At 42.2% G+C, this 106341-nt stretch overlaps 4 protein-coding genes and 1 long non-coding RNA gene across 10 annotated transcripts in view; 2 read left to right on the forward strand and 3 right to left on the reverse strand.

Annotated features, from left to right (window-relative positions):
• The first annotated feature begins 740 nt into the window (after window positions 1-740).
• Window positions 741-3057, forward strand: LOC118512649 (calcium-independent phospholipase A2-gamma-like). The gene is made up of 5 exons (XM_036057367.1): window positions 741-877; window positions 946-1025; window positions 1114-1525; window positions 1594-1814; window positions 1927-3057. The coding sequence occupies exons 1-5, from the start codon at window positions 856-858 to the stop codon at window positions 2593-2595; spliced, it is 1404 nt and encodes a 467-aa protein (XP_035913260.1). The 5' UTR covers window positions 741-855; the 3' UTR covers window positions 2596-3057.
• Window positions 3058-3353: 296 nt separating this feature from the next.
• LOC118512650 lies at window positions 3354-17679 on the forward strand. Of its 2 annotated transcripts, XR_004906326.1 has the most exons (3): window positions 3354-4681; window positions 14087-14160; window positions 15286-15845. XR_004906326.1 is itself a non-coding variant. In XM_036057369.1 (2 exons), the coding sequence occupies exon 1, from the start codon at window positions 3812-3814 to the stop codon at window positions 4661-4663; it is 852 nt and encodes a 283-aa protein (XP_035913262.1). In that variant the 5' UTR covers window positions 3354-3811; the 3' UTR covers window positions 4664-4681; window positions 15286-17679. The 2 variants fall into 2 exon arrangements, 1 of the variants encoding a protein (XP_035913262.1); XM_036057369.1 differs by lacking the exon at window positions 14087-14160 and having other exon boundaries at window positions 15286-17679.
• LOC118512647 (ankyrin repeat domain-containing protein 13C) lies at window positions 16490-23002 on the reverse strand. 4 transcript variants are annotated; one of them, XM_036057365.1, is made up of 7 exons: window positions 22950-23002; window positions 22721-22840; window positions 22191-22232; window positions 19657-19761; window positions 18766-19568; window positions 18431-18678; window positions 16490-18029 (listed from the first exon to the last, which is right to left on the reverse strand). In XM_036057365.1, exons 2-7 carry the CDS (start codon window positions 22821-22823, stop codon window positions 17972-17974), a joined length of 1359 nt encoding a protein of 452 aa, XP_035913258.1. In that variant the 5' UTR covers window positions 22824-22840; window positions 22950-23002; the 3' UTR covers window positions 16490-17971. The 4 variants fall into 4 exon arrangements, with proteins under 4 accessions (XP_035913258.1, XP_035913257.1, XP_035913256.1 ...); XM_036057364.1 differs by having other exon boundaries at window positions 16490-18009; window positions 22916-22995; XM_036057363.1 differs by having other exon boundaries at window positions 22916-22995.
• A 3210-nt stretch (window positions 23003-26212) lies between these two features.
• On the reverse strand, window positions 26213-92207 carry LOC118512654. Its single transcript, XR_004906330.1, has 4 exons — window positions 90789-92207; window positions 89957-90069; window positions 32292-32378; window positions 26213-32187 (listed from the first exon to the last, which is right to left on the reverse strand). It is a non-coding gene; the product is annotated as an uncharacterized LOC118512654 (long non-coding RNA).
• A 6738-nt stretch (window positions 92208-98945) lies between these two features.
• The window catches only part of LOC118512653 (guanine nucleotide-binding protein subunit gamma-e), a 15988-nt gene continuing 8592 nt past the window's right edge, over window positions 98946-106341 (reverse strand). The window contains exons 3-4 of one of the 2 annotated variants that reach the window (XM_036057372.1): window positions 102137-102238; window positions 98946-100182 (exon numbers count right to left, since the gene is read on the reverse strand). In XM_036057372.1, the coding sequence (XP_035913265.1) occupies window positions 100179-100182; window positions 102137-102238 (106 nt within the window). In that variant the 3' untranslated portion in view covers window positions 98946-100178. Of the gene's footprint in view, window positions 100183-100742; window positions 102239-106341 lie in introns of those variants that run through there. The other variant, XM_036057371.1, reaches the window with a different exon arrangement.

The following is a 106341-nucleotide window of genomic DNA, read 5'->3' on the forward strand; positions in this document are numbered from 1 at the left end:
CGTTGTCGTCACTTCCACCGCCCTCCTTCCTGTTTTAGTCACTCTCATACAGAACTAACATCTTGCGTCTCTTTTTATAATTATTTGTTGTATGCTAAAGCCTCGCCATTCAAACAATACGGTCAGGCCGTTCCTATCGAATGAAAAAGCCTCGCTTTGACTATTCCTTGACCTTCTTCTTCTTTAGCTTTACAACTTCGAGAGGTTACTTTGTTCTTTTGCTCGAAACTGACCAAACGAAATTAGGAGTGCCATTTGAACGATGGTATTAAATAAAATACCTTACGTACACTTTTTACCGCACGATCACTACACAAGTTCGTATTTCGATCCCCTGTTTAACAGCAAATCGCGAAAGGCTACAGAAATGTACCATGTAACGCAATGTAATGCCGTTACCAAACGTTAGCTAGCAAACTGTGGAGTGCTTCAGGCTTCATTTTTCGAGGCATAGATGTCGCTGGTGGCAACAACTCCTAAATGTAGGCAATCCGTCTGTCATACAATCATATGCTGGATATAACACAAGATAGCAGAGCACGTCCGCGTTATTATTGTACTAAAGATCTGAAACGGGGAGGAAAGTGAAAAAACCAAACTTATTTATTAATTCACAAACAACTCAAAAATGGCTCAAGTAAGATCGAATCAAATAGCAGGATTGGGCTGCAATACGCAGAATAGAAACAATAAATCAAATCCTCTTATGACGAAAGTGCCGGAAGTGTTGGAAATAATATTTGACCAACTGTATCGTCTTCGGTCCGATGTAAACAACACAGTTGACGTTTCTGTTACACAATTTGGTCGATCTCGGTTTTGTGCAGAGGTATGTTTTGATACTCGAAAAAAGTAATGTCCAGCTGGAGGACTGTTGGTAAGTGTGCAGCAAATGTGTTAACCTGCTTAATCAATTATAACCGCCCCTCGCTACACACCGTCTAGGTATCCGTTCGCCAATATTTACCAGTGGAAAGGTACTGCGAACCACACCACAACAATGGACCATCAATCGTCAGCAAAACGTAAACAAAGCTCCGCCAAGTCTCGAACCCGACTAACAACATTGTGTAGTAGCGCTAATGCAAGGGATTGTTTTTCCTTCGATTGCAGCGCCAAAATCAGTCGCAAACGCGACATGCTCTGCTGGATTTGCGGCGCAAGGCAATACCAGTTGATAGGCAGCGGCAGGTACTGTACGAGCTGGTGGAAAAGTTCGAAAAGTTCCCGCAGGAGAAAGCGTTCGCGATCGAGGAGGGTGCCATCGAGCTGCTGAAGGAACTGGAACACTCGACCGATCCCGCAATAACGCAACATGCAAAGCTCGGTCTGGCGCTGCTTGGCTACGTACCAGCGCTTCCGAGCGAAGGAATTCGCATCTTGAGCATCGATGGAGGTGGCATCCGGGGTATCATCGTTATGGAACTGCTGCGTAAACTGGAACGCCTTACGAACCGCAGGATATTCGATCTGTTCGATCTGGTGTGTGGCGTTTCGACCGGAGCCATTTTGGTGTGCGCATTGGGTAGGTGTACAATAGCTTCACGGGGGAGCCAGTCCATGCCAAAGTTACACGAAACCGTTTCCTTTTAGCCTCTGAAAAAGGGCTCACGCTAGCGGAAGGTATCCATCTGTACAAAAAGATAGCCTACAAGATCTTCCATCGTCCCTCGACGCTGGACAAGCTATCGGGCGCTTCACGCTTGTTTTCGTCGCACGCGTACTACGACATCGAGCTGTGGGAGTCACTGCTCAAGCGACATGTCGGGTACCGTCGTATCATCGACACGGTGATGCTTCCAAACGTGCCGAAGGTGGGATAAAACCATATGGGTAAAACAAACACAAAACGCTCTTACGTTTCCCCGCGCTAATGCTGTATGCTCTTTGCTTGCCTTTTTTGTTTGTTTGCTCACCCGTACGCAGTTCTGCTGTGTTTCGACTACCGTGTGCGATGAGCAGATCGATGCGCACGTATTCCGCAACTACACGATGCCCCAGAACGTACAGTCCGTGTACGCCGGCTCACACACGGCACGGCTGTGGGAAGTGGTACGAGCTTCATCGGCGGCGCCCGCCTACTTCGGAGATTTCCCACTGAACGGGCAGCTCCATCAGGATGGTGGCATCCTGTACAACAATCCCACGACCGTGGCCATCCACGAAGCCAAATGTTTGTGGCCAAACGAACGGATCCAGTGTGTGGTATCGTTCGGTACGGGGCGAACCCGGGGCAAATCGAACGATGGCCAAAAAATCATTAGCCGCAAATTACTCGACCAAGCCGCCCTGTCCAGCTCGTGGAAGACAAAGTTCTTGCGCATTCTCGATTCGGCCACGGACACCGAGGCAGCGCACACTGTGCTGAGCGACCTGTTGCCACCGGGCCACTACTTTCGCTTCAATCCGTATCTGACGGAGTTCCTGTCGATGGTGGAAGTGCGGCCGGAGAAGATCGCCCAGCTGGAGAAGGATACGGCCATGTACTATGCACGCAATGAGGACAAGTTCGAGCAGGTGGCCGATCTGCTGACACGCAAAAGATCAATCGCACGCAAAGCGTACGATGTGGCGCGACATGTTTTCTATCGTTAGGGGAAAAAAAGGCATGTCGCGCGTAAAGAGGTTTTGTTCTGCTAATTCCAAAGATTATTTAGTATTCCAAGCTAGAGGACGAAAGCTCTACGTCTCGCTATCAACACCTTACGATATTTGCTCTGTTTTGAATCTGGTTTTCATGGACCGGAAGCTGTATTAACAGTCGTGCCTCACGCGTAGGTGAACAATTCAGGTTTTATTTCGGTATTATTCACGGTTTAGTATTGCAAGCCTTAAGTTTGTGTTTTACGTGTTAAGTAGCTTCGCTACCGGTTTGTTTAACGACTTTACTATGAATTGTGTGAATGTGTACATGTTTGTGTGTATATGATTCTGTTGAAAGTCTCAAATAAAGGTTTTTGAACGCTTAGTGACCCTTGAACCGAGAAGATGATTGTAAAAGCACCAATCACCTAGGGGTTTAAGCAAGAAATATAGCTATTTCATCTATTTAACCAATATTTTGGCCAATATTTAATCACGTTATGTACCAATATGCATCAAATTATTTACCTCGATATCCTCGATTAATTGTGCAGCAAAAACTGTGCAATAAATTATGATCGTTATCGGAGGTACGCGAACGGTCCAAACGCACTGGACCAATTTTCGGACCGACCGACATTGCTCTACTGCCTCTCTAGGCTAGTGAGCCGAGAGCAGCAAATGAGAGAAAAGTGGAGTTTTCCCCCACGATCATATCGCGCTCGGCTGCTGGCGCCTGCACAGATTTGGCCGAGAAGGAGGACACGGTTTTATTTTTAAGTAAATCGCCCAGCGAAGTCATCCCGATCGGTCACGATCAAGCGTAGTCGTGTGCGGACCGCGACATAGCGCACGTTTATTCGAAAACTTGCTCGCGACGATCGTGCGTTCTTCCCCGTGAGGTCGTGTGTGTGTGTGTGTGTGTGAGTGGGGAAGAAAGTGTAACAAACGCCGCAAGGGGGAAAAACACGGATACGAAAAATTGCTCTCGCCGGAAAAGGCGTCCGTGTCCGTGCCGTTGAAGTGTGCCGCAAGACGCGTTTCGTGAAGTTAATTTTTGTTGAATTTATGATCCCCGGTGTCTCCGGAGCACGCTTTTGTTCGACTTTGTAAGGGAATGTAGGTGAAAGTGATTTCAGCCAGCGGTGAATTACTGACGATTTACGATTGCAAAGTTGCGCACAATAAAGTACCCCGGGGGGCGCTGGATAGCCAGCCGGTCGTCAGGATGAGTAACATGCAGCCGGAAGAGTACGAGAATACGGGCTGGCTGTCGTACTTTAGCAGACACAAGACAACCTACACCGCGTCCGACATTCACAAGATAAGCAACGAGCTGAACAATGTGCGCAAAAACTTAACCGCCACGCAGTACGCGTACGGTGAGCTGAGCAGTGAGCTGAAGGCGCTGAAAAGCCTCCAGGAGCAGCAGCGTTTGGTGGACGAGTACGAGCAGCGTGCGGCCAGCAGCAGCAGCAAGGGGGCAAAATCCACCGAGAAGCGGCTGAAAGAGCAGGCCGACGAAATCAAGAGTCTCAAGAGCGATCTGGCCAGCTGTCGCAATGAGCTGTCGAAGCAGATCGCTGCCGTGAAGGTGGCGGTTAGCGAGCAGAGCAAGAGGAAGGGATTTTCCGGCAGTGGTGGCAAATCTGGGGCCGGAAGTGCGGGCATGACCTTGAGTCTGGAAAGTCGCATCATCGCTGCCGAGGTACAGCTTGATCAGCTGGTGACCGGACAGACGACCGATCGGCTGGGTGCGTTGGAGCAGAAAGTAGGTCAGCTGGAACAGACGCGAGCGGTGGGTGGCGGCGGTGACTACGAGGCACGGTTGAACGCAATTGAGCGGGACTTTACCCGGAAGCTGCAGGACCTGACCGATCTTGTGGTGGAGCTACAGCGCAAGCTAGCCAAGAGCGAAGCCAAACAGGTGGAAATGGTGCAACGGTTGTCTGCCGCACAAACCTCGCTGTACGAGCAGCTGGAACATCGGTACGACGAACAGTGCGGGAAGCTGCGCGAACTCCAGGTTCGGCTGAACCATCTTGGGCAGAACGACGATATTGATTCGACGTTTGTTTGAGTGGCGAACGACCGACAAGTAAGTGATGCACGAAAACATGAGCGAATTATTATTTTTGAGCCGTTGGTGTTGATCGTGCAAACCACAGCGGTAAACAACGCTTTGAATTTCATGATCGTAATAGTTTTGGTGGGCGCTATGTGGCCTGCGTTCTGACAGGCCGACTAAATGGTAAATCAATCGAGAATGTACACAAAAACCAGTGGGAAAATTTAATGGCGAAAACGTGCGATATAAATCAAACCAAGGCAAGGAAAACTCACCGGAACATCCATCTGGCGACGGTGCAGTGTTCCCTTGCTTTCTCTCTATAACGTTGGTTCCCGCTCGCTCTCTCTCTTCAAAGATTTCTGTGTGTTTAATTTAATCGGTCATTTTTGTGGCCAATGACATCAAGCGAGTTGGGAAAGATGGGAATAATATTAGTGCAGGCCTGGTCTCGTGTGTAATCTGTTTGAATAGCTCTACTGAGAGTATATCATTAATTAAAAGAAATTTAACCGGAATAGTTCAAAAAAATATCCACAAATCTACATTACATTTCCCCAAACCAAGTTCCAAGCGTCATCATCGTCACCATTATCCCAACCCTTGCTGCTAAATGGCACAAACCAAACGGTTCGTGCAAAACTGGCGCAAATCGTTAGCTCGCGCTGATGAGTGTGCGGATCGGTTTGCCCATCACCCAGGACCGAAGCAAACACAAACAATCCCGCCAACGGTTGGAAAAACAAGCGCGACCTGTTGTTGTCAGCTTCAGTTTTGGTTGTGGATCGTTAGACAAACAAATCATCGTTCACGCTGTCGGGGCAGAATTGAGCCAGACGGTTCGCGAGTGCCGAATTTTCTTTTTAAACCCTACCAACGCCACCACAACACACATCGACACGGTGATCGATGGTGATCTACTACGCGCGGTAAATATGATCTACTGCCGTGCGAGCTGTGTCGTAAGCTAAGCTCTGTTGGTATTTATGTGGGAAGGCTTCACAGCACCGTAGTAATGGAATATAAATGATTTTTTGTTTCGCTCTCTCTTACTCTCTCTCTCTCTCTGTCTCGTCTTATCTCCCTCCTATTCTCTGCCAATTTTTGCCACTAATAATTTTGTCCCGCGACATTGTTTTCCCTCTCACGAGGATTTAGTGGAAATGTGCCTGTTTTGACGGTTGCCTGTCAAAATAGACGCGGTTCACGCACGCGGCGGTTAGTTCGGTTAAACCTTGCCGGGGATGAATGGCGGGATGGAGGCGGAATGTCGTTTGTACTGCCGGCGGCCGCTCACGGGCGCAATTGATGGATAGGAATCGAATTTCTCGATCGGTAACAGGCTTCTCTCGGACAACCAATTTTAGTTTCACACTGCATTTGCTACCGTAAACAACAGAAAAGGAGGGCAAGGGGTGGTGGAAAAACTCCCCTCCCCCCCCCACTCCCAAATACCTTACGCAGACAGCTAACAAATGGCGTCCCGAAGCGTGCGTAGCGCTTCGACGCTCGGCGGGAATTTTCGTTCGTGACAGTTGTCGCTTTGCCGGGTGATAAATCGACCTACAAGCCACCGGTTTTGTACGAAAGAGTTCTTGTTTCTCTTCTTTTGTCCTGTAACGGGGGGAAAACCTCTTCTAAACAGTGAATGCTGTTCCGCGTCGTTGTAAGTGTTAATCGCTGCCAGCTTTAGGTTCAATTTCCATTCACTTTAGCGACCAACCGACGGACAGTTTCACGTGTAGCATATTTTCATTGGGTTTCATTTGTTGTGGTTGTTTTTAAAATGTTTTGAACAGACATTAACTCGACTTGTTTTTTTTCTTTCTCGTGTGGAACGATTTTGAGAGAGCGTATGTTTTCGTTTTTAAACTACCCAAAACGTGATGGGAAATGCGACGAAAGGCGTTTTATTAATGTGAACGTTTCGTCGTACGAGTGGAAGGGAAAAAAATGCTGCACGAAAGGAAATGTTGGGGAAAATACATAGGGATGAGTCGGAAGACCATCAGAAGCAACCACTAACAGGTAGATATTTTTACGATGGTGGCCGTGGCCAGTGTTCGTTCGTTGGCCCTAATTTATGTTTCTCTCGTGCCGTTGGGAGTGGCGAGATAAATGCGCCGAGCGGCTCACCTATGTTATGTTAACAAATTGGGGTGCAAGAATCTTTTTTCATGTTGTTTTGGATTTTTTTTTTGAAATTTCGATTCTACTGTCAGAGCTTTAGTCAGCGAGTGTGATGCATGCCGGTTTGTCGGAAAGACTCGCAGAAAGTACTCAAGTACGATGTTAATGCTTGTTAAAGCTGTCCGATTTTTCGCTAGTTTAATGAATGCGATGATGAAGGAGAGACTTCAAATTTTTCAATGGTTAAGCGTCCGATAATCCTTTGAAATATTGTGTGAAAATCATGCTTTAGTCCGCTTAGATGCGGAATTATCCAGCTGCTGAGTCTGACTCGCAGCTGAGCGCAGTCTGAGGTAAGAGTCACTATTATTTCTAGCCTTTAGATACCCTCCTGCCCGGGATAAGGCAAAATGACAGGGAGGAAATGCCTTGTTAATTTTTGTGAACTCATAATCGTCATCATCGAACTCATAACACATGCGGTGTTGTCAATACGGCGTCAAGCCGTCATTCTAGAAATATCAAATAAATAAATAAACTCAGATACCCTCCGACTTCAGCCTCTTCAGTTGAGATTCGCGCTAAAAGAAACTTTTTTTAAATAAAAACCCTCCAAATTATAAACTTATAAGCGTCAATGTTCCAAATCATTGCGAACTCATAGTTGCGTTCTTCAAATCTTACCAAAGGTCGTGTCATTTATCTTAAGGCCTTAAGGTTACTTAAGAAAAAAGAAACATTAATCCGTCCAGGAAATATATATTTTTTGGCGATATTCAACCGATTTGAAATATGAATCTTAAGGTTGAAAAGTTGGACTGACCGAGATTCCGAAACCGCTCTTGTGTGTTGTGGTCAACTCTGTTCGATCTACGAATGTTGTTCCCTTGGGGTTCACTTATTTTGTTATAAATATCCTTTTATACAGCACAATAGATTAGCGTCTCCTTCCACGTATTAGAGTGTGTAATCGTAGTTATTATTATTATCATTATTATTTATTTCTCATTGTTCGCCAATGATGGTTTAACAATTCTCTTTTACACTTAAAGGAAAAGCACAGTAGGGACAGTAGCACTTAGGTGGCAAGGAAAGAGGCTTCACGAAGACGGATACGAAAACGAGACAGAAGGACATTATAGTCGAACAGGTGATAGCACTTATTGAATGCTCGGAGCAGAGAGGAGCGGAGATTGAATGCTGAAAGAGCTCGGAGCAGAGGATCGTACGAACCGTACCGGGTGTGGCGCGATGGGATATAAAGGGGAGGTCTATTGCGAAGGCGACGGGAACGAGCATAAAGAGGGATGGCAGACAGGAGGGAAGGGACATCAAGTTCATTTAACAGGAGACCTGCAATGAAGCTTGCACGGATATGGAACTGCCTATCCTTAATAGTTTCTAGCCCAAGAAGACGGCAGCGGACTGGATAGGGAGGGAAAGCAAGATGATAACCGTTGAGAAAGCGCCGAACAGCTTCACGAGTGAATTTGCGCTGAACACTCTTCAGTCAGGCCATCGCAGTGGAGCCTGGGGGAGACCAGACTACAACCGCGTATTCCAAGGAGGATCGCACCCAACAGCAGCACAGGAACTTCAAGCAGAGGGGTCGCGGATTTCGGACGATAGCCTAATTATCAGGCCCAGTAATTTATTAGCCTTGCTGAAAACATAATCAACGTGGGAACTGAAGGACAGCGTTTCGTCGAGCCACACACCTAGATCCTTTACAGAGGATACGCGACGTATAACTGTATCACAGAGGGTGTAGCTAAACGAAAAACGAGAACGAGAAAACGAGATCACACAACAATTATCGGGGGACAGGAATAGGCCATTTTTACGACACCAAACAGAGAAGGAATTTAGTACAGATTGGTAATTTAGTACAGAAGACAACAGTCAGCTGACAAGGACACAGAAAGAAAGATCTTGAAATCATCTGAGTAAAACAGAAAACCTTCGGCGGGGAGGATGGAAATACAGTCATAAACAAATAACAGTAATAAAATAGGACTAAGGACGCTACCTTGAGGAACACCCGAGGAACCTACGAAGGAGTCGGACAGACAAGACTAAACTCTAACTCTATACGATATCAATACCAGGCAAGTCTTCAGCCAGGACATTAATCGACCCCCAATACCAAGTCTTTCGAGTTTAGCAATCAGCAGATCGAGGGGAACACTGTCAAAGGCAGCACTGAAGTCGGCGTATACGACGTCAGTTTGACGATCGGATAACATGTTCGATAAAGCAGAGGATACAAGACACATAAGGTTGAAGGAAGTTGTGCGTTTGACGTTTTTCAACAACTATACGCCTTTGGCAGCCCGGTTGTAGAGACAACAACGGCGCCGGTCTTCATACGGCAGGATTGGGATTTAAATCCCGTCCGGACCGTTCCCCCGTAGTGAAGACTGACTATCCAACCGCGCGGTATGAATAAGTCTAGTAAGCCAGAAATAGCGGCCATGACCTAAGAGGTTGTTAGACCAAAAACAGAGTGAAACGTCTTTGGCATGTGATTGGAAGATATTATGACCGATTACTCTTGAAGAGATGCCTGCATAATGATAAGTTCTGACGATTACCTTTTCTGAGAACTTCAGATGCTGCTCTCGGCATATTGTTGTTAAATGGAGAAATCTGTTTGTAAAAAAAAACTGCATCCCTAATGGGAACTGATAGCAATATGTTTATTTCACAGGTTTTCTCGAGATTTTTGTTTGTAAACGATTCGCAAACTGTTAAAGTAATGAATGAAAATGGTTTAATAGTGATTGTATCAAATTTTCTGAATTGAAATGGAAGAATCGCTAAGTAGATTTTGAAATATTTCAGTTTTCTACTTGGCACTACAACCTCGAAAGGTCGAAAGGTATGAAGACCAGCGCCGCTATCGCTTCCACCCTCACACTGCCCCATAAATATTGCCAAAAAACATGGTGGTACTATTCTTATTACGCTCAGTGTATTCATGTAGCTACGTAGCACCAGTAAGTCTAATAAGCGATAGAAGGCCAGTATGATCTAGCTAGCGAGATCATTAAACCAAGAGAACAATACGACTAGAATAGGTAAATGAAATTGTAAACAGTAATTTATTGAAGAAACGTATGGAAAATTGAGGAAGAAACTGAACGACTTTACACCAAATCACCTCTGGGTCAGGGTCAGAACATTGATTTAGTGTACCACCAATACATCAAAGCGTTTTTCCCCTCTTTGTTCTTGTTACCTGTTATATGCCTTCCGCATATTTTATGGTTGCCGCCGGTGCGTTTGGAAAGGTGAGAAATCACGCGCAAAGTTCAAAGGAGTGTTCCAATTTGCCAAAATGCTTTACACCGAAAGGGAGAGGACGCTAATGAGCTTCACTCGGGTGTTATAAATGAGTGAGAGCGGTCTTCTGAGGATGAGCAACAGCCATAGATATCGCACAGGATTTCGTGTGTGTGTGTTTTTTTAAGCAGTTCGCCATCCATTAAGACAACTGATCGCAAATTTTAATGTACATTATGCATAAAATATCAATCAGAAAGACACACCTCATACACCATTCTTCGGCCCTATTTAGAACAGATTATGCTGACGCAACTGAAGGTACTTCCTTTAACAACTGAACCAATTCGTCCCGTTTTCGTTTTTTCTTCACCACAGGAAACACGTTAAGAAATGGCTGTTCTGCTCTTACGGTGAAAGATAAATAAACTGTACCAAATGGTGGAAGAATACGTACTTTATCATTTTCCAAACGGTGTTGAAATTCGAAATCCACACGCGCAGCAGCAGCATAATCATTCCGTAAACTGGTTTGGAAGGAAAAACAAATCCACCGACGGGGAAAAAAAGGGTGTAAAAGAGTGGCCTTGCACACGGCGGTGAAGCGAGTGTGTATGTGGGTTAAAGTAAAATAAACACTCACTGCCATGGCATGGATTGGAGAATCAAGAAAGGAAATACGAGCTCGATTTTACAAAGAATGCTGAAGCTTTTCTTTTGAATTTGGGATTGATTATTCATCCCGGTTGAGGAAAAAGCCCCCAACAGGTTTGTCCGGCGGTTCCGTCCGTAGGTCGACAAAAATTCATTATTCGAGGCTACGTTTCTATTAAATAGCCTATTCCCTGTTTTATGTTCCATGCCTACCACCGGCTGATGCGAAACGACCCGATCATCCCCGTCACCCGCGCCGCGATACACGCTGACCGATGCTTTATTTATAGTCCGAAGAGACGCATTTTCAATCGTTTATCCCCGCATTCGTTCAGCGTGGACGACCATCGAGACGATGTTGTTTTCCGTTTGGTAGTTTTTTTTTGTTTGTGTGTTATTATTCCCCGTCTAACGACAGTGCATTGGCCTCGGGTGAAATTGGGAACGTGTTGCGATCGATGGTTTTAGGTGTAGTTTTTGGCACATCGTTAAACGTGTTGGTTTTTGGCGCGTTGCGGTGTATTTTTTTTTTCTTCCTTATGATGAAACCAACGGAACGTGCTGTCTGCATATGGAAGAGCGTTTGAGATTTATGCGAGTTTGGGTTGGTTGGCGAAATACATGGCTGTCTGGTTAAATAAGATCATTTCAATTAAGTGACTCTACACACACAAAATGTTTTATGGTCCATACAAGATTGCGATAACTCCAACACAGACATCGAGACCGGATAAGTAGATCACGACCAGTAGGCCAAGCGGTCGCCTCAAAACCAGGAGGCGTACTCTCTCTGTACTATAATATTATTATTTTACTATTCATCGTGATCATTTTCAGCTTGCCTCGATTGTATGCGATGACATAATCGATAAATGTAATACCGATTGTAATTTGGTATGCATCAGCCACTTCCTTGATGGATTTACCGGTCGTTACAGATTGGCAGCTATGGTTTTACATGAACAAAATTAAATCGAGAGTGGAGTTGGTGCGCTATCTTCTACTGGACATATATTCCATTTCCTTCCAACCCATGCAGGCAGGTGGTAAATACGGAAAGAAGTCCAACTTTCCCCACCCGGCATCGTGTCACCACGCGAAGTGCATGAAGTGGAGTTTTAAAAATTCAGTTTATGTCGTTTTACGCTCATGCGAAGCTCGGATACGATCGTGCCGGCGGTTGCCGATGTTCGGTGGCAAGTGCATCCGTGAGTAGCATGCGCAATGGGACGAATTATGTAGCGAGCGCGCGTGTTGTGGTGCGTGGGCTAGGTACGCAAGAGGCAATAACCGAGGGAGAAAGATCGGCACACTGGTCAGCGTCTCGATAGTAATGAAACTAGTCCTCCACTTATCACAACAAGCATCACGATGATGTTTATGCTTCACGACGGTGTTGGGTATAGGTTTAAGTTTAGCAAGCACTAGTTAGCTGAGTAATACTCTGTTTGAAAAAAAAAAAAACTAATTACTATAAAACAGGGTGAAATGCTATCTATAATTACAGACCCTTTTCGTCAATTGAATGTTTGGACATCATTTATATTGTAATCCGGTAGAAAGTATGGAGTGTTTGAGACATTTCTCGTGTATCGCAGGCCAAAATTCCCTAAATTACGAAGGTTTTTGAATATGTATCCACCCAAGACATTACAGGGTTTCGAATCATATAATGGAATGTTCGAAGCACTTGGTGGAATGTTTGAACTAGACAGTGGAATATTACAATCCCGTTATGGAAAGATACATTCAGTTAGGGAAAACTTGCCACTCGGCTGTGAATTTTCACCTCGGCTGATCATTTACATTCGGACAAATTTAACACGAAAATTAGTCGGAAATGTTTTGATATCTACTCCCTTAATCCACCGCCTTTTTTCGAAGTTCCAAAGCCAAGTTGCAAATTTCTCCTAACAGAATGCAACTTTCCACGACGGGATTGTAATATCCTTCTGTCTAGTTGAAAGTGATTCAAAAGTATGCTGCCTCCACGTTGTTCAAAGAAGGACTCAGAAGGACTGTAGTCAAACCGTGCCAAACCCAGACGAATTTTACTCTTCCTTGGCCCTACAACCTCGAGAGGTCTTGGCCTGCCATTTCTGGCATTCTGTGAATTAATTTTACCCGTAGTGAGGTAGTCAGTCCTACGTACGGGCGAGGCGGTCTGCCGTGCAAAGACCGGCGCCGTTCTCGCCTCAGCCACCGGACCGCCCAGACGAATGGCTTTGCTAAAAATAAAAACTGATATTAAATAATTTCTGCAATATCGCCGGTCCAAATGTTCGGCCTTTAAACTTCCCAACCCCTAACCTCGTAGATTATTTCGTATGGGGCCCAGTTCCAAAACTAATAGATATAATTATAACAGTTTCTGATGCCCCATCCCAGGAAGAATCTGCATGTTCGTGTTTCTGTTATTGAATTCGCTAAAGCATTGTTAAAGTTGTGAATGATGCTAATGATGGGTATTTTAAGCGAATTTTGTTGATAGTGTTGTGATCTTCTTTGACTGTATTTTTTTCTAATTCATTGAATGGATTACATGGATGCAAAAAAATCTTTTCCCTCACAAAATTAATACATTTATTAGGGTTTTTGCCGCTAAATTGTTATTATGAGAAATATTTATCATTGTGTGATAAATATTTCTCATAATATCAAGATATCAAGCAAAGTATATCAAACATTATTACAGATCATTAGAACAGAATGAGTTAGTTAGTTAGTTAAATATTTAATCATAATTAATGTTGGCAAAGCCTTCACTTAAAATAATGCACTGCACTACAAGCGCGCAGCTTGAAAGCTCGACAATTTGTGGTTACTTCCGTTGCGTACCTTATCAATTGCCGGTGGAGGGAAGAAACGTGCAGAAAATGCCTTTTAAAACAACCCCCCCACCTTTGTTGTGAGTGTCCTCAAGAGAGGGTCAGTTTGATGGAGGAGGGAAAAAACAAACGGGCATGCAGTGTTTCGTAATTGATAGATGCGTATGCTTAAATTTGACTTCGTATTGCTTAAAACGCGATCGATTTGGCGTTGAGGTGATCAGTCGTGTAGTGAAATTTTGGTATACATCATCGTTCGGCAGTAGCAGACCAGTTGAGTTTAGGAAAAGAAATGTCGGTTAAAGTGAGTGGCCAGTTGCAAGTCTTAGTTAAAGAGATAATGTCATTTGCAGAAACTAAATATAATTCAAAATAAATTAAAACCTTCAGTGACCTCGAGTGAATAAAAACAAAGGAACAAGAGACCAGGCGTCTCCATTGAGAGAATTTCTGTGGTTCTACGTGTTAATAATCAGTGAAAATGTGTATCAAAAGTATTAAAAAGTGTTTTTGTTTTCTTCTACTGTCGTCATTGCAGGTCCTATTAATCGCAACCTCGTTGGCCATCTTATTGGCGCAACTGCCCCTATCGTTCGCCAGTGACTTAGAAAGGTATTAGATAAGCGCAAGTGATTCCGTTAATTTTGTTGTAAAATGCTTCAATAGTAATTGAACTGTATTCTCTTGATGAACTAGATTGATGAACCAGCAAAAAGGCATCACCTAGTTCCCAGTTCTTTATTAGAAAACCATAAAACGCACCAACCGAGCGTGGTAATTCGTGTTCACACATCATGAGCAGCATGACGCACGTTAACACCATTCCATCGATCAGACAAATGGCTGTATGTACTTACTGCTGCCATGCTGCCTTTTTTTTTCTCGGCAGCAAAGAAAAAAATCGTCGACCTTTAGCCCGGCTCGACCCGTGTTAGCCGGGAAGAAAAACACGTCGGGAATCGTGGCTGTGCGAAACGTTAACCATCTGCCAAAACAAAGCCGGAAAACGATCCCTGTGCAAGCGATACACCCTCCCCCGGTTGCTTAACACACCAGCGACCGCACAGTGAATTAAGTAAACAGGTTGCGGTGGTATGGGGCAATCGATTAGTTTGCAATTAGGCTGTAAATTGGTTCGGCGAAGAAAACCAACCAAACGGGCAGAGGAAAACACATAACATGTCGCTCGTACGAAATCTGTGCCGCTTCAAACGGTGGATGTGAGGGAGAGAGCAAGAGGGAGAGAGAGAGAGAGAGAGAGAGAGAGCGATGGAGAATAAATAGAAAAACTTCCATAAATTAACTGCCAGGAGCGCAACGCTAATGGAAACGGCCGGGATAGCTTTCCGAGCGCGAGAGAAAAATTGGCATCGTGCCCATCCGATGGCCGGCCGGGTAAGGGCTACCAATTATTGGGGATTTAATCTTGCCAGTCTTAATCTTGACTACTGAAGAGTGATTTTCTCGTTCAATTTGCCACAAACCAGAGCAAGGTGAAGGATGCTAAAAACCCAAAATGGGGATTACAGCTTCAATCCACATTTCCATTTGCTCACAGTTGAAGTGGCGTTTTGGCGTTCTGTTGTGCGCGTACGCGTACACGAATCAATGATTGACATTTGTAGAAGCGAGAACGATACTTTTCCCATTTAAAAAATGGAAAATTCCGCTTTTTTTCTTTTAACTCATATTTCTACAAATAATTTACTTCCACCTTATCGTTTTTCGTACGCCCAGCTTTGCTGCCAACGAAGCGCTTGCCCATCACCATCATGACGACCTAGTGCACCACCATTCGGATGCACTGCTGCACAGCCTTGCGAGTACCGATCATTCACTGTTGCATCATGACCTTCATCACGATCTTCACCACGATCTGCACCACGACGTGCACCACCACGATTTGCATCATGTGCATCACGATCATGTGGTGGTGACCGCTCCACCACAACCGACCGGATTCTGGAAGAAGAAGCTCGTATGGAAGCCGCGCTGGGTGAAGAGCTGGCAGGAGAAGAAGGTGTACGTGGGTGTGTGGAAGCGTGTCTGGGGACCAGTGCAGGTGACCGAATGGGTGCCAATCCCGAAACCGCCCCCAGGCTGGTCCCATCACTAGGAAACATTCGGCAGAATGTTGGGTACATGTAGAAGTTGTAGTTCAACTAGCCCGTAAGTTATTGAATCCTTGTCGTATCGTTAGACTGTACAAAAGCCGGCTCGAATATGTATTATCGACGTATGTTTTGGTACGGATATTGTGTTTTGTAAAAATAAATGAATCCTCTTTTTCTTGGTAATCATCAAAATAATCATCTGCCATCAACCTGCGCCGCAATAAGGTAGTTATCAAAAAATTTCGCCTCTCATACATTGATGTAATTCATGCAAAACACGGTGCTTTGAAAACACACCGCTCGAAGCTATAAATGCCATCATCTGTTTGTTTGCATTCCTCTGCATGCAAGGAAACATTATTTGGCATCCGTACCGATAAATTGCATCCCTGAAACGATTAAGATCCGTAATGAGATAAATTCCACAGCCACTACACACACTATACACAGAACTGATGAATGAGCTTCTCGAGGGATAATTATGGCTACGGTTTGCTGCCAACATGGGGTACGGAGTGCTAAGGCATAATAAATTTGCTGCTAACGTTGTTTACCGAATTGGTACAATATAATCAGTGTAAAGCCGTGCTGTTCATGTGAATTAGATTGTAAAACACGAAAAATAGGTTCATTTCATAGAATGCGTCATGAATGCAGCTTGAGGATTTGTTTGATAATCAAAAGCTATGGAAGGAAACTACTCATCCTGTTTTCCTTAGCTTCGATGCAATAATTCAGATATGCGAGAAGGATGAAGGGTTTTCTTCCCATTAACCTACCCATCAACGGATGGGAATTTTCTTTCCTCGATCAACATAAAACATTGCTTAAGTTAATATATCTTTGTCTTTGCTTTCTTTGTCTTCTCCACGAAATCCACCATTCCAGCTCCCTGCCCAGTTATTCTGCCTAAGAAACATCTTACAAATTTCCGCTTTTACTTCCGCACGTAAGTAGTATCCGTTTGGTTGGTAGCAAGCGTTCGTGCGCATTTGCATTCTATCGTTGTTGCCCTCGAATCCTGCCTTCCAACAGGCACGATGACCAATCGTTTCTTCTGCCTTAGTGGTTTTTGGGCGATACGTGAATGTTGTATGTTTGTCCTCGCATCTGGTCTGCTTCACGCATGCCGTATAGGCCAAACAATGGAACACAGTGCTGCAACAATCGCTGCATCAATCCGATTGCTAGTTCAGAGACCGGCACCTGGTTCGGGTTTTTTTTTTCTTTGGAGAAAAATTAAACCAATCGCTACCACCGAACCTCACAGTGCCACGGTAAAACAATACAGTAATAGACAAATGGATGGGATTTGTAGAACGATTACATACCGGCAAGGTTTGCACGATTATCAAACAACGTCCCCGTTCTCGGGCGTGTTGGTAATGGTTTAATGATGTTTGGTAAAATGTTGCTCCGCAGCATATGCTTCATCGTGTATAGGTTTCTTTAGTTAATATGTTTGTTTGCCAAATTTGCGATAAATTCGTTTTACCTCTACGTACACCAAAAATTTGTATTCCTGCCTCTTGTTGCCGCCCTGGTTTGGTATGTGTGTTTCAGGTTCGTTTCGGTTCCAAGTAGAACTATACATTGCTTTTATGTTCTTTGTTTTCCCTAGCGATTGATTTCACATGCATCTCACTTCCTCCCTATTGCAGATATTGGTCAGCTGGAAACATGTAAGATAAACATAATATTAAACAAAATTCCTGTCAAATTGCCCTGTAAGTGTGTGAGTGTTGTTTAGATGACTCTCTTCCAATACTTTCTTTACAAATAATAGGAGATCCAAACAGTGGCCTAAAAGAGGAAAAGTACGTACGGAAGAAAGAAGATACCCTTCCATTTGTTTGTTTTTTTGTTGTTGTTGTTGTGAAAATCTTTCCTTCGCTTACATATTGCCACTTCAGATAGAACATGGGTAGGATAATAAAATACTATAGCTATCAATTTTAATACCGTTCGGCCGTCTTTTTAATCGACACAATTTGCAGCCATTTCACACTAGTACAACCTCACAACAGTACAGTTGCTCTTCCGCAAATCTGCGCATTTGTTTAACCAGAAACCGGTAGCATTGAGTTTGGATGGGGGGAAGGGTAAGGCATTTTGGGGCCTACCTTCCACAACAAAAAAAAAGACGATCGTCGATCCATCCACACGAACGGTTCAATAATTGCAGAGGAGATGAACACGAGCATCCCGCATCCCGGCCACTGCAAAATGTTGACCCACGCAACGCAGTGGCGGCCGCGGTACGGTTTGTCCAGGTTGGCTGCAGGCAGCAGACAGCAGCGCGCGTGACTTTAGTCGGTCGATATCGAAAGGTCATAAATCAGGAAATCTATGAAGTAAATGAGAAACCTGATCGCATTAATTATCATTATCCCGAGGTGAGTTTACCAGCGCGATGGCACGATGGTGCTCTCGTGGGGTAGGAGTCAATCATTGAGTTGATGTTGGCATACGTTTGTTGTGCATGTGGTGAGAGCGATAGACAGGTGAGAGTGTAGTGGTGCGTTGGTTGGTGATGGGATCGGTACGATTTCGTGTTGAACCGAAGTGAATATAAAGCGTGAATAAAGTAAAAAGTGAAAGAAAGCAGGCGGAAATGGGAAAGGAGCAGGTGGTTGTGCGAAGGTAACACAAATCGAACACAAATTGGAAGAAAAAGAACAAGAGAGAGAACAAGAGAGAGAAAGAGAAAACAGAAACGAGAGCAGCACATTAGATGGAACGCGGAAAAGGGAGAGTGGCGGGTTTACCTCATCGTGTCCTCTTTGTAGTCCTCCGGAATGACGAACAGATCGGGCGAAATATCGTTCCGGAATTCGAACTTTTGAAACGTGATCTTGGCCGACACTGTCGGCAGGATGGGGATGTCGATCTTCACCGGGAAGCCGCTGGGTAGTTTCAGCGTCACGAATTCACGCAACTTGCTGAAATGCTTGAATGGTGCTATTACCTCCAGCACGTTCAACAGCATGTCTACGCTCAGCGGGAAGTCTTTGCTCTGCAAAACCGACGCAACAGCACAGAAGGGGGGAGTGTTAGTGGATAGAGCAATGAATCTTACCGCGCACAAACTAACGCTACTCACCATAGCTACGGTTGCTTTAAAATTTTTGCTTGATTCCTTATACACTAGTTCACGACCTAAGTTGGGATACTGGCCCGGCTCAGCCGAAACGTACTCCTCCCAGGTAACCTCACTGTTGGGCGGTGGCTGCAGCGACTCCCTTCGATAAATCTCCCCGTTCTGATCGATACCGCCCTGCTGACTTTGTCCGCCCTTCGTAAGCGATTCCATTAGCGCTTTGTTTTTCTGCAGATCATCCCGCGACAGATGCTCGCGCCGCTTGCGCTGCTCCAGCGTCAAGCCGTTTATCGTGTAGAGATCGCTATCGTACTGTCCGGCCACCGTTTCGCGCCGATCCTCGCGAAAGATCCAGCCCGATTGTGCTTTCGTAAAACTAATACCCTTGGTTGACATCTGTGCTGCGAGAATGTCGCTCGACATTAGGATGTCGACCTCATCCTCGATCTCCATCTCCGTCTCCTCGTGCCGGACGTGCTGGTAGCAACGGCACTCATTGTCCAGGGCCGTCAGCGAGTCCTTGGGTGGGTTGTCGCCCTTGAAAATGAACGAAATGTCACCCCGCTCCCAGCGCATGTCGGAAAAATCGACCAGCGTCGTGTCGAGCCGAATCGAGCAGCCGGATTTATGGATTTTACAAACGTCCGAGGGAAGTATGCGCGAGATTAGTGGTACCCAGGAATGAAAATCCCACTTCAGCTCCATATAGAAATCGCCCATCTGTTTCAGAGCTTTAACCAGGTTCGGGCGCCGTTGCTCCATCTGTTCGCGGGCCTGTTGCTTCAGCTTTCGCAACAGTGAACTGACTGTGAAAGAGGAACACACACATGAGTTACAGAGTGCAGAGTTCAAACCAAAGCTGGAAAAATGGATTGTAGTAAAAAAAACACATACTTATTTGTCGATCTCCGTACGAGATCGCTTCCGCTAGAGGAGACCATCCTTGTGAATTTTTTACTTTAACTGGTGCGCCGTGAGCAAGCAATAGGAAGATACATTCTGAAACAAAGTGAAGCCAATAGTACCATTCATTAGAATATTACCCAACCAAGCAGAACAGCATGGAAAATTTGACAATATATTAAAGCCGATTGAAGACAAGCCCATCGAGTTGCAAGTCAAATTTAGTCACATTAAAAGGCTCTACGCGTTCGTAACTATTTTTAGTCTTTATCCTTAATCCACCAAGGTAGAAGAAACATTTTATAAAGCTTTCTTTATATATCCATTTTTTTTGTCAGTGGCAAAAAATTCCATCGTACGGATTTTGGGTAACCTTTCCAAGAAGTCTTAAAAGGGTCGAAATTTTTCGCTGCGCGTTATTAAAAAAAGGCGTCCACTCGTCCTCTTCGGCTCATGCATGTTTTAAAAATAAATAGCTTTCGTACGGCCGATGGTATCGAACGGGAGAATGAAGGAAAAAACGTTTACAAACGCGATAAGGTTGTAAAGTCGATGCCGATGAAAGGAAAAACGGGCGCTTCTAAGCGAAAAGTTGTTTCGCATGATGCCACAAGGATACCAGCCCGGCTCCTTCGCCTCTCAAGCCAGCTAAGCCAGCCAGTTGCGTGACTATAAATAAACAAATGAAAAACAACAGCTCAGGGGGCGATTGATTCCGGTGGTTGAGTGGTACAGCGGTGATTTCGAGGCGGGAAAAGATACCATCGAGCCATCGAACTGAGCACCACCACTACCCTGGAGAGGTCAGTGAGAGCGTAATCAATAAAGAGGTGAGCAAAAAAGGAAGCATAAAACGGAGCAAAGCAAAGGAAGCACATCGCGAAAAAAGGAAACCATGATATCCGGTTGACATCCTTCCCTTACCCTTTTCCTGCTAGCCGCCCCACCGTCGTCCTCTTTTGCAACAGTTTGTTTAGCTGCAGCATAGAACTGTATCGGTATTCTAGGACAAGGTAACGGCGAAGCAAACAGAACTTCATCAAGGTTACTATCAAACGCGATGGACGCGAGTCGTTTCCTTCTCACTAATGACATTTATTGCGGTCATCCGCCATGTGCACGAGTGAGACCAATCGATAAAAATACTACAAGCGGCTGAACGGAGGTAAGCGGGACGGTCGGTCCATGGAAAGGGACACGATTTCAATCTCCATCCAGCCGACCGTGGAAGGGATGAAATATGAATTAAAAAGTGGAAATAAATTGATCAACGAGTGATTACTGCCCGAGGGCGCACGCTGGAGGCATAGACGATGGGTATTAGAGCCATCGGTCGCCTTGTGTCCATTACGCTCAACAAATGTTTCTGTTTACGATATCCAAACGGAAAAGGCTTGATTAAATGAAAAGCATTTGAAATGGGTTCCAATAAAACAGAATGATAAAAACACCGATATTAACTCTAATAATGAGTCGAAAAATTGTGAGTCAAACCACCAAATCATTCCATTTTATCGTTTTTGCCAAATCAGCCAAATAATTATTGCGCATAAAAAACGTCGAACTTGGTAAGCTTTCCGCGTAACTAATATGTGCTTTAGTGCGTGTGGGTATTGACTGACGCGGTCTCTTATCACAAGCGCTGGATGGACTGCTCTTGCCCTACTACTTGGTCACACCGTTCCATTATCTTATGATAATGCAGCCACTGAAGGTGGAGGCATCGGTCCCCATTAGAAAACGATTCAATAGACATTACCACTTAGGAAAAAAAAAAAAAACCAGGATGGAATAAAATTCTTCTCTTGCGAATTCTTCACGCAATGATACCATCATCGCCACCTGTTCAAGTGGCTGCCGGTCGACACGCAGATGATAAGAGTCGAACGAGATGATGAGGGACTGTGGTGTGGGTCGATGTTACAGGGTTTATCATTTTCCCGAGTCGATGGAACGTATGTGCCATTGTACGAAAGATAAATAACCATCAATGAGCGGTACGCCTTCATGGGTAGTGAAAACAGGCTATGGACCCATATCGTGTGTTGTGTCATGATCACCACCGGAGGTTGTTGTTGAGGCAAATTTTTCTCTTTTGTTTTGCGATTGAGTTGGGCGGACAAAACACAGATCACTGTTATCATTCATCTGCACACGGCAAACGCACCAGAGCGTCACACTGGTCGAGACATTTCTTTGCCACACACACACACGATTCGCAGCTTGCATAATATTGCTTTATGGTTGACTTTCCTCCTTTCTAATGTCGGAAAACGAATGATAATGTTTTTGTAATCCACGCAAAAACTTCCTCGCACTTTTCATTAAATATTAATTTCACGATGTTGCTGCTTTTGCTCGAATGTTGGGCGGCAAAATGGAGAGTTGGCTGGTACCGAGAGAGGAGTTCCTCCCAGCGAGGGGTGGGATTACTACGAGCCATTTTTCTCGCATTTACCGCCCTCGAGATGCTTGACGGGGTGCCTGATTTGTTTTCGACATCCTCCCCCCGCTGGTATAATTACCTTTCTTTCCTAGCATAACAGCCAAATGGAGTGGTGTGTTTCCTAAAACGAAATAATACAAAAAAAAGGTAGATAGATTATTAGAATAAACAAACTGTACTGGGACGGTAAAGCAGCATCATATTCACACCATTTATTTATAAACAAAACTATATCGCACGGTCGCTAGTTTGTTCGAAAGTGTTGAGTTTTGGGCTCATATCCATCAAAATGGGTTCTTCACAACCAACATTGAAGCATTTTATCAGTGTTTTAAAATCAGTGATACATTTGCTTCAAACGGCATTTATCTACCTATAAAACGGTCCCGGGCATATCACTGAAGAAAAAAAAACACGAACACACAGGTAATACTTCTTTGCACCATTGCGCGGTTGCGTGGATACGCACAGGCAAGAAACTTATCGATGCATGAATATGATTAGCAGCTCGTCCCGTTTGTCGTGTATCTTCCGCTACCGCTGCAACCAATGGGCAATTTCCAGCCCAGCCAACCCAGAAACGTTTGATATCCGGGCACCACTACTTACCATGCTTGTCCTTTTCGGCGATTTCGTGCGTTCGCAGCAACAGCGACAACTTTCGAGTATCACCGTTAAAGACGCACTCATGCAGCGGAAACGTTTCCGTCATTATTTCGCCGACTTCCGCTGCAATTGAGAGAAAACATTTTACTAAATCCACACGCACCACTCGCGACGCGCAGCAGTCGATTTTTTCTCTACTTCTTCCGTTGTTTCCCTTCCGAATGCAACCTACCTCCACGACCAACATTTTTCACCTTTCGCGATTGTTTTGACCAATTGTCAAACTTCGGGAAAATGAGCCGACTTCGGGCTTTTGCTCGGAGACGTCAAACAGCTGTCATGTAGCGTACCGGTGAAAAAGCTACGATAATAAAGCGGTTATTTAGTACAGAGGATATCCGAGATGCACGATATGGGCTTTTCTCACAGTTTTAATCAGTTTAAAAGCCACAACTTCGTTTTCCAAGCTTAATTTCCTGTGTGAAACGATGTATCAGAACAGTTGCACGTGATGTTACTGCGCAAGAAACGTTTGTATGGAAAATATCTAAGTTGTTTGAGCACATAGCTGAACAAGTAATGAGTATTGCATACTGTTAGGCGCTCGGACAACATCTACATTCTGCTTGTTTAGAACAAAACTGGGTAAAAGACTCGAGAAGGCCCCCCCCTGACAAAATTTGTTAGGCGCTGTAGGATTTACGCCTAAAGGTATGCAATCCGCAGTACACGTTGCGAGAGCTTCACAGTGAGCTTTCAGTGTGCTTTCAGTGTGGTCAAAATTGGTTGAAGAAAGTCGAATAAAAAATTGTTATTATTTGATTAAAATCCCCTCTCCGCTAACCCTACCATTCATTTTGGGTTACAGGGGCTTCGTACTAGTTTTCAGTCGCACTAGGGGTGAACGATCGGGCCTAAAACATGCACGGCGTTCTCGGACGGTAACGGAATAGTAATTCGATGAATACTTGTTACCTTGCATTGATATTCAGCAAAGGAGGAAACATAAGAATATCATAATCTCAAACCACTTGTTACAATGTATCAAGTCTACTCGCTGTCTACACAATGCACAATGTTTATATCAAATGGGGTTTGACCATACAGAAATCCCACTGTACAATAATAATGACAGGCCACAGTGCTGCACACAAAAGATTCTAGGGGGGGCCTTCTCGAGTCTTTTACCCAAAAATGACAGGCCACAGTGCTGCACACAAAAGGTTCTAGGGGGGGCCTTCTCGAGCCTTTTACCCCATTGTTTGAAGCGGAGGAAAGCCGTAGTCGTTTTGGTTTCTCTGATCCGTCCAGAATTATGTGTCGCGAATTTAACGAGCTGTGCAATCATCACGTTTGTGAGTAGTATTCGTTTAGAGCCATCAATTTCACCTAAAGTTTTACTTTATGTTTTCCGTTTTGATGTTTGTCTTCATTCATGTAAACCTCACTTCAAGGGAAGCTAGAAAGGTCCATTGAATTTGAATATCAAAATTTGAATTTTTGAATTTGAATATTTGAAAATCCAATACAACTTAAACATTTTAAGTTTTTCTTCCGAAGCGTGTAAGTTGTTTTCGATGTACACTTTTTAACAATAAAAAAAAATGATGTAGGTGAAAAAGAATTCGATCAGCTCAAACAATAAGCTTTATTAAAATAATTTACAAGAAAAATTTACAAATCATTCGTTGACTAATGACTCATGCGATCATGCCGGCCATATACTTTCTTACTAGAATTATTGATACCACTTAGTTGGATAGTTATTACTCACTAGAAGGGAACGGTCCGGACGACATTTGAATCACGGACCTGCCGTGTGATTACCAACGCCACTTTATATTTTAATATAACAATTAAGCCACATTATTTTTTCAAGAGACCCCTCAACAGACTTTTTCAAACCCTCTTTTCAGCATAACGTTTCTGCTTCTTTATGATGCAAAATTTAGCAACCCCTAAGCACCCCATTGGGACGGTCCGGTAGTCGAGCAGACAGCGGCGCCGGTCTTCAAACGGCAGGACCGATCTTCAAATCCGATCCAGACTGCCTCCCCGTGCACAGAGCTGAGTGCTTTGTGGTAAAATCAAGTCACTGAAAGCCTTGACTCCATGTTCGACCAGGCGTTCAGGATATCGCTAATTTGGGTACCTTCTCATTGCGGAATTCCCGGCAACTGGAAGGCAGACTCACTGGCCAAAACAGGCGTCTATCAAGGCGCATTTTACGACCGTCCAATCTCGGCCCGAGAGTTTCTTCGCCTACCACAGCAACTTTTCCTGTCTCGCTGGCAGAGCTTGTGGGAGGCGGATGATCTCGGGCGATTCCGGGCATTCATACGCATGATGTCTCGACTTATATCGAATCATTTCGCGTTGATGCTCATCTTCAGCGTATAACTCTGGCTCAGACAAAGGTGTGTGGCTGTGGTGACGGATTTCACGATGTGGATCACCTTCTGTGGTCCTGCGTGGAGTTTGAAACCGCAAGACCCTCCTTGTCGGGCGCATTCGAGAGCATCGACAGACGACCGGGTATAGAAATTAGAGAAGTGTTGGCGACTAGGGACCTCGCCTATATGAGGCTCATCTACCGATTCGCCAGAGACAACGGTCTTATCCTTTGATTATCCTTTGATCGCTATTATCCTTCTAATCCATATCCGCCATATTTTGTTATTCGTTGTGTTGTCTTTGTTGTAAGTGTTTTATGTAGTGCAACGTGTGATGCGTCGACGGAGCTATATCATTCGAGGGCGATTTCCATACTGCCGTAAAAAGGAGGCAGGCTTTTTTGTCTGTAGCAGTGCGCTGCAAGTTAGTCCAGACAATACGGCATCGGACCGTCATATTAAATAAATAAATAAAAAAAAATATATAATTTTTTTATTATTTTATTTACAATTTACTTTTGGGAAAACTTATAATTTGTAGAACGTTTTACTTCCAAAAAAATGTAACAAATAAAAAGTACTGGGCCGGTGGTGGTTGCGACAGGAGCGCCGGTCTTTGCACGGCAGGACCGGGGCTCAAGTCTCATCTGGACCGTTTCCCAATACTGAGGACTGACTATTCAACTATGAAAATGGCAGGCATGACCTAAGAGGTCGTTAGGCCAAGAAAGAAGAAGAAGAAATAAAAAGTAGTTATATTCCAAAATTTGTTCTACAATGCCCACAGTACAATGTCGGATTTAACAGCTACGGATAAAAAGTGATGGGGTTTGGGTGGGCTAAGAAAAAGGCGCGCTCACAGGGGTGGGTTAAGATATTTGGAGGCCTCGAGCGGAATGGCAGTTAAGGGCTCCTCTAATTTTGATATCACAGGGAAACAACAGGATTTCTCTCGCTAACGAAGCTTTTCGTTAAGTACATGTATAAAAAGCTAAATCAATCAATCAAGGACTTGCTTTTCATGCCGCTCCACGATACAGATGCACTTACCTCGGAGGGGTTGTTGTATCCTGTTAAGCAAGTAAATGGAAAACCTTACAAATTGACTACCAAATAATTTTATTTTTCTTCTTTTACATCTGACAATATATCTTATACAATGTAAGTAGATTTTTGTTGTTGCTGCTGCAAGTGTGTGACTGTACGGTACGTTTGTGTGGTTTAGTTTCCATCAATCTCATGTATCTTGATTTGTGCTAGAATTGTTAGGAGTGTTATCATCCCCTCGCTTTCACGATTCATTCATTCTTCCTTCCTTTTAGAAGTGAGAAGTAAGTTTAGTGGTGAAGTTGTTTCTCTTTTTTTGTTGTGTTTCCTTACCGAGCGCTACTAGCGTTAGTTAGCGGCTGAGTTTAGCTGAAGTTGATTTATGGTGGAAGAATAGACGGACGTGGGATAGTGAAAACAAATCAATGCAATGCATAGTGATTTGATTGCACCCTTTTCCCTTTCACGTGATTACGATATTCGTGTATGACTGTTATGCTTTGCCTGTCGTTTCATGTTTTATTTTACTCTTCGCTTGTCCGTTGTGTGGTGTTGCGGTAGACTTAGGTGTGTTTGTGGACGTGAAACTCATAAACTCATTTTCAAACGGTGTATTCTACGCTCCCTGCGAGCGACAAATCGGAAAAGGTAAATTCACGTCCCGACTTGACGGTGGTTGATCAGCTTGCACTGCACCTGGATCCTACAGCTAATAGTTACTTCTCACCATATTTTGTTTTCACTTTATCTTTACAATTTTGCATACTCACTAAACTCATCAAATAATGCTTACACATACAATACAATCAGTAGGTTTCGCTCTCTCTGCTCTGCCATTTTTTAATCGATAAAAAGTACAGAAATGCAATAACGCAAAGTAACGTAACGTTGTAGTATGTCACCGAATGCTTTGAACGATAAGAGGAAATGCATTAAAAACAAAAACAAACATGGATAACAAACCAAAAACATGGAAAATTAATTATACAAATATAAAACAAAACAAAGGGTAAGGAAAAAAAAAACAAAATGTAACTTAAACGGTACACTGCGCGCTGCAGGTGCAAATGTTGGTTAGTGTACTTAATTAGTAGGAACTCTTTTTACCATTTTCGTTAGGTTTTTGTATGATTTGTGTGTGTGTTGTGTAGCTGTGTTTAATGTTTTTTATAATCTTTTTTTTTTTGTTGGGTTGTTTTCAAATACGGTCGTCATACGTGGATTGTGTTGGTTATGCTTCAAAGATGGATGTGCTGTTGAGTGTATGGGCTGTCTTCAACCTAACGCACAACATGGTGATGTCGGGCAAACACTAACCTTCTCTTTTCTTAAACACACACGAAAACTCGAAACAATTCAAATTAAACATTCCGAAAGGAACTACACTTCACTTTTACTAGTTTCAGTGTCCAACGGGTTGAAATTTGAACTGTTTCTACACAGAGTTTTCCTTCACAATTCGTAGACCGTTTTTCCTCAACTAAACCTTAAAAAACGATCGCTTTCACCCGTGCAATGTCCAACAAGGATATTGAGGGGAACAGTGCGATTGGATTAAACCTGAACAAAAAAACTACGTAAAAAGAAAACACATACACACACAAACAAACAATCATCCCCCGGGTACCGATCATCATCCTCCCTTTGGCGATCGGACACCGCATAATGCAAGGGAACAGGAACTTTGTAGTAGAGGTTTTTGTTCATTTTTTCTTCGTCTTCTTCATCTTGGCCTTCGATTGGCGTGTTTTCGATTGTTTGCTTAAACCAGGAAGTAGATCACAACAAGTTGCAAAAGGGAGAAACGAAAACGGACCAACAACGTTTCACAAAATGGAAAGTACACTAAGTAACACTGGGTTTTTCGCGAACTGGGCCTGGTGTGTCGTTGTGAGTTGGAATGTTGGATTGTTGTTAGTAGTGGTAGTAGTGGTAGTAGTAGTAGTAGCTTTAGTAGTAGTAGTATTCGTAGCAATAGTTGCATTACTAGTAATAGTAGTGTGTTATGTAGGTTGACATTTGACACATGAAAGAACTTTTCTTTTTTCCTTATCCATTTTTGCTTCCTGTGTGTTTGCACCTTCTGCTTTGCTTCGTTTGCTGTTGGGGTTTTAAAAATGTTTCCTTATTTTCACTTTTTGTTAATGCGAGGGCAAATGTAATCGTTTCATGATATGTCGAGTCTTTCCGTTTTCCATGTTTTCTTCAACCCTTATGTGTGTATGTGTTTGTGTGTTTTTCTCTCTCGCTCTCTTTCGTTTTCTCTTGCTTTTGGCTTTTTGTTGGTCTTGTGTATTTAACCGGATCCGTTTGATTTTTTCGTTATCATGTTTTGATGTTTTGCATTGTGATTTTTGTTCGAATTGGAGTGTATTTTCTTCCTTACTTTGTGTGTGTGTGTTTTATGTGTCTCTCTTCTTATCTCTCTTCTTTTCTCTCCCCTCCTCGAATAGGAACCAAATACGTTTCATTAAAAGTTATTGGCGGGTTTCAGCCATACATGTTGCTTTCCCACTTCATGTTCATCATTCAAACACGCTTCCGCACGTTTCGTTTGTTTGTTTGTTTCTCTATTCAACCTAGTAAACTATTATTGTTGTTTTCGCGAGTATCAATTGCCATGCTTTACATTCAAATTTGCTTGTAGGAGGAAGGTTGTGTAGGTCGTAACTGCCAACCTCACTAAACAAATGCCCCTTCATGTGTGTTTATGTATAAGGAGCTGTGTATTCATACTTTTGTTTTTACATCAAATTAAACCACACACCAGGTGAAGTGTTTGCAGTGCAGTGTTGAAGTTCTAAACCAAATGAAAAGTCCGTTACACTGTGCAACTTCACAATGATTGATTGTTCTTTACTGTTTTTGAAAAGACAGACGCATTCTATCTTTCGTTGGCCATGGAATGTTTACGATTCAACCGTTCGCTGCAACTGTGTTCTGTTCCGCCAGGTAAGGCTCGCACACGCACGTTGGTGGTTAATTGGTGTGAAAGTTCAGTTCAATTTCTTCTTATGCTCTTTGTGTTTGTTTGGACCGTTGCGTAGAAGTTCATTAAGCCGAAGCGAACATACATCGATTAAAGATCGCTATTTTTACTAGCACTGAATGATGCTTCTCTAACGTACTAATGCGCCGCGTCATAATAAAAGTCGCAACTTAAGTCAATAAACAATAAACATTACCTTTTTTTATACATAAGTGTTAGCTTTATGATGAGTACTGGTACAATATTCTTATTCACGCAGAAGTGTAATATTTATGCAAAATGGTCGCATTCCCCCTCGTTCCCGACACGACTCGAAGAATTGTGGGAAATGCATTATAGGAACTTTTCATCAGTTAGTGCTACCGCTTAGCCACTCGCTTATTACTATTACCACCCTTCGCCTCGCCTCGCCACGTCATCTCTATAAATCTAAAAAAATATGTCATGCCAATCGATTTGGGACGATTTGTTGTGTTTCTTACTTTCTGTTCAGCTCTGCGGCAATATAGCTGTAGATGAACATGCCAACCAAACTTGAATCCATGCTTCTGTCGACTTCAGAAGATTGGTTTGAAGTTTGTAGCTTCGAAAACTGGAGAGCCTCATTTGGTTGAATTGAAACAGAACAAAGGACACGGTGCTTCCTCGCATATATTAAGCACACAGCATCCTTTGGTCGGTTTCGATTCCCTATGGAAAAGGTTGCCCCCTTGGGATTATTGCACACACACCTGTACCAATCTTACATTGCACATTTGATCATTTAGCGTAATGTTGGGCCGCGATCGAACGCACTCGATCGCTGCCCTCCACTTAACGTTTACGATTGGGAAGGATCATTTAGTTTAGGGGGTTTGATCTTTAAGGAATAGATATATTCAGTGATTATGTATGAATATGTAAGTGTGTGTGTGTGTGTGTTTTGGTTTAACTTCCATCTATTTTATGCACTCGGTAATTCTGTTTTTTTTTCATAGGTTTTTTTAAAATGTTTTTTAGTTTTTTTGGTTGCTTTTGTTGCTTTTTGTCATTTTATAAAATATTTCCATGTACATAGACAAGCCAACTACAATAATAAGTACGATCGCAATGCTTATCTCTTTCTGAACCTGTAGTAGAACTTCTGCAGTGGAACGGTTGTTCAGTGTTCTGCCACCGGTCCAAACTGTGTTGATTGCACAGAAACAGTTTTTTTAAATAAATAGGCGCAATGGTTCGAAAATCGCCCGCATCAAATGGTGTGTGTACGAGCAGCCAATACCTGACGGAACTTTCTACAATTGCATCGAACGGGTTGCTTTTCGTGAGCCCAATTAATGGAAATGAAACAGTTGCAAACAGTTATGGTACATTAATCATAATCCAGTCCTCGAGCTGACTGTTGCGAAATTTGCTTCTCCTGCATTCAGTTTGATTTGAATTTAATTACAAACACGCACACGCACACACACTGTATAGCATTTTCGTTAAGATTATTCGTCGTTTTGTGCTTTTGTTTTAATTTTCAGCACGTTTCTTACACGTCTTTCACCTTAGCCTTCAATTTATACAATTATGCAGCAGTGTTACCGCCCTATCCAAACGCACAAAAATCACGCACGTTTCCGTCGCGTAAATCACGTGGGTAGTGTTGGGTTAGTGGAGTAATCTTTTAGTTCGTTCAAACGATCATATCTCAACCTTTCCTAGGGCGTAACTTTCTTAGCGCTATATACGATACATTAGTAGAATTATAGGTCTCATCTTCGTTTTGTTTGAAGATGAGAACAAGCGAGGTGCACAAACTGCTCTGTTTGCCGTGCGCAACGGCATGTGGCCTTTGTTGCTACGGTGCGGTGTGGTTGTTTTCTTGCGCCATCCATTACTACACTGTTGTTGAAAGAAATTTGACACATTTTAAGGACCAACTGTTGCATGTCGCAGTGCTCTTAGCGTCGAACAGTCCGGTAACCAGCTAGTAGGTTCCGTTGACGAAAAACCACTCCGACAACACAGTACATCCTCGAAGTGTGCAATAGAACAGGACAGTTTTCATCTTCTTTTGTTTCGAAAAGCAGGTGACGGTTAGCAGGAAAATCTTTCCACTTTCCCCAAACATCAACCAAATACCGGTGCCACACGGCAAACGTTCAGTCTCTTGTAACTTTACATTTGTCATCACGACATGTATATTGCATGTTCATGATTTTACGCTGCTTCTTTCTCTTTTTTTCGTTTCTTGTTTTTTTCTGCTCACAAGGGTTTATGTGTGACTGTGTGTGTGTCGGTGCTGTGTATGCTTGCACATTTCGTTTTCTTAATCTCCTTTTTCTTAACTCCCCGAAAAAAAAACATCGAACAGTCCGTTTTCGGGATAAATTCATGCGCCTAAATAGTACAATTATTACACTCTCGTTTATAACGTATATTTTTATCTATGTTTCATGTTTCATTTTTTCTTTATGTTAGAGTAGGAACTTAATTGTTGCATTTCTTCTGTTTATCTGTGCTCTTTGTTTTCGCTTCCCCTTCCCTTTGCTTGTTTTGCGAGTATTATTACGCCGGTCGGGCATATAGTTTTAGTCATGGGTTTTCGATGCAATTTCTTCCTTCACTGTACTGCACACTTGTTTTGTGCTCGTACGGAGAAATGGTGTAACGCAGTGTTTTTTATTTGGGTTGTTTTGCTTACCCTTTTCCTCGCTTAGGATAAAGCGGCGTATGAGATCGTGTGACGTGTTTGATGAAATCTTGTGTGTGTTCGTTCGTTTTGGGTCTCTTCTTGCTTGTTAGTGGAGTTTTTAGTTGTTGCATAGTTGTTGTTGAAGCAATTTCTACGTTTGTTGACGTCATCAGTACGTTCGAAGCCGTAATGCGGCTTTGATAAATACATCCCGTTGAGTTGATGTTGTGTAGTGCTTTGCAGCATAATCCTCATTAGTCCTCTCACATTTCCGTCTGTTTGTGACAATAAATTTCCACCAAAGGAAATTTATGCCAGTTAGATGTTGTTACACTATCCAACATCACAAGTTCATGTAGATGTTTGTCAAAAAATAGTTCTGAAAAAATAAATGGCGACAAAATAGCTGTGAGTTGCAAGCAACTGATTTTTCTGAAAAAAAAAAAATATTTGGACTTAATAACTTCATGTGAGGAAACTTACCATCAGCGTAAATTAATACTGCCGTTGCTTGCTATGAATGCAATTGATTTTATCTTCCATTTTTCCAACACGGAATATCGTTCATTCCTGCGAAAAAAAAAATAAAATAAAAAAGGGAAGAGCCTTTAGTAAATAGTCAATGCAAGGAATAAGCCACAAGCACGAAGACGAAGCAGAGCACCAGTAATACATTATATGAATTAAAGGAAAACAAATCCGGCAAAGAACAGTGAGGAAAAGTGCCCTAAAAGAATCGTTAAGAAAATGGCGTCCATTGGTCGGGAAGCAGTCGGCTCACTTGCTTCCTAATGCCATGCACCCATCTCTGTCTCGCACTAGCCAGAGTATCATCGTCACTCTTAATTAAAGCAGCAAATTAAATGCTTGCTCTATTCGCTCGTTCCTATCCTCCATTGGATGCTGCGGAAGCGAGAAAGGGGAGCGAATGGGGACGTAACGGAATTGTAGTGGGACGCGATACTCATTCGCTTAATGGTGGTAGTGGTGCTGATGATGATGATGATGATGATAGTGGCTGAGAGGGGGAATAATGGCGGACAAAACGGTGGTACACAACACAGCCGTAATTCTGACAGAAAAACTAGCCAAGCGAGCCGAAAAGAAAGCTTCCAGCAGAAGAAAAAAAAGCAGATAGAAGAATAAATGAATCAAAGCAACAAGGGTGTGGATAGATGTTTGAGAGAATTCGAGGAGGAGAGTGAGAGAGCGAGAGAGCGAGAGAGTTACAAAGCTCTTTGCACCACCCATTTTCATTTTCCTCGCTTCGTGTGGCGGCCTACTACACTACCCAAGTGATATGGGGCGAGAGTGAAGAAATGTTTACTGTGGCGGGTGTTTGTATGGCTGTGTGTGTGTATTGGTGCAAAACAAAACTCCTTTAGAAAATAGGAAGAAAAATCGCGGGTGATTTTATGGGCGAGGTGCCGTGAAGGGACGACGGAAGCTGTAGATGGAGCGGAAAGGCACGGCTGCCTGCGAGCGAGAATGGAACGGAAAAACAGCATCTCCCCTACAAAGGATATGTTGGAGACACCGGAAAATGAGCATCCTTGGTAAGGCGACGCCAAAAAGTGGTTCGTGCAGTAGGTGTGTGTGTGTGAGTGTGTGAGTGGGTGGAAGAAAGGACCTTCGAGCCAGCAGCCATTTATTTCCATCGGCCGTCAACCCGGACGTGCGCTAATGTGTGAGGTATATAATGAGATGAATACGGCACCGGGCGGGGGGGGGGGGGGGGGAAGAGCGAACGAGAAACGCCAGCAGTGGTGGTGTTGGTAAAAAGCGGAAAGCAAACAAAAGGGAGGAAACGAACGATTATACGAATGTTTCCTCTACGATGCTACTGCCATTGGGGTTTTGCCATCGTATTAGTGAGCGAACGTTTAAATGGGGAGTTTCAGCAAGGAAACGGGTAAATGACAAACGTTTTCACACCACACACACACACACACGAACACACACGTAATAAGGAAGGATGTGTGGTTGAGAATGGGTTCTCCCTTTTGTACTAATTAGTAGTGCAGGCGGGTAGAACAGGCAAACACATTTTCCTTACTCACCAATCTGAGGATACCCTTTTTAAGGGATAGACTAATTTATGAGATGGGACCGAAAAAAGGGCGTTCACGATATTTGAACGCTCAGTGAATTAAACAGTAAAGTGGGGTAGAACTGGGCGGGAGACTGGGGGAGGCTGTGAGATAAAAACCCAGCCAGAAGAGTAATTGGCCGTTGGGTCGATTGTGCTACCCAGCATCCAAGATGTATGTAGTGAGGGCATGTAACAAGGACGTGGACGAACGGTGGGTATATAATTTGCTGAAATAAAATGGCGGACGAGTTGATGATGATGAAGCGAATGTGCCGCGGGAGAGAATTTCTTTGTTCGTGAGAAAGTATATACTGTTTTCTGATATTTAATCTATTAATTAAGACCAAGCAAACTTTAAATGTTATACAAAATCTATTAATAGACGTGAACTGCATCTGGTAGTAACTAATATTTTAATTATATTTGAAATTATTTGGATTATTAAAATTTACAATCTCCTTAACCATTTTCTTTAATATGTCTCGAAGTTTAAAACAATGTACAGTTCGAGAATTGAAAACTAAAAGGCATGTATAATAAGGAACGGCCTGATGGTAGAAGCCCGCTGTCGCGTCTACCGGTCTTCACACGTCTGAGCCGAGATTCAAATCCCATCCGAACTGTAGGTCTATAGTAAGGACTGACTATACAACTTGGTGGTATCATCAAATCCAGTAAGCCGAAAATGGCAGGCCTGACCTAAGAGGTCATTAAGTCAAGACGGTGTACATTGCTTGGATTGTGTATTTTTTTAAATTCGCTTAATGTTTTACAGATGGAGACGGCTGTTTTATCATCTACGAAACACTGTAAATAGGAGCTAGAGTTTGCTTCTCCAAAGAAAATGTGGAAAATATAACCATAAGTTAAATGATTTTATGTTTAGCAGTTGTCTCATTGTAAATAAATTTATTAAAAATAAAAACCAAGGGTACAAAAATTAATCAAATTAGGTTTCAAAATTTATTTGCATCCATAAGCTTTTATTTTCTTCACAGCCGTCGAGTCGCTTTTTTGTGTCGTTGAATTTGGCAATAAAATCAATCATAACACCATGCATCAGGCCTATACGGCACCACGATAACGACACATGATGCGACAGAGTGATTATACCTCATTGCAGACGGCATAATAAATGTGCATCTTGCGTCAGATGAACGCCGCCGTACGACCGTACTAGCGATCCGACGTCAACGATCGTTGGCCTTTTTTTCTCGCTTCTTTCGCCCTCCTCCTTAGCCTCGTTCAGCTACTAAATGTTTCACTGCAGCATCCCAAAACATCGCACAAAGGTTCGCACTTTTCGGTACCTTCAGTTTTGGTTAAAAACGAGCCGGCTGGTGTTATACTGGTCACAAAATACTGATTGTTAGATATGTCGTCGCTAGATTGCCTTCTACCGTGTTCGAACCAGCTCCCCCAGCTCGGTCTATTCCTGCATGATAAAACGCCACGAGATGAGATTACGGTGCTTTGTCCTCTGGACGTTCGGGGTTGCTTCCACCGGTGCGCGCTTCTCGATCCTATTAGTCCATTAGTCATTCAAAATTTCATAACCTCATGAATAGCGCATGGAGTTGCCTCAATCCCAGTTTTCTGGGAACCAAAAACGCAAACCCCTCCACACAGTGTACCGTAACGGTACGACACGAATGAGTATAATTGAAAATGTTGAAAGTTTTCATATTCATCAATAGATTAAATATGAATGAACGGGCGCGTCCCGTCCTCGTGGGCCATTCATCCGTCGGTGGGCTGCCGCTCGTACGTAATAGCATCCGCACGAGCTGCACCGACCGTCCCATGGAGAATCCGACAAGACCGACCGAACTAGACCCGCATTCCGAGAAGGTCCGGAAACAGTTTTCTGGGATGTTCGTGAATGGAGACGCCTGGTCGGTTGTACGCTCGAACGTTACCCAACGCTGGCTTTCGACCGCGAGGGTACACCCGATCGTATGGGTGCTAATGGCTTTTGTGAATTTTGGCTTTCGGAATAACCGTCCGATGGGTTCTTTCGATGGAAAGGAACAATAAGTGTGGCTACGATGAGCAAATGCCAGCCAGCATGTGCTTTGGCTATATCATTTAAGTTTTACGTGGTCGTACCGTGGCGATATTTGGAAGGGTGGTCAAATGTGAATGTATTTGCGTAAAAGTACATTTGCATTTACTGTCCAAGTATAGAGTTTGGCTGAAACGGCAGTGCAGTGTGACGCAAGCGTAAATGAATGTTGTTTAGTTTAAGTTTGGAGTGTGGTATTTTATCATTTACTTTTCCATCAAATAATTCTTCTCCTCTTGAACATTGCTGGATAATAAAAGGTTGTGCTTAAGCGTACGTCATCAAAAAAGGATGCTTCGCTAAATCAGCATTTCAACAATAATAACGGTACACCGGCAACAACAAGTTCCACATTGCCACATTATTGTAATTTGTAATTTATAATGCACCAGCAAGTGCTTTTTCGGTAGTGCGGAGCGTAATTTCTACCCACATACACATTTGCGTGGATGATTTAGTTTAGTTTGGGAGGCTATTGCATGCTCCTCATACCACCAACCATTTTGCCAATGCCTGGCTTTCCACAATTTCAGCATCGTCCAACCGTACACAACCGCACATCGCTTTGTGGCAATTTAATTTCAAAACGAGTGGTTTTGCATAAATTCAATTATCGGCCGATAGCCAGCAAACTAAGCTCGGTCATCACCGTCGATTTGTGGTTGACCGAGCAATGTGAATGATCGAACAGAGCCATTTGTTGGCGTAGCGGAACAAAATCGGATGCAGGGAGGAAAAAAAGGAGCATATGCTGAAGCTCTGTGCATATTTATCCCTTTTCGTGGTTAGTTAGCGAAATTAGGTAAGCGTGGAAATAGTGTGCAAGGTCCCACATGGGCAGCAGGAATAAATTTGCACCACCAACCGATACGAAATGCAGCGCTGTGCAGCGATCTGGTATTGGTTTAGGTTAATTCGCTGTGTCGTGTAATGTTTAAATTTACATTTTGTTCCATTCTCGGCCGGAAGTTATCGAACAGGATATCCGGTTGCTTTGAATGATAGTTTCGTGTTTAGTTAAGGCAAAATAGACGCGACTGAAATTACATTTACATAGATATCATAGTTAAAGCGTATGTGCATTTTAACATGTTTGTGTGAAGTCATGCAAATTAAATTGAACCCTAAAATTGCGTAGAAGATATGAGGATGCCAAAATATCTTTTGCATAATATGTACATTGTTAAGCACTAAAGCATAACATATAAAACTCTGTCAATGAAGCCCATATCTTTTTACTGTGGGCTTTGTTCAAGCTGGAGAATACACACCTGGTAAAATTAATATTCATCCATTATTAAATCAATATATAATAAATATATATTATATATTTGGGGCGGTCCGGTGACCGAGGCGATAACGGCGACCGGGGTTCAAATCCCATCCAGACCGCCTCCCCGTACGCAGGGCTGACTACTTTGCTATGGGTGAAAACCAAGTCACAGAAAGCCAGAAATGGCAGGCCGAGACCTCTCGAGGTTGTAGTGCCAAGGAAGAAGAAGAGGAAGAAAATTAATATTCTGTTTTATTAAGCATGAATTTCAAAACTGTAAGACTAAGAGTAAAACAGTAAGACTAAAAACAGTTGTAAAACAACTGTAACAACTGTAACATTCCAATGCATAATATGAAATAGGTTATGAAAACTGAGTTCTTGCTCTAAACTTGTTCTAAAAAATATAAAAAGACTTTAAATTGGTTTCAAGCACTTGACTCCCATTCCCAGTATAAGGCGTTCTGGGCGAGAAGTTGTTGCATCGTCCATTTGTAACCAGCGGCCTTAACGAGAACGAACCTTGCCAACAGAATGTAAAAAAAGAAAGCAATAGCATTAGGGGAGGTCAGTTACGAATTGACCAAAAATTGACCGTACCGACAGTGACTCACTCACAGCAACAGTAAACCGTAGGGTGAAAAAACAACAACAAACTTTACGCCAAAGTAAGACACGAAAAAAGAAGAATAAAGCAAGTTGACGACAATGACAAAATCTTACAGTACAAATGAACTCATTAAAAGTTTCGAGTGTTGCTCTCAGCGGGTGTACAACTACCACTCGCTTTGGAACTTGCTAGACCCGAAAGCGTATTTTACCGAGTAGATATAAATTTTTCGGTTGAGTGTGTGCTTTGAAGATTTTTGTTATACTCTCGCTCGCTGCAGCGACTCGCTTCCTTTATCAGAGGATTAATTCGCTTTTTCACATGGATTTTTTTTTCTGCGAGCAAATATAACGAAGTTCAATATGTCTCTCACAGTATTTTAAAGACCAGCACATGTACGATTTCTCTTTTCCTGATTAGCATAAAGTTGTTATCAGCTACTACAGTGGTACAGTTTGAAAAAAAATGATTCCCATCGGACAGTGTGAGACGTTAGACTACGCTGTCAACCTCGAAGATCATTAACGAACACGTTTCTCTCGGTCTTATATCTATTGGTTCTGCTTTTTTTAACATTGCTATCCTGAACATATCTTGCCCAATAGAAGGAGAGTTTTAAGACTTGTTTTTTTTTGCGCTCTCCCTCTCTCGACTTTTCCTTGAAGCACTTCGGTCGTCCGTTTTCTACCTATGCATTTTACAAGAAGCCCCATTGAAGTCCAATATTCAAACGTGAATTTGCGTTTGCAGCTTCTTTTTCTTTCTCCGCGCCAACCATCCCACACTTCTCACCGACGCTTTTGATTGCCCTTTGACCCTTGCTCCACCGACCACACTACCATTTTCTCTGCCCCTGTCGATAATCCCTTCGTGCGGCATCGTTATCGAAGAAAAACATACATATATGGGCACTTTCTCGCTTTCTCTTTCTCTCTTTCTCTCTGTATCTCGGCTTCCCCTTCCTACCGAACACTACCTGTCGCTCCATCTGTCCCGTTAGTTAGGAAAACCCCGTTCCGAGGCTCTGTGTTGGCAGCGTTCGTTAGCGTTGTAATGAAATTCTGCCATGCGCCGGCATTCCCCGGGAACCGTGTTTTGCCCCGTTGCCAACCAGCACAGCGCCTTCGTGCATTTCCGGTTTCCTGCCCTTCCGTCATTTCCATGCTCATCGAAGCTTTACTTTCTCCCCCTCACCGAGCAGCCTCCTTCGTTTGCCCCCCCCCCCCCCCCACCTCCCCTTCCGGTCGACGGCAAGCCAAGCAATTCGTTTCGCTTTGACGTAGTTCAATTTCTTCATTCGATTGCCGTGTCTGTGTGCCTTTGCGCGAAGCTCGTTTTACATTCCGATTCTTCCCCGCTTGCACGCTTCTGTGTCGAGATTAGGTTGCTCTCATTTTGCCGTTTGGAAATAAAACTCCGCGGATATGAGGTTTTGATACGGGGAGCTCGCACTGTTGGAAGTGGCTGGCTTCGCTTAACGCATTCCATTGCAAATGGGCACAAAGTGTAAGCCTAAAGCGATGTTGTATGTCTTATGTAGATGAGCCCAAGTCCCATCGGCTGCATACGTAATCGAATAGTCGTGAAGGGCGGAAGAAGCGTATAAAACCGAGGAGAAATATGCAAAAAATGAATAAATAAAAACCGCTCGTCGCGTACGCGAATGGGAATTATGTGTTTGCATGCAGCTTCTGTTGCTTTCTATCATTACATGTGGATATGCAAGTATGTATGATAGAAAATGATAAGGCTGGGAGAAGCGTGAAATTCCGTGATGATTTTCATTTTAATGTTTTACGCTTTAGTGGAAAATTTAAATGTCAAAACATCGTAAAACGCTTCCAGAAAGTTTTGTATTAGTGAAATAGAAAAGTCATACACACTTTTGTAGTATAGTAATTTAAATGTCGGTCAAGTGACAGTAAGAATAAAATAAATGTTGTGACATGTTTCTTCCCGCCTGATTTGTACCTTTGTCGTTAGGCGGCATTGCTTGTGGAGCAGACGTCAAAACTCATTTTCTCACATACGCGGTACCATGGTAGCGAAACAAGCGCTCGAAAAGCACGGACACATTCCTCCTTACCACATATCCACACTTACGAGCAGGAGACACGTAAATAAATAAAACTCAAATTGAAGCGAAAGTTGAATAAAAATCAATTTACTTTCCATCTTCCAGCGCGGGCCATCGAACCAAGTACGACGACCAACTCCCGGTTTCCGGGCTTCTCTAGACTTTAGGGACTCACCCGGCTGCTTACCGGCTCTAATGTAAGGTGAATACGTAAGGAGCACGAACAAGAAGAAAAAAACCTTACCATTACCGCTTACCATTTTTGCCCGTTACTTAGCAAAGGGCAGAAGCTTCGTTTTTCACAGCCTCCTGCGAAAATGGTTGGTTGAAAATGTGTGTATGTGTGTGATGATGCTTGAGGAAGGTTGAGCGGTTGGGTATAGAAATGAAAATTGGTAGAAGCGCAAAATAAAGTAAAAGCATGTCGCATACACACACACACACACACACACAAACACTCACACACATCCGCATACACACCAGCACCCCATCGTAGCAACGCCATTCAACACTGCGCGAGGGAACCGTGTGGTTGGAAAATCGGGCGGCAGTATGAGGGGAAATTTGCACACGCGAATTCAATTCGACGTCACACGAGCGATGGCGGAGAAGGTGGAATAAAAGGGTGTTCCCATCTACACACTCGCTCACACCCTTGACGGGGTTTCCCATGGTAACGCCCGCGAATGAAGAAAATCCTTCCTACAGCCATTTGTTTCTTTCTTGCTTTCCATCCTTTTTCCTGGCCAAGAATCCAGCTCGTCGAAGGAAAGGACGATCGCGCGTTCCTTGGAGCAATAAAGAGCTTTCTCGTGTCACACCACCGCCGAGTGAAGATGAAAATTGCCGACGGCTTTCCATTATTTTAATGACGTCGTGTTGAGCGGTTGAAGATGGAGGTGGGATACAAGGGGCCAACGGGGGCTGAGGGGTTGCAGATTGACGAATATATAGGGACGCGTGGATGATGACTGAAGTTGACACCAAAGATGTATGTGACACTCCTATACACTCGAACACATATTCATTCGCACATGTAGCACTGTGTGTGTGTGTGTCTATGTGTATGTGAGTTGGAAAAGAAAAGCTCCCGATTTGCTTTGGTTTGGTTTCATTTCTGTTTGGAGTTCGAGTTTTTTTTTTTTTCGTTTGCGCCAGGAAGGGAAGAGGTTTTGATTGCAAATGGTAGTTCGGCAAGCGGCCATAGCTGCTGCTCTTTCTTACCCCCGTGCGTTCTTGGAAAGTGTTGGTGCAAAATTTGCAAAATTGAAAAGCGAACCAATAAACGGATTCCGGGCCCGGGTTGGTAACGAGGCAATATCGAAAACGAGTCTCGATTGAAATACGAGTGATTCGATGCGAAATCTTATTACCGCTCGGTTGTTGGTTGTTTGGCTGGTTGAGATGGATGAACGTAGCAGCGGTGGCACCTGTATGCATAACAAGCAATACTATGTGATTGTTTTGACGTTAAGAGTGTGCCAAATATCTTGCATTAATGCCGAAACACGAAACCAAAAGACTATACACTACAGATACTAATTAAGGAATCTTGTGTCTGAAGAACTACGAAGTCTTTATGGTGGCTAGAATGCTTTAAGTTCGACAGCAACCCTATGAAATAAACTGATCCGTGCTATTAGTACGTAAATTTTAAAACTTCACGTTCGGCCTGGTAGTAGATGCAACAGTAGCGCCAGTATTAATGCAGTAGAACCGGGGATCAAATCCCATCCGGACTGTCTCCCCGTAGTGAGACCTGACCATCATGTCGTTAAGCCAAGACGAAGAAGAAGAAGATTTCAAACTAAATTAACAATGATCATCATACTTTAAAGCTCTAACTGCTGACCAGCGAAAATGGTCTGGACGCAATAAAATATTGCACAAATAAAAAGAGGACAAAATTCACTGTAGCCGTACTTTATGCTAAAAAAGTAGATTTAAAAAGTAATAATCAGGGCAAGAAAAGGGCCATATCACCGAAAACGACCGATTTCATTCAATCCTTTTATTTTGTGGCCAGCCCAAATGCCTTTAAAAAAGCTTGATCGTAAATGGGATATATTGCTCGAATCACGGTTTAAAAGACACACCCTATACGACTGCTTGCCAGACAGCTGAGCATCCAAAAAGAGACTTTAAACACTTTTCAAGCACACTTTCCGTTTGACCTTCCCTGAAATGATGCACGGCATAAAGTGATGTTTTACGACAGACAGAAACGCTCTTCCTTTCCGTGATGCTGTTTCTGGTGCAGGCCATTTTGTGTTATTTTTTTGCGTCTCTTTTCGATGGAAAATTGCTACACCGATATCGCTAGCCGAGCCCGCTTACACACAGGTGCTGACCTCAATCGAGAGAACTGTCATACGTCCAAGGACGATAGAAGCAGGACGTACTTCTGAGGTGGAGAACGTTTGATCACGGGACGTCATCTGCGGCACGATGGATTGTTCAAAGTCATGCTGTGCTCCGCAACAGAGTCCAATTCTAGGAAGGAAGAATCATCAAACGTACCCGCTTGAAGCCGGAGGCTCACGCAGTCAGCCCCAAACGCTTCCGTACTCGAAAGCCTCACAGAAGACAAGCAGCAAAAAACGAACCGTAGTATTCCACCATTCTAAAGCGGTTAACCTTTGCAACCTTTGTTGGCTGTTGGGCGATTTGCTGACACTTGTAGAGAGGCCTTCCCTGGAGTACGTAGTTTGTTCCCGCTACCGACCGAAGGGTCACCGACTCACCACGGGCCCGGCGAAAAAATCGAAGGTGAACAAAAGCAAACTGGCTTTAACTCGGCCGTCCGGGAGGCGTTGCTCGGGCAGACGAATGCAGCAAAAAGGTTTTACTGTGTGTTTGGTGTGGTGCTACTAACTGAAGGTTATAGCACCAAATGCCACCCAGACGACAACGGTGGTCAGTGTCCGAAGCTACCGAAGGTGGGTTGCTCGGGCGGTGCACGAACATATGCTTTTGCTTGACCGTGTCGTTTTTTTGTTGTTGCTTTTGCACCTTAAAGGTTCCGTCCCGGTTCGGCGAGGGATCGGAAACGGAACCGAGCATATTTTGCCCTAAAGTTAAAGATAGGATATAAAGCTTCCAGCATCTTTGGCTGACTTGTTGTCCTTCAAATACGGGGGCTAGTTTAGTTGTCGACGCTAGCAGATAAAAGTATTAGATCGATAGCATGTTAAAGAAGATGCGCCAAAGGGATTTTGCTTAAGGTGGGTACGTTAAAGTTGCCCGAGCTACGTCATTACAGGCGCTGTTTATGCAGTGTGCTTGAATTTTCTGAGGGATTCCTTAGGCGTTCATATCTGTTTGCCTAAGTACTCGATACTGACTCGATATTATCAAAACTTTTCATAGAAATAATGTTGGTAAACTAAGAAACCAGTAAAAAAATTAATTTGATAACGACGTTTTCAAAATAGTAATGTGGCTTATGGACGCTCTAGCATTATGGTTCTCCAAGGTTGTGTACGCATTGTTTGATGCTGCAACAGAATAAATCTTGCCAGTATGGATTTCTTAAATGATGACAGTTAAACAGATAAACAGATAGATCGTCTTGACAAGAGGAACATGTTCCAATCATAACTAAGTACTACATAATTATTTTTGTTGAATCATTACTTATTTCATTTAATCATTTATGCCATGTTCCTTTAGTTAAAATTTGTGAAAATATGTAAGTTTCTAAAATTATATCATCTTCACTAAACTAAACTATACAGAGTCCTTCAAAGTGCTTTTAAATGCTTATACGAGATATTCGGCTCAGGCGAACCAAAAGGAAATGAAAATCAGCATATTTATTTTTGATTTATTTATTATTAGCGACTGAACTGAGCGAATAGTTGAAAAAAATGAGTGGATATGAAAAATCAGCAAACATACGCGTACATAAATTTTGGGATACCCTGTTGTTTACGCTTCGACAATTACATGACAATTTATGTTCAATGTAAATTCTGTTATAAAAATAGAATTCGGACGAAAAAGCCTATAATATTTCAAAAAACAAAACATTGTTAAAATAAATTAGAAACTCTTAATTAAGCAATCAAGTAAAGTTTCATTCAATATTAACTAAATAACTTGACTCTTTTTGGTTGAAAAAAGGGACCGCCGCTACGAAGTCGTTTATATCTTCTGTTATCTAGGGTCATAAGACAGTAGTCACAGCATTATAGATATTGAAATATGCCCATTCTGGCTATTACCCAACGGCCATTCTAGAGCATGAGAAAACATCTCCACTCAAAATACCTGTCACGATGGTGGAAGCTGGAATCACAATGACTTTTTAATCACATACACTTTTGAAACATGGGTTTCCTATAAAACTGACGAAGCTTCCAAGCCGCGTTCAGAAGGATGGATAGGAATGTGAATGAGATACATTTCCAAGAAATGTGCTCAGAAGGATTGTTAACTTCATATGTGGAAAAGGATAACAGATGAGTTATTACAATGATCACGCTAATGTGCAGCAAATCAAACTCACAATCAAACCCGATGGGCTGGTGATGTCATGAGCATGGCACCAGGCGATCTTGCCCGAAAAATTTCTTTAGAAAGATCATGATATTGTTTTGGCCGACGACGGCACTCGACCATGAGCAGTATCGAGAACAGTAACATCAGGCGAAGACCGCGAAGTGGTTGTAGCGCTTCTGAGTTGGCTAAAATATGATCTAACTATTATTTTTGCTAAATTTCAAAAGCTTTCACACGAATAACCAATATGAAATTAAATTAAAACAATCATTTAGCTCTATCAAACAAAGTTCAGTTCATTCCATTCCGAAAGCTTTTAATTTCAAAAACGTAATGAATACATTAGCCTCTCTGTTCCATCACCGTCACCCATGTGGGCGTAGATTATTATTGTTCGCTTGGGATGATTTAATTTTACGGATTTCAGTGTCTCGGTTATCGTCCGGGACAGTTCGTTTTTTTTTTCTCTCCCCCTAAGTGCTTCATTAATCCCGAAGCATTATGTTTGAGTTGGGTAGCAAGCGCACGATGAGAATATTACGACAAAGTAATAATAAACCCAAGAAGCAATCAGTTGGAAGCCATAATGAAAGTAATTTCCCCGGTCGTCGGTTCCTGCTTTCGTTTCGTTCCCAGCGATCGGATGTGCACCGGCACAGTCATTTTCATTGGTGCTGAAAGGCATCGGGATAGGGGTCATCATGCTCCACTCCACCGCTTCCTGACCAAACCCCAGGCAGCTCAATGATAATGGCAATGGAATTTAATTGTGTCGCCATCGAGAGACTCAACGCTTTAAAAACAAAATGCCGCCATACTTTGATTTCGTGCTGTCTGCAGGGCCGTCCGTTCGTCCAGCAAAAGCCCGCTCTCCTTCAGGATGGGTGGTAGGGTTTTATTTTTTACGCGAGTCGGGTGCCACTGCCATCTTGCCTTCCGCACCGCGGTCCACCGCGGTTACCGACATGCAATATTAATTTCCGCTACTTTTCCGCAGCGATGGAAGAGCGTTGGACTCGGCATCGGAACGGTCCCGTTCCTGTGTCATTTCCTTTCCGTAGGTTTTTTTCTTGCTCTGCGCTCAGAATCGGAATATTCTTTTTGGTGCGGGATTCGCCCCGGTCGCAAATGGTAGAAATCAGGATTCGTTTTTTGCGTTTTCTTACTTTTATCGCTCGATTTTTTGTTTGTGTTTTAATTTCACTTTATAACACTTGTCCGATGACAGACCGACAAATGGATGGAATGACTGAAACGGATAGAAGCGCTTTCGGAGTAAAAAGGATGCCCGACGTTTTTTGTTTCACACCACCAGTCCAGCCCCAATTGCGTGGATCCCAGTCTCTTCGCTCACGCTTTATCTATGTGAATTTTTCTGATTCGTCGTATAATTAAATTGAATGGGGTGTTCTCGATTATGGAGTGAATCGTTTCGCTGGCCCGCTTTCTGTTCTGCGAAGCGCGCAGCATTTGGCTCGGGTTTTGCATTTTTGCACAATTTCTTCACACTTTGTTTTTTCCTCATATTTCCAACTTTTCCAACGAAGCGAGTGAAACATTAGTGTTGGCAATTCTTTTTTCTCGTTTTATTTTATTTGTGAAGGGCGAAAAAAACAGAGCGACACGGGGGAAAGTTGGGAAAATTTGCACGACATCACGGGGTGGACTTTTCTAGCGGGCAAGTTTTTTCTCCGCTTCTTTCTTTTATTCCGTTTTTCATACACTTCGTTTCTCCTAATGGAAGGATGTAATTTGAATTTTAGATGTACACACTTTTTTTTTTGTTTCGCCCCATGCTGTCCACACTCCTGTCTACCCGCTGCCTCACCATTATTGGCATTGGCGCATTGGGTAGAGCGTCCTTTCGCATAGCGCGAGTCCGTTTCTTTCTCGTTCCTTCATCATCATCACCATCGTACACTTCTGCACCCTCCCTGCATTTTCTTAATTGGATTTTTAATGAGATAGTCCCGAGTTTGCTGCCATTACCACCTCCGGTCATGTACGGTGGGGTGCGCTGTTTTATTTAAAAGAAAAAAAAGCGCGACATAAGAAAGCATGCAATACGATCCTTACCCTGTGGAACTGCACCGACAGCGTCGAGCTATTTCTTATTATTTTATTCATTCCATCCTCGGAAGTGATAGGAAAATGTCGATACTTGCTCGCTGACTCATGGATTGCCGAACGGGATGGGAGTAGTAAAGTAATGGTTTTTTTATTTATTTTATGCTTCGTTTTTTTGTTCACCGCGTCCACTCGAAAGTATCTTCATCGCACGGAAAAGTTCATTATCTTGCTCCGTTCGATGGGCTGGGCTGGGCGACGCTTGGACGTTTGGAGAAATTTAACTTTCTCTCAAGTGGTTTAATCTTTCGCCCGAATCGCTTAAGCCAGTTCAGTGGAAAGACTGGTTTCTAGCCGAACTGGAAAGTGTTTTTATGTTGTATATTGCTTGAGAAAAAGTTTAATGTGCGACACGAAGCGTATTAGTGTCACGATTTTCATCGTCCGGTCCCACACAGCAACGGCAGGGCCAAATTATTGTGATCATTTTAATTTAGTAATTTGGTACTTCAAATTATCTTTTTGCATTCAAACTGACGAAGAAATTGCACGAAATTTCAAGCTTTCGAGGCAGCAAACTCATTTCAAGAATTAGAGCGAAACCTTATTTGCATCAAAACATTTGCATCCGATTTGCATAACGAGAGGCTATTTTGTCTCAAATGTGGTTGAAATGATATTGAAACAACCTTTTCAATCGTTTGCAACGGCAAATCCAGCTCATCGTCTTTGATCCTGTTGCACACCGAAAATAGTGCTGGATGGGCGGACCGTTCCGAGAGCAACAGTAAAGAGTAACATTACCCATCACAGTGGTAACTTTTCATCGTACAGCTTTTCAGAAGCCAGAATAAAATAACAATCATATCAACGATACAACAATGTGGAATAATGTCGAATATCTTTCTCTAGTCTCGCTCGCCCCGCCAGACACAGTCAGCCAGTGCGCCGGCTAGATGTCCTCCATTTATTTGATCTCTCATGAGAACACAGTTGGTTCTGCTTTTCATACTGGGAAAAATGAACACCCACTACAATGGCTCGGTTACTACGGGCAACTGGACGTGAACCAACAAAAAACACGTTAGTAAAATGTACTGTCTGTATGTACGGTTGCTGTACGTGTAAGATATCGCACCATTTACAAAATTTCACAACACCAGTACATGCTCAAACGCATCCTCGACGGAGAAGAACCCGGCAACGCAAAACCAACCGGGTTGCCGGTGTTATCAGGAAAGCAGAAGAAAGCATTATACCGAGTACAGCACAACGAAAAAGTGATTGAAAGGAGTAAACTAAAGTACGAATGTACGGTGTAAAAAATAAAATCGACAGCGAATCAAAATAACGAGATTGTCTTTGGGCCCGTTCTCCCCGTTTCTCTGCGTCCCTATTAAAGGGCTAAGTCATGTTTCTTCACTCGAACGCCGAACACGCTCGGTTTGCCAATGTAATCTGCATATCCAAACATGGTCACAGGATACGCATGAGCTGCTCACATACAGCACCGCCACAGCCTCGCCTCACCCAGAACGACGCACTTGCAAACGGAGCTGACATTTGAAGAGTGTTCAGATACTCTTTCCCCGTACAACTGTTGAGAACCGTTTCGGTGTTTGTATTTTTGTGTCGGTTTCTTCTAACTCTAAAGGTCTTCCGATGAACCTTCTTACACGTTCTGCGACGATAAGGGTGCTCCTTTGGAAGAGATGCGTGTGTAATACGAAGTAAAATTAATTGAATTCGACCGAAATCACGAAATTCATTTCCATTGCTTCGGTTGACCGAACTCAGTATTGTAGAAAAAAGCGTTCTACGTTTTAGACAACGAATAAATCCTTCTTTGAACAATGCACAAACACACGCACATAAACACGAATGGCACAAATTCCGGATACATACGCGTGGGAGAAAATAGTGTTGGAAATTAAATTTCACGAAATGGAAAGTGGTTAAACCATGTGGGAAAGTGATCGTGGCGGAAGCGACTAGCCAGTTGGGGAATATCGTGTCCATAGTTTTACCCGTTCGTTCAAATCGGGTGGGGTTGCATAAATCTTCACCAAGCCAAGTAATACGAGGCGCGATTGAAATCGAACCCGGCAGTTCATCCTTTTTCAGTGCGGACATCCTTTCGAAAGGCAAGAGCCAAAGATGTGCTTCAGATAAAAAAAAACGATTAATCACTTCAAACGGAAGGGATGGGAAGAAGGTCGGAAAGGGGTCGGCCCTAAGCGGAACCGGAAGTGACAAACGATGGTAAGGGCAGAATGGTTTGGCCGGACCACTTTTGCCATTGCAGCATTTTACAACACTCGTGCTGGGGCGCTTCGCTTATCTTGATATCGATTTCGATTTCATCGCTACTAATCGTTCGGCTTGAGCTGGTCTTTCTAGGAGGCAGCTGTGATCCGGTTGAAATAGGTAATGTTAGCCTTTGCGTATTTTAGGGTAACCTTTTTTTTATGACGAAGAGTTCTAGTACACGTTCCTTTCGAGTGTATTTTCCTTAACCTTAAAATAATGAGATAATTGTCTTTTTATTAACTGCGAAAACACTGCAATTACTGTTACTAAAGGCTTAAATGAGTAGGAAATATCAGTTTAAAATCAAATATAATTTTTTTTTACTGATTTACCGGAAACCTTACATTATATGGACCTCGCAACCATGTAAACAATTTTAGTAAAGAAATATGATTCGGACTATATACACGTTTTCTACTGTTTGTATACATTCTCCATCTGCAACTGCTTTACCCATTTCCCATTATTATTGCGTCCGCCTGCCTTGAAACCACTCATCGAACAGTCGAACGGTACAAAATCAATTCAATAAATATAATTAGTTTTCCATTCAATCGAACATCCCGAAGACCCGGCAGACAGGTACAGTCTTCCGGAAACATTTGACTCTGGCGTCCACCGAACACCGGACTCGAGAAAACGTACGAATGGGAACAACAAAACGAATTACACGCAATGGGGCGAAATTACATTAATTGACTTTCGGGCTCTGTCATTAAAATTAAATACCAGCTTTACGTGCGGACTTTCACAATGAGTTCTAGCGAGTCCGTTGCCTGACTTCTGTTGCCTATCCTTTCGCTGTGAGTGTGTGTGTCATGCAGGGAACATTGCACGATGGTTTGGAGCCACTTGTCGTGGAGATGCGTTCGCTAGCACCGTTCTTTTGAGGTTGAAAAGTGGAACCGATGGAGTAGAAAAACAGGGACCTTACAAAGCTACAATGCGGTGCTGAAATCAGAGGTTTGGAAAAATACAATGTAGAAAATCAATATTTCTGGCGAGGAAAATATGGTAGTTTTATGTCAAAACACGCCATAGTAATTATCGATGAAAAAGTACAAGCAGGCTCGACGATGATGTCAGTAAAATATCTATTATTTATGCTATAAACCCTTTTTGAGTAACATGTCTATTTCAAAACTCTATAGCGTAGACTAATTTACAAAATGCATTTAAACATACACAAGTTTTTCTTCCAATCTCACACAATTTTCTGCATTTACACGTTTTAAAACACAGCTATATCACCCCGAATAGCCAGTTTTTGTAGAAAGTTTGTTATCTTCAACCTGCATCATTAATAACAATGATAAACGATAAAAATTGCATCCGGGCTCAAAGTTTGCACTCCACGTATTAAGTTTCAAGGTGCCCAAGGGTGGAGCTTCGTCGAAACAAAAAAAAAAGCGATGGTGTGCGGTGTGCGGAGAAAACTTTTTTCTTAACAAATGTAGCTTCGGGCGACCTCTATCTCGCTAGACTGTTAGTAACAGAAGCAATGAGAGAACGGCGAGAGTCCAGTCAGTTCCGAGCGTAGCTAGCACCGTATTCCATTGGCGCATAATTTATACATCCTCCGCATTTGCCGTTGTCGCCTTGGTAAGAAAACGTAAATGTAGAAACAATGGAAAAAAACATATAAATATTAAAAGTAAGAAGGAAAACAAACACTGAGGAACTATTTTCATGTGAAACCATGGATTGGGGTAAACCGGAGGTAATGATTGTACGAAGTGCACCACGTTACTGGATCCCTCTCCCTGGATGGGTCGTTGGTACTGGGGTGCAGTATATCACATTAGCAAAAGTTCCATTATTCACACATCCTGCAGTCAGAAAGATTCGCTCTCGTGTCTCGAGCATGGACAGCAGGGGAACATTTTTCATTCGGTAGAAACTGGTAAAAAAACTTTTCTTTTAGAAAATTACATCCCTTTGAGCATTTGTTTGCACCAATAGCTAACAGTGTCATGCATACGATCCGTTTTCAGTTGCTAGACTGGTATACTACAACACTCGAAATAGATCCAAATTCTAGAACGAATCACTGTAAAAGTTGAGTGATGCCACGCTATGAGAAACTGATAAATATAAAAATATATTTTAATCGTTTGAGGACAAACAAATAAGGAACTCCTAACACAGGAAACCATTAATAGGAGGAAGCAGGAGTCAAGTCAAGATGAGGTCATAAAAAATTGCTTCACAACGCACGTCACTACTGTAAGCAGCGAAATCCTGAGTATTTGGCGCTTTTAGAGAGCAATACTGAAATATGGACGACAGATTTTGCCATCGTTCGTGTAAGTTATGGCCATGCTGAGTGTGGCGACTGCGCCCCAACGTTAGCATTCGGCCCGATATCCATAGCTATTTCTTGTTCTCGTTCAAGGGTAACGGTAGCTATGCAGGAAAAAGGGTGAAGAAAAAAATCACGAAGACTCATTCGCTCACTCACATATAGTAGCGAATGCGCAAAATTAGTGTGACTTGGCATGACTTTCGGGTGGAAGAAAGCGGGGAAGGCATATGATGGAAGATTTTATTTCACACTGGTATGCTGTACGGTAGCAGCACCAGCAGCAGCAGCAGCTGTGACATGTGTATGAATCAAGTAAAAGAAGAAAAATTAAGGAAAGCGATAAGCCATCCCACCTACATCCATCCCTACCATCAGTGGAGTCAGTGTGTGAGTGTAGAAGGTGATGAAAAGTGGAGAAACATTTCGTCGCAAGTAAATTCTGCGTACACACAGAGATGTTAAAATTTGGCGGAAAACAGGACGTGCCGGGAAATGGGTTTCGTTTAGTGGAAGAACGTGTTTTCTTATTCGAGCTTGTATGTGTATGTGTGCCGAGAATGGGAAAGGAACGGCGGATAGGCGAGACGGGAGAGCATAAATATGAACATATTATGACGGCTTCGGTGAAAGTATCGCTGCCAGTGGCAGAGATCTGCGGATGTGTGTACGGGAAAATTCAACCATGGGTTGTTCACAAACACCATCCCAAAACCGATGTTGTTCGAATGTTGCCACCATGAACTTTTGTTGGTTTCCCATTTCCCATTCTCCTACCTTTCGTCGGGGAGCGTGGAAAGTTTTGTCATTATTCATTCGACGACACGCGTTCGCGAGAGAGAGAGAGAGAGAGAGAGAGAGAGAAAACATTAAAAAAAGGTCTCGGAACACAACATTTTCTCGCCAAGTGGGTGGTGGGTAGTATGCACGCATAATTGAAATCTCAAGAGTGAGTTTTCTCAATATGAAAATTGGTTTTCATCCCGCACACCCCCGAAGGGGACTAATGCCTCGTTTCTATGTTGCCAGCGTATGCCAGGATGAGATGGTATTGGTACTCCTCATTCGCAAGCACACATGACTATGAGCCATTTTTTCTTCACGCTCTAAAATTGCAACAGAAAAATACTCAAGTTACCTGGATATGTTCCAACAGCATAACGAAGGTACATAAAATCAACCATCGCACCCTGGTTCCATCCAGCTGGATAGTGGGTTGAAGAATGGAAAATTGTTTTTCTTACCAATTCGAACACTTTTTAGCTCGCTTAGTTTGTCAACAAGTGCATAATTTAGTATGAAAATTTTAATAGATTCAACGTTGGTCATAAATTGATGGTCCATAAGGATTGAGAGAGAGAGGCTCGATATTTAAAATGAAGAAACGACATGCTGTTTTGATGATTGGTTTCTAAAGGATGTCTATGAATACGCTGTTGACGTCATTTTCGAAAAAACTTCGACTATCCTTGTTTAACTTCAGTTCCGAAAACAACATGTATGATGAGACACTCGCAAAGGTGCTGGCTACCAATCCGGTATGTTCTATGCAAATCATCTTTCGTGGCGCAAAAAGCTGAGATAAGATGAATCATTTTGGAGTCCCAGTGTTCATATAAGGCTCTGAGAAGTGGACTCTGTCCAAATTTCTCCAATTCAACTAACAACTTTATGATAGATTTGTATCGTCTTATTGTTTATAGTAGGTTTTTTTATCGATCAGGACGCCATTTTTTATAGAATGACGATTTCTATGTGCGATGATCGATGATCTCTCCATTGTGCAACGAAGTAGTTTCACTAGGCTCCGGTAGGCTGATTATGCCATGAGAATGGCACCGTACTAACAAACCCGTTATTTTAGACCTACATATGCAGAGTGGGAATCGTAGAAATCACTACAAACCAAAATGGAATGATGACATTCAAGAGTCCGCCAGAAAGGCCAGGATATTTGATTAGCAGACGAGAACAGTCAAGCGAGAATAACATTGAGGACATATGCAACAGGCCAAGACCACGAATTGGTTGTAGTGCTTTATTAATAATAAGGTGCAGAGACAATGATGAAAATATTGACTCTTTTCTGATTTATTTCCAACTAGCTAGAACTAACTAGATCTTACGAGGTTGTAATGAAAATGATTTACTAGATGATTCACTAGATTATATCTTTCTCCAGAGAAAAAAATGTCCCTCATTAGATCTATTAGTTTAAACTTTTTTCTAGGCTTTTGTAAAAAATGATTTATTTTAACATAATTAATAAATAAATCGTCAACTACACGGATTCCATATTGATAGTGTTGTGCGAATCACAGAGATTACTTGTTTTCATTCAAATTCAAATTACAAAGATGTTGCCGTTAGTAATGATTCATCTTATTAATTTGTCTAAAACCGATTAAGAGTAAATTTCGGTTATGTTGACTCAATTATACAAATAATTCAGTTAAAGATTTGCAAGTGAGTTGGAGAATAACTTACACATTGATTTTTTTTCTCTATCTTGCTGCTACCACAGTGTACCAAATCGACATCTCATCGACCTAACTCCTGCCCAGGTGCTCAGCAAAACACATGAATAATTGATGTCCCTTTCGGTTTTGGCCTTTCGGTACGGAATGTAGGGGGAGGGTTGAATAATTATGACACACTCTTTTCCGTCGTTCATTTCCGCACCAGTTCCCTTAAACGGGGACAGCTGTTGAGGACGCTAGGGAGCTGAGACATCGCACGATTATCGCATGCAACATCGAACGACCATCGAACGTGTGCACCTACCGTGTAGTGGAGGGGCATTCTCGTCAAGAAATTGTTTGGGCATTGTTATTAGAAAACCGGTCGCTCGTCTAGAGCCGGAGCGCGTCGCTGGTAGTAAGGAAGAGCTTATGAGGTAGAATGAGCGTTGCAAAGGGTGGTGGTCCACCATGGGGTGGACTTGCAATCGTTTGTTACAATTGATGAAGGAAGCGGAATAGAGGAGTAGTCTCTTTTCCCTTCCTGAGCGGGGTTTTTTGTTCGCGTAAGGATAAGAAGGAAGCGTATCGTCGTATCATAGAGCACGCCGTACCGGGCCGCAACTTAGTTGGCTACAACGGCAGATGGTTCGGGAGAAGTGAAGAGTATACGAGCTTGTTTCCTTGCTGGACTATCGGCGAAAGGCAAAACGGGGAGTTCGGTAGCATATTGATCGATTATACATGCTGTTATTATACATCGTATTCTTGGTGTATGATTTGGGCGTTCGGGCGTGAAGAGCGGAGCAGGTGACCAGACGAAAGGTGGAGAGAAAATGGGAATGGCACAAACAAGTCGCTCGTAAACATGAAATCACGTGGTGTAAAAACTCCGTGGCGTCATAAAAAAGCCACAAGACACTTGACGGTGACAGTTGCGCGAACGAGCGCGTCTTCGCCTGCCTGCTCGGTGTTTGGCAATAGTAGGTCTTTTTGTGTTAGTAAAAGAAGTAAATAAACTGTGGTAGGAACGAAGGAAATGATATGCTTAACAAGAACATGCTCTCATGGCAAAAAACAGCGTTTGCCACTAGAGAGGGATGGGTAAATTTGTTTATTTGAGTATTTGTTCTTGGATTTATATTATTTTATGCATTATGTTTGTTAAATACGTAATTACACCATTTAAAACATTAATTATCATTGTTACTTCGAAAACTAAGAGACTTTAAGAATGAATGCTACATCGCTTTAATAAACCCAACAAACTAAAATTTATGATGAACTTTTGTCCTAAGAACTATTATTTAACAAATATTGTGGTCTTGTATAGTGCTCACAAGTATTTCTCTTTAATGCATGAAAATACTAAGTATATTCATTTTAGCTTGCCACTTAGTCAGTGCATGCAAGCTTTAAAAACGTACCAAATCTACCCAAGAAGCTGTTCTTTCTTTTACTGGACGAAATGTCACAAAAAACTAGTACGATTGTTAGTGTAGCTGGTAGAACCGTACCTTAAGAATTGCCTGATGTACGGCGATGAAATCAGCGGCAAATCGCATCATGACAGCGATTGGTTTATGAGCTTTGATTCTGTTTCTAGGTCGTCGTTTTAATTTATTTACGTAAAATGACAACGGAAGCCCCCAATGAGTATCCAAGAGTGAAAGGAAAGCAAAAGCGTTTAGTCTTGTTTTTTTTTTCATTCGGATTTGTTTCGTTTTTCTTATATCGTTGGTGCTGCCTTCAACTCCCACCGGATTGTGTGTTTTATTGTACGTTTCGGGCCCTCTCGGTAGGGCACGTGCATAAGCAATGGTGAGGAAGTTTGATTGATTTTTGTGGTTTTGTGGCATGCCAGCTACGATGCTTTCGTGCCTTCCGTGATGCTTTCGTTTGATGGAGACTTTATTATCCGGCCCGGGTTTACGTTAGGAGTCCTGAAGGGTGGCTTTTTTCTTACCACCTCTTAAGAGGCTTCATTTAGCCTTCCGATGGTAAGGTTTAGTGGTTGTTTTTATTTAGGAGATTAGACAATATAGCGATACGCGTTTTGGTGGAGAAGTCAGGTTCGTTTCGTTACTTGTCGAGAGCATATAAACTAGGTCGGTAAACCAAAATAAACTAAAATTTTTCCTTTATTATAAATTAGCGATATGCCAGCTGAGATGAACAAGGATAATACATTTTACTCACAATGAAATCTTCCACTGGGAAATGGTATCACTAGCGGTTTTATTTCATCCTTACCTGAAAAGAGAAGATAGAATAAAAATAAATAAATTAAACACAATAGAACTAATATTTTGACAACACGGCGTCTGTCCGGAATAATAAATAAATAAAATAAGAATTAACATTTTATAGCGTTGACTAATATCAAATTGAGCGCTGAAAACACACTATTCTGCAATAGATTTGTAAAGCAACTTGCTCTTAACAATTCCAAAGCTCTAGCCATGTTTTTCTGTTGCTACAGGATAGGATCAATTCAAAATCTGTGCAAAAGCGTACAGGAGGCACATTCTTGATGACTGGCTGGGCACACTACGATAGCATTCAGTAAAGAGGAATCTCGATCGAGTAACGAGAAGCAATAAAATAGAGCGGCACATATAAGTAGCTGCTCGATATTCGTGATGAGATGAAAGGATAAAAAATGTACGAGTAAAAGGCTTTCCTAGAACTTTTCTCCCAGCATACATGGGAGTGTGAAAGTAGTGAAAGGATCATTCCATTGCACCGGAATAATGATGTATGCAGATGTAACGTTCGTTCGCAGCAAGGCAAAGCTGCCGCGAAAAGGCATTCTCACATGTTCTCGGGGTTTAGAGCGCTGCTTGAGAGATCCCGTCGAAGGAGAACTTTGGAAGTCTCGGGATTGTAGAGTGGCTCGTGTATACAGCGTATTCCGATCGGATAAGACCCAAGTATATGGCGAGGGAAAATTTCATCAGTACCGAGCTTTGGACAGGTTTCCATGCTGCCTTCGGGATAACTCGAGCTGGGGACGCACACCTGCGCCGAGCAGGGGGACGTAATAATAAGTTTAAGGATTACCAACAAATTGCAATATACGAGCACACATGTATGAAAAGAAAACAATTTTTAATAAAGTCGACTAGCGGCACCAGCACCGGCTTAGTCGGTGGTTTCCGTTTTGGGCGTATTGAAAGTCCGTGCGATGCTTTTTTTTCGGTCCATCTTTGTTGCCTAGAAGTGTGGGAAGTTAATTTGGATTGAAATTTTCCAGCATTTCTTCACTGTGCCGTACGCTGCTATCTGCTTCTAAGGCGAAATTTTGCATAGAGGAAAACACGAGCAAATGTAAGTCACCGTCAGTGAAAGCTTTGAAGTTTACAGAGTGGATTTTGTGGACCAACATTTCCGGACAGAGGATTTACCAACGGGAACCAAACGAGTAAGCATGGTGGCTGGAAGTGTATAGAAACTACTCTCGGGCTAACAAGCTTTAATTTAGCAAAAAAGCAAATAAATAAGCACATGCAAAGCAGGAAGGACAATCTCTTTTCCGGGTGTACTTTGGCGCAGTTCTGAGCGAGCGATCACTCGTGACGTTGACAGCGCTGGTTGGAAAGAAATTGGTCGGACATGTGTATGACTACGAGAGGCACACGAAGTTGAGCTTTGGAGGTGCAATAAGTTATAAAGATCGACCAGAAGTAGTAGTATTCGTGGTGTTTGTGAGAACCAATAACGATTCAAAATCCTTCCAATATTGGCTTCGGATTTGTTGCTGGAAAGTGTTGCTTACATAGTTAGTCTGCTTCCCTAGACAAATTGTATGAACAGCAAAATTCATGAAAAAAATGTTTGTTATAAATAGTTAAAGGGATGTATGGAAGTGTTACAGCCAGTTCTTCTTCTCAGCTGACTAAATTTATTTTTCAAGACAAGTTTTATTCTTATGGAAACCTTATCTTCGTTCCTTGTATAAGGTAAGAGTTGTCAAATTTAATCTCTTTGGAGTCAAACAAAAGAAACGCACGTTTTAATGTGGTTCACTATGTACTATCACACTTATTAATAAACATTCTTTCCCAAGTCACGATCCTAGTGGGTCATTGAATTGCCTCCAATATCCGTGACATGCTCGTATAATGAACAATTTTCCATGCTAAACGATTGCCAGGAACATTAAACCATCCTTAAGCCACTTAAATGCCATCGTCATTATCATCATCATCATCATACTTGGTCCCCTTGCTTCGTGTGTAGCAAGTAGTTCTGGTCGGAACAGCGATCAAGGGTGCTAGTATAGGCGTAACATATGCTCACAATTCATTAACTGGCGTGATTAAGCTGCAGAAGCGAACGATTATGACGGGTCGTTGTTAGACATGATCGTACTAGTGACCGGAGGTACAGTCCTCTTCAACCCATTGGCAGCCCGTTTCGGTTCTCAAAGCCTAAGCTTTGAGCGAGCGAAGGAAAGGATTTTAACGGACTACAAATCGTCCCATTATCTCTTGACCACACGCGGCACGTACACATGGCTTAATTAAATCACTTCCGATCCGATAAATCATTTCATTAGCGTGACAACAACGGGTGCACAGCCGGAACTGTTTGCTTCCTTTTCGTTGATGCCTTTTCTGGACAGACCAACATATGCAATTCCCGTGTCGACATATGCTTGGGATTGAAAACATAAATTATATCCCACGATTCACGTTTCAGATGTAGCGATAGATAATATCAGTTTTCGCTCCTGAAGATTCCCTGCATCCTGGTCAGTGGACGGTATGTTATGTCATCGAAATTGCTCGTAAATTACCACCAACCGTACTGCTGAATCGGACAACATAAGGCTGCTAATGTAGTAATCATGTTCTCCGGCGCGAAGAGTTCAAACGGATCCTCACTATGACATAAATTAACCTCATCTCTTTTTTCTAGTTTTACTACTGCTGACGTTGGCGTCGGGCAGGGGTGTGTGGATGTGGAAGAGACTGGTAAAAGCGAGATAATTAGAAGGAAATAGAAGCCGACGGTTCAGATACTGGACACGCACCCTTACCGGTGGCAAGAAGTTTGTCGCCAGTGGTTAGTGTCCGGGTGTGTTATTTATCCACCCAACACGAAGCAGCTGCCGGAAGATGCTGTCTTCCAGATGGGCCATGATCTTATCGATGTACGCGTTTTCTGCAAAGCATGGCACAAGATGTTCTTACACCCTTCGGCATGTGGTCAACTAGTTGCCTCTCCAATGTACGGTCGTTAGTGCTACCAAAAGAGCCATGACGATGTCAATGATGATAGTGATAAGACGTTGCTCAAATTACAGGCCACACGTTGGTCGGCTGCTGGAAAGTTATCGTTTCGGTCACTTGCCCAAAGAAAACATAGAGGTGTTGAGCCAAAAATGAGCGAGCAACCGTTTCGCAAATAATCTGCCGAAGCTGCGTTCCACCAAATCTGTACATCGAGGGGAACAGAAACACGCACGTCAAAGTTACCGAGGTTAAGTCCAAACTGTTGTTGTTATTTCTATTTCTGTCTTCTGTGTTCGTGCCAGTTCAATGAGAATGTTGGCAAGGTCACACATAAAAACAATTGAGTCCCATGCCCATTCCAGATGGGTGGGTGGACGCACAAACCAGCTCTCAGATGGACTGGAACAGCTTCGAGCTTCTGTAAAGGCAATGATAATTGAAAGAGGAGAAATGTTCTGTCGTTCTGTTTTCTTTTTGGATTAGGACGTCCACTAGGTGAGGCGACGTGTATGTGCACTTCAATTAGTTGTCGGAAGTCACAACGTGAAGACACACTTCGTTACGGACGTCAATAGCATCCCTCGGCGTGTGAAAGGAATGTAAACACACACACACACATTCCACACAGAGCCAACACAAGCCGGATGTATTGGGATCTGTTTTATTAAGACGTGGTGCTGTTCGCTTCCGGAGGGTAGGTGTTGGTGCGTGTAATCGAAACATGGCGCTGGACCATACATTGATTGAGGATTGTAATGCGTTTTTGTCCACCTATCCACCACATTAATTGGATCAATTAGTTTGTTTGGTTATGTTTTGCCTTTTATAAGCTGGACATCTAAGTCAATTGCGTAGAGCAAAGTAATTGGGATTCGGTCGGTCATCCGGTCGATGGATGATTGGGTTGCGTGAGAAAAAATCAAGAATCCGTTTGAAGGGAAGTTCATGTATGTGTGAATGGCGTACATGCACCAAGGGAGGTATTTAGACAGAATTAATTGCTCGTGTGAAAACCAATCTACGCAAACTATTTGAGGTGTTTAGAAAAAGTGGTAAAATACTTGTAGTTTTTTAAACGTCAAAAATTTTAAATGATAATTTTATTGGAGCATGCCAATTTAACCACGTATGTCTGTAAGTACATTTACAACAAATTTTACGGATTGGTATAATGATACAACGATAGCAAACATTAACAGTTTTTTTTTGCTCTGACTCATTATGTTCAATTTACCCGAATAACGAGCCCATCCTATTAAGGGTGCCTGCCTGACAACCCATGCCCGCGCATATCCTAGCGTTCGGACGATAATTGATCATTACATCACTCATTTGTCCGTTATGATTTACGTTATGCAATGATAGACGTTTCTGTGGGGCACCGACGCACAATACACTCTATCATTTGTCATCAGTAAGGAACATCCAAGCTTTGTTTCCCATTGCGAACCCACTCCCGTGTGAGCTTTCCTTTTCATCGACGATCCCGGTCATTATTATCGCCCACGAGCTGGAAGACTCATTAGTATGCATTCGTTTGTTGGTTGTCTGTCCGTCCGTAACAATGTGTCGAGTGTTCATCCCCACCAGGTACGTGAGGCCATACGTCACTGATGCCGTCAGCGTTAAGCTAACTGCGGTGGGTTTCAAAAAGGGTTCGTCACTTCTGTATCCGGTTCGAACGGTACATGGTTGTCCTTTGATTTGAAATCATTTGTTCTGAAGTGGATGTGAAAGGGATCCTGGAACTGTTGTGGTAGCAAATGCTTCATTATGGATTATTTCGATTCGGAATCATTAAGCTAAAACCATTCTATTTTAATCACCTTGGCTCTATCTTGCACGTTTGACATTTTACGAGAAATGCTTAATTTGCAGTTCATTACGCAGCTGTATGGACGATTGTGGAAGACGGCGAAAGAGGGCACCGTCGGTTGGTTTCATAACTTTTCCATAATTATTCATGAACCTCCCACTCCATACATCAGCCGTGGGTTGATTGGTTCACTCAAGGCACAATCATGCAGGACACGGAGTCGACCAGCCGGAAGGTTTTGTGAAAACGATAATTTCTCTCATTTTGAGGGAAACCCGGACCAGGGACCAGCAGCACATGGAGGGTCAACGAGTGGCAAACGTGCGAAGATAATCATTATGATGAATGATGATTTGATTTATAATTTATGCGTTACGAGTGATTAGTGTGTCATGTTTCCGGGCGCTTCAAGCTGGAACAAAGAGCGACCGTTTCCAGGAAATGGAAATGTAGCACCGTGGACCAACCGGGTGGAAACCGGCGTGAAGTTGAGTGGACCATGGTGGCTATGTAACGCTAACGAGACAGCCGAGAAGCTTAATTACTGTAGCGCTAGTTCCAATCGATTTTCCCCAGTAGAGTTTCCCACTCCTGTACCAGTACGTGGCGATGTTGGACTGCGCTTGACAATGGTGGCTGGAGAACGGAGGTAAATTGATGTATTTCAACCCTCGTAAAGTCAAAAGGAAAAAAGGCAGCGGACTGTGTGAACTACATGTGTTGGCAGAGAGATACATGGTTATCATCAATCATGAATCTGCTGGAGGGATTTATTGGAACAGCTCACTAAATTCTTGTTAAGTTAGAATTTCAAACAATCAGAGTAGTATTTCGAAAAACGGTAAAACTGAGCAAAGTGTCAGCCAATTTTATTGCATAGAATCGAATCGATAAGCAGATTTGAACTTAAAGAAAATTTTGTCTAACACAATTCTATTTCGTTCAGGTCAGATTAATTTTTAAAATGACGCCATCACGCCTAAGACGTATTTCGTGTACGTGATTGCTGGTATCAGTATTCTAAAACAATTAGTATTGTACATGTTCTCCAAAAAAGGTTGACTTGCATTCTATTTTGTTAGGCATACTAGACTTAAGCTGTACATAGATGAAAATTGTAGTTTGTCGTTTGTTAGATTTCATCTGTTAGAATCTATAAGTTAGAGTATATGGAAATCTAATATGATCTTAAAATGTGTATGCTTTCTATTTCTAATTGCCTTTTGTTGTTTTCTAAATTGTTTTAATTGTTTGTCTTTCAATGTCTTACCTTGAACTCACACGCAGATGCCACCTTGTGCCATCTTGAGCAAACTGCTCTCTATCATGTTCTTCAATATTTGTCAAGTAATCTTGGTGTTTGCCGATCGTTCAATAAATCGAAAGTCTATGTCTTCCTTAAAAACTTGGTGTAACTTGGTAACCAAGCTAAGATCGGCTTGCCTGTGACCATAACTAATTGCTTCCTCTTTCTCTCTCTCTCTCTCTCTCTCTCTCTCTTCTTGGTCTTCTTGGGTCATGCCTGCCATTTGTGGCTTACTAGACCTAATGATACCACGTAGTTGGATAGTCAGCCCCAACTACGAGGGTACGATCTATATTTGAACCCCGGTCCTGCCGTTAAACGATCGCCACCGTTGTTGCCTCTACCACCGGGCCGCCCCTTTGCTACTAATTGTTACCATAGAATATGAATAAAGTAAACAGAGTTTCTTCAGGACATAAGGCAAGCGTCTTCATTTTAACAATATTGCACAGTTTAAGATAACACGAATGAGTGTTCGTCAATGGACAGTATAGCTATTAAACATATTTAGAAATTACTTTTTTCCTCTAATGACGTACCAAGCCATCATATGAACTGAGTCAGCCCAAGGAACGAACTGAATAAAGTTGAAATACTTGCAAAGATATGTAAATATCTTAAATGCCATCTGCCGTGTAGTCTAGTTGCACTTTCACTGTAAAATATTACTGTTTCATGCTGTAATATTTTTTTTGCTAAGTTATTATTAACTTGTAGAAATTTTAACAAGTTGAGCACATAGAAAAATTCCTCAAATGCCTTAAATATTCTCTAAAAAGGTCTTGCAACACACCACTTGCAACAAACCCAACGTCATGTACACTTTTCCCCTTTAAGAATAATTTTTCATAAGTATGTTAATTTTCCGGTGCGACTATTTTTTGTATAGTGGCAATATATGAAAGGACTCCCCTCAGACACTCTATTCAATAGACCAAACGACATCATCAATTCCGTAAAATATCCTTTTACCAGGATAAGCAAAGTACACACCTCCACCAACACACTTCAAAGTCTACTGTACAGCGCTTCCCTTTTCAAACAGAAGCACTTCAATCTCGAGCAACAATTAAGCCGGAAAAAAGGGGTGACTGTAAAATCTGACTCGCACCCACAACAACAACAACATGATGATGAGAAAGAAGTGGTGTTAAACAGCCGCAAATTGCTCGCTTAATTAATTGCCAGCATCAGCAGCAGCGCAACAGGTTAATTAAACTTAACCCTTTACCAACGGGTCGCTATCGCTTTTCAAGAGGGCTTGTGTTGTTTGTACTGGGGGAATTTTGTCACCTTATGTTTGGTTTATAATGGTAAAGATTGGGGTTGCAGGCGCAAAGGCAATGAAACAGTAAGCTACGTGAGAAATCGGGAAATTAAGCGTGGGAAAAAGTGTAATATTTTTATTCCAAGTCTGGTATTTGTTACATTTTTGGGATGATTTTTGTGATAATCTACTTGTAGTAAGTAAACTTTTAAAACATTTAATTTGAAATAAGATCGTTAAATAAATTTTAAATCCTCACCATAACATGATTGGTTATAATAACAATATTTCTGTACTGAATTTACGAGTTTCATTTTAACACATTTTCGTTTCTATATCGTTCCTAAATCGATGCTACCCCAGACCATAATTGCCTTCGTAATCTGCACTGATCAAGACATAATTTTTCATAAACTTCCCCCATGACAAGCTTCTAGCTACTGCCGTACCCTAGCCAAAAAAATATCTTTTTTTTTGTTTTCCTTTCATAATGAAGCAAACAAGATACAAAATAATACCCAAACGAGATCAAACCCTCCATGCACAGAACGATTTCCACACCCGCAGTTGTGATTTTTTTGTATGCATTATTATTAAATTATTAGCAGGCTTTTTCGTCGCTTTTCTTTTGCTTCAAAATTGGCCTTCGTATACCAAATGCGGTAAAGTTCTTACTCGATTGAATTTATTTTTCCGCTTTGAGTAACGAATCAAAATCTAAGCGCAAAGTGCGAGATGCGGAGAGAGGAGTGAAGCATCCGAAAACCGTCTTCATCCCAGCGGGAGTCAAAGCATTATGAAGCTGCCGTTCGGCTCGTCCTGGCAACCGCAACCATATTCTTCGCCATCGACGAACGCAAACCGTGTACTGCACTTGTACCAGCCGAGAAGGGATCTAGTATGGACCTTTTTCACCTGAGCGCCGGCAAAGAAAAGGAAGCTCCAAGCAGGTGGTCACCAGTGGCGGGTGGTATCCAACGTCTAACACCGAATGGAAGCGGACAGCTAGGCAGCACGAAGGCAAGCCAAAGAGCAAACTCGGCTCAGCCTCCAATAAACTCCACGGTCAAATTATGCACGTAAACAGAATTATGTTATTATCTCCAGTGCCTCGCACATTTCGCCAGTACGAAGAAAATTTGGTGAAGGGAATGAAAGAAAAATGCTCTTCTTTACGGTTGGGCAAAGAGTAACGCAAAATCATCGTTCAAAGATAAGTAAAAATCATCACGACCGGAGCAACGAACGGGACGGAGCAAAGCTAAAAACCAACGTCCGGCAGCACCAAACACCCGAACACCACGGGATATGGGACGGTATTATGAGGCATCGCATAATTTTCATCTTCCTCTGGCCAGCCGGCTGTGCACGTTTTCTTTCCGCTTTCCTCCAGTGGTTTTTTACTCTCGCGGGAAATCGACAGACGAAAAACCCGTCATCGATGGAAGGTGCAGGTTTGTGTGTTGGTAGTTCCAATTTTTCATCATCATATTCTACGCAAAGGCTGGTAGTCTGAGCCCTGGGCGCAAGAACTGCGTGTAATCAAGGAATTAGATGAGAGAATATAAACCGGTGCTGATAGAGCACGGAGGGTTTTTTTTTATTGGTATGCGTGAAATGTACGTTTTTTCGTCGCGATTTCCTATGCTTGCTCTCCTTAGCATTTTACCGAGTTTGACGAAAATATAATTTTTATTGATTTTACCTTTTCTTGTTTTTGCTGTAAAAAATTTAATGCCATCGTTTCTCACTGCACTATATGATTTTTATTTCGTCTTCTACATTTTAAGCTATTTTCGATCATCGCTTAATAAATCTCAACAGCATCAATCGTACTTTAATATTGTTGAAACAGTATTTGAAATGTTCTTGTACCAAAACATATGCATTTAATTGCCTAAGAAGATTACAAAAATACTTTTATGTTAATTTTTTTTGTATTTTTCCTTTTTATATTATTTCATCCTACTGTCTGGATGCCAAACAATATCCTGCAAGTGGAATAGAGCTTAGTAAACATAAAGAATTGATTTAATTGAAAAGTAAAATTAAAAAAGTGTTTTATTTTTCGTTGCTGCTCAAAGCAGAAAGAAAAATTAAGATCCGTTCCATCTCTCCCCTCACGAAATACATTTTTTTGAAACCCAGAAAACCAATAAACCCAAAAGGCTGCCGAGGGCCAGCGCGAGAAAAAGAGACAAGAAAAAACGAGATGAAAAGAAAAACTTTCTGCTAGTCTTGCCGTTGCTTATTTATAATTTATTACTTCAATCGATGCCTCTCGCCCTCGGAAAACTCATCGGCCGAAAGGAAGGCACCGAGGCTGCCGAGGATGCCTTTTTCCATCTTTCTTTCTCTCTCTCTCGTTTAGCTATCGGGGAGGACATTGATCGGCGGATGGTTCGATTCGATACCGAACCGTTCGGAAGGGTAGTTTTGATTTTCCTACCATTCAACCGTACAACCCTCCCCGGGCCCGGGTCGTATCCGTTGGGATTTCTCATCATCCTTATATTCATCCTCTTTTTGCTCCTCATCTCTTTCAACCAATGTTTCGCTTGGACGTAATTAAAAAGGGATGTCTATGATACACAAGAAAGACCATCCAAAATAAAAAAGTAATGGAAAGTAAAAAAAAAAACATCGAACAAACTAGAAAATCTTACGGGGAAAAAAACGACTTCGAACATAAAGATACTCAGTCGCAAGTGCAATGGCCCTCTATAAATGTTAGTTTAGTGTGTATGTATGTGTGTGTATTCTCCAGCCGCCCTGCGGCATGCGGATGATAATGATAATTTTTTATTCGTTCTACCATCACACCCTCCGTCCAGCATTCAGCACGTCTAATGATGGTCCTTCGATTTCTTAACGTCGGATTTCGTTCCTTCTTTCAAGCATGTGTCGAATGATTCTCTCCGCATGGGGCACGAAAGGCATGGGAAATCTCCACCGTAAGGGAAGCGTGTGGAGAAGACAAAAACCACGCTTCGTTTTTCTTTCGTTTTTCCCTTCACACATACACACACACACTCTGTCTAGGAAATATTTTTCCATTTTTTTTTCATTTCCTACTCGGGCCCGTAGCTGGCCAGCCTCCATTTTCATATGTGTGTATGTTTGCGAGGGAGTTTTTTTTGTGTCACTGTTTGCTCATATTTTTTAGTGACAAAAAAAACCATCCTTTTCCCCTACCAGTCGAAAATGATGCTGCTGGTCTCTAAGTAGTGCTGTTACTGCTTATCATACGGCGAGATGCTCAAGGATTTTTGGCTTTTTTCTGTACTCCTACGAAAGCACAAACACATTCATTTACCACCACTCGGTTCTTTCTCGGGCCACATCCATGTTGATCAGCATGCTGAACTTGGTTGGCGAGCTAGCGAGCTGTGGTGTTTCTACATATGGGACGCTTGGGAGTCTAATGTTCGCTGCTCTCGCGTTCGTCCAACAGCGCACCCCTCTTCCACTAACCATTGGTGAGGCAAGTAGAGGCGGGAAAATGAGGGAAAATTTCGAAGAAGAAAAAAGTATTTTTCATTTTTCCTATCTCCCTACCTTTTCCTCCACTCTATCCAACCATACGAGCTTAGCGTATATGGTTGAGCGTGTATATGTTTTGAGCAAAAAGGAGCAACCGACTTGGGAGAAAGCATCCACCGGAAAGGGGTAGGAAGTGGGGGTTGGCCAGCTCGGTTGGGTGAATGTTTATCCTTTCTTTCGCCTTCTTTGTTTGAAATAACACAATTAAGAAATTGTGTATACTTTGGCCACCGTTGGAGGACTCGAACGACCCGAACGACGGACAGCGCTTGATGGATGGCTTGGATCGTATTGCACCGTGGCGTTGTGTTTGTGCATGTGCCTGTATGTGACCGAATCCAAGAATCGTGTGTGTTTGTGTTTTGCGAGAGGACGTTAGAATTTTTTATGAAAAAGAAAATAACAACGTTTTTTAGTGAGCATCGGAAAGGGACGTGAAGGACTAGAGGCGAGGTGTTTGAATCAAATTTTCATACATGGTGCGCACTAATGGAAATTCTTATGTCACATTGTAGACCGTTTGCGAACATTGTAGCCAGAACGAAAGGATGCTATCCGAGAGAAGGGATGTTAATAATAAAAAATCGCCAACAGGCAAATATCCATACAGGGTATGTGTTGGATCGGTTATTCAAGATTATGATTTCATAATCATAAGTAGTAGACAAAGTACTGTCTACTAAAGTAAATCATAGAAAGTAGACAAAAAACTGTTATGAAAATTAATACCTAAAACAAAGCTGACCTCCAGCGTCAATTAAATTTAAGGCGATATGTACTCTAACCAAACAAACCAATATCAGAGCAGAAATAACGTCTGTCTGAATAATTGAACTGCATTAAACTAAAGTATCCATATTGAAAAGATTATCCAGTTCGAAATATAAAAAGATAGAAAAAGCATACATCATCCGAATTAATTTGTCGAAACTTATAATGTTTGTTTAGAAGAGCAAACTTTATAATAATTTTAAATGACAAAAGTAACTTAAAAAACCACACTGCTTTATAAATTCCATTTGTTTGTTTCTTGCTGTCGCAAAATTTTCCCAATTCGCCAGGTTTTAGGTGGGACGTGCAAGACGTAAACATGAAACGGGAGCTAATGGATATTGCACGCCCTATCCCTATGTTTCATACACGAATTGGCATTACGCCGACAGGGGAGCAACTTGTTTTGATGGTATGTGTGGTGTGTGGCGGTTTAGTCGTTTTTTTACGAACATAATAATCTTTTTTACAGGAGAATTTTTAGAAGCGGTTGACTGTCTCTTTTTGTTTACAAATAATGTCGTGTATGTGTCATTCATCAACTATGCCCGGTAAAACAAGGATTTCATATAAGGATTACGAACATCGATGAAATTATACACAACGGTTCGAACGATGTGATGATTTGAACTGGATACTATAATGACTATTTTCAAAAATGCTATTCATACGTTCAGAGGCTTTTTACAATCTTTTGACCCATCAAGAATACCCAAGGTACCATGAAGAATAGCCTTCTGAAAATATGATATGAAAATTTATATCCTTACACGTACGTACGTCCACCTACGGGAAGAAAGTATTTTTGGTAATGGTGTTTTTGTGCGCAAAACATACGCCGGTAGAACTGGCGCAGGGTAGTGGGGAAGCCCGGAACGGGATGAGATACGTTTATTAGTGGATATTGCCAAAACGAATTATGTGCTCGTGTTAAGGGGATGATAAGAAACTAATGGACAGGGCAGGCAACCTCCACCGCAACGCAGAAGGAAGATTGTGATTAGGTTGTACGCCGAAAGAGGACACATATTTTTATGCTGCGTCTCATTGCGGGCTGTTTTTTTACGGGTTTTATGTCATTGTTTTGTGTGCGCTTTATGCTGCCCTTGTGTGCGGGGCTATCGTCACACACGGCGCGCTACATAAAAGCATCTCGAGAACGAGACAAAAGAAACGGAAAAATCATTTATCCACCGTATCAAGACCGCAGGCGCTTCGACAAGGACAGTTTTGGCCCGAGTCTCGGCGACGTAGGAGCAGGAAGTTAATCTTAATTGTAATTTCATACCGCACCGTAATGGGTCGAGCTGATGTAGGAAGCGAACCGGCGAACGGCATTATAGTTTCTAAGAATCGGGTCTGGAGAGAGACGGTTTTTAATATCTTTCGGTAAGACGGATCGAGAATGGATTGTCCCGCTAGATATGGGATAGGAAGGGAATGCAATTTATTTTGGAATTAGTGCAGACTAATGGAATCCGTAAATTGTGTAACGCTCAGTGGTATTTGGACTGGGAGAGTTTGTTTCGGTGTTCATACGTTTACTTTTTATAGATTTCTTTCGTTGCCAAAATTAAAGCAACTATAAATCTGAAACGGTGGCATGTAATAATTATTTAATATTGCTCTATAAGATCATTTAAATTCATTTAATAAAATTGTGACTAGGAATAGCATAACTAAGAATAATAAACATAAGAATTAGGATAAAAAATAAAAAGATTAATGAATCAGACAACCGAACGAAAGCTGAGAATAATTTCCATACAAACATTAATCATGATTCATCGGGTGCTCTAACGTCCCGTTTTCGATCCACACAGCTACCAGAAGGGTGTGTCAGGTCGAAAGAACGCGAAATATCGCTTGAGTAGATTCTTTTCGGTTATTTTTTGTTCAAATTTTGAACTTCCGAGCCCTTCCGTCCTTGGCGGTTCTTACGATTGCTCCGAGTGAAAGAAATTTTGCAATGAGCATTGAACAAAACACGATTCAACCGGGAAAGGGAGTCGTACGACTGCGTGCACCATGTACTACGCTCCTTCTTACCGCATATGTGTGCGAGTTGAGATGATAAATATAACGTACGACTGTTGTTCCAGCTACAGTGGAAGAAGGTACACTTAGTGCCTTTTTTGTTTTGTTCTTCTACTTTCCCGCTCATCTACTAACCTATCAAGGGGCGACATTCGTGGCCCGAACAGGGAACATCGTTCGCGAGGGAACGGGCGAAAGATGCAAGTAGTACCACCGCCTGTGCCCCAAAAAGTACATATCTTCCGAAGAAGCGCTTGCTCGATATTTATTCTCTACGTATGCAAATTTATTCGCAACCTTCTTTACATTTGCGAAGGGTACAATATATTAGATTTCGCGTCACACATACGCGCTTATTTGTGTGTGCGCGATTCGTTTGCAAAATTTACTTCGGGTGAGGTGTTATTTGCCTCTTTTTTTGCAGCAGCATGTTTTCTTCCTCTTTCTTTTTGTGTATTTGCCTCTTTTCCAATCGTCACTTTCTCCGATACCTCACGTTAATCCTTGGTTGTTGCTGGTGCGTGAGATAGCCTGGCAGGCAAGAAGGGCGTCGGGTGTGACAGAGGTCATCAGACATCCTGAATGAGAGGTAAGTACTTTAAGAATTGTAAAAATAATATAGAGTGATGAAAAACTTTTGCATTTAAGAAATTATTTCACATCGTTCCTAGTAATACTAGAGCTAATTTCTAAAGCTAAATAATTTCTAGAGCTAAACATTGGAATAGTTACTCTTATATGTCCTTTAAACGTAATAAGTTAAATAACACATAGTTTAAAAAAAATTAAAAGAATCGTTACATGAAACGACAAGTACAAATCCCAACTCTTGGCACACATGAGATAAGAACGAACGTGCTCGTTTGAATGTGAATCAACACACACACACAAAAATTCTCCCATTGCAAAACGTGAGGAATTAAGAGAATACAGAACCACTAACAGCAGCAACAGTCGGGTGAATTTTTTGTCATGCCCTCCCAACGCGAAAGGGGAAAAACGTTCTAACGGTTCGTCTATGGTGAGATGCAAGGGAAAAGCAAAAAAAAACAGAAATGTCCTATCATCTCGGTTGTTTCCGATAAGAGAAAGAAAGCGCAATTTAAAACGCAAATAACTTTCCCCACGCACATACATACATAGCAAACGCTGTGCAATGAAGAGCACACACAAACACACACACACATATCTCCCGGCTGCATGGTGTGATGGTGTGCAACATTTACATATCCTCCCACACACGAACCACGCATAGATGGTCGTGTATGTGTGCACACCCTTCACCCCCGTTCTGTTGCACCATTCCCCACCGTCAGTTTGCTTCGCGAAGAGATTTGGGGTTTCGATCGGAAACGCTTCCCGAACCGGGATCGGTCTACTGATGGAAATGAAGGGACACATGAAAAAGGCAAAAAATACGCAAATGAAGAAAGAATGAAAAACCTGGTGGGACAGCAACAGACATTTGCCGGTGGTTCGGTGGCAAAAGGAAGGAGGGGAGAGAATGAAAATGAAATACCAAGGAAACTAAGCAGGTTCCGTTGGTTGGAGTTGGATGACTCCTGTGGAGTCTTTGAGATGGAAAACCCAAGATGGCATCCTTCCACATCGCTTATTCGCTCTCTGGTTTAATGGTTTCTTTTTTGTTCTCCTAGCAGCGAGCAGGAAAATTATCGTCGCAGAATAAAATTCTATGCTGCTTCATTCTCGCCGTCTTTTTTCGTTTGGATTTTCAAATCTTTTCGTTTTATACAAAATATATATTAATTTATACTATTATATTGCGACTTATACTGTTATATTCAAATTGATAAGAGATATTGGAAAAATAGCAAACTTCTCAAAGTTCTTGCAGTATAATTGTAGTTCAAAAAACAATAGAAACTCCAAATGAAAAGTACAATTTCAGATAGAAGTAACTTCAGATGGAATGAGAACCATCTCCAACTCTCCATCTGCCAGTTTTCTCCCCATCCGGCACTTTTCATCCTGCCTCACGGTGAGGAACATAAGATAAGTTCGTGCGCGTTGAACTGAAACAACGAATCGAACGTACGAGCGGATGCCGAGTGCACGTCATGTTAGCATATATTGTATTTTAATGAAAATACATAAAGATCTATCGATAATCGGGACCGAACGGAACAGCCAAGGGAGAGAAAGTCGATAGAAAGTCTCCGCTATCCTCGCGCCGAGGGCTGGCAAAGGGGATGTGATCTTGCCCCGTGAGGAGGTAATAAGGACGAGCCCTAGCTCCCTTCTCCAGCGACTACCACGCTCTTGACATTCGGTTATGTGTGTGTGTATGTCTGTTTCAGCGTCGTCTTTTTTTACATTCGATTGGAAATCGGTTTGCTTGCCCAAAGTGTCGTTACACTCTCGGTACTCAGTGTGTGTCGTCCTGTTACTCATTTTATGTGTGGTTGCGCTGTTTTTTTGTTGTAGTTGTTGGGTTTGCAGTACATTGCCGCTGCTACCGTCTCGCTTCCGGCTGGGAAGAGAAATTTGGTGCCCATCTTATTTTTTTTTTTGTTGGCTATCCCTTTTCTCTGCAATCGGCGTTCGGTTTCTCATCTCACAAATCCGTTCTACTAACGAGCTCCAGCTGCGAAAGGAAGCAACGACAACGACAGCCCCCTGAAATGTCTTTGCGTGATCGGAAGAGAAGGATGGCGGGAAAATCTACTTTGCATACGCCCACACACACATGTGTTGCTGTCGGGTCGATTAATGGGTGGGAAAATTTGAGGAACGTTTCATCGGTGAGAGAAAAAGAGGCTTTCCATTGTTTTCACGAAACCGGTTCCTTTGTATAAAGGAATATGTTTACTAGAAACATCCCAAAAAATAGTTAATATTAATAGTTAATAGTTAATACAAACCGGACGCCCTCTCATTCTATATATGTTCACAACGATTCCGAGCCAACGCTTCAAATGGATTATTGGTTCGTGCAAAGGATGGAAAACATCCGCTTATTTACTGAAGAAAATACGCGTCTCGCAGAATTTTCTTTTCATGGCTTAATCGGGAAACCTCGTAAGAGTCTGCAACTATCGCGAATTTAATCCATCGATAAGATGTCTCATTGTCTGGCGTTTGATGCTGTCGGCAGACGGTATTACTGTTCGTACCGCAAACAATGACCGATAGTAGCTGCCGTGGACTGGCATTCAAGGATCCGCAGCACAAGCCGAAATAGCTTACTGCAAGCATTACGCTGCAGATCTGACGGCATCAACAACAATTAAAACCATTCTCAGCACACAAAATCGGAGATTATTTCCCTCTCAGACAATTTTTGCTGGATGGCCTCATTATCCTTCGTTTGGGGCTTAATGATGGATGAAAAGTAAACAAATCCTTATTCTAGGTTAAGATTTCTTGTGGCAGATTGTCTATTCAATGAACGTTTATACACGGCTTTACGTACTTCTCTATCGCCTTTCAGCGAATGCTTCAGCATCTTCCTTTACCCCAGGAATCCCCCATCAACGCACTATTGTTTCTTGCTGCACGTCGGTGTCTCAACATTTGCGCGTTTGTATACGCGCCCTTCGTATTATACAAAGTCATCGATTTTATTTCAGTATTTGAAGGAAAGAAGCTCATCCTGATAGGAGGAAATGCGAGCGTCCAGACGGCTGTAGTGACTTGTGTATTTTGTGGCGAACGAAGACATAGGATCGAATTTTACGCGAACACGTACCATCGAAACCCAAAATCAGAACCCGAGTTCAGATAGCGGAAAATCGTTGCACTTCCGGTGGTAGTGGATTTGTTCGTGCTAGCACCATAATGTCCTTTGTTGAGGATGACAATTTTCACCCTCGATTGAGTCTCGTAATTGTCGTTTAATTCGAAAGCATTGCTGGCGGGCCATGAGAATCGATTCTGGCGCCGACAATATTACGTCTTGTTGAAATAACAAATCGGTTCGAAATTGGTCAAGTGTTTTCGGAGAAAGATTCAATCTTGTTTATAAGTCATATCGCGTACGAACTATTTGGAGTTGTACACGAATCGTTGGTTATTTATGATGGCATAACTTACGGTGTAATCAGCAGCACGGTGTTATTGAGGAGTATATGATGTTAAAAGTTACCTGCAATTAAAAGAGCAAACAAAAACATTTCAATTCGACTGTGCCTTCTGAAAAAAAACATTTAAGTTAGACTAAACAAGGTTCGTAAATCGTCTTTGGGACTTTGAGAGCTAAATATAAGAATGCTAAATGAATGTTTTAAAATCACAAATCGTACAAAATGAGCAATAAACTATAAATTGAAAATATTTCAGTGAAAATTTGAAGTTCGGCCGAGCTCACCTGGAATAAAGTGCCTTTTTACGGTTGGGCGAAGGAAATATCTTCAAGTCATCGTGAATTGTACTTATTTTGTAATCTAGTTTTAAGCAATATGGCCAGGCCGTCCCTAATGAATAAAACGATGTATTGAACTTCATGATATTGTTTATTCAGCAGAAACACCCAGGAATATCTTGATGAGTATTTGTTCAACAATGCAATATCCTTACGAGTATTTTTTATCAAGTAACTGTTTCCTTATACATTTAATTATTTTTTTTTATTCATGAAGAACGGCCTGACTGCATTGCCTATAATAATTTTAATATGTACCCGAACTTTCGAATGAAAGTCTAAAACAGCTTCCACTATATTTCCCAAATTCCGAAAACACAAGTCCGTATTAATATTGATTTTTATTCCTGATTTATGCTCTGAAGTTTGTCCTTGATTCCCCAATGATTTCAATGCGAATATGTCCAATGTATACATATTGTGATTGGGTAAGGAATTCATGCTGAGAAATAGATATTTAATCAGCATTTTCAACCCATTCATAAATTGAACGATAAAATAAGAACGCATTTTTTTGTAATGCTTCTTCATAATCAAGCTTCGTTCTTAAAAGACTAAGATTTCCACTCATTTTCTTAAAAAAAACGCTCACTGCACGTTCAAATCATACCCGAATGTTGGAATCAATGTCAGAGCAGCAGAGTCTTTTTTTCCCCCAACAGACCGAATGTGGTCGGTTTGCTGTTGCGCCAAGTGATGCGAGATGGCTCAGTCGTATGGCTCATAAATATATAAAGGGTAATCAAATTTGGGATGAAACTCGTTGATTAGAATGCGCCAAATTAGAGCCGAATTGTTTGGCCACAGCCGCCAACTGTAATGTGTAATCTCAGGATAATGTAATCCGTTCGGAACGAACGTACAGTGTAATGTAACCGATAACTTGACGACGGATTCTTCGCTCTTCGTATAGGAGGAAACGTTGGATCGATGACTGAGGGTAAATACAAGCATAAATAAATTTATGCTCCCTAGATTCATACATTGGTAAAAGAATATTCCAATAGAATCAATGATGAAACCATGTTCTTCGAAAAAAAAAAAGTTTTCAAAGAAACTCGTTGTGCATGTATAGCAGACGTAAATATCAATTACCTAATTGTTTGGTCCAAATTTTTTCAGAACTTTCCGCAGTAGGAAAAGATTTTTAATAACAGTATGAGCTTTTATAATACGCGTTATGTTGAGTGATGTGAGTTTACGAGTGTAACTTCTAGGGTAAAAAAATCACCAGTAAAACCCTCATTTTTGGTTAATGGCTGTTAATGGATTAGTTCTGGTACCAATTATGCATGTGTCCAACGAGCAGAATGAATCTGACATTTGAATAGCTCTCAGTGTAGCCCACCTTGGCTTGTAAATAAAAAATAAAGTATGTGCTGTACATTCAGTTCCAATTCGGAGAACACAGTTTGCCAAACTCTCATCATATTCAAAAATTTCTTCATTCAAATTCACTCAACCATACACGTTTGGCTTACCCCTGTTTTGCACATATGGATCCAATCAAACGGAGGGATGCAAACGGACGTTTTCTTTTTTCCCAGTAGTAAAAAATCATCAAAAAGGACACAACACATCACATCTTTTACGTATGTTTTATAGCATAACAGGATTTTTCATACGTGATTGTTTCGTGACTGTCGCAAAACGAGCAACGGGCACATTTCGGACTCAGCATTACAAAACAGAACCAACACGAATCGAGAAAAATATAAATCTCATTACATCTTCCCAAATGAAAATGATTCGTATGAAACTTGCTCAGCTCATTTTATCAACATGATTACGGCATTATTATAGCGATGGAGCAGCATCGAGCAATGGAAATACGATCGGAAAGTTAAAGGACGAGCAGGACGGCAATCCTATAACTATGAACAGCTAGTCTGATTCCGTGCCGTGTCGGCCTTCCTTCGTGCAGTATCGAAACCATCAATTGATAAAAGTTCGTTTCCGGGAGTGAAATCCTTGTTGAAATTTCTACCGCACATACTTCTCTGACATCATTTATGGTCCGTGGGCAGTGTGCATTATCAGCGCAAAAGATCTTAGGAACAATCCCTGCGGACAGTCCTTCCTTTGGCGGAGGCTGCAATATGCTGGCATCGACGGAAAAATTGCGCCTAATTGGAGTACGCGCGCACAATGTGCAGCATGTCTTGATTGTTTTTTATCGCTTCCGCAGAGGGCGCCATTTTGGGCGAAATTTCTCTCGTCTCATTTTCTGCTACTCTATTCTCGCAGGGCCGGGTGTACATGTTTTCGCAGCAAAGAAGTCGGAAATGGAGGAGTGCGATCGGTTTTATGACCTATTTTTATGGCAGCTCATAATCCATAAATAATTTTTAATTGGATTTACGCGACGCACCGTGCACACGTGTGTCTGTTTGGGGGTTCGGTGTACAGTTCCGTAAAGGAGCGAAGCTTTGCTTTATGTTAAAATATCTGTTTTGTTGCCATCAAGCTACAGTATAGAAGTAAAACAATAGGCAAGGTTTTATTATGGAAGGTGTAAGTGAATAAATGTTTTTATGAATTATCCAAACTTGGGTATATGACTCAACGGCGGAAATAGTGTTTTTGCCACGTGTGGAGGTAAAATAATAATTATTTTTTATTTGATGCTTCCTAGTACAAGTTCTTGAGCCTGACAGGAAACTGTATTTATATTTAACCTCAAAACTTCAGTCCGCATAATGCTTATTTAGCTGGCACCCAACATCATACCAATTAACACCTACAGTAAAGGGTTTCAAAGGCGTTCAAAACTTTGTAAGCCACCGCACACTAAAGCCCATCATTCTTAGCGAAGAAAAACACTAGCGAGACACTCAAAATACGGCTTAATGGCGTAAGCAAAAACATTGTGCAGTCCAACACACACAGTCCACACAAAAAAAACATTAAAAGAAAACACCAAGAAAATGTATGCATCCTGTACCAGTCTAAAAACTGCATCTAGCGAAACAACTTAGCGTATATTTGGCTGCACAGCGCACAGCCAGTCCTGATGCGGTGGAATAAAAATGACTGACATAAATAACGTCAATTTATGCAATGCTTCTTCGGTGCAGAAAGGTGATTTCTTCCGCTCGCTGCTAGTGCGGTGTGCCCACGAGCGCCAATATGTTTTTCGAGGCGAAGGAAGCCCAAAAATCCTGGCCAAGAAGCTACACAAAATAATAAACGAACGAATTTAGCACACATCATTGTACTGGGCCGACCATCAACCACTGCATGCTCGTTGGTGGCGCAAAAAGGGAATGCATCCAATGTATGCAGTTCATTTAGATTTCTATCAAAAAACGTATCGATTTCTATCATTTATGAATGTGGGATGCGCGTTCCGACGGGTGAGGACAGCAGACAGCAGGTCGGGGAGTTATGATGCAACAACGAAAACAAATGCACCTTACCCTGGCTTCGCTGCACAAAAGCGGTGCTGGTGTTTAGAAAGTAAATTACTCGTCATAAAGAAAAAGTGCTTGATGCATTGCTGCAACAGTGGCGGTGCATCGCTTGCAGGTGCATCGGGCCAGCAGTATCTGTCTGAAAAATGAACCTCCTCCTGTTTGCAGGGATCAATCGAGGCCATAAGTAACACAGTTCCTCGCTTCCTCCGTTGCCGACTGCCCAACGACAAAGTTCGAACGCACGCGATACGTGTAATAATAAAGGTAATAATAATCCTGCATTATTTCCTGCATAAACATTGACCTCCAGCATGGGGTCAAAGTATGGGAACGCAGCAGAGGATCGACGGCAGCGACGAGGTGCAGCAGTTGGTGTCAAGGAAAAGCTTATTATGCACTTTCACGTATGAATGCATGAGGGAGTGGATTAGATTTCCTTTCCAGACAGCCCAACCGTTGGTTGGTTTGGCATACGCTGGGGGAGGGGGGGTGGTAGTGGGAAAGGAAACTAAAAAACAAGTCCCAATTCAACGGTTTATACCGCGTAGAGGAACACAGTCCTGACAGTGGTGGCAATATGATGGAAAGCATCAAACGCGTGCCAAGACAAAGGAAACTGATGGAGTTTTGGGCAGCGATTGCAAACTGCAGTAATGAAACGATTGATATCTGTGGGGGACCGGGACTGGGAGCAAAGAGGACGGTAAAATGCAATGTGTGCAAGCCATCGTGTGTTTGGTAAGCGATGAAAAATACCGTATAGATTATTGTACCGTGAAAGAAAACAAGCGCATGAGCCAACTACGACGATGGGTTTGTAAATAGATTCCACTGTTTGCCAGAAAGCCGCGGGCATAAAGCGTACACAGTGTGAGTGTGTGAAATAAACGTTATAGTAAAATAAATAAAATGTAATAAATTATACTTTCCTGCGAGCATTCGTTTTCGTAGCACGAGGGTCGACGCAGAAGACGAAGCAACGTTATAGACAGTACATTTTGTTGAAGAATTAATAACAGCGAAATATACGATCAGTTCGTTAGGGTACAAGGTTTTTTTTTGATGAAGATGGAACCAAAAATTATTACTGGAAATTGTAACGAGGCAGTTTTTAAAAAGCAGTAAAATGAATAAGTCTCCACGTAGTTAGATTTCTATTCTATTCTATTTTGTAAAATAGAAGTATAGTTTTGTACAACAGAAAGCCATTAATGGTAGCCTGAGATATTTCAAGGTTGTAGTGGCAAAGAAGAAAAAGAAGTAGTCGAAACTCAATATGATTCCTACCATGCTCTCCACCACACTAAGCCCCTAAAAAATTGGTACTGCCAACCAACTTATTCCAGTCAAACAAAACTACGTCCATCCTTCAATGGCGGTACTCTAAAATTCCGTTTAAATCCTGCCAAATGTTTCCAGTGAAAGCTGCTAAAGCAACTATGCAGAAAGGTTGCTGGATATTGGATTTTCGAGTTGGACTTTGATGAAAGCGGTTGGTCGGTAAGAACTGATGCAAAAAATACCAACAACATGAAATCGAGCGTAAATGGCATTTCTTCTCCGTGTTCTACTAGTTTCATTGTCTCACTGGAAATAGTTGTAAGATGAATTGAACCATTGGTCTCCAAAGTTTCAAATGTTTCAGGCTAAAATGCTGACTCGACATTGGATGTGGTTTAGGTAATAGAATCTTAACATGAATAAAAAGGGGTTACTCGAGGCCTCCGCAATCTAGTGGCCCAATCATCTAATGGGCCTTTCATACGGGTTAAAAAATTAACAAATTGGCACCTATTAATAGACAACTCTTGTTTTCAAAAACGCGAAAAAAAATGGTCAAACATTCAACTCTAAAGCCCACAGTGTCCCATCAGGTCCAGAAAAAAGGACGAACGTTTAAACAGATTTACAAATCAAATAACAGATTCCGCAAATTCTCTTGTCTTGCGTTCTGTGTTTGAAACCCACGAAGTGAGGATGAAGTGTTGCAGGCCTATAATTTATTCATGGTCTTCTCATGCCATTTCGGTTTGGTTGTGCTTAATTGTCTTCACGATAGAATCACCACCCTTATTAACCTTCCAACTGGTCGTATCGCGGCTTTAGTCAATAACCCTTTTTTCTTCCAGACGCTCAGAACGAAACGGAAGTTATAATCAGCCCGCCTTACATTAACCCCGACGAAGAAGGGTCTGATGATTGTCAGAAAGAATATTAATTGGGTGTAATTTCCTTCATTCCATTCCTTCATCATAAAAAGGGTAGCGCTCGGAGTTGCAAGTGCCAACAAGTAAAAGGATCCTGATTAGTGTTTGCAAGAGCTTCGAACGAAAAAAAAAATCTCATGGCGTATAGAATCATGGAAGCAAGCAGGCAGATTGCTTCCCTCAGCCTTCCGGTCTGTACAATATCCTTTCTCAGTCACTGTGAATCGGTTGGCATGTTTGTAAGATTATTTGCCCTTTTTAGCCAGGAGCGCTGGACAAACGAGCATATTGCCCGAGGGGTTGATCAACAGCATTGGTCTACCGGCATGTCAGTGTTTAAAGGGTTGAAATATTATTTTAATTAGAATCATATTTATGCATGCGTAACGGCTTCGTTACGGTTCCGAAACGGGTGGATTTGTTTGATGAAGGGTACGAAGGCACGTGGCCTCACTGGTCAACACCATAGTCTTGAGTGGCGCATGACAATGCGAACAATGAGCCACAATTGTGTAACGTGTGTTTTGTGCAGTTGACTTTTTCTGATTTCAGCGTTCAAGTGTGAATCTCTGCTTCGAGAACCTACATGGGAAATTAATTCACCGCATGAAAAACTTGTTGACTGTGAATTTGAGAAATTTGATTTGTTGGGCATTTGAACTTATTCCACTGATTTGTTAAAATTAATTATTCACAGCAAACAATTTTTATTAAGAAACATTGAAGAAGTTTGTGTAGGCATAGAGACAAGTAAACGGTAGTTAGTAAAACTGTGTAACATTGAGTTTTCCTTCACTCACTCCATGTTTAATGTCATATCTTTCAATGCCCCGTGGCGACGAACCCAAAGTTCTACTAGAACAGGTTCTCTCGTGATGACAACAAACCCGATACACATCAACAGGCATATGCACAGCATGGCCGGACATAGGCACTTCAATTGAAGCTCACTGAAAACCACAACATTTTCTCTGTCTTTCTACGCGGCTAACAAAACATAGAGGAAAAAGTTTGGAAACAGCCCCCGAAAAAGACTTAACGACAAGTATCACGTCAGGGTCGACAGTCTCAACACACAGCTAACCAAAAAAAAACAACAACAGCATCTATTCTCATCCAACCCAAACAAAACCCTTGGCAAACCCCCGTCGAATTCGAAGCGAGTGGTCATCGGGCGACCATCATCGTCGCCAGCAGACCAAGACACACTCTCCTCCAGCCACTCCCCCAGCAATGAGACTCCCGCACACGGTTCGATGTTTATCTGTCCGGTCGTGCTTGTCACGTGGTTTTTATTTTCGGTTGTGCCTCCCGAGAAGGGACGTCAGCGTAAGGATCGACACGACCGAACCGGCAACCAAAACAACAACAACACGGAAAATCGCTTCTAGGTTCGTTCCGATTTTCCCGCCCGTTCAAGAAGTGCGGTGCGTTTCCGCACGGAAAGGAAATGAACGTTTTGTCTAACGCGCTGCGTCCAGCTGGTTGACGAGTGTGAGAATAAAAACATTCCCCCGAAATGGTCAAGCCATACTGTGTGTTAGTGGGATAGTGAACCAAAAAAAAACAACATCAGCGTTACGCGTCGAAGGAAAAGCTAAAAGAAAAACTAACGAATGCGGGCAGGTAGAAAAGGACAATAGAAGGATCAAAAAGTCCTGTTAAAATCGCTTCAAAACGGAGAAAACTGTGAAAAGCGTTGAAAAGGAGGGTGCGTGCCTGCAAGCAACAGCAAAACAAAACAGCCCAACATTACACGCTCTCTCCTGGAACATGAACTTTGCGTGTTTGTTATCTTTATTGCTACAATCGTACAGCTTTGTTCACCGATAGTGTCCTTTGCTAAGTTCGTATGAAGCAACCGGGGGTTGGAGTCAACGTTCTTACTACGTTCACACTTGAACGAAGCAATTAAATGCCCGTGGAAAACAAAGCCGACGACGTGTGAACAAGGCGGAGTAGAGATTATCAGGCTTTACTACTTAAATATGTAATGCAAACTATATTTTTTTATTGTGATTTTTTTTTTTATCACAAAGACGAACAATTTTTTTTTAATAGCTAAAAGCTCAAAGAATAACTATCAAAAGTATTACTGTCCAAATAAAAAACATCAGCGAGCCATGCCGTGTCTCTACCACCAACTAGAAAACCGTGCGTTCAACATTCCGCTGGACCGGTCTAACGTCAGCCGGTGAATGTCCTTTGCAGCATTGTCAATGTGAGACCCACTCCATCTTTTGACTCGTTTCGCTCGCCGTATCAGTCCTTCTCGAAAACGTCTGGGATGCGATAGCGGCAAAACGGTCGAACTGAAAACAAGCTTCGCCAAACATCGAATCGCCAACAACCATCCTGACCAACGCAATTTCATTCATCCATTTCGGTTTCCACCTTCCGGTTCCGTGAGAGGAAGCTCCAGCAAAGCCCTCAGTCCTCAGCAAGAAAGGTAGCTGTTCTTGTCATCCCTGTAACCGCCCCATTTCCTACGTTTCACCGATCGCACAGCCAACTCTTGTCGCTGTTCGTACAGTGCGTTTGGAGTGTTGTAAATTTTTACGATACGCATAAGACGATCACATGAAGACGTATTTTGGCTCTTTTTTTGTTGTGCATTTCCACACAATATGCAGCGATTTGTGCGAAAGGTGGAGTTTGTGCATTTTGTACTTAAACGAAAAAAAGTGCACTTTACGAAGATTATTTGATGTTTTGAAAGCAATAAAGTATATAAAAAATTCGAAAGGTTCCTGATTCTGTTATTCAGTTATTAATTATTGTATAGCTTTTGAGCATCTTTCTCAGCTGTAACCAATATACTTTAGTATAACAGTGAACGAGAACGCTATACTCGACGTATACGGATTCATGGAACACAAAATATTTAGATCGGCAAAATAGGTCAAAATTGAGTTTTTACCAAAAGGATATTCTCAACTTGTTTGGCTTTAGGTGACTGCATAGCCCAAAGTCTCTCCAAAACCGACTTCCGAACCCGAAATGCTTGCACCATGAAGTATCCTATTCTTCAACATGTATTGAAGCTCTAAAGCTTTCTCTGAAGTCTAACGAGATCATTTGAAACAACAGCTTGCCAAGGAACATATGGCCTTTAGTTGCCGGTACACTAACTACAGGTCATAGTCACGCAGTAACACGGAAAGGACAAGGATCCTAGATTCCGGTGTCGTATGAAAACATTAACTGTCTTTTTTCTCATCTACCACGACATTCAATTGAGAGAAATTTGTTCTGTCCGTTCTGTGTTTGTCCTATCGAGCTTTCCCAATATTTTGGTCCTGTTTACTTCAACGAAACTGTTATTAAATTTAACTGTTTTATTGTCAATCGGTTTACTTAAATCTCGTTTTACTTTTAATCTTACTTTTAATTTCATGCCTACCGGTCTCTGCTAATTTTCTTTTTCGCCATCTCTCAATTCCGAACGTGCACTTTTCTCTCGCCGACGACTTTCAATACATCGCGTATTTGTTTTTCTCGAAACTCACCTCCCTCTCGCACACATGCATGCGATGCGAAAAAATATATTTCCTTGCCTCTTTCTCTGTCGCTCGTGCTCCGATCCGTCCATTTCGCTTCAAGAGCTCCTCGCAGAGGTGCGATTTTTTTTAACCCTCGTCGGCTGTGCTCGTGTTATCGATTTTTACCGTACATTTTTTACATTTCCGAGCCCTTCAACGGTTGCAGTATTTTTTTTTTTCTATTCCTCTCGCTGCCTGCTGTGGACTGTTGTCAGCTTCCCTTTGCAGTGTGTTTGGTGCCATGTTTGCTGTCTTACTTCGGCCACTTCTAAGATGCCGCGCGTACCGGGCTCTCCAAAACCTCGTCCGTTGACGATTCATTTTCCCATCCCCCGCAACGTCGGCAGCTAACGGCTCACCCCATTAAATTCTTCCATTTGCCAACATCTTCCGTTGCCCTTGTCTTATTTTAAGGTTCCTGCTTTTTTTAGTTGCACTTCGGCATCGTTTTTTTTTTCGTGTTTTGTTCGCTCGTCTCGAGGCTGGAACTCCTTTTCGCAGATCTTACTCCACTCCCTCACATGCCATGCCCAAGACCCTCACCCCTGCCGGGGATTGTTCACCGACTCACTCACACACTTGCACACTCGCATTATATATGCAATAAATTACGGCGACCGTTTGCACGGTGCTGGCTGGGGTGGAAAGCAAAAAAGTTGGCAGCTTTTTTTTGCTCTTCGTACGCTCGCGCGACATAATGAAAAAAAACCCGGGCCGTAGTGAGGGTGACTAATACAAGAAAATCTCACTACGTTTTCCACCGGATGCTGTAGAGCGCCCGGGTTTTGGTACGGGAGGTTACCAGAGGAAAAGCCGATTGGGAAGGAATCGAAGATGAAAAATACGATGATGATTTGTATGGGTATGGGTACGATGATGATTTGTATGGCAGTGGGGTGTGGTGAGGTTGGGTGAGTTGGGATAAAAAATGTGAAAGCACACACGAACGCGAAGCCGTTAGAGTGGTTTTCGTTGTTGCTGTTGTTTTTGTTGCTCCTGCTGATGCTGAAACATATATATGTATGAAATACACGGAGCCAGCAACATTGTCTCGGCAGGCAGCAATTACAACTACCACCAAGGAAAAATGGAAAAATTATTGATTGAATTTGAGCAGCCAAGGGAAAACAATTTGCAAGAAAGTTATGTTTTCCGGGGCTGGCTCTTTCTCGTTTTTGAATATTGATCTTTTCTCAAGGTTTGTTCATAAACACGAAGCACAATGCGCTCAAATAGCATAATTAACGTTTGCTTTAATTAATTTATAAAAAAAATTGAAATTGAATAAATATCTTTTATTGATTAAATTAAAAAGCGTTAAAAATTTTGCCATTAAACTTAATAATCATTAACCCATCAATACGTCAAAAAGTTTTCAAGAAACCAATTTGAAAATAGTTTTCCATGACAACTTCCCAACAATTACAACAGCTATATAGTTAGGTAGATAACTACTTAGAAGAATCGTCCAGCTTTCTTCCAGTTTTGTTTCGCATATGTGCCAAGCAAATATCAGACACACACACACACTCATCGGAACTCGTTTTCATTTCCGGGAACCATCTTTCCAGGACTTTCGATTTTTCATACTTCGGCGACACGAACTGGTTCGTTACGGGCAACCAATTACAAGGCGCAGCATCGTACATGTGGCCTGATTTTCATATTCTGCGAAATCAAATTTCGCGCAAAATCTACACACATGCACATGCCCGTGCTTCCCGTCTGTGCACAGGCGAGAGTGAGCAGTGTACATGATCAAAATTTTCACTCCCTCTGCAGCCATCCTCACCGGCCGGCCACCCAACCCGCTCCCGCATGCTTTCTTCGGCTCATTTCGGGCTCATTTACTTCACACATGTGCTCGTATCAGTAGTGTGGCCGTACTAATGTTTCTACCAATACTAGCAGGACCACTACCACACGTACGACTGCGGATCGTAATAAACACCAATGATAAGCTCAAGATTGTTTATGTAATTATGATTACATCGCGTATACTACGTAGACCAACTGTAGAGAGTCATGTGGCAGCAGGACACAGTGAGCGGGCCGTGCGATAGTATTTAACCGAACGCTCGAAGTGAAGCAGTGGTAGTGGTTTTATGTTTTCCCGAGACATGTCCCACACGAAACGTTTATCCTGTTCGTGAGGAGGCAGTTTTTTTTCTTCTCCTTCCTACGTATACTGTTCTCGTCCGATTCACTCTCTCGCACTTCCTTGGGATATGTTTTTTTAATGCTCACTTGTACACAAAATATGCTCGCTCTCATCTTCTGGACAGAAGGTGGCAGGAATCTTTCTTTTTTTCTTGTGCAGCTCCTTCTTTCTTAACGATGTCATATTTCCCCTTATTTGGGAAGTTTTGTGTTTCTCGTACGTCTTGCTTTGACTTCCAAGGCTGGGGAAATTTTTGGCGGGGAAAATGCCATCTGAATGCACTCATGCTAGATTCAAGGAAATGCGAGATGATGGAAAACACCGTCTTTCAAACAGAAGACAGTCACGACGAAACACGAATGTCTTTAAGGACTGCTGTTTAACGGTGAAAGGAAGTTAAGTGATGAAGCTCTTTTAAAAACCATTGTTGATTTCTTTCATTTTTTGCAGTTTGGTCTGTTTTGTTTCAAAGAAATTTAGTGATTATTTTGGTGAAAAATGACATGATATATAAAAAGTTGTATTATGTATGATGATAAAACATGATATAGACGGAAAAGAGTAAGTCGATAAAAAATATGAAATTAAAAAAACATGAACGTGATGTTGTTGCGATAGAAGCGATTTAATAATAGAAAATATAGATATTATTCATGAAGAAAATCATAAATGCAAGAACCCGATGGATTGGAATAAAACAATAGATTTAAAAGGTAAATGACCTTATGTGAATATAATGGAGCTTCTGGTCCCTTTTATATTTTTTTGTATTAGCATTAGAGAGGATAATATGATTAGTCAAAGAAACATACTCTAATTTTTTGCTCTGGCGACTTATGCTTCTATTTTTAATATTCTAATATGTAATTTTCCCTACATAGTATTAAAACACTCTCATCTTTTTTTCCGCCTGCCTTCGCTAATGTATTACACTAAAGAACGAAACGAGGATTTTTTTTATCATTCAGGCACTCTCTATCTCACTCACTCCCACTTCCTCGTAGCCACCCATCCCAAATTCCACCACCCACTGGGCTTAAGTTGACAAGAACGATCCAAAGTATGCGAGAGCGAGCACGAGAGATTAGCTGACGATGAGACGCAAAGAAGCTAGGGTATGTATACTCGAGCGAAGAGGTGTGCATGTATGTAACGCGAAGTGCTCTGAACGGTGTTTGATATTTCTAACGACGTTGGCAGCTGGCCCGAGAATGAGATGGTACGGGCGCGGGAAGCTGGCACGGTGAAAGGACAATGGGAAAATACGGACGAACCAAACAACAACATCTAACACACATTCATATGTGCCGGGATGCTGGGCGGTGAGATGTTGTGGGTGTACGAATTTTGGGTGGCAGTTTGCCTTCCGTTGTTCCCCTCTCGTTTACACCCCTGTTAAAAAAGCATAACTAAGGCCCCGAGATTTTTGTTCCCCCCTATTTCAATATTTCCTCCCGCACTGCGCCATTCCTGTTGGAAATTTGCTCACTCGAATTTATTAATAAGGCAAAGCGAGAAAGAGAAAACGCATTAGCAGATGTATTGCGGTAAGGTGACGTCGGTGTACATATGTGAGCTAACTACAGGAGAAATGGAGAAAAAGTCTTCGAAAAAAAATGGAGCTACAAAAAAAGGAAGCAAATGTTGATTTTCATCAGAAAAAAAAATCCGGGGAGAGGTGGAAAGACATTCCTTCTTTGCTTCTTTGCTTGCACCCGCACCGTCATTACTTGGAGGAATGTCACACGTACGCAAAGTGTGCACGAGAAAGTTTTGTCCCGGTGCCACCAAAGACGACGAATACGAGGACCAGGATGACGACGACGACGACGACGCCAGTACACGCTTACAAGATCTTAATGGGTGGTGCTCTCGCGGTGGGAAAAGGCACGACGGAATATGCTTATAGACTAAGCCTTCCACCCTTTACCCTTCCATTATCATGTACCAGACGAACCGATCGTGGAACGATTTCGCGCGCGCGCTTACACAAAATAGCATACATGAATTTATGTATATTGTCTCCCACGAATGGCACCGAACGAGTTTTCAAGATGAGGAAAAAAAGAAAGAAAACAACTAGAAATATAAGCGGAGCTAGCGGAAAACAAGTGGCAAGGGTACACGGTTGGAAAATTGGAATTGGAAAATGTTAATGATGAGCAAGCCTCGCGTGTGTGAGATAAGAGCAAATGCGGAAGGGAAAGCATGTGTGAGTGTGTGTAAGAGAGAGTGAAAAAGACACACAAAAGAGAGAGAGAGAGAGAGAGAGAGAGAGAGAGGATTAGAGATAAGTGGAAAAAAGTGTACCAAGGAGAAAGAGATCGTAAGAGAAAGACCCCATTTTGTCACACCGACCTGGAAGGAAAATGAGTAGATTCCGATGGATACCGACGACGACAATGGCAACGGCACGGATATTTCAAGATGGCTTTCCGAAGGGTTTTATGTCCTGTTTTTTCCTTCCTTCTTGCTCGCGTACGTTACTGCTTTTTATTTCTTTAGTCGGTTCGGTCAAACGAGGGACGAAGAGATTTAGGATCTCCGGGAGTAGTTAACCCAAGGGCTAGGAGTCCTTAGTGGCGAGAGACGAGAAAAGCGGTACAGTCGGATGAAATTATGCTAAAATCCCGAACTCTTCCCACGTACGGTATATTGCATGCGAGGTGGAAAAGAACAAACCCTAGATTAAGCTTCTGGATGAAAACAGGAAACGAGAGGTGATGTTGACACACGCACACATACACACACCTATACACATTCATAATTTAAGAAGCAAGGATGTGGTCCTGGACATCTCCTTTGCTAGCCAAATGTGGGCGTTTCCGGTCAAAGAATGACGCCTGCGGTTGGCAGGAAGCAGTTTCAATTACGTTAATGAGAAACTTTGAAACGATGGGAATTGCATAGCCAAGATTCAATTACAGCGCTTTTGGTATTTGCAGGAATAAAGTGGCTTTACGATTTGAAGCAATCAATTTATCAGATATTCAGCTAAAACTCCCATATAAATCCTCTTCGACAATATGAACTTCTAAATAATGGATTCTTCAATATATTGCACATGTTCAACTTAAGGAGTTCCTAAATGGTAATAATAAAAGATTGTCACACGTGCCGTCAGTCAAACATAGATACCTGCAAAAGGAACTACCGAACACAGTTTATTGAAACAGAAGTTTATAAACCGTATGATGGCATGTGCCACGCTTTTATGTTTTTTGGTATATCCTCAACGAGGCTTTTCAACGAGTACGACTTCGATGATGACGCTGAAAAAATACGATGCTTTCGATGACGAAAGGAGCGTCTCGGAATGCTCACTCACCGTGGGTTTGTGAGCGAGTGTGTGTGTGTATGTTTTAGTGTGAGTATAAAACCTTGACCTTCGCCGCTCACGCAGACACGATGATTTTGACCAAAATTCGTTCCCGTGCCCCATTCATCCGATCATCTTCGATTGTCCACTAAGCCTAACCACGTGGTTCGGTTGTCGGCATTTTAAGAAAAGCTTGGGAAGGTTTTGGGAAGGATCGGGACAGAGCGTTAGAACTCAAGTGTATAGGTTTTCTTAAAGTCTGATCTCCTATATCGAAAAATATGTATGGAATTCTGTACAAGGAAAGTTGGAACAGCTGGTGAATCCATTTTCGAATGGTGTAAGATTTTTTTGTGATTCTTTTTTATAAAAAAATGTTTATTATTTATTTATTATTTACTACGGACAGATGCCGTATTGTCAATATAAAAAATGTGTCTTATTAAAAACTGTACATAAACAGAAGCCACGCAGTAACCAATTATAATATTAGACAAGAATTCCCAACATTTTTGGAATCTTTCAGGAAACATAAAGCTGGAGCGTCATTTATACTTAAATGTGGATGGCGCCGGTCTTCAATATGAATCTACCGGAACTCACATCTGATCATAAGGACCGGCACCGATCCTTAGCAACACAGAAGAGAAATCAAATCCTTCATTCCCATGTAACAAGCACTGGACAAAAGAAATTGAGTATCAAACCAGCAAAACAATCATTTGCTTCGGAATTAGCCTTATTAAGTTTAGCGTCGTTTGATTGCTCGATTGTTTGACCGACACCGGCTAGGAATTTCACTTGTCTCAATGAAGTCGTCGCTATAATTATGTGTTAAAACCAGCTAACATTGTTATATGATGTCACTGCAGAGAACCAAATTTCTCTTATGATATGATTATCACAAATGATGGGTCTTCAATTTATCGTTAGACAATTTAAAAAGGGAATCACTCATCGTGGTAGAAGTACGATATTTGTCTGAACAACATTTAAGCTGTTCTTTACTTGCTTCATCTTAGACTTAACATGTGTCACAACCAAACATATTAAAAGCGACTAGAAGAAGGGAACTTGCGGGTGGTAGGTACGAAAAAGAAGAAGAAGAAGGTGATAGATGCGACAGTGGCGCCGGTCTTCACACGGCAAGGTTCCATGGGGTGCTATGGCTCAAATCGGTTCTGAGCCGTTCCCCTATAGTGAGGACTGACTATCCAACTATGCGGTATCAAAAAGTCTAGTAAGCCAGACTAGCAGGCATGACCCATGAAGTCGTTAGATCAAGAAGGAAGAAGAAGAAAAAGAAGCAAGGAATTTTAAAAATTCCTTAAGTTTAAATTCTAAACAGTTTCCTTAAAACTAGATACAAAGAATCAATACATACCTTAAAAATTGGGACTTCTTCGAAAATGTCAGTCAAAGTGCTGTTCTCACAAGTTTTACATTAGAAAATGTGCTGTTGTGTGACCAAAACACTGTGTGACGGTGCAATTAGTTCTGAAACAAATAAGAAATCTCATTGTAATGAAAATTAACACACATTCAAAAATTCTATTAAAATAGCTTTAACACCTAATTTTAAAAGGTTTTTTCACATGTATGGTTTGTGTCGCACTTGTACTTCATAGCTCCAGAACTTATTTTCCAAACAACAGCGAAGAAATATCATGTATTTTCCGCAATAGTGAGTATACTAGATGCCCAATCCGTTCATAGTTTCAAGGGGCTCCTTCTGACAGATAGGACCAGCAGCAACAACAGGTTCCATGCAACACGTCTACCGACACAACGATGCTCTTTTCAAGCAGAAGAAACGAGAAACTGAACAAACTACAACCATGTGTGCGGCCACACGCTCGTACACCCCATACGCTACTCGATGCCTCGTACGCACCCCGGAAATGAGTTAAAGTGTAGCATAAACGGCGTAGGGTTGGATGTTCATCCGATAGGTTCAATGAACCGAGTCGGTGGATGCTTTGAGCTGTTTCTATCGACCTCGCAAAGGTTGTGTTCTATGGCCCGTATGCCATATAACATTGTTTAATCAATAGTGGAATAGCTAATTATCATACTAAATAACAGCGTTCGGAAAGGTCCTTCGGGGCGCCCGTTTGTGATAAAGTTTTCGGTGTAGCGCGCACAACATAAAAACATTATTTCTCTATTTTGAAACATTAACCACACACCTATAAAAGCGATTGAAAGGGACTTACCTATTCGCATCGGTTGGAAAGTCTCGCCGGGAGTTGTTTATGCTGATTCGTCGCATAGGTTTCTCCTCAAGAACTTATCAAAAGGAAAATTCAACTAAGGGCTATCATAGATGAACAAAATTATGGTTGAAGTCCGCATTGAAGGCTGCACTATCCATATCGAAACTAGTTCACGAGACTGATTTGCTCTGAATGGGGATGATTCACTATCACGTATCAGCTTTCGCCGGGACGACAGGAACAGCTGAGTTTCGCATTCACATTTATGCTTATCACTGTTGAAGCGAGAGCGTGCACTCAAAACGTTCGTGGTGCGTCCTGCCGTATCATTCCGTGCACTGTGTTTGAAGCAGATTATGACGCTCGGAGCTTGGTTTGTTGATAAAAATGGTGTGGCAGAGATTTGGACGAGAGTTTCTCAAAAAACGAGGATGCACCAGAAAAATAAGTCAAAACAGTTAATTAATCCAAAACGAATTCATTTCACACGATGGCGATGCTAGATGTTGATTTTAAGCTCTATTGCACTAATCAAACCATAATCACTAATCCTTTCTGATATCTGCTCTCAGCCGACCCATTGGAACACCAGCCCAGCACCAGCCGCTAGCAATCGCAATTCTTTAACTGCCACTTGCGATATCACTCGTTCCATCAACGGCGGTGGATATCGGTGTTGTCCACTGCGCTCGTTTCTTGTTGACAGGGTCACAGGATAATAAACAAACGAAAACTGACACATTTCACACCGGTCACGGTTTCGGAGAAGCAAAACACACGCGCTCTCTCTTTATGACCACCGCTAGAGTGGGCATGCTTCGACCACTGCTGACGGAAAGTTTGCTGCCAACCTTCTTCTTTTTCCACCCCGAATCGAACGAACGCACTGACCGACGTCCTAACGCACGCGGTTGAACGCGGTTTGTTGACCATTTTTGCATCCTCTGAGTGAACCATCGGATGACCACTGGACCTGCCACATACACTATCACGCACGCACACAATTCCGCACGCTCGCTTTTCCTTCCGGGATAGACTTTTGTGAACTCGGGGCACTGCTGACCACCGTGACTGCTGCATTCACTAGCAACTGTTGCGAGGTGAACAACTCCATCGGAACGATTGGCGGCTTCAGAAGTTGCTGCGATACCGGACAAAACCACAGCATCAACAACAGCAACGGACACCTTGCCGTGTTTCTGCTGTGGTCTGTGCAGCGGCGTACAGCTAGCGTACGGACATTATAGTTAGCCGCTGCTGCCGTTGCGCTGTGGTGCTGCTACTGCCACCGCCAAAAACCCGTTGCAGCAGCGGCAGCAGTAGCAGCAACAGCAGCACCAGCGCTGCTAGGGACCGTCTGCTGCCGACGCCGCCTGCTACGCGTATGCATGCATAAACAAAGTGGACTGGCGTAATGATGTAAAAACGGTTACCGCGGAGCAATTATTTCACACCAGAATGAAGTTATCACCGAGTGGGAAATATTAAAAGGAAAAATTATTTCATATATAGAAAATATATGCAAATTAGGCGCGTGCCTTCTCGCTCTGGTCCACACGCGGACTGCACGTTTGGCACCAACACTGACGCAACGTCACCAACACCAACACCAACGCCGACAAGGGGTAGTAAATGTCCCTGCACACACAGAGACGTCGCAGAGGGGAAGGCCATTTCTACTGCTCGCTAATGTGCGTTTGCCATCCTTCGGGCTCGGCGAAATCGTCAAAGCGAGATGACACGTGTCGATTAAATACCCTTCTACTTCGTCCTTTTCACGCGCCATTAGTAGCCCACCTCTCATTTTGTCCAACTTCTGATGTTGTTGTTGGTAGTGTGCAGCTCCATCCATCTCACCCGTGTTCAACGCTCGCTGTCAACGAAGGGTTGCTTTTCCTAACAACGGCTGGAAAACCACGTTGTGATGCTAGACGCTGCACATGTGTGCGTGTGTCTCCAGAAGGGGAAATCAAAGTTGTTTGTGTTCGTTCTCTCTCGTTCTGGTGCACCCTTCAACTTCATTTCTATATGATGTTCGGCGCTTGTATTTAGGAGAGCTGATTTTAATTGTGCTTGCAAATATGTGTGAGTGTGTGTGTGTTCGGGGGGAGACGTTTGCTTGTGTGCGTGCGTGAGTAAACAGGGGAGAGAATGGGAAAGCGAGCAAATTTACGTAAAAGGTAAACAAACCCCCGAGTGGCATGCTCGTTCCCGGCGTTTGAGTTTTCCGTGCCGTATCCTGAGAACTAACGAAGGCGATAGGGGTGAGTTATATTTACTTTTTCTTCTTTTTCCTTCCATGCCACTTGCTAAATTCTTTTGGGTCGGTGGACTAGGCAACAAACTGTGGCAGTGCTGGAAAATTAGCATATATTTTATGTTTGTATTTTTAATAACACATTTTTATTGATTAATTTTTTACAATGAAAGTAACACATTCGCTTCTAAAAATATTTTATTGAGTTAATTTAAAAAAATATCAATAATCTATAATTAATTAGGAAATTAATTACGTCAAAACAGTTTCTTTAATGTGTAGAATGTTTCAGATTTTTCTAAACAAAATCACTGTACAAAACACAATGTTGCACTTTAAACCAATTTAGTACAATTATATGTAAATTTTAATTAAAGAAAATTACAAAAAAAGAGATAATTAAACCTTGATGCACAGCAACATCAGTAAGCTATAAGGTTTACAAAAATATCATATTGATTGCAAATATAATATAAAAACTTAACCGTTTGTTTCAACAAAACTCCGCGAAAAAGCTGGCAACACGGTCGCGACACCCGATACCCATCATATCTTACGAAATGAACGGCAGTGGGCCTCATCGCGCCAATGCTATGCTGATGAGAACACAATGAGACGGCTGTAGAACCTCGTCCTACCTTGCCTATCCCGCTTGCCACCCTCCCAAGAGTTCATGTGCGGTACGAGTGTGCGCGTAAAACGCTTTCCTCCGTGCTCGGGAGACCCAAAAAGACCAACAGATCGAAGAGTCGTTCCTTTTTTTCTGATTCCGTTTTTCCTCACTGCAAAAAGTCGCGCCGAAGCTACTTAAAACTCTACTTAGTCACTCTTGCTCAGCAACTCCCGCCGAAGTGTGTATGTGTTTCGTATATATTTTATTATTCCCTCTCACTCGTGCTGGGCTTCTTCCATCTCGGTTTCTCCCTTTCCATTTCCTCATTTTCCTTTACCCATCGTCTCCTTGGTAGCGTATGATTTTTCTCATTTGTGTAAAATTAGAAGCGCGTTTGTTCATTGGCTAATGAGAATCGATCGCGTGAGTGGGTGTGTGTGTGTGTATGAATATTGTACGTGTATAGGTGTATGTACATAATGATACTGGAGCGGTATTTCTAACACCCTCCCGTCTGCTTCCAAATGTCAAGAAATCATTTCCCCAGGATGCTTTTCCCAGTGCGACTGCGCACTACTGTCTAGCACATTTCCTGGTGTTAGTGTGCCGAAGGGTAGCGCGTTCATTGTTTTTATTCTCATCAATGTATGCAACTCATTTTCCACGCTGTACTTCTGCTCTAACCGAGCGAAGATACACAGCGTGTCCTTTCTCACGGATTGACGAGATTTCTCTCTCGGTTTTCCACGACTTCGTGCTGACTGCACAGTATGGCGCTGAGCACGACTCCGAAACAGGGATTCATAATTATTTGCCCCTCTGGCGCAGCCGGAAGCTCAACACAACCCGGAGCGGGAAAAAGGTGAACCGAGAAACAATGAGAATAATTATTTAATTTTCGTTCGTCCATCTCGCTCCTGTCGAGCTGGGTCGTCCTGTCCCGTTTCTTCGCACCCGATTAGCACGCCGAAGCTCGTTCGCTTTCACAGCCTCCGCGTGTGGCAGTTTCTCGATTAGCGGATGGCAACGTTCCCGCAGATGGGAGAGCACCGGGCACGGGAAGCTGAAAAAAGCATTTCCCGGGAAAAGTCGTCTGACGGCGGGCGTTAGCACCCGGGGGCGCTGATTTGTGGGTGTTGCCAAGTGCGAAAAATTGCAAATATGTATAAGCCAATGGGTTGTACGTGGAGTTTTTCTTCTATTTTTCCGGCCTTTCCGTACGCTGCTCTCCTGCATTTGTCTTCGGTACGGTACAGCACATAAAATCTCATGCCACACTCAGACACACACACACACACACTTCTTCTGGACCACTTGCTCGAGAGGCTTGGCGGTAATGATGCTTTTGCGCACAGGGATTGTTTCGTCCGGCTGGCAGGCAGCATTTAGCGTTCATTACATAAATACTATCCTTGGGCAGTGTTGGCCGAGAGGAGAGTTAATGATAATGAGCTTAATTAATTTCGTTTGCTCACTGCTCCAATCGGTGATATGCTCCTCCCTTTCGGTGGCGCGTTCGAGATACTTTTGTTTCTATTCGATGGCACTGTAAGGGTGTGTGTGTGTTTAATAAAGGACAAACCCGTCCTGCAGCTTTCTTTCTTTTGCTTTGCGGCGGGAAGAAAAATAAACAATTAATTTCCGCCATTGCCGTTTGTGGTGTGCAGGAGAAAACTGCAACGTAACAGTTCTCCATCACAAGTACAGCAGTCAAAATGAGACAAACTGCGAGTGGGGAGATACTTTGAGGGTTCACACGTGCTCGCATGAGAAAGCTGAGCTGAGTCACACTCCCGAGACACTCTTTCTCAAAGCTCGCGAAAACTGGTTCGGCCTGGTAGCGGTTGTGTACGTTTGTACTTAACCGTAGCTAGTGGAAGAAAGAAGCGGCCTGCCGGATTGCCGAAGTGACTCTACTATGTTAATTTGGAATGTAAAAAAATACACAACAAAAATAAAAGAAAGCCAAAGTATAAAAAACACAAAGTCCAAAAACACCGATGCACATCCTGTGCACTCAAATTGTACAACCATTTTCCCTGCGCGCAAGTGCAACAGAACCTGGGCATTTTTGCAGAAAATATTTAACATTTCAGCGTGTTTGCGTTTTTTGCTTATTTCGAGCGGTTTGGTTTGCTTTTTTTGCTGTTTGTCTGCAGGGTTTTGCATTACTGCTTGTTGTGACTTTTGTGAGGGGTAGCATTAACATGTGCCTCAGTCTTTGTCGCACACTTGCGGGCGGCCTTCTGGGTTCTACAGTTTGTTGCGCGTCATGTTTTTTTGTTTAGATTTTCAGCATGGGTAAATTTTTGGGTGTCTCTTCATCATATTAGATGAAGACAAAAAAGGAAAAATTAGTCGCGACATTTTACAATTCAAAGTTTTTGTTTTCGTTTTAGTTTTTTAGATGTTTTTTAGTTTTATGTTGGACGAAGACAAGACGAAAATGCAGAGAAAGTTTTCTTAAAATGGTTTATTTTATCCTTGACAATAATTTTAAAAAAATAACTAAAAGAAATACTATATTCATCACTGCAACATTACACGCTGCTTTATTGACAGTCCTGCTGCCTGCTAAAGTGACAGGACCGGCATTTATTTTCATGCAAACTTGACTCTCCAGCTCAGAGGTTCTAATCCACGAAGTCAGAACGTGCCACTTTCGCGGACAGAAAAATAGAGTCTCTGCTCTTGTGTCTGAAGAATTAATTATTTAATTACTAAAAACTTTTAGTACGGCAATCCGGCATCAGATGCGAACCGAGCGTCAGACTTAAACCCGTTGAGGTTGTAGAGATAAATAGAAAAAGAAGAACAGCATTCTTGTTTCTACCATACATAAGGCATACTACCATCTAGAATTAAAAATGTTAATCAATTTACATATAAAGTGTATCCATCTTGAACATATTTCATTCTTTGGAGCAAATTCGCTAGAAGTGTTTCGTATTGTATCTACTAGCAACTGATTATCGAAACCCATCGAAGCATATCAATTAACGGCGCTGTTGCTAGGACTCGGGGTCTCCTAAATCTCAAAAACACCCTAACAATCCTGCTTCAAATGGATGTAAAATGAAATTAAAAATCTTCATTTGCAGGACCAAAACCTTCCCGGGGAAAAAAACTGTCAAGCAAAAATAGGAGACGCTTCGAAACTCCCCCAATTACATCGGTTTTGCAACAAACCCTAGGACAGTGGGGGAAAAAAATAATGTCCTCGCTTAAGTTCCTTCCCTTCCATAATGTAATAAAAATAAGACAAAAGCATCACGCTCACGTTCCGTTGCCGCAGAAATAAAAACCTCACACTATAACGTGTGCTGTTACGAGCAAAAAAAAAGTGCGTACTGTCGACCATCCCGGTCAAAAAAAACCATCCCTCGACCATTCCATCCGTGGGCCTCATTTTTTATCATTTGTCTAGCTCTGCCAACATTTTCACTGCGAGGGTAATAGCGGCTCGCTCTCTACACGTTTCTCTCCTTTGTTCCCTGCAGAAGGTTTAATATCGATCCCTTCCTGCGTTTCATTACCAACCTGCTTCACCGTAAATGAGTGCACTCATCTGCCTCGATGGTGTTTTTTTTTTGCACCCCTGTTCAAGGAAAAAAAGAACGGACGGTCGCCGACGTTAACGACGCTAAGGAAAGGGGACCAACCGTTCGTTTCGTACGTAGATTTAAAAACTCACCCAAACAAAAACAAAAACACCATTTGAGACACAAACACTGCCAACCATAGGGTAGACAACGAACGGCAGACGATGGAAATTAAATGTCGGCGATTTTAAATGCTCGCTGGCATTCAACGTAACTGTTATATGATAGTGGACCGTGAATGTTCGAACAGGAATTTTTTAGTAAAATTGTTCTTTCAAAAGGCTCCTGGATAGGGTAGTAATTAATTTTTTTTTATTCATAAAGAACGGCCTGGCCGTATTGCTAGGGTAGTAATTAATAAAACTTTAGAAAACTTAAGAAAGCCTCTTCGCATCACATTTATTCACATTTAATTTATATTTGTAGTAAGACGGCTTGACGCCGTATTGACTTAAAAATGAATAGTTTTGCAAATTTTTCATTTAGTAACATTTTCATGTGGAATTCGAAAAGCATATTTAAACCTTTCCAATTGCTTTCAACGGCTACGCAAACGTAAAGCGAGGAAAAGCTGCTGAAAGTTAATTTAGCATGGACAACAACCCATTTTGTCGATGAACGACAATCGGAGATGGGAAGTTGGGCAACATTCAATGAAAATTAAAATATTGAAGAGAATACTTATTGAAACTGGAAAAACTTTATTTTAACTGAAATTAATGGTGTCAAATATGAAGTAGTAACAATTTAAAATCAATTATTCCATCAAATGTTCATCAGTTCTTCCAGATGGGAATCACGTACCTGAGTATACTACACATGAACGTGTTTTTAATTTGTTACTTGATGCCGCAGATGAATAAATGAAAGTTTGTGTTTAACTAAGGAAATTTATAGTTTCGTATTGTTTCTTGGTAAAAGATAAGATACGATTTCAGAGGATTTCTTCTAAAATTGTACTGGGAAGGGAATTGTTCAAGCCAGTGCAACGCATAATCGATCAACCGAAAATTTCATCGATTGTTTTTCCGAGCAAGCTTCATAACTTGCACGTAACTTGTATGCGACGATTGCATCCGAAGGCGGATATGCTTCGAACATTTTCCCATAGCTCTCGACAATTTTACCGAGACTTAAGGATGCAGTGCAAAATAAAGAATGCTAGAGAAAAGCTCGGACTGCAAAAAGACGAGTCATCAGGTCGATAGCAGGTAAATAGCAGTCCGAGACCTTTCGAGGTTGTAGTGCTAAAAATAAGAAAAATAGTCATTCCAGCGTACGGGAAGGTTCTCTAGATAAGATTGAATCCATGGTCCTGCCGTGTGATGATCTTCTTTTTTTATAAGGCGCTACGCATTCTTCACCTGCTGCTCCATATCCATGTGAACGACTTCAAAAGACCCACAAATATTAAAAAACACTTAACAAAACAACGGAAGGCTGGATCGTCTGGTGTCATTCTCGAAACATGATCAATGCTTCAAAATGGTGAGATATGATCGCTCAGCTCGTACTAGAGCTCGCCGTTAGAGAGCATACTTGATCGTCCGGACTAAAGGCTAATAGTCCATGGCTAAAATCCTGCAAAGCATCTCGAACTCGGCTAATAGTAATTCTTCATTTATGCAACAGGTATTTCCAGCGGCAAAGTTTCCACGACGTATCAATATGCTACACACACCCGGTTAGACTATTAAGTTTCGTTTATTTTATTTATAAGAAATGTGAATTTTACCTCATCAATAGTTTAATGTTTTTTTGTGATTTATAATGATAATGATTTGTATTTTAAGTGTATACTAGGTTTATGGTACTGCAACAGGCAATTTGTAAACATAAAAACGGAAAGAAATCGCCCTCGGTCGCCCACGGTCCTTTGGATTTCGGATTATCTATACACACACATACAGCCACACAGACAGAGCTAGTGAAGCATCGCTCGATCGAATCGCACATATGCGTTCATGGTGAAACATGCACCTGATACTGTTGCAGCATTTTCTTCAGTGTGTATAGTGTAATAGAAACGGACGATACGGGAGCACCTTGCTTGAACCATAGTTGACTTAACCTCCACGGTTCAAACTGCAATCCGGCACGGTTCTGCTTATTACAGATAGAAGGAAAGAAAATCGATGAGCACAATGGATACGATGTAAATAAAAAAAACGTTAGAATGCCTCGTCGTACCTCCAGCGCTAAGTGCAGTTTGCACGAACAAAAACTGTCCCAACAGACTAGATAGCTGCTACCGCGATCAAATGCGCGAATACTACTATTGAACACACGAACTCCCAATGGGGAGCTCATTACGGGGGGGCGAGAGAAATATTGGTAAAGAAACGGTATGACTTAAGAGGAGTTCCTAGTTCCTGATTTTTCTTCGCCTGCCACGCTCAGCTACGATATCTGCAACGTACGCACTAAAACAAACATCATGCCTGTTAACTTTTCCCTAGCCGCAAGCTACGATCGTCGATCGTCCACTAAAATCATACCTAAAAAAAAAACAAACCAAAAACTATGACTAGACTCTTGTTAAATGCATCCCACTCCAAATGGCCTCAAACTCATCCATCCTTTGTGCGCTGGATTGTGCGTAGAATCGCTCATTGGTTTTGTCGCTTCGGCTGCTCGGAATCTTGTATCTGTAGGTATGACATGTTTTTTGTTGTTTTTTTTGCGTGTTTGTGTATGCTATAGGATGACACTGGTTTCCTGTTCCTCACCCAACCCGAACCTTTTGCGCTGCTTTTGGTCTTTAAACGGTAACTCTACAAACATAATCCGCGCGTGCAGCGGTGAGTTTCAACCAATCATGCCCGTTTCGCTCTCGGTGCTCCGGTGGCGGTTCTTTGTTTGTGTGGCACGACGAGGCGCGGCATTGCTTACGACAAGTGACCATCGAGCGTGTCATTTTATCTGTTGAAAGGAGGTAAAGAAAAAGAGATTGTGCCCAAAACGATGCACAACGGGTTGCCTTAGTGAGATTGTAGCGACGAACAGCGAGGAAGGTGGAGGCGAATAGTGTTGTTTCTCTTACTACCACTTTGCAAAACGGCTTAACAGAGATACGAGAAGAAGTTATTTAACTACTAGTCGAATTTGTGTGAATATTTACAAAACTTGAGTTTAGAGCCTCTATATGAAAATTTCAAAACAATAATAAGGACTTCCTTAAGTTTTTCTTGCTATCTGTTCTGTTATAGTTTAAAAAATGTTTTAACAGTGAAAATAAAATAGAAACAAACAAAAACACTACAAAAGTGATTAGACAGTGTACAAAGAAATCATATCAAAAGTTTGACTGAAGAACAACAGTCAATCACGATGCCCGCGACAAACAAACTGGTAAAGTAAATATGTACAACAGCACAACAACGAACAACAGAAACATCAAAAGGACAAAAATGCACAAAACAAAAATAAAAAAAAACAAAATTTCACCCGAAACATAGAAAGGACGGCACACAACAACACTATTGGACATGCATGTGTTTGATTTATTCCAGCAAACGTAAAACGAAACAAAAATAACACACAACCCGATCCGCAGCCGCGAAGTGTCCTGCCCGACAGGATCTGCCCCTAAAGTTCAGCGAAGGATAAGAGACGTGCTTGTTGTTTACGACAACTGTACAACAGTATTTTCAGCCCTCCGTGCATGTGTGTGTGAGCCACTTGTTTGTCACATCTTTCAATGGTGGGGAAAAGCGAGTGAAAAACACAAAACAACATCCAGGCGAAAGTATGCACACAATGATACACGCATGGCGTGGTCTTGGTAGGATTCAGTTTGTTTTTTGTTTTCAATTAGCCCCACACGCTAATTGTTCTCTTTAATTCTTCATTTAAATTTTGCACATTTTCGCAAACAGTTTCGCTGCTTGGCGCTGGGCGCTCGGGCCCGGCAGTTTTTGCTTGGTTTTGCTACACCGGAGAGAGTTACAAACGTTCGCGTGTTTTAATGCCGCTACTTGCACTAACATATGATGCACTGCTGTCGACGGACAGAATGAACAGAACCGAACCGAGATAAATAAAAAATAAAAAACACAAACACACACCGATCCGATCCGAAACTTAAAGCTAATGAACAGATCGCAATGAGATTTTTAAAGCAAGATGGAACGTAAGCCCTGCTGCTGCTACTGCTGCTGCTGCGACCCTTTGATGCCACCATTGATGTATCTTGGCAGTTGCCTCTTTCTCTGCTCTGCTTTCTACTCTTTCGGCTCTCATTGTTTTTTCGATTGTAATGTTCTGCTAAGGTATTTTTAAAACTACGATCAAACACGCTCAGACCGATCGAGATAAAACAATAAACCGATCATAAATATCTTAACTAAAAGGACCTTAATATTGAGCGCGTAAATAGCTTATTTTGATTGATTTTCGCAGTTTGTTGGTTAGATTGGTTCCGGGTTTGTTTGCACTTCTGCTGTGGTCTCTGTATGTCCGGTAAAAATAATACCTTTTCATAAGGGATGTACTTGAGAATCCAAAAACGTAATTGCCATTACGAGCAGAAAGAGTAGAAGAAAACAGAAGCTACTGACGGTATCGGTCAAATAATGAGTGTTGAGATTTTCAGTTGCCGATCCGAATGGGTCGCGGGTTTTAGAATTGGTCACACCCAAAAAAGTGGTATCGAGTGGCGCTGGCACTGGCGGCTTGTTAAGGTTCGATGAGAAGCAGAGGCTCTGTTGCCGGCCGTATGATACATTTGGTAGAAAGTTGTAGAAAATAGTAATTGGATTTTGGGTGTAGAAGTAGTAGTGGTGATGGTGGTGGTAGTGGTAGTAGTAGTAGTAGTAGTAGTAGTAGTAGAAGTAGTAGTAGTAGAAGTATCGGTAGAAGATAGGACGCTATTTACATGATGACACATTTGCCCTTCTCAGCCCAAGGATTATTCTTCTTGTCCGGAGCGTGAATCAATGGATCGTTCTTTTCGTTCTCCTCCACGTATTCTCGCATGCTGTAAAAAAGGGAATAAATGAATGGTTTTGGTTAATAGGAACGCTTGTTAGTATAGCTGAATTGTTAAAAGAAAAGCAATACAGAAATGAATCAAATTAAAACAATGCAACTAATAATGCAATAACATCACGAAATATTTGAAGATCTCCAAAAGTTACTAAATAGTGCGATGCTTTTCTGATTTTTTTTTTGTCGGTTTCATTCATTCATCGTTCATAGTCCCAGTACTCAAATAACCCTTTGATACATGGATTCTGTACAAAACTGACGAAACCCTCTTAGCTGCACTCGAAAGGAAGATGCTCAGAAGGATTTATGACACCGTATGTGTGGAATGGGGCGGACCGGCGGCCGAAGCGATAACGGTGCCGGTCTTCACACGTTAGGACCAGGGTTCAAATCCCATCCAGACCATATCCCCGTACGTAGGGCTGACTGCTTCACTTCGGGTAAAATTAAGTCACAAAGCGCCGGAAATGGCAGGCCGAGACTTCTCGAGGTTGCATTGCCAAGGAAGAAGAAGATGTGTGGAAGGACAATGGAGGAGCCGCTACGATGATCTCACCATCCTGCAGTGAATTAGACTCGTCCGGATCCTTCGGGCTGATCACGTCATGAGAATGACACCGGACGACTCAGCCGGTAAAGTTCTTTTAGGCCGTCCACACGGACAGAGGCAGCGTGGCATGCTCAAACTGAGCTGGAGTGAGGGCGTTGATGCGTCCGCCAGAACGGACGGGATAATCGATTGACAGAAGAAGGCGGTGGACCGTGAGGGGTATCGACGATTGTTACAGCAGGCCAAGACCGCGAAGCGGTTGTAGCGCCGGATAAGTAAGTAAATAAGTAAGTAAAATCTTATCTAACAAGATTTCAAATTTTTATAATTGCGTGTCGTGTGACGTGTTACCAAGGAACTGACGGGAAGTGATGTCCACTGTTCACAGACCCGCTCAAACAACGAAAGAAAAAATTTAGTTTTTGACGACGAAATTTCAAGCAACAGATCGTTCGAACTCACTAGGGACAAGATGTTCTTTCCCGGTTTGAAGAAGGAAATTTCTTCAAACTAATGTGAATTGTTCTTTATCTTTTTCTTAGTTCTTAGCAAACAACCGGCCAAAGCCAGGCCATTCCTACCGAGTCATAAAAAAAAGATTTTAAATTTTGATGAAGAGAATTGTTTCCGATGTAAATGACTTCAGCATTTACAATCAATTCTTTCATTTTTATTCTATTTTCCTACTGTTTGGTGCTGAGCTTTCAGGTGCTCTTGCCCTGTAATAACGTTACATACGCTTCACAAAAGGCCACAGTTATATTAAATACGTCTCACTTAACAAAAATTCTTCCGCTCGCAAGGCCCGCTGCCCGAAGGGTTCGTGCATAAAGCACTAATAACACTTAAGGTTTTGGAATTTTCTACGAAAAGGTCGAGAACGTTTGCCGCATTGCAATATGATTTTCTTTGATCGCGTCCCGTTGAACTGACGGCTACCAAAAAAAGCGTGGAGGGCAAAAAAATAAAATATCTTCAACCGGTCCCGAAAAAGGAAACGGTGTTTCTATGACTGCCTAAAGCTTCCGATGGTTACTTACACCCAACCCAAGCGTATCGGTTGCTAGCAGCAGTCCGTTTTCACGGTTGTTAGCCTGCGTCGGTTGTCTCAGGCAGAATCGTTTGCAAAAACGTGTCAACTATTTCGAAAGTAAAGTTTCCTGAAAACTCCTGCATTACTCTCTCGCTCTCTCTCGTGTACAAAAAAACGATACAAAATAACAGAATTCTTTCGTGCAGCTAAATTAAAATGTTAGAGAGTAAGACAAAAAGCTCATAAAGAAAAATCCGTTTTCAGTATTGTTTTCCTTCCATACTCGCTCGAAAGCAAAAAGCTTTGTTTGGATGATGCTTACTTCAATCACCGCCAGGGGCTTATTAAATATTGAACATTGTAAGCGGTTGCTTGTGTTGTGTGCCGGAGCATGTTGATGTATTTTTAATATAGGAAAGGTTAAAAGGTACCTTTTTCCCCCTTGGTGGCTTCTGCTCGTGGTTGATTACAAGTACAGGCTGCGTAGCTCAGTATGATGGTTCTTGTCATACCAATCAGCCTACAAGTTGACAACCTGTCCGTATGATTCATGTTTGAAAAGGGAAAAGGACTGTCTACATGACGAAAACTAGACGCTAAACGCATGAAAAAATAATGCTTCTGAGCTAGTTTTACGCACTCAAAAACCACACGACGGTTTTATGTACGTTAGGCAGATTCTTTTATTACATAATTTCTTCTGCAGTAGAATAAAGTAATGAATGCCTCTTTTTTCGGTATTTAAATCTCAGGCGCTGTTTGTCGATCAGAGATCCGACCAGATAAATTAACTTAATTCAAATGGCTTTCAAAACCAATCACTTGGGTCTTAATTTTTTTTCTCCATGTTATCATTTTATAGCCAAGCTTCAAGCTGCTTTCTTTCTATCAATGTTCACCAAATAGCAACAGTTACACAGGAAATATACCGTCTTGCACGGGTAGCTTCTCATCCTTCTCCCATGCTCACACAAGCACCGATTCAATGCGAAATCGTTCGAGCGAATAACGGAGGCTTGAGTAGGGTTTAGGGAATGGAAAAATAATAAACCACAGGCCACCATCATGCGCGCCTGTACACTGTGAAACACTTAAGAAAACCCTGCGGCGCTGGTGATGAAAGTGGCGATTCATTCGTGCACCGACGACGGCGAAGATTTTATTCGAAACTCTGTCACCACGGCTTTACAGCGTGCTACCAAACCAGCGCGGGGGATCAAGGAATGGATGGATTGATCCGAATGGACGGCGTGTGGAACATAAATGTATTTCCACATCCATAGCGTGTTTTCTTGCCGCACGCTTCCGTGGTCGCGGTTTTCTTCAATTTCCGCTCCGGCTGATGGAACAGGCATGCGAATCGGGAGCGGGAAAATGGTTTTTCCATCCCAGTATCTGCTTTTGCACCAGCCGGTAATACGATCCGGGAGCAGAAAATGTGTAGCGAAGGAGTAAAATGAGTCGTCACATGAAAAATCAATCGAATGTTCGAAAGTCTGCATCAAACGGGAAAGATTTCTTCAATGTGTGCAACGCGTGATTGGATTGGATAATATTTTTGTCTGCCTCTACAGTGGTCATGGTTATTTACTTTTCCATGGAAAAAATATTACTCCACGATAAACGTTCCAACTCAAAAATAAGAAAATTCCCTCATTATTGACGCTGCTTCATTAAAGCGCCAGTGGGGTTTGCTTCCTAGAACCAGCAATAATTCTTTCAGTACCACATTTCAATGAAAGCTTCATGAATAATTCTCGGGAGTTTCATATTCTTTTTTGTTTTTTGATTTGCAGTTTTCAATTTATTTCCGACGAAAAACAAACAATGTTTTCAAATTGGCAGTATCGAGGTACCGAAGTTTGAGAGCTAATTTGAATGGAGAATTTTGAATGTGCGTTGCCACGAGAAACTCGAACCAAAGATCAGCAAAAACAAATCGGGATTTTTTGTTTGTTACAAGTTATTGAACTTGTATCCAAATTTTTTGAAGCTTTGTTGCAAACATTGTTGGTATTGGTATGATTGCATCAACAGTGTGCCAATAATCAAAATATGAGAGCTTGCCAAAACTCAGCCATGAGATCGATGGTAATATCACCATGACGACACATCAAACATCTTGTCCCTGTCAGACAGGCATGATTTATATGCTTTTTCCCGATTACTGTTGTACACTCACTCCCCACACCGATTCTGATAGGTGTCTTCTTGCTCGTTGCTATCGCCGGTTGCCATCGCTGGTTGCCAGCACAACGCCGAGCGGAAGTTTATTTGCTTTAGCTACCCACATCCGGCTCATTCCGGGAAAATTGTAATTAAATTTCTTCCCCCTGCCATTGGCACGAATTTTTCCGTTTGCAACAGCGTTCAAACTGAGTGTATGCGAAACACAGGCGTAGCTTTCCGTTCGACGGCATTTCTATGGTTCTGTGGAACTAATCAAGTGTACGTAATGATGCTTGTTAATGGTACTTCATTTATTTATTTTTCTCCAACAATCATCCAA

This window comes from Anopheles stephensi, chromosome 3 (genome assembly GCF_013141755.1).
Source record: "Anopheles stephensi strain Indian chromosome 3, UCI_ANSTEP_V1.0, whole genome shotgun sequence".
Classification (NCBI taxonomy): domain Eukaryota; kingdom Metazoa; phylum Arthropoda; class Insecta; order Diptera; family Culicidae; genus Anopheles; species Anopheles stephensi.

What these genes read in the sequence shown, in the direction of transcription:
- LOC118512649 (XM_036057367.1), top strand. Translation starts at nt 856, where the DNA reads ATGTCCAGCTGGAGGACTGTTG. An exon ending in CATTTTGGTGTGCGCATTGG is followed by an intron (nt 1,526 to 1,593) that starts GTAGGTGTACAA and finishes GTTTCCTTTTAG; the next exon opens with CCTCTGAAAAAGGGCTCACG. An exon ending in TGCTTCCAAACGTGCCGAAG is followed by an intron (nt 1,815 to 1,926) that starts GTGGGATAAAAC and finishes ACCCGTACGCAG; the next exon opens with TTCTGCTGTGTTTCGACTAC.
- LOC118512650 (XM_036057369.1), top strand. Translation starts at nt 3,812, where the DNA reads ATGAGTAACATGCAGCCGGAAGAGTACGAGAATACGGGCTGGCTGTCG.
- LOC118512647 (XM_036057363.1), bottom strand. Translation starts at nt 22,964, where the DNA reads ATGTTGGTCGTGGAGGTAGGTTGCATTCGGAAGGGAAACAACGGAAGA. An exon ending in CGCCGAAAAGGACAAGCATG is followed by an intron (nt 22,233 to 22,720) that starts GTAAGTAGTGGT and finishes ATTTCGTTTTAG; the next exon opens with GAAACACACCACTCCATTTG. An exon ending in GTACGGAGATCGACAAATAA is followed by an intron (nt 19,569 to 19,656) that starts GTATGTGTTTTT and finishes CCTCTTTCACAG; the next exon opens with TCAGTTCACTGTTGCGAAAG.